Source organism: Vombatus ursinus, unplaced genomic scaffold (assembly GCF_900497805.2).
Source record: "Vombatus ursinus unplaced genomic scaffold, bare-nosed wombat genome assembly UNPS02014818.1, whole genome shotgun sequence".
NCBI lineage: Eukaryota > Metazoa > Chordata > Mammalia > Diprotodontia > Vombatidae > Vombatus > Vombatus ursinus.
The window spans coordinates 34,358,624-34,502,802 of record NW_020954596.1 but is presented as its reverse complement, the minus strand read 5'-3'; the positions used below and the strand labels follow the sequence as shown (position 1 = coordinate 34,502,802).

Sequence of the window (144,179 nt, the reverse complement as noted above, 5' to 3'; positions counted from 1 at the left end):
GGATAATTATTTCCACCTAATTTAATTTGCAGTGGTTTTGATATTTGCTATCCCTTTGTCTTTTACAGTTGGGCAAAACATGTTGCAGAAAAGAATGGCTATTTGGGTCATGTTATTCGGAAAGCTCTCAATGCCTACCTGGACATGTCATGGTAAGCTTGAAACACCAGCTGCACATAAACATTTGCACTTCTTTAATTTGTCCGTGTTTTTCAATTAGTTTATACAGCTTTAAGAAATACGTTTTTTAAACCCAGCAGAATGTGGGGAAAGTTATGGACTTCCAGTAATGGCAGCATTTCAGAGGCTAATTGGCTTTTTATTGAGAAATAGTATTTCCAGTTTTAATTATACAAGAGAACTATTTCACTGAGGGAAACCTTCACCTTCAGCAAACTAAGAAACACAGATACATTAACACTTCAGTTCACTCCACATCTCCTCCTGCATCCCATTCCTGTAGATAACTGAGTATTTGCATTGTCCTAGGAGTTCTGGATCAAGGTTACCCTTAGACACAGGGAACTTAAGTCAAGAAGCATTTATCATGCACCAGGCACAAAGAAAGGCAAAAATAGTCCCTGCTCTCAAGGAGCTCACCATCTAATGTGAGAGACAACATATAAACAGCTATGTAGCAAAAACATATCTACAGGATGATGAGGGTACAAGATCTATAGGAAACTGAGGATAATCATAGAGGCACTAGTGTCAAGAGGTATCAGGAAAGGCTTCTTGTAGTATTCAAGCTGGGGCTTGAAGGAAGCCAAGGGGACAGAAATGAGGAGGGAAAGCATTCCAGGAATTGGGAGACAGGATGGACTTCCTGGTGCAAGGAACAGCTAGGCAGCCAATGTCACTGGATTACAGAGTACATGCAGAAGAGTAAGTTGTAAAAAGACTAGAAAGGTGGGAGAGGGCTTCGAAAACCATGGGATTTTGTATTTGATCCAGAGAGCAAATGGAGTTTATTGCATAGGGGGAGGACACCTAATTTCAGACTTGTGATTTGAGATCACTTTGACCGCCGAGCAGAGGATGAACTGCAGTGGGGAGAGTGTTGAGACCTGAAGACCAACCAGCTGACTATCTTCATAATCCAAATGTGAGTTGGTGAGGGTGGGTGGCAGTATGAGAAGAGAGAAGGGGCATATATGAGAGATGTTAGAAAGTAGAGTAAACTTGGCAAATGATTGGCTATGGGGGTGAGAGATAGTGATGAGTTCAGGATGATGTCAAGGTTGCCAGCCTAGATAACTGGGAGGATGGTGGTTTTCTCGATAGTAATAGGAAAATTAGGAAGAGGGGAAGGCTTGGGGGAAAGATATTGAGTTCAGTTTTGGACATGTTAAGTGTAAGATAGCTACAGGATATCCAGTTCCAGATGTCCTTTAGGCAATGGAAGATATAATTCTAGAGGTTAGGAGAGGCTAAGGCTGGATAAGTAGATCCGAGCATTATCAGCATAACCTCAAGTCACCCTCCTCTTTGCCCTATGGGCAGGTTGGCAGTTTGGGAGAAGCTGTCCCATCCGGGTTGCCAAGGAGGACACAGATGGGTAGATGGAAGGCTTAAATCTTGACCTTCCATGAAGTCTATCCTACCATCTCAGTTGACAAGGAGCTTAGGATGACCAGGACACATTCACCAGTGCTCTAGCTTAGCATGTGAGAAGGCTTTCCTCTCTTTCTCAGCATTATGAGTCTTCTTCCTGAGCTGCTTGGTGTCAGACTCAACAGATGATCACTTATACACACAACCTGCTGCTTTGCCACCTCTTGGTTTAACACATTAAGGGATCTCCTCTCAAATGAGATGATACAGAATAACTCACAGGGTTCACATTTATGCACTCCTTCAAGGCTTGTAAAGCCATTCCTCTTAGCAGTCCTGGGACATATGTAACAGGAATATGTTTATCCCCATCTTACAGATAAGGAGGCTGAAGCTACGAGAAATGAATGAACTTGTCTGTGGTCATGCAGCTATTAAATGTAAAAAGAACCAGGATTCAAACCCCAGCTCCCTAATTCCAAGTTCATTATGTTACGTTGCCCCCAAATGTATGCTAAAGCCCTTTGTCAGACTATAAAGCATTGTGTAAATATATATTGTTATTATTCAAATCTTTGCCTCTTTCAAATCCATATCCCAACTCTCTATCACAATTTTCTCCTAAGCAAAACAATTTTAAGCTGGTTTATGGCTTAAATTTAGACATTTCAGTGAAAATGAAAATAGCTATGCAAATTAACACAGCCCTGTAGACCATGATAGAAATAGACCATGAAAGAAATCAGACCAGCTCAAACCTAACTAGGCTCTCGTAAGAATATTAATTCAGAAGTTAAATGTAACTCAAATGATGGGTAATTTTCCTTTTTGGGCTACTAGAGATCACAGTCATCAGAAGCCAGTCACAAGGAAGGCAATATAAGAATACAATAGCTTGTAAAGACTTGTCAGGGGGATAGATTTTGAAATTAACTGCAAGATTGAACTACCCCAACCCTTTTGTAGAGTTATGTGTGTAGGGTTCTATTTAAATATACACAGTATGGGTGCACTCTACTTTGTCCAACAGAAAGTTGATTGTTAAGAACTTTTTAAGACAAATCCCATTTTTCCTGTTGACATACCTTATCATTTCCAGAGCAGTAGCAGCTCAATTTTTACTTGACATTTTTATGCCCTGTAACCAGCTTGTTGGTCAACTAGTTAATGGTCTGTGAGGAAACACTTAGGTGGAAATAAACATGCCTACTTTTATCAGCTTTTTAAGTCAGAATTTTCATATTTGGGGTTCTCTTAAAGGGAAAGCATATTTGTAAAATGGCCCAGGTTGTGGGCCATATTTTATTTTATTTTATTCTTTCTGCAGGAAGTGTTTTTCTCCCTTATTAATAGCATAGGATTCTTTCTTTCATTTTCTGAATTTACATGGCTTGACACCATGTAGAGTTTTACTTTTAAGTATCACTTTGAAAAAAATCTACTGTTAGTTGACATCAGATCAAAATTTGTTTGCGTTCTCCATCTTACAGTAATCTGACAGCACATGGATTTTTTCAGGGGCCCGGATGCACTTTGCATGGTTTTTAGGTTGCATAGCAAAATCAGTGATGAGCCTAATGGCTTTTTAAAATATAAGCTTCAGCCCGGATTTAAAGACTTTCAGTGCCAAAAGGAAGGAAACATTATCATCTATCTCAGAAGGAAAATGCTTACCATATGAAAATATTTTGGGGATGTGTTTTTGCATCTTCCAGATTTCCAAACCCATTTCCCTTCCCCATGCAGAAAATAGAAAATATCCTTCTTTTCTTCTATAACATGTTGTGATTTTTCCCAGTTGGCCATTTTTAATATAATGTGCATCTCTGCCAGTGAACCAACTTTCAGTACCACCTCCTCTTTTTCTTTTTTTCCTAGTTTATGAAGAGATTTATTCTGGACATTATTTTCAACTTGTGTGTGTCAGTTTGATGAGCTTGTGCTTTCCTAGGTCATTCAAAAATTCATTTGGAATAGTTTAAAAAGGGAACATGAGCTTTTTTTCTATGTCGGCATAGTATGGGAGACTGTATCAGAGCTCCTGAGGTCATCCTTGGACATCTCGAGAAATTGTCCAGGAAAGGGCCAGCAGTCAAGCTGTCATGGTTAATTCTACTCTTTTCTCCTTTTCCATGTGTTTTATCTGGGAGTTACACATTCTCTTTTCTTTTGCCTTGAAAGTCCTAAAGTACTTAACCTAAGAGGATGCCAGATTTATGGTGGGCTTCCAGCAAGACGAATTGATTCACTGAGTTCCAGGTGAAAAAGATGTACTTTGTTGCATACATAGTGTATACTAGACTTTAATTTCCCTTATATCCATCTTTGTCCCCCAAACCCCTGCCCTAGGCATGGGCAGAGCAGGAAATAGTTTAAAGGTGTTATGTTTTGTTTTTTTTAATTTATGTGTCATTAAGTGAGTTCATCAGATAGAGGCAGCGTGGGTTCAGTTGTAGATACCTAGGTAATATACATGTATAGAGATGTATGTATGTAGATACTGAACCACATCTTTTCATGTATGAGGTTGGCCTAAATGGCCACTAAGGGGTACTATTTAACATTGATTCTATGGCAAAATAATTTGCCCAAGATAACAAAGCGAGTTAGTGGGAAATGCAGGAAGGAGAACCCAGATTTCATTCCACCTTGGCCATTGTAGAGGCAATGTGGAACAGTAGGAAATAGGCGGATTTGGAATCAAAAGACCTGGGTTCAAATCCTAGCTCTGCCACTTCTCAGCTGTGTGACCTTGGATAAGTCACTGAAGGACCACTTTCTGGGCCTCAGTTTCCTCATATGTAAAATTAAAAGTATGGACTAGATTGCCTCCAAAGGTTCCTTCCAACTTTCTCTCTATGATCCCGTAGTTCATTCCTGTACAGTTTCTCTTCAAATATGGCCAAGTGATAAAAATTATAATATGCTCTGGCTACTTCTGGATGCTTTCCAACGCTTTGAGAATGGTTTGGTTTTTTTTTTTTTCTACTACAACAATATGGTGAATCGTAAAAGCCACTGAACTAGAGGTCAAGACACCTGAGTTCTCGACCCAGGTTTACCATTTGTGAACCATGTATCTTTGGACAGATCACTTAACTTTGCTGAGCTTCAGTTTCTCCAGCTACAAAGACTAGAGATGATACTACTTTGTTCTACCTACCGCAGGGCTGTTGTAGAGACTGGCTACTTTGTAAACATGAAGGTATTATTTTTAGAGAACCAGGCTGTCTCAGTGGTTATGTAATAGCTTAGGATCGCCAGGATTGTGATTTCTAATCCTGGCTCTCTGTCTATCCTGCTTTGTGACTCTGGGAAAGGGACTAATCCCTGCCCCGCTTGTCATTGTTGTTGAAAATTGAAGGTGTCAGAATCAGAGTGTGCAGGCATTTGGAGAAAAGTTCTACATAAATTTTGGCTATGGAAAAGTCTCTGGGTTTTTTCCAGCTCCTCAGTTGACACTAATTTTGAGCAGGAGAGGAGGAATATTGTTGTGATCTACTTAGTGCTCATCAAAAGGAATTTTTGCTGCCCAAACTATGAAACTTCACAGACTCTCAGATGAGTGGTAGCTAGGTGAAGCAGTGGATAGAGCAGCAGGAATATGTGAATTCAAATCCAGTAGCAGATAACTTACTAGCTGTGTGACACTGGGCAAGTCATTTAATCTGTCTGCCTCACTTTCTTCAACTGTAAAATGGAAATAATAACAGCACCTACCTCACAAGGTTGTTCTGAGGACCAAATGACATATTAAGGTATGTATAGCATTTTGCAAACATAAAAGCACTATATAAATGTTAGCTAGTCATTGTTATTATTATTATTATTATTATTATTATTATTATTATTATTAATTATCATTATTAGAAAGGTACCGCAGAAGTTATTTAGCCCAACTTGCACCTGAACATGAATCTTCTCTCCAGTATACCAATGAAGCCTCCAAGGATGGAGAACCCACTACTCCCTATAGCAACCCATTCCACTTTTGAACAACTCTAATTGTTAGGAAGTTTTTCTTTTTATCAAGGCAAAATTGGCCTTCCATCCATTGTTTCCAGTTTTGCCCTCTGGAGCCACAAAGAACAAGTCTAATCTCTCTTCCATGTGACAGCCCACTTGAATATGGCACCCTGTGTTGTCTTCTCCACAATAAATATATCCACTTCCACCATCTGATCCTTCTTTTCTTCTATAAATGATCTTAAATAACTGGTATTTTAAACTGGAAACTTTTGAAAGAACCCAGCTATTTATTTTGCTATTGTTGTTATTTTTCTGAAGAAATCTTTTATAGCTTGAGTTGAGATCTGTATTAAGGGCTTTCATGTGAAGCATGATATTCACTCTTTAAAACTTATTAGATCCTTACCTTTGTGCTTGTGGGGTATTATAAACATAGTAAGGCAGGGCTGGGGGTGGGGGATAGGGGATGGGGGTGACAGAGTGGAGGGGTGGAGGGTTAAGGAATGTGGTCTTAGAATGACTGGTGCCCATCAACCCAGATAGAACAAGTTTAATGAACCCATGAACCAGATTCTGGATGGTGTTGGTACGAGTTGGTTGCATTATGTGATAAGTCAGTGTAAAACCTGGGGGCACCTTTTCAGAGGAGGTATCTATGAATACTGTTAATAATACTTACTTCACAGTCCTGTAAGGAAGAGAGAGCAAGTATTAACATCATTTCATTGATGTCTGACATTCAGAGAAGCACTCTACTTTGTCATCTCATCCAATGCCACCATTTTATAAAGGAGACGACTAAAGAGGAAAAGCGGCTTACCAAAAATTGAAGGACTGGTAGGCCAGAGTGAGGTCCCAAATCCAGGCCTTCTGACTACAAATCTAGGGTTTAGTCTTTGAGGAAGCTCTTATGTTCCCATAGTCCAGCATACCACAGAAGGAAATAGAATTTAAGGCCCTTTGAATGAGAACTTTATCACAGTATATAACTAATGCCTGTCCCTCCTGGAGCTCCCACTTCTTGGCATTTCTTGGCATGAATTTTGCCTATGGCCCTATGAATACTCTGGGGAATAGATAAACTAGAATGATTTTGCAACTGTTAAAAAATATTTTTAAAAAATATTGGAAAACTGCCCCTGCTGGAAGCTTCCCTGTCCCTTCTTGCTATGCACTATGGCTAATTGCTCTGCTGCCTTACGTATAATGGAGTCTGATATAATCAGCACACTCAGCAGTCACACTGCCCATGACCTGCAGCATAGCTGGATTCAGATTTTGTTGTCCTCATTTGGCTTCTAAATATCTATGAGTGTTCTTTCCTGGTGCCGCCCTGCTAGTAGTCACTTGGAATATTTTGGAAAAGTTGGGTCTAATAATAAATGAAATCAGAGGCAGAGCCAAGGTGGCAGAGTAAAGGCATAGGGACTTGCCTGAGCTCCCCCCCAAACTCCTTCAAATACCTAAACAAATTCTAGAGCAGTAGAACTCACAAAAATATGCAGTGAAACAACTTTCTAGCCCAAAACAACTTAGAAGGTTGGCAGGAAAGGTCTGTTGCATCAGGTTGAGAGAGGAGCATGGTCTAGCACAGTGCAGTCAGCACATACCAGGCCCCAGCAAACCAGGAGCAGGTCTCAGAGCAACTGAATCAGTGGCACCAGTAATGGTTTCTAGACCCTCAGCCCTCAGACAGTAAGGGGATCAGACAACAGGTAAAAAGGAGATTTACAGGGTCCCTTTGCTGACACCAGGGGCAGGACTCTGTTTCGTTGCCTATGCTTGGACCTGGGTTGCAGTCCTGGGTCATAGTCCCAGGGGGATGAGGAGTACTAGCACACTAGTGCTTGTGGCCACAGTGGAGGAGGGACCCTCCTCACAATTCCAGAGTTGAAAAGAGTGCTTGTAGTCACTCACAAACCAATGCACAGTACAGGAGAGTAGTAAACACACCTGTCTGTAGATCATATCACCTTGGAAGAGCTAAAAACTTACAGGTCCCCAGAATTACCTCTGAAAACAACTACACAAAAAACCTGAAGCTTAGGACAGTGGGCCCCCTCCACTTGGGAAGCAGAGCCCCACTTTAGCATAGAGTTAAAAGTCAAGAAATAGGCTGGAAAATGAGCAAACAACAGGAAAAAATTCTGACCATAGAAAGTTACTATGGTGACAAGGAAGATCAAAATACACACTCAGAAGAAGACAACAAAGCCAAAATTCCCACATCCAAAGAAAATATGAATTGTTCTCAGGCCATGGAAGAGCTGAAAAAGGATTTTTAAAAATCAAGTAAGAGAAGTAGAGGAAAAATTGAGAAGAAAAATGAGAGTGATGCAAGAAAATCATGAAAAAAGAGTCAACTGCTTGGGAAAGAAAACACAAAAAAATACTGAAGGAAATATCACCTTAACAAACAGAATAGGCCAAATGGTAAAAAGAGGCAAAAAAAAAAATCCAACAAAATGAAGAATGCTTTGAAAAGCAGAATTGGCCAAATGGAAAAAGATACACAAAAATTCACTGAAGAATAGAACTCCTTAAAAAGTAGAAGTGGCTAAGTGGAAAAGGAGGTACAAAAGCTCACTGAAGAAAATAATTCCTTAAAAGTTATAATTGGGCATGTGGAAGCTAGTCACTGTATGAGACATCAAGAAACAAACAAAGTCAAAAGAATGAAAAAATAGAAGAAAATGTGAAATATCTCATTGGGAAAACAACTGACCTGGAAAAGAGATCTAGGAGAGATAATTTAAGAATTATTGGACTACCTTAAAGCAAAGATCAAAAAAAGGACCTGGACATTATTTTTCAAAAAATTATCAAGGAAAACTGCCCTGATATTCTAGAACCAGAGGGTAAAATAGAAATTGAAAGAATCCACCAATCATCTCATAAAAGAGAGCTCAAAATGAAAACTCCCAGGAATATTATAGCCGAACTCCAAACCTCCCAGATCAAGGAGAAAATACTGCAAGCAGTCAAAAAGAAACAATTCAAATATCATAGAGCCACAGTCAGAATAACATAAGATTTAGCAGCTTCTACATTAAAGGATTAGAGGGCTTAGAATATACTATCCTGAGGGCAAAAGTGCTAGGACTACAATCAAGAATCACCTACTTAGCAAACTGAGAATAATCCTTCAGGAGGAAAAAAAGGAAATTAAATGAAGTGGAAGACTTTCAAGCATTCCTGATGAAAAGATCAGAGCTAAATACAAAATTTAACTATCAAATACAAGATGCAAAAGAAGCATAAAACGGTAAACAGGAAAGAGAAATCATAAGGGATTCAATGAGGTTAAACTGTTTATATTCCTATATGGGAAAATTATATTTATGACTCCTAAAAACTTTCTCATTATTAGGGTAGTTAGAAGGAGTATGCAGAGACAAAAAGCAGAGTTGTGAGTTGAATGTGATGATAAAATTGAGGGATGAGAAAGATGAATACACTGGAAGAAGGGAAAAGAGAGAGGCAGAATGGGATAAATTATCTGACATAAAAGAGGCTTGAAAGAGATTTTACAGTGGAGGGGGAAATGGGAGAAGCAGGAGGGGAACACACGAACCTTACTCTCATCAGAATTTGGAGGGAATAATATACACACTTAGTTGGGTGCAGAAATCTATCTTACCATACAGGAAAGTAAGAAAGGAAGAGCGTAAGATAAGGGGTGAGGGGAGCTGATAGAAAGGAGGGCAGTTTGGGGCAGGTAAAAGTCAGAAGTAAAATGCTTTTGAGACTGGACAAGGTAAAAAGAGAGAGAGTAGGATAAACAGGGGGAAAATAGGATGGAGAGAAATAAATAGTTGGTAATCATTACTGTGAAAAAAAGTTTTACAGTGACTTTCTCTGATAAAGACTTCATTTCTCAAACATGTAGAAACCTGAGTCAAATTTATAGAAATAAGAGCCATTCCTCAATTGATAAATGGTCAAAGAATATGAACAGGCAGTTTTCAGACAAAGTAATCAAAGCTATCTATAGTCATATAAAAAATGCTCTAAATTATGATTAATGAGAGAAATGCACATTAAAACAACTCTGAGCTACTACCTCACACCTGTCAGATTGGTTAATATGACAGGAAAAAGAAAATGGCAAATGTTGGAAGGGGTGTGGGAAAGTTAAAATGTGCTATTGGTGAAGCTGTATACTTATTCAACCATTTTGGAGAGCAGTTTGGAATTATGCCCAAAGGGCTATAAAACCATGCATACCCTTTAACCAAGCAATACCACTACTAGGTCTGTATCCCAAAAAGATAAAAAACAAAAAGGAAAAGGACCTATGTGTACAAAAATATTTATGGCAGTTCTTTTAGTGGTGGCAAAGAATAAGAAATTGAGGGGATGTCCATTAATTGGGGAATGGCTGAACAAGTTTGTTGTATATGATTGTAATGGAATACTATTATGCTTTAAGAAATGATAAGCAGGATGCTCTCAGAAAAACATGGAAAGACTTACATGAACTGATGCAAAGTGAAATGAGCAGAACCAGGAAAACATCATACACAGTAATAACAATATTGTATGATGATATGTTATGAATAACTTAGCTATTCTCAGTAATGTGATGATTTAAGACAGTTCTGTAGGATTTATGATGAAAGGTGCTGTCCATCTCCAGAGAAAGAACTAGTAGACTCTGAATGCAGATCAGAAATACTTTTCCTTACTTTATTTTTCTTGTTGTTGTTTTTTTGTCTGTGTTTTTTTTCATAGAGTGACTTACATGGAAATGTGTTTTGCATGACTACATTTGTATAACCTATGTCAAATTGATTGCCTTCTCAATGGTGGGGGAAGGGGAAGGAGGGAGAGAATTTGGAATTCAAAATTTGAAAAAAAAATGTTAAAATTATTTTTACGTGTAATTGGGAAAATAAAATATTAAATAAGATTAAAAAATAATAAATGAAATCCATTTATATAGAGCTTTGCAGTCACAAAGTGATTTACATGCCTCTAATTTGATCCTTACAACCACCCTGTGAAATAGAGTGTGCTAATGTTTTAGCCCCATTCACAGATGAGGCTACTGAGGCTCAGAGCAATGAGATAACCCAGAACTTGCCCAGGGTTATGCATGGAGCAAGTAGCAGAGCAGAGACTTAAACATAGATCTTCTGACTGTGAGTCCAGGGCTCTCTCTACTACTTCTGCACCCCACGCATAGTTTCAAGAGCTTAGAATCTTTCATACTTAGCACTCCAATTTAATATAAAGTATAGAAACGGTTGTTCCATGGCTAGATTCCACTTTCAAATCATATCATAGTTTGGCAAATCAATCAATCAAGCATTTATTAAGCACCCACTGTGTGCCGGGCAACTGTCCTAGAAGTGGGGCAATTTCAAGTTGTCCTGATCTATATCTTGCCACTGAACCCAGATGGAGGAGAAAGTGAGGCTGGTGACTTTGCACAGTCCTCCCCCATTTAAATCCAATTCACTTGCAAGTCATGACATCACCTTCCCTGATTTCATAGTCCTCCTCAAGAACGAAGGACAAAGAACAACTGCCCTAGGTAGTAGGGATACACATACAAAGAATGAAAGCAATCCCTCTCCTCAATTTGCTGACATCCTAATGCCAAACTCCTAACATCTTGAATATTAAGCTTTCACTGAGGCTGTTCTAAATCATGAGCCCTGTGGACTCTCTTACAAAATAGAAGGCTCCAAACAAACACTGGGCGTTTTTAGAATGGAACAGCACAAGCAATGATGTCCAGAACATAGCCTGTGTTTAGACATAATATTTATCCAATAGAGGGCGCCGTTGTACCAGCTAGTTCACAAAACCCTTATCTGTGAACTCGGCCTTTTAAGATGAAAAAGAAATAAATCAATTTATGCAGTATTTTTATCTACAGTATTCATTTAAAAAAAAACTCGTGATTTTATGTTTTTTTTAAAACTGCTTATTCTGTGCCCTCTTATATTTGAGTATAAAATTCTCTCAGAATATTTGTAAGAGCCACTGCATGGAATTTATTATTAATTGTCTATTTTTAGGCATGAAGCACTGCTGTATTCTGTCTTAGCAGCAGAAACTGGGATTGAAGTGTCACAAACAAATTTAGCCCATATCTGTGAGGAGAGACCAGTAAGTAAATGTTTTCTGCATCTACTCTTAATTTAAAGTGAAAGGGAATAAATTGTCTCACGAAACTTCATTGATTGATGGATTGACTCCTCCCTTCACCCTCTTCCCCACTAGGAACTGGCCAGAAGATACTTGGGCGTTAACTGTGTTTGGAGATATTATAATTTCTCTGTTTTCCAAATCGATGCCCCTGCATTTGGTATGTATAGAAAGACTGCTGCTGAGCTGGGCCATTAACAACCATGAGAACATTGGTAACAAGGAAAAACATAACTGTTTTATGTGAAGTAAGAGCTTTTAAAATAAATGAAGAAAGAGAAAGAACTCTATGATGAAAATCATGGTTAAAAGTCAGATTCCCCAGACTTTCACAGGTCTCTCCTTATCTGCTGCCTTCTCAGACTCACCATTTTGGTGGAAAAAAAAGATAGAATAAAAAATTTTTAAACTTACTTGGGGGCAGCTAGGTGGTAAAGTGGATAGAGCACTGGCCCTGGAATCAGGAGGACCTGAAATCAAATCCAGCCTCAGATGCTTGACACTTACTAGCTGTGTGACCCTGGGCAAGTTACTTAACCCCATTGCCTAGCCAAAAAAAAAAAATTATTTGGAGGATAACTTTTAAACATGGGTTTGCTATAGGAAAGAAAAGCTTATCTGAGCCAGGAAAGAAAAGCTTATCTGAGCCAGTAAAGAAAATTTCTAGTTGAGAAGTCAAACTTAAGCAGCAAGATTTTGGGTATTAAGCAACAAATCGAGTCAATGAGCATTTATTAAATGCCTACTATGTGCTAGGGATATTGCTAAGTTTCGGCACCAAAGAGAAATCTTGCCATGGCAGGGCTTTGAGCCTGAACTCTAAGAAACCCATGGGCCCATTCAGGATAGCTATATTAATTATAAACAGTTTGGGAAATGATTTTGACTCCTTAACTAGGCACAGGAAAGCTTCCCCCCTTCTAATTCAATTCAATTCAACAAATATAACTTCAAGTGCCTCCTGAGGAAGCACAAAGGCCTTGTCCTCAGGAGCCAGAAGGTCAGAGGAAGAGCGAGATGTGAAGGCCTCAGTAGCTACTATTAAAGTGAATCTCTTCTTGTCCCAAAGCTTATTTGAAGATGGGAGACCTCTACTACTATGGCCACCAGAATCAGTCGAAAGATCTTGAGTTGTCTATGCAGATGTATGCCCAGGCTGCTCTGGATGGAGACTCACAGGTAAATAAACACTTGACTGTGTCCCATGCCCTGTTTCTGAAATCATGTTGTAGCTGCTACCTCCAGACAGCAGCACCCTTGCATAAAGGCTCCTCTGGCCATCACCAGTGACAGGGCAGTCCTTGCGGAACCATTTTATAGTTTATTTCAAAGTGCTATCTGGTGTGTGTGTGTGTGTGTGTGTGTGTGTGTGTGTGTGTGTGTGTGCACGTGTGCGCATGTGTGAAATATGCAGAATGACTGGGACCATGGTGCCATTTTGTGGTCAAATGTACAGTATAACCAGCCCATCCTTTCAATCTCATTCATTCATTCATTCTTCATACATTTCCAGTGCCATTTTTGTACAGAACTGTGTGCAATGCCTGGGGGGGAGATTCAAAGCTTAGCTAAAACATGGTCTCTGCCCCTATGGAGCTTACAATATGACACAAAGGGATAATGTGACACAAAGATAACCTTCATACACAATATTCTATGTGTGAGAGGTTAAACACAAGTGCTCTGGGAGGCCTGAGGGTGGAGGAAGGTTCTTTTTGACTAGTTCAGCAGTTACTAAAATGTTTATTTAATTTACTTTCTAATGGAAAACATTTTGACCTTGGTCACTTGTTCTGTGGCATCTCTATATTTAGTGCTGTCCCTAGTGTCAGTTTGTAAGAGTACATTTATATAAACACAAGGCTGGAACTGAACCTGAGATCAAGTGAAGCCTTGCAGACCTACCTAGTTTGAAACTCAAAAATAAGGGGAAAGTGGACCATCGAACCCATCCGCCCTTGTCTCATTGTGCCTTGATTTGGCACTGTTTGCTCATCTCTGCTAGCTCAATCATGCTATAGATAGAGGGCACCTGCTCCCCTCTATGGAGGGGAGTGTCTGTCATTCTCTCTATGCTGGCTTTCTCTCCCTCCAGCTGCCTCTAGCCCTGGCTGGTAAAAGGCAAGAACATAGAATGAGCCTTCATCCTCCATCCCATTTCTATTTATAACCCCAGCTCTCCCTTAGTGACTCAAGCTTCAAATCTTGTTGATGGGTCCCAGGAAAATGAGTAGAACATGAGAATAATTGATAGTGATAGCTAGACCCTTATAATAGCACTTTAAGGTTTGCAAAGCACTTTACACATATGTCATTTGATCCTCAACAACTCTGTGAAGTGTTGCCATTCCCACCTTACAAATGAGGAGACTGAGTCTGAGAGAGGTTGCCCAGGGTCAGAATGCCAGTCAGTTTCTGAGGCAGGATTCAAACTCAGAACTTTCTGATTCTAAGTATAGCACTGTGTCTGTGGTGCCTCCTGAGTGTATATCAATCTGTTTTTCCTAGGGGGTAGCAATAGACTGAACTGTATATAACCTTTTGTATTAATGACCATTTTTGATGAAGATGGGATCTAGACCCCAAAAAGGAAAAAACCTGGACTTTCCCACAAGGCCAAATCTCTGGCCTAATCCCATCAACTGGCCTTTCATTGTGATTACACCCAATCTCCCAATTCTATTATCCTTAACCTAGCCTAGCCCTGCGTTGTCTTACCTCCCTAAGGCCCCTGGCCACTTCCCACCCTTAATCCTATCTAGGCTCCATTCTCTCTTGGCCACAAGGTCCAGGTCCCTGGAGTTCTATTACCTCATAGACAGTATTTGGCCACTCCTAGATCCCTCCCGTAGTCTTTCTGTACATAAGGTCCATCTGGTCTCCATTAAGATGCTTAGATTCTTACAATCTAGCCAATAGCTCATTGACATTCAGACTCCTTAAGAGTCTGCCCAGTATGACTGATATTCTAATAAACCTTGTCTTTGGCTGAAAGTCTCTCTCCGGAGTTCTAGCCTCACGTCACTACTTGCTTGTAATATGACTTTTCTATAGACATACAGACATAGACATCAAAAATTCTATATATCCAAGACAGAACTCATTCTTTCCCCCAAACCCATAATCTAATTAAAACAGAGAGACATTCCTTAGTGTTTATTGAACTGAATTGAAATCTACACAAAGAAAACTAACAATCTAAGGTGGCATATACTTATATAGTGGGATGGACTTGTGATCTATCACATCAGTATGGGGATGCCATCCATTAGTGCAGCTCCCAGCTCATACTGTGCAACTCTTGTCCTTGAGCAGATCTTCAAGGATGAATTAGAAATACTGTAGGAGCTCTGAGGAGCTACTCATTGTTGGGGGTTAGGCTGGTTGGGAAAAGCCTCAGGGAGGAATTAGGATTTGAGTTGGAGTTTGAAGGAAGAGTAAAATTTATATTAGCAAATAGGGGAGTAGAGAGAAGGAATCCCACCCAGGCTGGGAGGATGGATAAGGTTCTAGGACAGGATTTGGCCTGAAGGAAGGATTTGTGTAGGTGAGCCATGGAAGATAAAGTTGTAGATGTGGGAAGGTTGTAGAGGGCCTTGAATATTGGGCAGAAGGATTTTAATTCATTCCTATCTGCAGATAGGAGGCAAGGCTGTTTTTGTATTTTGTTCAAAGGAGTTTTTAAAGAAGATTGTGACAGGATGAGAGAATATGAAGACTGGAAGACCATTGTCATTCATGCAATCAACATTAAGTGCCTACAATGCTCCAAGCCCAGTGCTAATTGTTGAGACTACAAAGAAGGGCAAAAGACTGTCCCAGCTTTCTAGAAACTCACTGTGTAGTGGAGAAGACAATTTCCAAACTTCTATGAACAAATAAGCTATATACAGGATAAATTAGAAATAATCAACTGAGGGAAGGCACTAGAATTAAGAGGAATAACTTACTTTGCCCTGAACAGCTACATGATAGCAGTGAATACCTTTGGTGAACGTAGTCTTATTTTGTGAATTGTTGGAAATTAATAATAAAACTTACCAAATTAAGAGGAATAACTTAATAAAAGGAAAATTTCCAGTGCTGTAGAGATTGAGCTTTCTCTAGGGAAGATTTGTGGAAGGATGTGGAGCATAATTGTCCACAATGAGGTTTGGATTGCTTGCGATGCAAAGAGTTGGAGAACATACACATACTGATGAGGTCTTACTCCACTGAAATATTGAAAAAATGAGCACTTGGACCTAAGGAATAGGCTGTGTGGCAGTGGGATGAGCTCTGGATTTGGAGTCAGTGGCCTTGGCTTTAGATCCTGCCTCTATCAGTTACCACCAATGTGACCCTGGGCAAGTTGTTTAACCTCTCTGGGCCCCAGTTCCCCCCCTGTAAAATGAAGAAGTGGGATAGGTTGGCCTCTAAAAACCTTCCAGGACTGAGTCTATGATCCTATGAGAGAAGAGAGAGCAGTGGTGAAGAGCCCTCTAATTAGCAACAATTTTATTTAACTTAGTCTAACTTTTACTTTAAAATGAGTTCATTAGCAGCTTATCACCAAGGTTTTCCTTCTCACCCATATACAGGGATCAGCACAGAAAGCTGGGTTCTTTCCTTCACTCTTTGTACAAACATTGTGCCCTCCTAGATGTGAACAACAAATAAATAAATTCTCCCAGCCCCTTTCCCAGGTCTAGTGAAAAATCACTTACCTGGAGCTGGTAGCCTTGGTCGGGGGCCTCTGGAAAAGCACATGTCCTTCCACTGCCATAAAAATAATTTAGGCAAATGTTTAAGTGGGAGCGGCAGCTATACAGCTGGAAGAAAATGTGGTAAGGCATTCTACTGCCCCGTGCTTAGGTGCCTTCCCTTTCAGGGCTATGTGACCAAGTTTGCAAGTGGCGTTAGCCTTGGTCTGCTCAAACCCCTGAAGGGAATCTATCTAAAGATTTATAATTGGGGAAGGACAGTGTTTGCCAGTAAGTGTTTAACCACAGGCTTTCTGTAAATATGTATGCACAACACACCTTTAAGTTTAATCTGCATTAATTTACATTATTAACTTTTCCCAACATTTTCTTAAGCCTAGACAATCAACAAAATGATAAATAATCACTGACTTGAGGCATTTACCTATTTCTGAAGTGTGAATGCTCACACTGAAGATTTAACAATCAGTTTACCAGCCCATACAAGCTGGCTCCAGAATATAGCTGGTTAGAACCATTCCCAGACTTCCTGAAAACAGGTAGCAGAGCAGAGACTTTTCTAGAGAAAGGCCCTAAAGGAGTAATTTTCCCATGGTGATTAGTGAAAAGCTAAGCACAGCTATCCTATGCCTTAAAACTATGCCCAGTATTAGAATATGACTCCACCAAAATGTGAAAATACAGAGTTTTATTTCCAACCTGCTGATGGGGCCTTCAAGAATAAGCAGTAAATAATGAGCACAAGCCTTTACTCTGGTCCTTTACCTCTTTTTCTGCTATGAAGGCAAAATTTCCAGCTAGTTCTGTTTTCAGAAAGTGAAGGAAAAGGACAAATCCTCCGCTTGACTAGTTTCTGAGCAGATGGAGCTCAGCATCCCTATGAAAGCCTACTGGTTCTTTTGCAAATAAATTTCTCAGATGCATATATTTAGGGAAACAACTCATCAATGAAGATGACAAAACCATCTGGCACTAGGACTGAAAAAAATATGGAGGTTGTAAAAGTTTACATTCTGATGAGGGGTGTGGGTATGTGATTTGTCTGTTTGGAATGGATGAATTTTGTTTGTGGTTTGTTTATTTTTTTTTTGCTTGTTTTGATTTTTTAGGGATTTTTTAACCTGGCCCTTCTAATTGAAGAGGGAGCTACTATCCCATACCACATTTTGGAATACCTGGAGATTGATCAAACACTCCATTCTAATAACATCTCAATCCTTCAGGAACTCTATGAAAGGTGAGCTCATAACTTCACTTGATGACAATCTGGCATTTTTTTTTGTATTCGAGCTAAAGGGGAAGTATTTGCTTCTGGGTAAAAGTCCACTTTCCATCTCACTCTAGCCAGGCACCCTGACTCCCTATTAGCACATCTAACAAGGAAGAATGAAAAGGGCTCAAGATCCATTGCTTACTAGTGAATTTACAAATTTCCCTGCCCAGCCAACATCAGCTGATTGATTACTATTTGCCTTAGGCCCAAGGTTTAAGGTTCTGGGTTGCTGATATAAAGTGGAACTGCTAGATAAATCTTTCTTTTGAGAATGCCTATGGGAAGCTGTAAAAAGAACAATCATCAGATAAGTTTTCTTGGAGTGAAGGTTTTATGTAGCTAGGCATGTAAATAAACAGTAATAATAATGGTGATGGTGATTCCAGCAGCTAGTATTTATATAGGACTTTAAGGTTTACATGTGGTTCATACGTATTATCTCCTTTGATCCTCACAACAGCTCTGTGAAGTAGGTGTTGTTGTTGAGGTTTACCCTTTGAAAGCAAGGGTTGTCTTCACTTTTCCTAGTCAAGTCTAAGCACTGTCCCTGGTGCTTAGCATACAGCAAATGATTCAAAAGCATTTTATTCATCCCTTGATCCATTCTTCCCTATTCCCAGGCAGATGCTCTGTCCATTAAGTTCCCCAGCTAACTTTCTAGGGAAGATAAGGTTGAGGCAGTAGATAGGGAAGAAATGAAATTATATGGTGACCTTCAGCAAGTCTCTGAACATTAGCAGATTCATTTGTGAAATGATGTTGTTTTGTGAAATCCAGGCTTCTCCTAGCCCCAACACTCTGTGATGTTAGGCCATGTTTTCTGAAAGGTGCCAAAGCTCTTTCAGGTGGCAGCTTTGGGAAGGGGCATAACAAATGGTAGCAAAGTAATCATTTAGATGATGTTTTTCAGTTTATGGTCCTTTGGAGAAAGTGGGGTGGGTGGACCTGGAGAGGTGGACCTGGAGTTAGCAATCCCTGACTTGAAATCCTGCCACAGATCCTTATTTGCTACAAAATGGGGCTAATAAAACCTTGCTTTATGGAGCTGTGGTGAACATCAATAATGAGCTCATCATGGCAGCTAGGTGGTGAGGTGATTAGAGCTCCGGCAAAGTGTTTTGCCCTGGAGGTGTGATCTGGGCCTCTAGCTTTCCTCCCAAATGCTTTAAGAGGTAGAGACTGGCCAGCCTTATCAGAATTCTGCCCAAGCAGCCTCTACATTGCAGCAAGACTCATAATGATTTATCTTATAGTTACCCAAAAGGATCCTTGAGTCCTTGAGAGTTCACCTTGAGTGCCTAAAACAAAACAAAACTGAAGAGAAAGCCAGGGTGCCGTTCTACTCTGCTTTGAAACCTGTCTTTCCATCCTTCAATTGTTCTTGCTCTCAAGAACTATGCAGCTTTGTAGACTATTTTGAAAATGTCAGTAATCAGTATTACTACCAAATTAAGTCAAATAATCAGGGTGATTTGTGGTTTTTATTGTAGGTGCTGGAGCCATAGTAATGAAGATTCGCTCAGTCCTTGTTCATTAGCTTTGTTTTATTTTTATTTTCGGATTGTCTGTAATGGAATTTTTCATTCCACCCCGGTAGGTATTATGTCCCTGGGCCTCCCCCCACCCACACCTCTCTTTACAGTCTTACCCTTTCTGGCTGTCATTCATCTAATACCCACTTCTGAATATTTGGCAGATCTACTTTCTGGGAACCTTTCTGGTATCCATATTGATCGCATTGGCAGTCCAGTATTTTCAATCAGTCTCAGGTAATGATTTATGTAAATCAAACCCATTACAGAAAAAGAAAAAAAAGGGGAGTGTGTATGTGGGGGGGGTGTGGGTGTGGGTATGGTTGTATGTGTGTTTCCTTCCTCTGTTAGGTCTTACTTTCCTGCCTCCATTTTCCTTTTTATTTAGTTTATTTCATCTACCTAGAATACCCCCTGATTCTCACTCACTACAACACTTCTCGTCTTTCCCTTCAAGGCTCACCTCACATACAACCTCTTCTTCATTACCACAGTAAATATTTGTTTCATTGCAGTGAATTGAGTACCTTTCCTAATCACCCCCAGCTTGTCATGATGCCCCTTTCTTGGCATTTCTCTAGGATTTAGTTTGTGTTTCTCATATGACATTTACCAGATACCATATTGTATTGTGGATAATTCATACATACATCTTAACTTGTCTTCTAGATCTGGGGTTCATGAACTTTTAAAAAATATATTTTGATGATAATATTTCTATATAATTTGGGGTTTTTTTTATAATTCTATGTATCTTATGCATTTAAGAACATTATTCTGAGAAAGGGTCCATAGGCTTCACTAGACTGTCAAAGGGGCTGATGACTCACACAAAAAGTTTAAGAACCGTCATTCTAGATTATAAATTTCTTGAGAGCAGGAATAGAGACTTAAACAACTTTGTATCCCTCATTATACCCAGGACAGTATCTTGCATATGGCAAGTGTTCAATAAATATTTGTTGAAAAGATGGATGGATAGGGGCAGCTAGGTGGCGCAGTGAGTAGAGCACTGGCCCTGAAGTCAGGAGGACCTGAGTTCAAATCCGGCCTCACACCAAACACTTCACACTCACTAGCTGTGTGACCCTGGGCAAGTCACTTAACCCCAATTGCCTAAAAACAAACAAACGAAAAAAAAGAAAGAAAGAAAAGATGGATGGATGGATACAAGTTGATACGTGCTATACATGGATGTATGAATTTGAAATCATCCTCAGAAGGCATTTATTCAGCATGTATCTGAGCCAGGGGAAAATGCTTTGTACTCTAAAGACCAAAATAAACAGACATATAGGCCCTCTTTTTAGATTGTAGTCTAAAACAGATTCCATCAACCTGACCAGACATAAAAAGACGTAAAGACTCACAAACATCCATGCAGACATTAGCAAACAACAAGACGAAGAAGGGATGTGCTCTATAAACATTAGTGTGGGGATTATTTGTGTAGCAGAAAATGAAAAGTGAACAGAATAAACCTGATGTCACGAGGTGGTGAGAAAGGAGTCAGTGGTGAGGAGGGCAGATGGAATCATCATTTTGCTTCCAGTCCCTTAAGGAAGTTAATGAGGGATCATCCAAACCCTCTCCCAGGTCTGATGCCTTTTCGTCAGTTGGCTTATAAATCTAGCTCATGCAAATTCAGTTCCATCACTAAATTTGTTACCAGGTATAGCACATTCATTTTGCATCTTGTCAGTATTTTCCATTTCAAATTATCGTTGTCATTTTTACTCTGTAGAAATATTGTTATGATTATTATAAATGCAATTCAGTTAGAGGAGCTGAAAATTGTCTTTATGATTTTATACCAGCTGGTACCCATGAAAATTCATGGGCTAGTAGAATTGTTTTTTATGAAAAGTTGTTTCTGCTACTTTTCTTCATATCTTCATCCATACTCCCAATAAATCCTCATCTCACTCTTTCCTCCTTCACTTTATCATTTCTTTTCCTTTTTCTTCCTTTTCCTCAGCTTTCCACATTGCAGGGAATATTCTGTACCACCCACATATTTACACATTTCCCCCTCTAACTTTTTGCTCTCTCCCAACTCTGTCTCTTTCTCTTCCTCTTCAATGGCATCTACAATCTCTTCTCAACCATGAACACTTTAAAGAGTTAAAATACATAAAAATGTCTTTAGTGTTTGGCAAGATTTCAGCTTAGGCTCAAACTTAGAAAGAATCCTGGATTTGGAATCCAGATACCTATGTCCAGATACCAGAGTCCCAGCTCTGCTCCTTTATTTCCTCTGTGACCCTGGGTAATTAACTTCTCTCAGGGCCCCAATTTCCTCATCTGTAAAATAAGAAGTTGGACTAGATGATCCCTTGAGGTCCTCTTCTGCCTTATATCTATTATCTTAATAATTAGCCACAATTATGGGATTGGCAACTGAATTGGGGACCACTTTATATATTAAGGCATGAGAGGAGGAAGGAAGAAACTGAGCTTTGGGTGAATCCATATCAAAGGCAAAAGGACTTAACAAAGGTACTATGCTGACTCATGGTGTCCCTCTCTGATAGGGGTCAAGCAGTGTAAGGTAATAAGGAAAGAAGTATGAAAGATGATTAAGAGGCTGAGCATTCTTCAGTACCAGAATAGTAGCAGAAGATGTGATGATGAGTTTTTGACACTTAGCAAGGTATTACCAAAAACAAACAAATGAACAAAACCCTCAAAACACAGCTATTTGGAAATCCAGGAACCATATGGAAGAAATAGCCCTGTGAATGGCACATTGTTCTAAGTTAAGGGACTTTGTTATTTGAGGACTTGCATTTCAGTCTGTGTAGTCATCTTTTTTAAAAAATATAATAATTCATTTTTGTACTTTTACACTGAGGTGTCCATCCATTTTGCGTTAGGCTCCAATCACCCATAGAGAATTATGTTCTATTTAGTATCGGTTGAAACCTTGTATAAAATTGGCCATCACTTTATTGGTTGGTGTTTGCAAGGCTAACTCTGAAGAGGTTATTTATTTCTTCCAAGGGTACTTTGCTTGCAATTTGGCATAGGCTGCCACCAAGTGAACAGTAAACCTGGATTCTAACTTTCGAGTCCCAATGCCCAAGCTTCTCATGGAACTAATTCACTGAGGAGGAGAGTATCATTCTTTCCCACTGAAGGCAGTTTTTCTATGATAATAGACATCTTCATTAAAATAGCTAAACCCAAAGATTAACTCATATTAGCATAAACTATTTAAATAATATTAGTAATAATCTATATGCAAGATTTTCAGAAATATAACTAGGAACAATTAGGTACCTTACTCACTAATGTTTTAAACTCACTGATCCATCTTGAAAGGCACATAAAATTAAGCCACCTGATCCTCTACAACTAACTAGATGAAAAAAACTGGATTAGCTAAACATTTTTCTATTTTTTTTTTTCAAGCTGTTGCACTTCTGATGGGAGGGAGCTGGCCTTTCATAGACCTAATCTTAGAAAGGGGACCAGATGAGAAGGTGTTAAACTGAGTGATACCAGGGTATGAATTAGTCTCATGAGTGTGGCAGAATGGAGGCCACAGCTAGGCTTACTTCCAGCTAACCTTTTAAAATCAGTTCACTGGGACCAAAAGGCAGACCCAAAGAAGAGCCCAGCTCCTAATCACATGAGGAGAATGTTGAGATACAGGGGCACCCCAAAATGCTGAGATGCAAGGTGTTCATGTGGCGGGTTCATCTTGAAAGAATCCATTTAGGCTGTCTCCAAATCAAGTAAAGGCATTTATTCCAGTTAACACACCAAGCAGACTCTTCCTTAAGGGAGGTTGCTGCCCCTTAAGGGAGACTGCAGCTTAAGGGAGACCCCAGACCTCCTTAATGGAGACAGCAGCTCCTTAAGACAGACAGTTCCCTCCAAAGGAGGCAACCCCCCCAGGGAAGCAGCCCCCCAAGGGAGGCAGCCTCCTAAGGGAGATGCCCACTAGCCAGGAGAAGTTAGGGGCCCCTGTTAGTTTCGATATTTCATTTACCAGCCTACTTGAATCTCATTATCTCCTAAAGTGACTTTAAGTGGTACTGAAAATAATGGGCTTCTCTCATGGACCAGTCTATTTGAATCTCATCATCTTCCTCACTCAAGAAGTGGGCACCCAAATTCATCTGGGAAAAAGGGCAAGGGTCATGCATTCCTCATCAGAGAAGCCTCAGGAATGGAAGAATGGGAAGCTATAATGGAATGGAAATAGGAAGCCACATGGAGCTACAGACACAGGCAGCCCCCAAAAGGAAAGGAGCCAAGATCCTAGGAATGAGGCTGCTTGGACTGATTGGTCAAGACGTGTTGAGAAAGAAACTTGTGTTGCCGAAACTGCTCTGGACTCTAGACCCCAGGGCAAGTCGTCTTGCTTCTTTCTCCCCTTGAACTTCTTTGTTAGGGATTGAAACCTTTTCCTCTGGGCAGGAGGAAAATCTGTTTATCTTTTTTTCTTTGTTTTAAATGTTTATTTTGCTTCTATATATTGTGTTGATCACCAACATTTTTCAAGTGGGAAATACAGTTGTAAGGTGGCAGCTGAGGTGTAATCATCTCCAGATATAGTTCTAACTAGCTGTTTTTTCAAGGACAGTCTCTGGCTGGGATCTCAGAATGAACAAGAAGATACAGAGAATTAAAACAACTTATTGATTCACTGTGTTTTAGTACATTTGTCACTTTTCCAGTGAGATTTCCATTATGTATTCAAAGTAGGCTCTTAGGAGGCCTCTCTTCAGGAACTAAGAGAAGCCTAGAGGGTGAATCCATTTTTAAAAGAGGGTTAAGAGAGAGTTATTTGATCAACTTCTGGCCAGGTGTCACTATCAGCTGGCATCCCAATGAGGTGACTTCCAGAGACTGTTCCTAAGTATTGATCAATTGGCTTTCCATTCACAAAGGCTTCTCTCTAGTCCTAAATTGTGTTTACCTCAGAATCATATGGCATCCCTGAGAAGAGCTCTCAAAACCCAATGTAAGTCCTATGAAAATGAAGTCTTATTGGGCATACCAGGCAAAGTAATTTCTACCACTCACAGTAACAGTAATAACAGAAAGTTACATACAAGTTATAAAATTTTATATAACTTTCAAGTCTTTTTTTTATCTGAGCCTTAGTGCAATCCCATAGGGTAGCTATTGTTACAGTTATTATTATTCCCATTTTACAGATAGAGAAATTAAAGTATCAGAAATGAGTTATGAATCCATTTCATCCTGTCTCCAACTCTGAAACTGTATTCACTGTACTATTCTGCCTTATGCTCAGTAGAGCGCTGAACCATCTCAGGGGTTCTTAGCCTGGCATCCACATCTGTGGATAGATTTTATGGGGTCCCCACACTTGGATAGCGAAGGTGGGAGGGGGTGGAATACATCTATAATATAATTAGTTGTCTTTTTAATCCTATATGTTTTGTTTTATGCATTTAAAATAACCTGAGGAGTTAATATACTTCATCAGATTGCCTGAGGGGTCTATGGTACAAAAACCACTGCTCCAGAACCTAAACAGATGACTTTGTTTTCCCAACCCTCCTCCCCCCAGCTCTCCTCAAGTACACTGCAGCTACTTTGAGGTACACATTAGACTCTGAGCTCCATAAGAGCAGAGACTGTCTTTTACCAGAGGTAGCACAATTCCTGACCCATAAGGGGTGCTTAATAAATATTTATTGGATTCAATTAATTGGATTATTCAGTTGAATTAAAGCACTTGGTATCTCATTTGATCCTCACACAGTCCTGGGAGGTAAGTGCTATTATTATCCCCATTTTACAGTTAAGAAAACTGAGGCAAACAGATGTTAAATGACTTGCCCAGGGCCACACAGCTGATAGGTGTGTCTGGTCCAGTCAAGCTGACCTGTTAATTATTGCCCATACATGACATTCAATAATCCTCTGCCTTGGCATCAATGACCTTCTAGGTCTGTGATACAGTCTCTCACCAATTCCCTCTTGCAGAATCTCTGACTTCTTTCAAAGCAAAGTTCAGGTGCCAACTCCTACATAAATACTTTCCCAACTGGGTCCCACTTCTTCCCTCCCACCTCACTTATTAAAAAGCAGTCCCCGAATCAGATGTCTGATAAAGTTACATGTATTCATTCATTCACTGAACAAAAAATACAGTAAGCACCTACTCTGTGAACATAATATTCTAAGCAATTGAGTAATAAGGGAGATAAATAACACAGGGTTCTAACAAGACTACGAGGTCCTTGAGAATAGATCCCATGCCTCTTATCTCTCTTTAATGCCCTAGATTGCCTGGTGCTATGTTTTAAACCAGGCTTTCAAAACCTTTGGCCCTCAGGCCGCTTACAGCCAGTGGGCTGCTTGTGGCCCACCAAAGGATTTCAGGCAGCCCGCAAAAAATGTAGAGGAGGGGGCAGCTAGGTAGCACAGTGGATAGAGCACCGGCTCTGGATTCAGGAGGACCTAAGTTCAAATCCAGCCTTCATCACATAATTACTTACTAGCTGTGTGACTCTAGGCAAGTCACTTAACCCCATTGCCTAGCCAAAAAAAATTAAAAAATAAAAAATTTTAAAAAACGTAGAGGAAAACATCTTCTACAATTTTCGCCAGCCACCCAAAATCTTTTGGGAGGCCCACAGTTTGTAAATTGTGCAGGCCTGTTTTAAACATAGCATTAACTCAATAAGTACTTCTTGAATTTAAATAAATAATATACAAATAAATAAACAAATAAGACTGGTTTCCTGACCTTAGAAAGCAGGGGTATAGGAACTAGATTCATGATTTCATTGGTAAAGGAAACCCCTAGTATGGAAATTCCCTCTACCAATGCATGGTCTCAGCAACTGATAAGCTTGGAGGATTACCTAAAACAAGGAAAGGTTGAGTTGAGCCAGGGTCACACAACCGTTATGGGTCAGAAGTAGGACTTGACCTCTTGCTGTCCTGACTCCAAGGCCAGTTTTCCTTCCACTATGCCACAATACTTCTCACTACCCACATTGAGCTATAATCAAATAGTGAAGATAAGATGGACAGAGCTAAATATAATGCAAGTAATATGTGACTGAGAAGAATAAAATGCCATGAAATCAGATGTGGGAAAAAATCATTTCTAGCTCTGGAATTCTGAACATCTGCATGGGAACTCAGAACATCATCCTTTGAAGTAATTCATCAGGACTAATGATGATGATCCAGAACATTGATGATACATACTCTTTCCCCCCCCCCCCAAGCCTGCTTCTTTTCATCCCCTACCAGATGCTTGGGGAAAGTGGGCTCCTTTTACTATTACAACAAACATTTATTAAGCACCGACTGTGTGCAGAACGTGCTGTGAAGTGCTGTGGATTCAAAGACAAAAAAAGGACAGTCCCTCCCCTCCAGGAGCTCAGGTTATGTGTGGGAGTGAGGGTGAGGGTGGGTGGTGCATAACTTGGAGGAAGGGAAGGCATAGTTAGAGACCACAGCAATTGATACCGTAACTGGGGAGGCAGCTATACTGAAGAACCTGAGAGAAATGATGCTGGTTTCTGTATACCAAAGCTCTTCTCCATCACAGCAAATAATCGAAAGGTGAAGCTGTAATTCCTAAAGCACAGTGGTGTTTTTAAAAGCAGACACATATTAGAAATGAAAGCTGGCCTAACTTATAAAAATGATATGGGACTAAAATCTCTTTGAGAAGAATTATAATCAGCCCCAGAAGGCAGAAGGATCTTGGTAATCACAGCATGAAGTGTGGCAGATTCTCTCATCAGCCCTGCCAGGCAGCATTAGAGACCCAGCATGGTGTCCTAGAAAGAAGACTGGACTCAAGCCAAGAAGAAGTGTGATTGGAGTTCCCAACTTGACGTTTATTAGCTGTGTGACCTTAAGCAAGTTGTCTAGACTCCTCATTGAGCCTCAGTTTCTTTGTCTATAAAATGGGGCTGATACAAAGGTTCATATTGCCTACTTCACAAAGATCTTGTGAGGATTCAATCAAATCACGTGCATAAAGAGCCTTGCCATAAAAGACTATATAAAAGTGAGTCCCAGGTCTGCAAATCATACTCTTGAGCAGGCTTTCTTTCACCATAGAGCATCTTTATAGATTAGGAACTCCTAGGCCAATGTTTCTGTGGTTTCGTGGGAAAGCCCTGCCCTATGCAGTTCCATGAGGAAGAAAGTTCTTTCCTAGTTTTGTGCTCTGAACAGACGAGATGAGATTTCCTTACCAGACACCGTTAGCTCTAAGCAAAAGTGTTCAGTAGGCAAGTTTGTATTGTAAGTATTTCTGCCTCTATTCCCTCACCTGGTTCTTGGGGCCCCTTGCCTCATACCATGTGCCCACACCATCCCCACAGGGCCTGCTTCTTACCTTATGATGTAATACCCTACTAAAGCGTTAACTCTATTATCCCTTCCAAGGGTTTTTGAACTTGAAGAAGGCTTTTGAAGACCCCAAGGGAATTTACCCACATGCTTCTGGCTAAAGAATAGCATTCCATAGGATCATTTTTTTTTTCATCTAGTGCTGAAAGGGATTCCAGCCTTTTTTTTAATTATAGCTAAATAACCTTCCAGAGAAGTGAGGTAACTCACCCTAGGAATTCAAATCTAGGTCTTCAGACTCCAAATCCAGCCCTGTCCCTTTTGTACATGTCATCCTCTTTCCAGTCAAGAGGACAGCTTCAGGAGGAACAAACACGGCATATGAGGGAGGAGAAAGGCACCTCCCAGCTCAGCCAGCAGAGCTCTGGTGATCAATAAGGCGACTGGCCTCACAGCCAGAGGATTCTGCGCCATCTCGGAGATGAAGGGTCAAAGGTGTTGTGTGGTTTGTCCAAAGCTCCACAGAAAGAGATTAGAACTGGGACCCATCACCTAGCCTAGTGTCCTTTTGCTTCTACTAAACCTGTGTATTTTTTTCTATTTGTTGTTTCAGATACTCAGCATTTTTTTTTCCATGTATGTGTATTTGTGTTTGTCTGTGTGTATCTTTACAGCCAATGGTCCTCCCGCATCTGTTTCACAGCTCTCTTCAGAAATTGCCCCTTCCATTGCAAATCCAGCTGTTGGCTCCTTGGAACAAGAAGAGGCCATTCCTGCAAATAATTTAGAGCAGCGAGGGTGAATTGCTGACTCTCCATATTTCCCCAGATGAGAGATGGAGCCTTTGGACCATGGGTATTTGACAGAAGACATTAGGAATGCTGCAGCCAGGGAATTATAATGCTAAAACCTTCAACATGTTTTGACTACTAGAAGTTAATAGTGCACTTGAGTAAATATCTATATCTATATGATACTTATATTTATGCAAATAAATATAAACATATATTAAATATAGACATGTGGATATGGATATTTAAGTTATAAGGAAGTGTCCAGAGTAGATACTGCTTTTTCCAGGGTATCAAGCAAATACAGTGGAACCCTCTTCCTATACTAATGTTAGGGACAGGGTTGATGCCCTGTAATGGTCTACAGGATTACGGCCCATTGGACTCCCACGATGGTGTTGCTATATTTCAGGGGACATCATTTACCTGTGCTATATCTAAATCCACTTAAAGCAAGCTACGTTCTAATGGGACTTCCATCAATGTTGTTCAGTCCTTCTGAAATTTTCCTTTATTGAAAAAATAGGCAAATGTGAACATTAAACAGGGTTTGTAATGTTTTGGTTCATAGCACTCGTGACAAGAAGAGTCCTTTTCACAGCCAGGCTGCTTCTGGAAGCACAAACCAAATTCCTCTTTGTCCTGCCATGCCTACAGGAAACAAAAGGCGCTTAATTAGAGTTAAGTCAGAGTCAGTGTGAAATACGGTAAAGGAAATGTCATTGTAAATTGGTTTACATTTTTCTCCTTAAATTTTTCTAGGATCATAGTGCTTAAAATGCTTTAATGATATTGCCAGATATGGTTTCTTCACAATTGTAAACCTTCAGATGCCATTTAGAAAATGATTAGTATTTAAAAGTAGTCTTTGCCACGAATTACCCATTAGAATAGAAGTAGGCCAATGGAATATGCAGAAAACAATCCTTTAGCTCCTAGTCCCCCTGTGCCTGGTTCTTGGGGTTTTGAGAGAAGTATGCCATGGGGTGTGTGTGTGTGTGTGTGTGTGTGTGTGCTAGAATAATTAAATCAGTAATGCAATATTGTGGGTCCATCTACTCTTCTTTGCACTACTTTATTTACAGTAGTAAATAAAATTATTTTTATATTGTTTACCACCTGTGAAGTGACTGGGTTTTTTTTTTCCTTTTTCACATGTATACTTTTTTTTAATCACTCAAAGTTCTAAAGTCCATGAATTTTTGTAAAAGCAGAGGCAAGGAGAAGATTTATCAGACAGATTTTTTTTCTGGTGACATATTAACTTTTGAGATTAAAAAGTGGACAGGTGGTTCCCCTATTTAAATGACCAGTCACCTCTGGTTCCAGTCCTGGGGTCTTTGTCTCTCTCCTCAAAGTTTCTTGAAGCTAGGGCCAGATGTCCCCTATTACAGTTAGCTTCTCCTGACCGGTCCCTTTTAAACTCCTTTCTGCACTGCCCCTGACTATAGCTAGGCCGCTTCTCAGTTACTACTGTTGTCCCTTTACCTGAACACCTGTGAATGTCCAGGTAGCTAGTGTTGGGTCTCCAGAAGTTGGTTCAGTACCAGGCTGGATTCTGGTCCAAGAGGAGGGACTGACTCATCTCTTCCTCAGATAGTTTTTGAGGAAGGGCAGAGTGGTTTCTAGAGCCAAGCCAAGGGTTTTAATTCATTCCAGGATAGGCCCTGATAAGGCCTGATAAAAAAAAAAAAATAAGGCCCTGATCCCTGGGCTCAAAGCTGAGTACAACAGGTAAGAGGGCCAGGCAGCCCAGTCTTTTCCAACATACTCTACTCTAGGGATTCAGTGAATCTGTGAACACGGAGAGGGAAAAAAGTGTATCTTTGTTTTTGTTATTTGGCTTCCTTTTTTTAACCCTATGTATTTTATTTTATGCATTTGAAAACTTTGTTCTGAGAAGGGATATACAGGCTTTGTCAGAGTGACAAAGAGGTCTGAGGTTAAGAATTCCTGCTCTGTTCAGGTACTAGACTTAGAGACAGAAATTCCTGAGTTTGAATCCTTCTTCAGACTTATTAGCTGCAAGACCCTAGGCAAGTCATTTACCCTCTCTTAGGCTTAGTTTCCGTATTTGTAAAATGGGAATAATAGTAGCATCTACTTCACAAGGTTGTTCTGGGATAACATGTAAAGTACTTAGCAAACCATAAAGTGCTATATCAATTCCAGCTACTATGATTGTTGCCTTCTCCCTCTTCCCTCATAAGATCATGGTTTTAGAGACCACTTAGTCCAGGGGTATGGAAGCTTTGGCCTTGAGGCCACATGTGACCTTTTGGGTCCTCAAGTGTGGCCCTTTGACTGAATCCAAGCTTCATGGGACAAATCCCCTGGATAAAAGGATTTGTTTTGTAAAACTTGGACTCAGTCAAAAGGCCACACCCAAGGACCCAAAAGGTCACGTGTGGCCAGGTTCTCCACCCTTGATTAGTTCAACTACCTCACTTAACAGATATAGAAACTACAGCAGTCAAGGTGAAGAGACTTTTCCAAGGTCCAGATGAAGAGATTTGCCCAAGGACATATAGAGAGTGGCTAAGTAAGACAGGATTTACCCTCAGGTTCTCAGACTCCAAATGCAGCATACTCCATTCTCTGTTTAGAACGAAATTCATGAGAGGTCAAGCTGGTGCTATGTGAGGGCCAGGACTGGAGTGAAGAAGGAGCATGCAGGGTTTTCTAGAGGTCCCCTGTACCATGTATCCAGAAGAGTGGGTGTCACCTACCTGACTTCTGCTCCTCTTCAGACTTTCTTCAGACCTACCTTCCATCTGAAGGTCTCTACAGAACAATTTACCGCCACTGATGCTTTGTCAAACTCAGTGTATAAATATTCATATTGTTGTATGGATTTAAAAGCCTAGATTACTTACCATATAATTACCACCAAGCCCTCCTGGACTGAGGAAAGTGAGGCCCAGAAGGAGAAGTTGGCAGTGGTGCCTCTCCTCACTTTACAGAGGATGTGGAGCTAGACCCCAAAAAAGGAAAAACCCTGGACTTTCCCACGTGACCTAATCCCCTGAGGCTATAATCCCATCAACTGGCCTTTCACTGTGGCTATGCCCAATCTCTGTTACCCATAACCTAGCCTGGCCCTCCATTGTCTTACCTCCCTGTGCCACCCCCCCCCCCATTTCCCACCCTTAATCCTATCTGGGTTCTATTCTTCCTTGACCACCCCTGGAATTCTATTACCTCAGACTACTTGGCCACTCCTAGATTCCTCCCATAGTCTTTCCATAATATAAGGTTCATCTCATCTCCATTAAGATGCTCCGATTCCTAAAATCTAGCCACTGCTCAGATTCTTAGAATCTAGCCAATACTTGCAGACTCCTAGATTCCTCCAGGGTCTGACAACATGGTGGATCTTTAATAAACCTTGTTTTTGGCAGAAGGAAGACTTGGGTTGAATTCTTTTGGGCAGGACCCGCATGTTGTGATCTCGGGATTCCAGCACCCCTAACCTCTAGACCTCATCAGAAGGAATGAGGTTCAGAGAAATTAATGATTTGGGGTCTTGAGGTAGTGAAAGGCTGGCAAGAAACCTCAGGAATCTCCAGTTATGTTCCATGGTTAAAAACTCTGGATGAAAACTCTCACTTGTATTGTCTGATTTCTTCAGTTTTCATTCTGTCTTGGAAGGAAGCACTGTATACTTTGAATGAACTCATGCTGACATACCCACCACCATTTTTTGTTGCAAGTATGTGACTGTTCTTTTATTTTTTTTAATTTTTTTTTACATGCCGTGAAAAACTAACTCTATTTCCCTTAATCCTATCCCAACCCCTCATTTATTCTATTCTTTCTTTTGACCCTGTCCCTCCTCAGAAGTATTTGCTTCTGATTACCCCCTTTCCCTCCTCTCTATCATCCCCCTACTCTCTTGTCCCCTTCCTCTCCTATTTTCCTGTAGGGTAAGACAGATTTCCATACCCAATTGAGTGTGTATGTTATTCCTTCCTTAAGTTAAATCCTGTGAGAATAAGATTCACTCATTCCCTCTCACCTTCCCCCGTTTCCCTCCACTGTAACAACCTTTTCTTTTCTGTTTTTTTTGTGAGATAATTTACCCCTTTCTACCTTTCCCTTTCTCCTTCTCCTAGTATAATCCTCTCTCACCCCCTTAATTTTATTCTCCAGATATGACCCTTTCATCTTCAACTCACCCTGTGCCCTCTATCTATCTATCTATCTATCTATCTATATATATATATATATATACATACATACATATAATTTTTTCCCTCCAACTACCCTAATACTGACAAAGGTCTCATGAGTTACAAATATCATCCTTCCATGCAGGAATGTAAACAGTTCAACCTTAAAAGTCTCTTATGATTTCTCTTTCCTGTTTACCTCTTCATGTTCCACTTGAGTCTTGTGTTGGAAAGTCAAATTTTCTATTCAGCTCTGGTCTTTTCATCAAGAATGCTTGAAAGGCCTCTATTTCACTGAATGACCATTTTTCCTCCTAAAGAGTTATACTCAGTTTTGCTGGGTAGGTGATTCTTGGTTGTAATCCTATCTCCTTTGCCCTCTGGAATATTATATTCCATGCCCTGTGGTCCCTTAATGTAGAAGCTGCTAAATCTTGTGTTATTCTGATTGTGTTTCCACAATACTTGAATTATTTCTTTCTGGCTGCTTGTAATATTTTCTCCTTGACCTGTGAGCTCTGGAATTTGGCTACAATATTCCTAGGAGTTTTCCTTTGGGGATCTCTTTCAGGAGGAGATCAGTGGATTCTTTTAATTTCTATTTTGCCCTCTGGTTCTAAAATATCAGGGCAGTTTTCCTTGATCATTTCTTGAAAGATGATGTCTAGGCTCTTTTTTTGATCACGGCTTTCAGATAGTTCAATAATTTTTAAGTTCTCTCTCCTGGATCTATTTTCCAGGTCAGTTGTTTTTCCAATGAGATATTTCACATTGTTTTCTAATTTTTCATTCTTTTGGATTTGTTTTACAGTGTCTTGATTTCTCATAAAGTCACTAGCTTCCAATTGTTCTATTCTAATTTTGAAGGAAGTATTTTCTTCAGTAAGCTTTTGGACCTCCTTTTCCATTTGTCCAGTTTTGCTCTTTAGGGCATTCTTCTCCTCATTTGCTTTTTGGACCTCTTTTGTCATTTGGGTTAGGCTATTTTTTAAGGTGTTATTTTCTTCAGTATTTTTTTTGGGTCTCCTTTAGCAATCTGTTGACTAGTTTTTCATGATTTTCTTGCATCACTCTCATTTCTCTTCCCAGTTTCTCCTCTACTTCTCTTACCTGCTTCTCAAAATCCCTTGGTTCTAGGGCAGCTAGGTGGTGCAGTGGGTAGAGCACTGGCCCTGGATTCAGGAGGGCCTGAGTTCAAATCTGGCCTCAGACACATAACACTTACTAGCTGTGCGACCCTGAGTAAGTCACTTAACCCCATTGCCCAACCCCCCCCCAAAAATTAGCTGGTTCCAACTAGCTTGTTTTGCAAAATAAAATGAAAGAATGTATGCAACCTGTTACATTCATATCCAAATTCCATGTTCAAAGGTCTAATCTGCCAGATTACAGCAGGCCTTGAATGCCATTTACAACTCCCCTATAGGTTAGGCAGAAGAAAATGAATGGAGATTAAAATTGCAATCAGTTCTTTTAGCTACTTGTTTACTCTAGTAGAATGGAGAGAAAAATTCAACCAGCTGGCAAAATCAGTCAGTAAACATTTATTAAGTACCTTCTATGTGTCAGGCACTATGCTAGGCAATAGGGATACAAAGGTAAAAATTAAATAGTTCCTGCCCTCAAGGAACTTACATTCTATGAGAGAAGATAACATCTCTCTTGTATATATGTGTATATCTATGTATGTATGTATGTATATGTGTGTGTTGGGTTTTTTTTTTTCTTCTTACAAAAATAAATGCACAGTAATTTGGGCAGGAGAGGGCACTAGCAGCTGAGGAAACTAAGAAGGGATTCCTGTAGAAAGTGGTGCTTGAGCTGAACCTTGAAGGAATATGAGATTTTTTAAGAGGCAGAGGTGAGGAGGGCATGGAAGACAGACAGTACAAAGGTTCAGAGATGGAAGAGGAAGTGTTGAGTGCAAGGAACAACAAGAAGGTTGGTGTGGCTGGGAGTCATGTATAACAGAGTTGGAAAGTTAAGTAGGGACTAGGTTGTGAAGGGTGTTAAAAGATGATTAAAGATTGTATATTTTATCCTCAACACAATAGGGAGCCATTGGAAAGTTTTCATTGTGGTTGTGATGTTTTTTGAGTAGGGGCATGACACAGCTTTAGGAAAATGGAGGATGGATTGGAATAGAGAGAGCCTTGAGGCAGGGAGATCAATTCCAAGCTTAATCCAATAGTCCAGGTGAGGAGTGGTGAACTAAGGGAGTGACTGGGGGTAGCTAGGTGGTGCAGTGGATAGAGTAGTCTTCGTTGAGTTCAAATCCAACTTGTCTTACTAGCTGCTTGACCCTGGGCAAGTCACCTAACCCTGCTTGCCTCAGTTTCCTCATCTGTAAAATGAGCTGGAGAAGGAAATGACAAACCACTCCAGTATCTTTGCCAACATAACCCCAAAATAGGGTCGCAAAGAGTCAGACTTGACTGCACAGCAGCAAGTGAGTGATTGTGTGAGTGGAGGTGAGCAGAGACCAGGGCTGCATGCAGATCTGAGAGTCATCTGCAAGTCTGAGTAAAGATGCTGGTTAAGCCCATGGGAGCTGGAGAGCTCACCAAGTGGAAGAGTGCCTGCAGATTTCAGTTACCCAGGCTGTCCTATCTTCCTTTACCACCAAAGTTGGTTGTAACATCCAGATTTGTTTTCATGATCCCTGTAACTCTATTGAACGTGACAAAAAAACTGGTTCAAAAGCAAGAGCTATGAGTTCTCGAACTACTTTTGAACTTCCCAGGTAGAAAAAGGAAAAAAAAAAGTGAGGTTCCAGAAAACCTAGATTCTTGTGATTTAGTGTTAGAAAACCACACCCAAAGCTAAAGGTAGTGTTATCTAATGCTAAGTTGTGTTTTTCATTTAAAAGATCAGATCCCAATAAATCTTTGTTCAGCTTAAAAAATGTTAGAGGCAGGGGTGTGCTGGTGCTAACTCCAACTGGCTTCGGGAGAGCTGATTGATAAATTTTCAGTGTGAACTTTTATGTCTTAGAAATCTGCAAAATGCTACAAATCAGAGCTTGACTTATTGTTCCATTGGTTGTCTGACTCTAGACTTAAAAGAATGATGGAGAAAGGGTCAACATTGCATATTAAACTTATAAGTGATTTGTACATCCTTCAGCTACCCTACCCCAACCTACTGTTAAATATTACCAGAACTCCTCTGGTTAGGGTTGAAAGGCAGGTTCAATTTCCCAATTTTACAAGTAAGGAAAGTGAGTCAAAGAAAAGTCACAGAAAGGAGTTTCAAACTTAGATCTCCCCCTTCAAAATTGTAATGACAATTACTCGCTTAAATAGTACTTCAAAGCATTTTCCTCACCAAAACCCCTGAGGCTGTCTCTTTGGTAAGCCACGCCTACCGAATTCCTCACTCTTATAATTCCAGGGTCCTTCTTTAAGCTCTCCTTATTCACAGGTTTATTTGGTCTGCTTTTAAACCTTGGTTGGCTTCTTAAGCAAAGCATCACTTCATAATAGAACTGGCCTGCCATAGCCTACCTCTCTTTCAAGCACACAAGTAAGCAGAACAACCCTGGAGATTCAGGGCATTGGGTGCTGTAAAGCGAATTAGTTGTCTACTTTATTAATGCAGTAGGTTCAAAAGTCTGTGTCACTAGTTTCCTCAGAATAAAGGATACCTGGTCACTGTGGCAGGGAGGGGGCACAGTGTAAGAGAGCACATCATCTTGATGTACCATTATGCTGAGGCACAAAGCAAAGGAAACTACAATTGTAGAATTGTGAATACATTCAGGATACAAATACAAGCAAGCAAGACAGTCCCTACCCTCAAAGAGCTTACATTCCAGTGGAGGGATACAACACATAAAGGGGAACTAGAAAGAAGGGAAGATAAGAGTGAACATAATGACAGCAGATGTCTGAGAAGTGACATGGGAAAAAAAATAAATAAAATTAAAAAAAAAAAGAAGTGACACGGAAGCCCACGTCCAGGTAAATTAACCATAACCCTAACCCATAATGTCGGACTCTAACCTTAACCCTCCAACTCTAAACGTGCTCCCTTCCTCCTCCGACCCTAACCCTCTGACTCTAAACCAAACCAGTATGCCTGTTACTCTGAACCCTAACCCTAACCCTACTCCAACTAGCCTCTGATTCTAAACCTAACCCATAACCCTAAATTCGTGCTAACCCTAACTCTCCACTTAAAGTCCAGAAGTTTCAGTGGGAGGGAAATGGCAATGATGGTCAAAATATGGGCAATGTGGTGTGAAAAATGTCTCTAATCAGTTCTGAAATCTTTTCTTAAAGACTTTTTCTAGGAAAAGCAGGTTCTTTTTAACTCTAAGTCATGGTGATTAACAAAATCTTCATTTTTACTTACTAAGACATTACCAGTCAATGTATATTTGTCCAATAGTCACAAAACAGTTCTGGGGACCAGTGTTTCCCAGCTGTCATTCCAAAGTACTCTTGTCAATCATATGCAAATTAGATTCAGGGAAACACATTGCTACAACCATCTTTAAGCTGAGTAAATGCCTTTTCTCCATGGGCAGCTTTCTTAATGTCCTCTGACATGCAGGTCTCATATTTGTTTTTATTTTTGCCTCTCTTTAAATTAGCAAAATTGTCTGAATAAGAAAGGGAAACAGGCCAAGAGGGAAGATGTGACTTCCCCAATATGGAAAAATTGCCAGGCCTGAAACCAGGAAGACCTGAGTTCAAATCCAACCTTAGATACTTACTAGTTGTGTGATCCTGGGCAAATTACTTAACCCAGTTTGCCTCAGTTTCCTCATCAGTTAAATGAGCCAGAGAAGAAAATGGCAAACCACTCCAGTATCTTTGCCAAGAAAACCCCAAAAGGGTCATGAAGAGTCTGATCTGACTGAAAAATGACCAAACAACAAAAATGTCAGAGCCAGGACTAAGGCCCAGGATTATTGACCTTAAATCATGCTTCTGCCCTAACCAATATCTCCTTCCACTGATTCTTTGCAGTGCCATACAGTTTAGCAGATAGTTATACACTCTCTTGTATTATTTATGTTGTTTCCAGATTAATATCTTGTCTCATCAACTTGAGTATACAGTATCTGAAGGTAAGAATAAGGTCATATTCTATATATGCCAGTAGAACCTTGGCTAAACAGATAGTCTGCCCTGACCGTCTTGACAACGTAAGATAGGAAAAGTAGAAGAAGGTAAATGGACTTGAGCATGCATGTGTCGAAGGTCTCTAAGAACTGGAGGAATTTGACATTTCATTACTTGAGATAGCAGCTTTCTGTGAAGTAAGACTAGAGTAATAAGCCATGTGTTATCTTATGCTTAATTAGAGGGTCCTGTCAAAATGCAACTTTCCATTTAAACCTATCTTTTAAAAAATGTTTCAAATAAAAATCCTTATTTTTAGTTGAACATTAGCCAGACCTAAGAATAAACAACTGTTCTATGAAATAAGTCCAAAGAATAAGGGTAAAAGCTTGGGGTGTGGAAAAGAGCGTTAAGCTAGATGTCAGGAAACCCAGTTTCTAGTTCTTTACCATTAACTCCTTGTGCGACCTTGAGTCATATACGTATCATTTATACATATTTATGTGTATGTGATATTCACTGTAGAATGTTAGAACTGCAAAGGAATCCCTAATTTTATAGATTAGGAAACAAGGGTAAAGAGAAAAGTGATTTATCCAAGGTAGAGCTCTAATATGGAATTTTTGCACCAGGTGGAGGTACAGAGGTGGGAGGTAAGGAGAGAGCATACTACGCCATGGTGTGGAGACAGAAATTCCTTGAACATTAAGTGCCAAGATACCACCAGAGGCAGAGTATACTCCAGCCCACCATCCTGTAGTTTTCTATTTTGCCTAATGATCCTTACTAAAAAGATGCTAAGCTCTGTTGTTTCTGTGGTGCTAAAGGATTGTTAAGTACCATCATAGCCTCTAAATTGGGTGCCCTCTACATTCAGTGTTCCAGGGTAAAGTCACCCCACCCAAATTGCTTTCTGGTCCAAGATCACACAGCTAGTTAATGATAAATACAATCCTAGAACCCAAATGTCTTGACTTCTAGGCCACTGATCTTTCCTCACCATGGCTTTCAAACATGAAAGGAGATGTCTTGGGAACCTCCTGTTTTTCTTCCTATAAGTAGGAACTTCCCTTCCTTAGAGGTAAGTTGAGCAGTTTGGAAATATCTTGACCTCTATTTCTTCTCTTACCAAGAAGCAGCATGGTGCTCTAGCCAGAAGGTCAGTTATGGAATCAGCTTCAAGAAATCCCTCTGACATGTACTACCTGTGAGACTGCAATAAGATATCCATCTTCTCCGCTGTCCCTAGCAAACTCCCTAAGACTATAAATTAAATATGATCTGCCAATCTGCATCAACATGGGGAATCATAAGTCCTGACACCCCAAAAATGACCCCTCCCCCACCCTCCCTCGCCAGAGCCACACTGCTAGAATTGTCCCTCCACACTTCTCAAGCTTCCCCTCTGTAAACTTACTGGCTTGTTCAAGTCTGCTCTTGTTCACTCTAACCTGATTTCATTGAGATTAAAATGGAGGGTTCTTAGTAAGGAAGGTGATCAGCCAAAAAAAAAAAAGTCAAATCGATGCTTCCAATAAATTCAACAAGCACTTATAAAAAATGCCTCCTATGTGTAGAGCTTTATGCTAGTTGGCAGGAGGGCATAATAAAGGTGAACTAAAATGGCTATAGTAGTTAACATTTATATAGCACCTACTATGCACTGCATCCTGGGCCATCTCCGGTTGTCCTGATCTATATCTGGCCACTGGACCCAGAGGGACAAAGTGAGGCTGGTGATTTTGCACAGCCCTGCCTCACTTAAATCCAACTCCCTTGCAAGTCACAGCATTATCTTCCTGAGGTCATGGTCCTCTTCAAGAATGAAGGACAAACCACACAAGCACCTACTATGAGCCAGGCACTGTTCTAAGCATTTTATAACTATTATCTCACTTGAGCTTCCCAACAACCCTGGGAGATAGGTGTTGTAATTATTCCCATATTACAGAAGAGGAAAATGAAGCAAACAGAAGTTAAGTGACTTATCCAGGGTCACATAGCTAATAAGTGTCTGAGGCTGGATTTGAACTCAAGTCTTCCTGACTCCAGACCTGACACTTTATACACTGCTACACGCAGCTGCCCCTAGAGGACCCTGCTTTCACAGAATTTACTATCTAATATGGTGAGGTAACACATTCCTAAATAACAAAAGTGCAAAGTAGAGGACAAAGAAAGAGTATGTCCTAAAGCAGCGCTTCTTAAACTGTGGGTGGCAACCCCATATGGGATTGCAAAAAAATTGGCAACAGTAAAGGGTGTCTGAATGCACAATAACCAAAAATTAATTCAAAATGAAATCCCAGGTGTTTCTGGCAGTGCTTGCCCATGTTGCATCGATCAACTTCACTGCAGCCTTGATTCTGAACACAAAGCATGCACACTTTGTATCGCATATGCCCTCAGGCCACGCTGCAAAAAACGAAAAGGGGGGAAAGGGATTGGGGGTGGAAAAAGTTTAAGAAGCCGGTCCTAAAGAATTCCTTTAGGGATTCTTGATCTAAGCCCCAAAGACTCACCAGAAATCTTTGTAATAACAGCTCATCTTGGGACAGCTACGTGGCATAGTGGATAGCACACCAGCTCTGGAGTCAGAAGGACCTGAGTTCAAATCCGACCTATATCCTTCCTAGCTGTGTGATCCTGGACAGGTCACCTAAGTAGAAAGAACAGTCAATTGTTTTATTATCAACAATCTTTCAGAGGTGTTGGGTGCCTTCAATAAATGGAATACTGTAAAGACTTTAAGAAAATAGGTTCTCAGGTCATCTCAAGGGTAATAGAAAAGTACATGGGGAGTATGAATAGGCTAAAACATATTACCAGCAGAGAAGTGCTCCACTGGGATCCACACAATATCAAGAGATCTAGAGAAAGTCTCACAACAAATTGAATGGACCCCTGATGGGGTGGGGGAGTTATGGAGGACATAGAAAAGAGATGGACAAAATGAAAAGGCACAGATGGAATCCAGTCTGCCCCACTTGAGGAAGAACTTACAGCAATGTGATAACAGAGCCACTGAAGTACAAATATTTGCCATCAAAAGCACCACCAGACAACCTCTAGTACCACCCTTTGGCTTTACAGCCGAGGAAACTGAAGAATGGAGAGATGAAGTTACTTGTATACTTACAATTATAGCCAGGATTAGAATCACAGGCCCCTAATGTTCCAAGAAGGGCTCTTTATTAAGGTTACCTGCAATTCTGGATTCTTAAAAAAAAAATCAAGCAAAAAAAAAAAAGGCTGTTTATTTGAACTCCAAGTATCAACCTCAACTAAAGACCTAAGGCCTATAGCATTACCTAATACATGATAGGTGGAATGAAAAGGAGCAGAAGAGGAGTGAGAGATAGAGGGATGCCAGGTTTAACACAGAGGGGAGCAAGATTATCTGGCAGGAAACCCAAACCCAAGGATGTCCTTGATGCTGTGGTCTTTCTAATTGACTTTGAGCACTCATACTGGCATTTTTCATCTATTCATATCACATTAATTCCCAAGCACCAGACTGGGAGCAATCTGATTTAGTCCATTCTCACTACATTAACGTAATCATTTGAAAGGAGCTATAAATTCTTGGTTGGAAGGGATGCACTGATAACTTAAGACCTTTAACTAATTTCTCTTCTCCCCACTCAGCCCCCAATACCAAGCATTTTCAGTCATTTGGTAAGTAGTGCATTGTCATGCTGTCATGGGAAATGTAGTTGTTGGCTCACTCTGGGCTTGGTGCAATGGAATTATGGGGCCAATAAGAACTTATCCCCTTCCTTTCACCCACTCCAAAACTTTCCATCTCAGAGAAAATGACAGGACTAGAAAGCACCATGGAAGGAACTCTTCAATATAACCATCTTGTAAATGAGGTCCAAGAAAGCAGAGTGATTTTTTCAAACTTCCACAACTGTTTAGTTAAATAGATTGCCCCAATACCAGGCTTTGCTGTAGGTCTCATAATAATAACTTGCTACCCATGGATTTGATGATAATGGCCCTACCACCAATGTTAATGGTGGACTGGGTGCCTGTAAGGATTAAAGACAGAAGTTCTGCTCATCTTGAAAAGGCTTTGGAATCCCAAAACTCACCACTATTGTACAAACATGGGCAAAAGCTAATGGAATTGATCTTGCTTGGTTATAGAATACCGGGTGTCCCAAAAGTCTAGTGCAGTTTTTAACTTGAATAGCCCCCTTTAGCTTTAAGATATTAAAGCTTAAAACTGCACTAAGATTTTTGGGACACCCTGCATTTAGTGAGAGATGACATGGTAGAATGGAAATAATAATAGTTTACATCTCTATATCATTTCATTATCATTTTTATTATAAATGGCAACTCACAGGAAGGAGCCAAATGGCAGAGTAGAGACAAGAACCCAGCTGAACAAAGACTCATTGAGTACTGCTGGCCATAGACCATGCATGGGGGAGAGCTAGAAGGAACAGGGAATACAAGATGGCATTGTGCTTATTTGTTGACCACAAAAAAGCATTTATGGAATAATATGGTGCTATAAGAACAATGACTATTATGAATACAGGGAAGTCTGGGAAAACCTGAATGAACTGGTGTAAAGTGAGGTAGAAGGTGGAAACATTATATCCAATGATTGCCACAATATGCTTGGAAAGAACAGCAATAAAACCATCAAAATGGAAAGCTGGAAAATGTTTGTAACCAAGTTGGGCCCCAAACAACAGACGGGGGAAGGCACTTCTCCCAAGTCTTCATAGAGATGAGGGACTATGAGTATAGAATGAATATAATAACTAGTAGCCTTTTTTTTTAAATGTTCATTAGTTTTGCTCAGCTGTTTTTCTTCCTCTCTTTTTTAAATTCTTTGTTATTATTATTACAAGGTAACAAAGAATTGACTCTTTGGTTGGTAAAGGATGAGGGATACAATGGGAAATGTAGGTGACATAAAACAAAAGGCCACTAAATTTTTTTTTAAAGCATTTGATCTGACACCCCTGCCCACTCAAAAATCTTCAATGGCTCCCTATTGTCTCAATATTGAATACAAACTCCCTGTTTTTAAAGGCTTCCAATGACCTATTTTCTCTATCTAGTCATTTCATAATGCGCCCCTCCACTCACTGTCTGGTCCAGTCAAGTTGACCTGTTGATTACTGTGCATTCGCAACACTCAATAATCCTCTGCCTTGGCATCAGTGGTCTTCTAGGTCTATGATGCACTCTCTCCCGAATTACCTCTTGTACAATCTCTGGCTTCCTTCAAAGCAAAGCTCAGGTGCCAACTCCTATATAAATACTTTCCTATTGGGTCCCATTCCTGTTCCTTCCCTCCCACTTCAGTTATTAACACTCTGTCCCTTAAAGGCACGTGATGCCTGCAATAGATAGACCCCTGGGGCTGGAGTCAGAAAGACCTAAATCCAGATCTGGCCTCACACACCCACTAGCTGTGTAGTGCTGGGTGAGTCACTTAACTTCTGTTTGCTTCAGTTTCCTTAACTGTAAAATGGGGATAATAATAGCACTCACCTCCCAAAATTGTTGTGAGGATCAAATGAGATAATGATTGTATTCAGCACAGTGCACTTGTCACATAGTAAGTGCTATGTAAATGTTAGTCTTCCTCCTCCCGCTTCCCCCCCCTTCCTCTCCCCCATTCCCCCTCCTCCCTCCTCCTTCTCCCTCCTCTTCCTTCCCCCCCCTTCCTCCTCCTCCTCCCCCCCTTACTATGTGCCAAGTACCAGGCCAAGAGCTAGGGGTACAAAGAAAGGCTAAAACATGGTCCCTAGTCTCAAGAAGCTCACATTTCTAACTAGGGATTCTAATGGGGGAGGTAGCATTGCAAATAGGTATGTGAATACAAGATATACACAGTGTAAATGGGGAGGCAATGTCAGTGGGAAGGTACTAGCAGTCTGGGAAAGTGAGAAAGGAAGCCCTGAGATGGAGATGAAGAGAGAGAGCGTTCCAGAGACAAGGGATAGCCAACGAAAAAGCAAGAGGTTAAGAGACAGGTTTGTGTGAAAGGAATGGTATAACAGAACTGTAGAGTATATGGAGGGAACAAATTACAAAAAAAATTGGAAAAGTAGGAAGCCACTAGATTTTGATGACTTAAGAACCAAAAGGTTTCTTTTGAGCCTGTTTGTATTAGGCAGCTACTGGAATTTATTATTTTATTATTCTGAATGCTAGATGTCATAATGGATAGAGTGCTGGACTTGGAGTCAGGAAAACCTGAATTTGAATCAGGAAAACCTGAATTTGAATCATGTCTCACATACTTACTAGTTGTGTGACCCTGAGAAATTTACCTTTGTCTGTCTCAGTTTCCTCATCTGTAAAGTGGGGATAATAATAGCACGTTTCCATCTGGATTGTTTTTAGGATCAAATGTGATAATGTATATAAAGTACTTTGAAAACCTTAAAGCAACATAGAAATTTTGGTTTTTATTATTATTAATTGGGGGGGGCAAGGTGACAAGGTTATACCTGTGCCTTAGGAAAATCACTTCATGCCATTGATTTAAAACAACAACAATAAAAACCAAGAGGAGGTCTTCCATCCATCTCTGTAAGATCTTTTTAACTGTGGAACGCTGGCATCTTTAAAGAATTAAGGTGATTTAAAGGACAATTGGACACTCTTTCCTACACTCCTGCAGATTTTCCACTGCACCTAGAGAAAGGGGAAATTGGGATAATATTCTTTTTTATCCCCTATTTCCTGGAAGTTTGTTGATTCAACCAGCTTTTTCCTTCTGTCCTTCTACCTAGGAAGACAGAAATGGGCTAGTACTGTGTCTTTGGGTACCCAGTCTCTTCAAAGACTAGGTACCCAAAGACACAGTACTAGCCCATTTCTCTAGGGAACATATAAGAAAGCTGTTTGGCATTTTAGGAACAACTTGCCAAGAGGAAGATATGCTCACCTACAGTTGGAAAAAACCAATGGGGAATTTGAATGAAGTACCTCCAGGGAAACAGATATCCTAACCAACCAATTCAAAAGACATAACAACAATAAAATTAAACCCAAGGATTTTGGGACTGGACTGAGTAATTGGGAATGTGGGGGTGCCAAGAGAGGAGGGAAACTAGAGAGCCTGCTGGGCCAGGTTAGTATATCAAAGAGGAAGAATCAATCATTCAATCAATCAACAAACATTTGTTAAATGCTTCTAAGTGCCTGGGCACCTTCCACTTTTAGTATCCCTTGTTCCCTTCAAAGTTCAGCTCAAATGCTGCCTCAAAGGCCTTTCCTTACTCCTCCCACCCCTCATTGATAGTACCCACTCCCCAAAATAAGTTTTTATTTTGTATCTTCTTGTATACCCTCAAGATAATACAAGCCCCTTGAGGAAAATGATTTCATTTTTGTTTTCATAGGGTTGCACTTAATAATCGTTTATTGATAAAAGAATTCAGTTGACATAGCACAGAATCTTAGACTTGAGAGAGACTTTGAACCTGGAGTGGATAGAGCAATGAACTTGGATTAAGAACTGGGTTCAAATTCTGTCACTGATAATAGTTTCATGATCCCAGTCACCTAACTTCTCTGTATCTTATTGTCCCCATCTGTAATATGTGGCTAACCATTCCTGTAGTACCTTCCCCACAGATCGATTGTGATTATCAAATAAGAATATACAGAAACTGCTTTGAAAACTATGAAGATCTATATAGGATTATAGATTTAAGGTTGTAAGTGACCTTAGAAGTGATTGAGCCCAATTGTCTCCTTTTCATGAATGAGAGAAACAAGGCCAGAAAGGTTACATTAATTACCTGGAGTCACACAGCTAAAAAGTGCCTGGAGTTGGATTTGAACCTGTCTTCCTAATTCCATACTCAGTACTCTAGCCACTGTGCCATAATATCTCATATTAAATATTGGTTGTTATTGTTAGTATTATCTAGTCCAATACCTTTCTGAACAGCAATCCCCAAGCAGTCATCTGGTCATCACTTGAATATATCTCTTTGGAGGAAGGGACCCACTGTCTCCAGAGGTAAGTCATTCTACTTTTGGACATCTCTACTTGTTGACAAGTTTTTCCTTTCATCATGATAAAATCTGATTCTTTGACATTTCCATGCATTGCTTCATGTTCTAACCTCTGGAGCCAATCTGAACAAATAATTCTGGTTCAAATCCTTGAAGAAAATGATTGGGTCACTACTAAGTCCTCTCTTGCATTATAAGAGAGCTCAGAGAATTCTGATCCAGCTCACTTTAGTTTTTTTGTTTTTGGTGAGGCAATTGGGGTTAAGTGACTTGCCCAGGATCATACAGCTAGTATCAAGTGTCTGAGGTCAGATCTGAACTCAGGTCCTCCTGGCTCTAGGGCCAGTGCTCTATCCACTTCACCACCTAGCTGCCCCTTTCAGTTTTGTTTTTTAATGTGGACAAATCAAGTTCTTGAAAATGTGGCTCTGTCCTGCATAGGGATTCATTCTATTGCTTTCCATCTTCTTTATAGTGCTCCTGGCCAATACCCTTCCAGACCCTCCACCTTTGCCCCTCACATCATTCTAGTCCTGGAATCATAATCATATCAACCATTTCTTTTTTTCTGAAAAGAGTGGGCCAATATTGCTTCACTCACCGTCCCAGTAAACTTTCCAAATCAAAGCCCCCCCCTTCCCAGCCACCCCACTCCTATTGGTGGGTTCTCACCAATGGAATGGAAGCACCTTGAAGGAATGTCTTCATTTTCTATTGGTATCTTCAGAGTTTAGCACAATGCTTGGCACATGGTCTTTAACAAATACTTTTTCATTCATCCATAGGGCTGGAGCAGCCCATTCCAAGGAGGAACGATTGGGGGCCTCAGAGAATGCTGACATACTCATGCACACTGTATCTGAGCAAAGCACCACAGATAAACTCTTCATGGAAAAAGAGCTAGGCTAATGGCACCTGCTCCTTTGATAATCAGCTGATTGTGAGTTTTGGCTTTTGAGGAATTTGAACTCTAGGTTAATAATCAGGAGATCATTCCTGACAGTCACCTTTGTATTTCATCTGTCTTGCCCTTCTCCCCAACTAGGATTATAGGGATCATTTCTCTGGCCCCTTCACTCTGTTTGACTTTTATTCCATGTGACTCTGGGCCTGTTAGGTTGGTGCCAAAAGCCCATTGGTCCTCCTTTCCTCCCAGGTATTTCAAGATAATCAGATTTTCTAGTCATTTCAAGGTAGTTCTTCGAAGACCTAACTTCTCCATGTTCTAAGCTCTAGATGTTCCCTTCCTTTCCTTGAAGGCTTCCCTTTGTCCACTATTCTGTATGTCCTTTAAGAGCTCTCGATTTTGTGTCTCTCTTGAAACTATAAATTCCTCAAGGGCAAGTATTTGCCTAGTAACTTTTATTTTTTATTTTTTTTTAGGCAATTGGGGTTAAGTGACTTGCCCAGGGTCACACAGCTGGTAAGTGTCAAGTGTTTGATCTGAGGCTGGATTTGAACTCAGATCCTCCTGACTTCAGGGCCGGTGCTCTATCCACTGTGCCACCTAGCCGCCCCCCTCTAGTTACTTTTAGAAGTATCATCTTGTCCCTGTTGGTACAATAACTACTGGTTGCCTGAAAAGTTGGTTCTGAAGCCCTAAACCACCACTGAGGAAACAAACTATTTAAAGGAAAATTAACTTAAAAGTATAATAAGCCAAGGTGGCTCCTGATATAAGATGACTACTTTCACACTCTGTTCAGACAGTCTGGAATCCAAGGTCTTGTATCCCTGGCAAGCTGAGAAATCAGTAGACTCTGGTGGAAGTGGCCGTGCTTGCTAACCCAGCATTCTCAGATTGCCAGGACTATCTTCTTGACTTTCACAACCTACAGTCAGTTCTCTGGGTTCTTTTGGGCTCCACTTTCCAAGTTCCTATTCTTCCTCAAGCCATCTCCTCCTAAAGCTAAAGTCTCTCTGCTTCCCTCATATGGCTGAGTATTGCTAACTCCAGTTGATTATTCTATGTGCCCCATCTCACTAAATCTCTGGGAGGAGAGAGCCTTAGGGGCTTAGCATTTGCCAGAGTTGGTATTTACATAACATTTTAAAGACTTGGGAAGCCCTTTCTCATTCTTTTCTTAAGATAACCCTAGGGAGATAGGAGGGAGAAATACTAGGTATGTTGTTTCCTGACTCCAAGTTTAGAACTTTCTACCACCCCACAGCTGAGCAGCCATGAAGGAATGGTGCTAACCAAAGGGGAGATGCCCTCTGTCAAGGGGCAAGAAGGATCTCAAGCACAAACAGAGCTAGCACCAGAGAACCTTTGAGCATCTTTGATTAGCCCAGCCAAATAAGAGGGCATCATTTTTGTCCTGACACATAATTTATGTTCCCCATGTTGTACAAGAGCCAGCCACCCAGGCTAGACTGGGAGTGTGACTTATTCACAAACTTATCTTCTGATGCCAAAGTTAATACTTAATAATGTACTCCACTATATTAATTAGTGCATATTGCAACAGAATGGCCTGCCTCACCTAAGCAATTAGGAGAGTTTCCAAGGGCCTTGAATCCTCTGACCCCTCATCTGTCAGACCCCACCTCCATTCTGAAATCAACCCCCTGATGCTTCTCAGGGTACTGACTAATTAGATGACATCTCCATACTCTCTGGTTATGCTGATGGCAGCTCTCTGGCCTGAGTCTTTTTGTTGTTGTTTTTAAGTTCCAAGCTGTCTTCCCCCCTCCTTCCCCACCCTGAACTAGAGGCCACCATTAGACACAGATACATGTACACACACACACACACACACATACACACACACACACACACACACAACTATGCCAGGCATACTTCTATTTATCAGTTCTTTCTCTGTCTCTATTCAATTAGAAAGAAAGGCACAACAAAAGATGCCTTCTACAACAATTCTGTAGATTAATTCAAGCTTCCAGACCCAGGAACTAGAATAAGGAAACGTAATGATATACTTAAGAAAGGGTCTTGCTGGATAATGGACCCCAGCTCTGGCTTGGATTCTTGAACAGATCAGGCAACATACCTGATCAGATGCTTATTTTTGCTAATTTGGGAGGGGGCACCAAGGGGAAGGGCACATATAAACAAACAGCATATTAAAGAGTTTTTAAGGACAAGGAGAAAATGTTAGAGGAAACCAAAGTAACTCATTCCCTTGCCTTCAAAAATGCATCCCCTTTGGGTTTAATATCTTTTATTGTTTCTTCCTTTCCAAAAATATGGAAAAACACACCATGTATATATGTTACATGAATAATCCATCTAGAAAAAAGTATATGAAGTGCAAAGGGGATCAATTAGGTGCTTAATATCTGTATTTACAGTGTGGTATGGAGAAGTTTAAAAGATACTACAAAATATACAAATGTTCTTACTTATGTTAGATATAGATATATATATATATATATACACACATACATATATATATATAAAGATATTTTGCAGTTAAACACTTTTTGTTTTCAAGGGTGAGCAGTATAAAACCAGAATCATACAGGTTGTTTACTATATAACTTAGGATACAACTGTACAATTCAGTGACTATACATACAGACTATATTGGTATCTGTCTGAGAAAGGTTATATACATAGTAGAAGGTCAAGATAAGCCTCCAAATGATCTGGGAGTTGGGAAATGGGCTAGTTGTTCTTCTTCCTCATCTTATATTCCCCTTTGCTACATACTGTTTGGAGCTGGGAAATTGTTGGTAGAGCCTAGTTAAGTGGGATGAGGTGGGAGTATTAGAGAGGGTGTGTTAGAGGAAAAGTGATGTATGTGGCTGGTAGAAAGGCAAGTGAAGATTCTTCTCTCTTAGAAGAAGGGCCCATGAAAGGCAAGGAGAAGGCATCTGAGCTGCTAGGTACAGCCTCCCTGACCCCACCCACGTGCACATACACATAACATACATCAAAAGGGGCTTTGGGACCAAGGCTGACTGGTCCATTCAACCTTCTGGCTTACGCTCAGCTCAAGCCTTTCCAGTCACATGCTCACCAATTAGCCTCTTTTAAGAAGCAGCAGTTTAAGGGCCAAAGAGGACAGGAGATGGAAATGGACAAAACTCATTCCTGGCAAATGAAAGAAAATCTGGAAAGAAGTTCCAGATTAGTCTTTAACAAGTTATCTTAAAACAAGGTGCTTTTTGTCTAGCCAGACTATCATCCTTTGAGGATATAGAAAATATAGATGGTCTGTCTGAGGAGGGTCATGCTTTTGAAATCCACATTCTACCTAGGGCATGGCCACCTACCACCCTACCTCCTCTCAATGGGTCTAGGAGGTTTTCCTTTCTGTAAAAGGGACAGAGAGATGCAAGGACCCAGAAAGAAGAGCTCACAGCAAGACCATTCACCTCAGAATCCTTCACCCCCCCCCCCCCCCTTAAAAGGCTAGGTGGCTGGTCCACTGGTGCCTCATGGAAGGTCCAAGGTGGGAAGGACCTCTGAAGATGGTCCTCTGATCCTGCAGTCAGCTCAGTTTATTCTGTTCCCCCTCCATCTGAGGGCAAAACAAACTTCATGACATGACTCACAAACCACTAACTGGGGTTAGCAGAAGAAAAAGCTTAGCCCACAAAATATCAAGGCCAATTCCCACAGCCAGAGTTTGAGAGACTGGCAATGGCCTAAGATGGACAGAGGAACTGATCTTTTCTAACCATAACCTGCCCAACCTCCTCATGACATCTGAGGCACTTAGACTATCAGAGTGGGACCAGTTCTTAGCTCTGACCTTTATGAAGCTGGCTTTCTGGCATATCCCAGATTGAAAGCGACTCATGGCAGAAGTCGAAGCTGCTGCTTAGAAAGAAGCTGCTGACCAATTAGCAACTAAAGTGCTAACTGCCCTGGGAACATTCCCACCTTCGTATCCCTCCAATAGGAAGAAATCCAAAAGCACATCGGTGACCTTTTTTGCTTCTTAATTAAATTACTATCCTTTAGAAATACCTTTTCAATGTTCTAGAAATTGCCTGGCTTTGGTCAGGTTATAGACTGCCCAAGAGAAACTGTGGAGACAGTAAGGTCAGGAAAGAGGGGGCATGAGCATACACAGTAATTCTACCTCACTAGAATTTATCTTTGGTACTGGGCATCATGGTCATCAGCCTATGGAGGCAGCCCAAGCCTACCTAACTAACCAGCGCATGCTGCTGACCACCAGCAGTTTCTCCTGGGCATGGGAAGGGTATCCACATGGTTTGCTGTAGATAAAACATAGTCCTTAACCTTCCCCTTCCTGCAAGTCTCCATATGGCAGGGAACGGAGGGACATGCGGCTTACTAAGACTGGGCTGGGTGGTGTATGTCACTGGCTGGCATCTTCTCACCCAGGCCTGCCCTGCCTCCCAGCTTTGTAGGGCCAGGGAAGTACTGATTTCCTATTTACAGTCAGGTCTTTCCTGGGAAGAGCCACGTGCCTTAGCAACCAAACTCACACTTATTTAAAAATAAAAGTGTAACTATGTATATTTGAGCAACGGAATTCTTTCCTTCTGAAAATTGTTTAGGGCTTTAAAACACATCCTGTTGGTCAGTGGCTCTAGTGTTTCTGCAGAGAGTATAAGTAATTGGCCTAGTCAGGATTCATCTTGCAAAAATCCCATGGTTCTTGTCCCAGGCATTTCAGAGAGCCAGAAATCACATGAGAGAGAATTGTGGCCCTAGTAAGGATGGTGCTTTGATCACTGTTTCTGCCAATACTGAGTCAGCCCTACCTGCCAATGATTTGGGTTCTAGGGTAAGGGGTAGGAATAGCAAATGTCTGGGACTCCACTTTTCCAATGGATAGCTAACCATGTGCCCCTACCCTTCCCATACTTCAAGGGAGGAAGGGCAGGTAGAACAAGAAATAATCCATCTTTTCTCTTCCCCTATCATTTACTGTACCGCTATAAAGCTATGCTGCTTTGAGAGATCTTCGTTTCTCTGATTTTGTCTTGTGTTTGGGCTGAAGTCTGGGACTTGTCAGTTATGACTTCAGTGTTTTCAGACTGCTCAGTGACATTGACAGGGACTTCCTTGGCCTTTTCGTCATCTCTCTTCAGTTTCCAGCACTCACAAAAGTACCATTTCCAGGGCAGGAACACCACCCTGCAACAAATGCCTACATAGTAGCAGCAACCTCCCCAGCAGGATTTGTCCATTAAACGAGTTATCAGGTTATCCCAGGGCTCTAGGGAGTGCATCCACAGGGGCAGTATGTGGTGGACCTCAAAGGCCCACATTGACATTAATATGATAATCATCAATAGGATGGGTACTCCAACACCCACCAACATGGCCCAACCTGCCAGGGCAAGGCCAAACACTATCAATGGAAACAGGAAAAAGCAGGAGACTAGGTAGAAGATAGCAAACCAACGGTAGGTGGCTGTGATATTTCCCAGGCCCCTGGCAAGATGGATCGGCAGGCGCATGCATGGCACCGGGTACCACAGAAGCACCCCGGATATGTTGAAGAAGAAATGGCACAGGGCAATCTGAAATCAAAAGGATTAGACAAGATGAAAACTCCTCTAGCACACACGTGGAATCAGTCAGGGAGAGGGAAGGGAAATCAGGAGGCAGGTGGTGATGAGAAGGGAAGGAAAGCTCAATGGTGTGACAGAAACTATCATCACAAGTATTTTCATCATGGGTTCTTAAATTTAAGAGCCAGGAACACCAGAGGCATCTAGTCCAGTCTGTTCAGTTTTGCAAGAATATAGAGCAGCAGGAGATGGCTGGATGTTATGTTAAGTGTGACCTAGAGAGCACTGGACCTAAAGTCAGAAGACTTGGGTTAGAAGCCTCACTTTGCTCATCTGAGAACACAGCAATAGAGCTCTTCATTCACTGAATTATTGTGAAGATCCAAGGAGATCATTATGTCAAGTACTTTGGAAACTTTAATGCACTCTACAAATAAGAATACTCATTACGATGTCATGAAAAGAACAATGCATATGGGAGTCTGAAGACCTAGCTACAATTTAAGTCAACAAGCATTTATTAAGTGCCTCCTATCTGCAAAACACTGTGCTAGGTGCTGGGGACACAGAAAGGAAAAGTACCTGCCCCCAATAAGCTTACATTCTGCTCTTCTGAATTTTGGTTCTGCCACTTACTATCTGCATGGCCTTGACCTTCAGCAAAATTCTTATCTACAAAAGGATGACTACATGATCTCAAAGATCCCTTCCAACTCTTAAATCCTGTGAAAATGGGCCTCTTTGCAAATGGGCACACAGGAAGGAACTGAATGCAATGAAGAGCTTGAGTCCTGGCGTACAAACAAAGCTAAGTTGATAATTTAAGCCACTTCTGCTGAGTTTCAAAAACAATTTACTTAATTAAAAACATTGTTCCAAATGGAATTAGGTACCAGTGAGTTAAAAAGCAATGAAATTAATAAAAAAGAAATTATTGCATTCCAGAATCAGCGAGATTTTTATTATAATTCTTTTCAAAATCAATTTTGAAATTGTTTTACAAAATTAATTTCATTGTCTTATCATGCTTTGAATCGAGTTCTACTCCTCACCCTGCCACCCATATTCCTTTGTCACCTTTCTCCTACCCAGGCATTGCCTGGCCTGCCCACATACCAGCCTCCCTTGCTACAGAAGGGAGAGGAGGAAGAGGAGAAGACAGGTGGCTAGTGAGGCAATATTCACACTGGAGAATGTTCAGGGCACCACCATCCTGTCCTTGTCTAGGCTGCCAATCTCAACCTTGACCCCTCCCTCTCTCTTGCCTTCGAAGGGATGACTCTCTAAGTCTTTCTGCAGTATCTCTTGTATTCATTCCCTCCTTTCCATTCCTGATGACATCACCAGATCTTCATTTTTGTGACCTGGACTTTGTACTATGGTGGAAAATAATGCTGCTTTTCAAGTACTATTTTCTCATCTATAAAATAAGGGGGAATTGAACTGGATGATTTCTGAAAGCCCTTCCATCTCTAGGCCTATTCCAAAAGCCTCCTCCTGGCTGGTCTCTTGACCACACACACACACACACATATACATTTCCCAAATCAAAATTCTGATGACACCTACCCTTAAATCCAATACCTGTTGCCTTCCCAGTGTTTGAAGGACAAAAACCAAAATCCTTGGTTCAGCTTTCAAGGCCCTCTAGAACTTGATCCTCATCTGCCTTTTTCAGCATTACCTCCTGCTGCTTAAAGGAGACGGTGTCTACAACAGTCCTGTTATCATCATTCATGTTAGTACTGCCCCTGGGACCATTATCATCCATTCCAGTGAAACTGGTTCTTCAGAGATGCTTGTTCACTGGACATATCCCTGGGACCTTTGTTCACATCCTTCTCCCTCTCATACTTTTCCTTCTGCTCTCTGCCCAAACAGATCCTCAGTATCCTTCAAGGAAGAGGCTTCTCTTTCCCCCATGAAACCAACAGTCACCTCTCCCTCCTCTAAACACAAAACATGGATCTATACCAGTCACCTAGCAAGTAACAGAGGTGGGATTCAAACTTAGGTCTTCTGACATCAAAGTCACAAGTTCTTGCTACCATAACACCTTTTCTGACTGATAGAAGGGCAAAAAGAAGGATGTAATCTATACCTTTTTCAATCATATTATGTGGGGGGCAGGGGTTAAGGTAGAGGGTGGGAAGATACTGTTCACCATCCTAATTTGTTTATTACAGACACAAGCTGGAGGTATCTGGTCATTATTTAGGAAGTTCAGCTTCTGAGAACAATAGCTAGGGAATAGTTTTCTAACCCACAGGTCACCATTCTGAGGCAAGTAAGATCTCAGCAGTAATAAATGTCCCTTTGTGATATGAAGCATCTGATAAGAAAGAAGCCAAGGTGTTCATTTGAAGGATTTAGTAGTAAGCTAAGAATAGAGAGCTTAATGGAAAGAAGTAATGAGTCACAGTTGTGCATCCTGACCTGGACTGCATATTGCAAAGTATTTCCAGGGCTAGCTAATGCAGCCAGGATGGCAGTGGTGGTGGTACCAATGTTGGAGCCCAAGGTTAAAGGATAAGCTCTCTCAAGGCTGATCACACCGATGCCTAAGGGAACAAAAGAAACATTGGATTCAGTCCTGGGTGGGAATGACTGAGCATGGTAGGATCACATGTAAAAATGGAGATATGGGCATGTGAAAAGGGAAGGGGGAGGAAGAGAGGACTTACCAACCAGAGGAGTAATTGTAGAGGTGAACACAGAGCTACTCTGCACGAGAAATGTAATCCCAGCTCCAACTAGAATGGCAAGGTAGCCTGTCAGCCAGGCAAAAGGAAAGGGGAAATCTGGGAAACAGGAGAAGAAAAAGGCACCATTTCTACAAATGTCCTGGTCTATAGGACAATTTAATATCTGATGCAACAGATCACTCCAAGATCCATTCTGAAATAGTCATTTTACTAAAAACATATTCCAAATCTTCTAGCAGAAACAGTTTCTAAGGCAATTAAAAGCAGTCAACAAGAGGTTCCCAGGGAGGAGGTGGGGAGTTGGGGGGGGGGGCTTTCATCAGTGGCTCTCAGCCAATGTTCTAAAAACGACTTTTATTTTACTTTTCTTTGCACAAATGACAATGTTTGTAAGAAGCACTTAACACAGTGCCTAGCACATAGTAAGCTTAATATAAATACTCATTCCCATTCCCCATTGTTTCCATATCTGGGTCCTCAGATCAACTCAAAGTGCCCCAGGTCTGCATCTCAACTTACTTGCTTATAACAGTTCAGGTGGAAGTAGGGGGTTTGAGTAACTCACTCTCTCTAAGTTCCTTCAGTATCTTAATTCACAACAACCCAGCTAGGGAAGGGGTGAGATCAGGTGCAGTGGAAGATGAAGTGAAGCTGAGGCCTAAAAGAGTTTATTGGGAATTATCCCAGGCTTCCCCAAGATGTTACATGTGGAAAATAGCCCCCCCCCCAAAAAAAAGAATCAATAGGAATTGCTAGAGGTTGTCAATTCTCTGCTTGGTGGGGTTGGGGCAGGGAGGAGAGAGAATTAAGCATCTATTAAGTGCCTCCCGTATGCCAGACACTGTGCTACACACTTTGCAAACATCTCATTTGGTCCTCATAGCAACCTTGGGAGGTAGAAAAGTGAGTAAACTAAGAGAGGTTAAGTGACCTGCCTAGGGCCACACAGATAATAAGTGTCTGAGTCAGTATTTGAACTCATATATTCCTGACTCCCAGGCCAGCATTCTAATCACTGTGGCGTCTTGTATGCTCAGCCTCTATACCCCCTTTTTCTCTAATAATAACTTTTATTATTTTTATATTTTATAACATTTATTATTTTATAATGGCCACCATAGCCATGCTTTGCCCACTACTTTGCTATAATCTTCCTTCCTCTTCCTCCAACATTCCTGCTTCTGTGGTTGTATATGAGGCAGCAGGGATATGTAGCAGCTTGGCACTATCTTTCCTAGTCAACTAATGATGACAGTCAAATTTCTACAACTCTTTATTATTTACAGTGCCCTTATCAGGAACAGTACATGTGTAACTTTTTTTTTTAACATATTCTTTTTTTTTAATTAGAAGATCATGGGCTCTTCAAATTTAGAGATGGAAGAGACTTTATATCACCTTGTCCAACCCCCTTCATTTATACAGGGAGAACTGGAGGACCAGAGACCTCCATTTACTGGCCCAAAGGCACATAGCAGAGGCAGCATTTCAATCTAGGACCTTTGACTCCAGATCTAATGCTCTATTTTTCTGTTGTATCACAAGACCCATGTGGGTTCTTTAACTTGTTCAAGATTACGTAGCTAGTAAGAGTCTGACCAAGAAGGATGGACTTGGGCATCAGAAAGATCTAGGTCAAATTCCACCTTGAGTATTGTCACCCTGGACAGATCATTTAACAGCTTTCAAATACAGATAATGATACCCATGTGGCTGCCTCACAGAGCTGGTTTGAAGATTAAATGCATTGATGTCTGTACAGGATCTGCAAACTTTAGAGCTCTATAGAGTTTACTAGGGATGGGGAAAGGGACTTTCCTGTGATTTCTTTGGTATAGGGAGTGTTCTGGTGAGCAAACTCTCTCAATGCATGCTGGTAGATTCTCTGTAACATAGTCCTAAAGGGTTGCCTAAAACTCTTAAGAGGTTAAGTGACTTGGTTACACAACCAGTATATGTCAAAAGTGAGATTTGAACTCAGATTTTCCTGGCTTCTAGGTCAGCTCTCTATGTACTATATCATGCTGCCTCTCTTCTTATCATTATCATTCCTATTCTTAGTGTCCCAAGGGGAATGGTCTCACTACAGTCTTGTGAAAGGTCTGTGTGTGGGAAATATGGTAAAAGCTAACTCCTCTTTCCCTAGATCTCTCTATACAGCTAAACCAGACCCTCCAGGGCCAGTTCTTTCTTATACTGGACACAATATCAGAGCAATGAGCCCTCTTTTGGGCTCAGGAACATTCTCAGCACAAGAATACCAATTCAAAATAAAGGAGACAACTTGTACTTCCAGAATTGTCGATCACAAGTAGAAAATCCTAGTGGAGGCCTGAGTCATCTAGAGTCCTTGCTTCCAGGAAGGTGAGATCAGATGTGGACCTCAGCGAGCATAATGGAAAGAGAGCTGGCTGGAGTCTTTTTTTCACAAGGACTCCACCCACAGAAAGTCTCAGGGCAGGTAAAATGCCTACCTGTGTTGATCGTCTTCTTAATCACAGCAGCAACGTGTCCCTTGAGCATAGAGTTCAGGACCTTGACCATCAAGATCAAACAGGTGCACAGGACCAGCAAAGAGAGGGGTAGAAGGATGAGTCCAATGCTCGAATCTGAGAGTTTGACATCCACAAATAAGTGTTTGCCTGGAGGAACCAGAGGAACCACTTATCAAGAGGATTCATGGCTAATAAAGCCTAGCAAACCAGAAGGCTTCTTTGGTGCTGACATTGTCTTTTCTTGGGCTCCACTGTGTTTCTCTTTCTAAGAATTTCATTGTAAACCAATCATCTTTTTCTTCCTCCTTCTCATCTGATCTGAGTACATGGTCTTATATAAAGCATCATGCCTTTTATAAAATGATTCTAATTCAGAAAAAGATTATCGATTCAGGAGAAATCTTGTGAAAGGAATTTAAGTTAAATCCAAATAACATTTAACCCTGGGACTCTGCTTTAGAGTAAGAGTTGCCAACCTTTTTATAAGAAGCTGATTTTTAGTCCTAAAACACCTTGAAATGTGAGGGCTTGGGGGTCAACTGACAGTTAAGTCCCTGGGCACCCAATATAACATAGAGGAAAGACCACTGGATTTAAGGCTAGAAGTCCTGAGTTTGAATCTTAATTCTGCTCTCTGCTGTGCTCTCTGTGACAGTGGGCAGCTTCCTCCACCTGTTTGGGTGTCCGATCTCCTGCTCTATAAAATGAGAGGGTTGGACTAAATGACCTGAAGGAAGCCTTCCCGCTCTAACATTCTATGATCTTTGCACCAGAGATGGCATTTCCCCCTTCCCAAGAATGGATTTGCCCAAGTTTGTATTACTTACTTGCCAGTTCAGTTTAATTGTACAGGAAATATAATAAAGTGCTTTGTATGCTGAAAATGCTATGTATCATAATAATACTAACAATTGTCAACTTTTAGTCACCACTCCAAAGGACTTGAGCAGTAACTTATTAAAAGAGATAGGAGAAGACGTGGATGTTGGGTATTCTCTATCCAGTGTACAAAGGAACTCAATAATGCAGCCAAAGCCTTGGATATTTAAGAGTTACAGTGAAAAGGGGAGGCCACATGGGAGGAGAGAAGGGCAATCCCCTCCCACATGGGAGGTGACATGGGAAGAGAAAGGGGTCAGTAAAAGGAGGGGGAACAAGAGGGAGGAGGAGGGGCACTAGCCCCTACTCCTCCTTTGGGAACTGCTAGACCATGGAGGTAGGATGTCCTTGCTTATCAAAAAGGTTCCAGCTGCACATAGTTTATCAGTCTAGTGCAGACTGTCTGGCACCTGTCTTGTAGCTGACTCAGCTTCAAGGGCATACTGAGAGTTCTATTAGGGTTGAGAGTTGCAAATTATATCAGTTCATTGTGTGGGGGGGGATTTGGTGTTCATTATTGGCTTGATCAGACCCTCCTCTATATTCCAGATCCAGTGTTTCTGGAAAATATGGCAACTCAAGAAAACAGCTTCAGAGCCACATTTACACAATAATAACTAACTTTGATATGATGCTTTAAGATCTACAAAGTGCGGAAGTAGTCCTGACTTCTGGGAGTCAAGATAGCAAAATAACATAGGAAATAGCCTGAACTCTTCCAAATTCTCTTCCAAATAACTATAAAATAACACCTCAAAATGAATTCTGGAATTGCAGAACCAACAAAAAGATGGGATGAAACAATTTACCAGCCTAAGACAACTTAGAAAGTCGGGAGGAAAGTTCTGTCTCACTCAGGTAAAAGGGGAGCAACCAGAAGAGAGTGCTGAGCCCCCTGTGGCCCTGGTGCAGCAGCAGGCCCACTGTGGACCCTGACACAACACCAGGAGAGTGGCCAGGCCTCCTGCAACCCCAGTGCAGCATGAGGCAAGCAACCAGAGACTGCAGTCCCTGGTATTAGAAACCTGGGACAGTGACCCATCCACCCCAGAAGCAGAACCCAACTTTAAAAGTAATGAAATAGGCTGGGGAAAAGTAAGCAAGAAACAAAATAATGAAGTTGATAGGAAAAATCAAAACCCAAACTCAGAAGAAGACAACAATGTCAAAACACCTACAAGCAAAACATCAGAGAAAAATGTGAATTTGTCTTAGGCCCAAAAAGAACTCCTGGAAGTGCTCAAAAAAGATTTTAAAAATCAAATAAGAGAGATAGAAGAAAAATTGGGAAAAGAAATGAGAGTGATGCAAGAAAGTCATGAAAAAAAGAGTCAGCACCTTCACCCTTGCTCCTGTCTCACTGCTCAGTCTGACCTCTTAACTCCCCTGCCGTGGCCACCCTCAGTGTCAGACCCGAAGCCCAAGCCAAGGTAGATTTGTTCAGAAAGGAGTCATGTGCTCAGGCAGAGATCCTACTTGCAACCTATTTCCACACAAAGATTTCAGAGCTGGATGAGTTCTTGAAGGACCCATCTCTGAATGAGGCTGATTTGAGTCTCCTAAAGGCCCCTCTGGACATCCCAGTCCCTGACCAAGCCAAAGAAAAAGAGAAGGAAGAGCATCAGAAACAAGAGGAGAAGGATGATAAGGATAGAAAGAAAAAAGAGGAAGATGAAGATAAAGGTCTCCCTCGTGGGCCTGTAAGCTGCAATGAGAAGATTGTGGCCCTTCTGGGGCAGTTGAAGCCTGAGATCAAAGATGTGAAAGAACAGCTCAACCTGGTTTCCATGTGGCTGCAGGTACAGGTGCCCTGAATTGAGGATGGAAACAACTTTGGAGTAGGTGTCCAGGAGAAGGTATGTGAGCTGATGACTACACTTAGAACTAAGCTGGATGGCTTCCACACCTAGATCTCAAAGTGCATCTCTGAAAGGGGCGATGCAGTGGCTAAAGCAGCAAAGCAACCACATGTGGGCGACTGACGACAGCTGGTTCATCACAGTACGGAGAGACCAGACTGATGGTCATGGAGATCCAAAATACTTATGCTGTATTATATAATATCTCCTGAAGAACTATGAGAAGATAGGCCAGGGGAGACACAAAAGGAATGATCTGTTGAAAAAACAGAGCCTACCTCCTTTCTCCATCACCCCTTAACTAGGATTATCTGTCTTGCCACAGTCTAGTTTCTGTTTAGAACTTTCCATCTTATCCATACCTTGACTTCTAGGCCCAATAAATTTTGTCACACCAAAAAAAAAAAAAAAAAAAGTCAACAGCTTGATAATGAAAGCACAAAAAAAAAAAGGAAAAAAGATGTACAAAAATTTAACAAAGAAAACAACTCCTTAAAAAGTATAATTGGAGAAGTGGAAAAGTAGGTACAAAAACTAACTAAAGAAAATAACTCCTGAGGCACAGTGGGTAGAACACAGGCCCTGAAGTCAGGAGGACCTGAGTTCAAATCCGGTCTCAGACCAAACACTTAACACTTACTAGCTGTGTGACCCTGGGCAAATCACTTAACCCCAATTGCCTAAAAAAAAAAAAAAAACTCCATAAAAATTAGAATTGGACAAGTGGAAGCTAATGATTTCATGAGACATCAAGAATCAATCAAACAGAATCAAAAGAATGAAAAAATAGAAGAAAATGTGAAATATCTCATTGCAAAAAAACAACTGATCTGGAAAATAGATCTAGGAGAACTATTTTAAAATTATTAGGCTCCCTGAAAGCCATGATCAAAAAGGAAAAGGGAAAGGGTTCCACATGTACAAAAATATTTATGGCAGCTCCTTTTATGGTAGCTAAGAATTGGAAATCAAGGGGATGCCCATCAATTAGAGAATGGCTAAACAAATTGTGGCATATGAATGTAAAGGAATACTTTTGTGCTATAAGAAATGATGAGTGGGCGGACTTCAGAAAAACCTGGAAAGACTTACGGGAACTGATGTAAAATAAAGTGAGCAGAACCAGGAGAACATTATACACAATAATAGTAACATTGTGTGATGATCAACTATGATTGACTTAGCTCTTCTCAGCAATACAATGATCCAAGACAATTCCAAAGGACTCATGATGAAAAATGCTATCCATATCCAGAGAAAGAACAGATGGAGTCTGAATGCAGATCAAAACTTTTTTTAAGTTGGGTTTTTTTTTGTGCTCTGTGTCTTCTTTTACAATATGACTAATGTGGAAATATGTTTTATATGACTGCATGTATATAACCTATATCAAATGGCTTAGTGTCTTAGGGTGGGGGGAGTGAGGGAGAGAAGGAGAAAATTTGGAACTCAAAATTTTTCTAAATGAATGTTCAAAATTATCTTTACAAGTAATAGGAAAAAAGAAAATACTATTTAAAAAAGGATTTGCAAAGTGGTTTACAAATGTAATATCATTTGATCCTCACAATAACCCTGGGAGATAGGTGCTATTATTATCCCCATTTTACAGATGAGGAAACTGAGGCAGACAGCAGTTATGTGACTTGTTCAGCGTCACCAGATAAGTCTTTGAGGATGGATTTTCACCAGGTCTTCTTGACTCTGGGTCCAGAGCACCATCCATTGCACCATTATGAGGAGGACATTGCTCAAATTGAGCCTCAATTCCTAAATTACTCCTTAGTAGTAAACTAGACATTTAGATAGATGGAAGTAGGGGGTTACTAATATTTTTTTCAACCCTTGGTTCTATAGAACCAGAATTTTATTTCTGGGAAGAGATGTAAGAGGTCATCTAGTCCAACCCACTCATTTTACAGATGAGAAAATCAAGGCCTGAGAGGAGGTTAAGTGAGTTGCCCAGGTTCATATGAGTATTAGGCACCAGAGTTGGAAATTGAATTCAGGTCTCCTTTAAAATGCAGGCTCTTTTCACTGTAATGTTGAATCTGGAATTCAAATCTAAGTCTTTTTATGTTTCTGTCACACACACATGTGTATGCCTACCATTCCTGCCTCTCAGGAAGGAATCTTTTGTACCTTGAGGACCAAACCTGGTCACAGTCTTTACTAAATCTCCTCAGTCTCAGTGCAATGGAGTGTCCCAAAATGTGATTAACCAAGTGACTAAAATAGGAATACAGGAAACTGTATGGATTTTACCCTGGCAACATCAAAAAAGTTAATGTGACTTCCTAGAGTAGCCCCTATCCAGAGTCTAAAATAAATCCTGCAGGGGTGAGCTAAAACCCTGGGGAGAAGAAAAGCCAGTAAGTGTCAAATAGTAATAATAGCAGTAAAGACACCTGGCTTTGTGCACATCATTCAAGCTAGGCATGGTACCTGGGAGCCAATGGGGTACAGTGCAAAGAATGTCCTAGGATCAACTCTGCCATCAACTCATTATGAGATCTTATGGATGTCACTTGTCTTTTATAAAATGGGGACAGTCCTATTTCACTGCAGGCAGGCAAATTAATACTCCCATGCAAAAGGCTATGGTGTTAAGTAGGTGAATTCTCAAGGCCCTTTGAATGTTGGGATTATTGACAATGCCCTACAAATATTTGGGGCCCGTATGAATAAAGAGGGCCTGGTACTCAGAGGCCATTGCCTAAATGACTATAGTGTATATAAGAATTCCATGTGAAAGCTGCCTTTTTTCCTGCCTCCAGCATCCTATATTTCTAAGAGATGTCTGACTTGTTTTAGGCTCTGTGCCAATGCTTCCCAATAACTCAGAGGCAGGTCTGGACCAATGTTACAGAGAAGGCCAAACAAATTTGCAGAGGATTTATTGAGCTCTTTGCCCTGCCTCCTGTATCACCAATACAGAAAGCACTCATTTGCACCAGGCAAAGAAGAGCTTAGCTGATCCCTAGAGCAGGCCTAGCCACTTTCTCTTTCCCAAGGATATTGCCTTTAGTACTCCTTTTACGGGCCTGCCTTATGGGCCTGGCAGTCCGTTCTCACATCAAGGACTATTTTGCTATCAGTTGCTGAGAGAGGAAGAGGAGTAAGCACAGAATGTAAGCAGTCTGAGCTCTGTTGGACTCTCACATCTTCCCAGGTCTCCCATAACTGTATTTCAGAGGTCTTGTTTACCCAAGACTTCTTTTGTCCTGCACTTGTCTCCCTAGCAAAAATTGAGAATGAGGTTAGAAACTCAGTAAAGTTGATTTTCCAGTCGATTTTCTACTCACACTTTTCAAGGTTCTTTTTATATACTTTATGCATGAGGGTCCACGTCATGTTCCCATCAGTCCAGCAGAGACTGGGAGAGGTACAACTGTCTCGGGTGGGTATAGTAACATTGCTTAAAGTCTAGATGACACCATACAGGAAAAACAAACAAACAAAAAAAAGAAACATGCTGCTAAGAATGGTATTACATGAAGATACAATTCACAACAATGGAGACATGAACCCCACTGGCCACTGAATCCTCACTTTCCCCCTCTTCTCTACCTCACCTTCCCCATAATCCCCAGAGAAGACCTTTAGTCTTTGTGCTTGGTCTATGGAGCATTGGCTGAAGCTACAGAACATCTGGATCACTTCTGAAGGCCAGCTGAGCTGCACTCAGACTGAGCACTGTTACCCCAGAATGGGGACCTGAGCAGTCAATTGCTTTATCCCTATCATGGAGTAGTTTTATTCTGCCCCACAGTCTGAGGTATAACTAAGGCAGGGTGACTAGAGTATTGGTCTATGGCACTAAATTTAGAGAAAACCAACAGCACTTGCAGTCCCTCAACATCACAGGTGGAACGAAGAATTCTCAATTCCCCCATCTATGTCCTTTGAATCATTTTTTGATACTTACCACATTTTTAAAAGTTTTACACCAAATCTTTATCAGACTCTTGTTTTTTGCTGCCTCATCTCCTGTAGCAATTTCTATTATGACTTTTTTATCCAACTGAGGAAAGCAACAGACATGAGGAAAAGGGTTAGCCCGTTCCTCAGCTATGATTTGTTACTGAAAAGTTAATTAATTACTCTCCTAGGGGCTCCAGGGTACGGAAGAGAAAACCAGGATGTGTGTAAAACGGAGACACAAACTGGCCTCACTTTGAGAGGACTACACTTACATAGGTGACCTTGCCTCATCTTAGTATGATCAGGACCAGGCCAGATAAACCTTTTTGCCCCATTCTAGGGGACCCAGTACACTGCCAGCTCCTTGAAACCAGTGAGGATATTTTTTGTCTCTGTGTCCTCCAGTGCCTGGTCCGTGGTAGGGGTTTAATAAATGCTTATTGGTTGACTGCTATTGGAATGAGGCATCCCTTGGGAAAGAGCTTCCTCTTCTTTCCTCTTTCAGATCTTCGACCTGATCTGAAGGGCAATACTATCAAGTCAATATCATAAAAAAAAAAGTTATCAGGCACAAAATGGTAGAATGGTTGAGTCTTTCCTTCGGCCAGAGCGGTAGTAAGGAACAAAACTCTACCAACGTGGTGCTCAAGTCAACCCAGGGCTTGCCTCTTAGCTCCACTCACCTACACAATGAAATGAGAGACATAAGTATGAAAAACATCCAACTAGCACTACCAGACTGAGAGAGGAGATTTTGAATTCCCCTTACTAGGGAACCAAGTTCATCACAAATGCTATTTTACTGTCTTAATGATTCAGATGTAAAATCAGAGCAAGTCTTGATGCTCACCTGAATAATACGTTTTGTTAAGGGATGTGTGACGACTTTCAAGAGTTCAGGGGCATTTTCTCCACTCTTGATATTAAAGGAGCGTATTATGACATTGGTGAGGTGGTAGAGGTAGTCTGTAATCACCTCCACAGGCAGCAGCACCAGCACTGACAACCAGTTAAAAAAATCATGAACAGTAGCTCCTGCAAAAGCCCTAGAGGAAGGAGAAAACCCAAAGAAAGAGAAAGTGACAAGACAGTTAATTCAATACATAGCATTGAGTACTTACTATGTGCAAAATCCATATGGCTAGAAAGTCAGGAAGACCAGGATTCAAGCCCACTTTAGTAATAGGACCATGAGTGAGTCACTTAACTCAGCGACCCAAGCCACTGCTGGAGTTGCCAATCAGCATCAGCACTGAGGGTAGGGGGTTGGGGGAAGGGAGGGGAAGGAGGGTTTCCACATTAGAAGTTTCCCCACATCAGTGAAACCACAGATCCAGGTGCCCACTCCCCACCCCACCCCCCAAACTGGACAGAGCACTCGGGAAAAAAGACAGCATTGTCTACACACATCGCCATAATGCCACCCCGTCTTGCGGGATAACGCTTCTGTAGGCGGACCATTTCACAGACAAGGAAACCTTGGTATCTGCTCAAGTAAGGTCACACCGGGAGGAGGTGGCAAGAATAATGACCAGGCCTTCAGATTTCCCATTTAAGTGCTCTTCCCCAACCCACTCCCTATTCCCACTTCCTCCACTGCCCCACACCATATGGTTGTCCCAAGCAGTCATGAGGAGGAGAGGTATGCTTATCCCACCAAGGCTTAATTGAATCAAAGACAAGATCATAGTTTTAGAACTAGGGGAGGTCTTAGTATAGACTTATACTACTTGCTCATTTTTGCAGATAAGAAAACAGAACAAGAAGTGACTTTGCCCATGGTTACAAAGGTAATAATTGGTGTTAGGGTAAATGTCTCACGGTCTCATGAGAGCTCTGTTGAGGGAACTTTCCCATGGGAGTTCTAGCTTCTATCAGTAGAAGTAGTTGCGTGGCAAAAATAAGGAAGTCTCCCAGGACCTCTCCTTTGCTGACATGCAGCTCCCATGGTTGGTTTGGCTCTCCTCTCACTGGGAGATGAGTCCTGACACGAGCTCCAGCAGACCTGATGATTGGCTATCACAGGGGGATCACGCTTTGAACATGCATCACTAGGGCCATAAAAGTCAGCTAACTGCACTCAATAAACGGAGCTTCTGCCACCTTGCTGTCTCCCGCCTCATCCATGCATCTCGGGGTTACAGAGCATTGAGCTGGTCTCATGCTCATCACTGCAGCGGCCGTGTCAATTGGTAAAAATCCGTGGCCTTTCCAATGCACCTTAGTTGACCTGCCTTGGCAGTAAAGTGGATAGAGTAATATAACCTGGCACCAAGAAGATTGGAGTTCCAATCTAGCCTCGGACGCATACTAGCTATGTGACCCTGGGCAAGTCACTTAGCCTCTGCCTGCCTTAGTTCCCTCATCTGTAAAATGGGGATAATAACAGTACCTATGTCCCAGAGTTGTTGTGAGGATAAAAGGAGACAATATTTATGAAGTGTTTTGTAAATATTAAAGCTCTACCTGTGGGCCTAAATCACAAATACTAGCTTGAATTATATAATACTGCATAATTAATTATATAATATTATATAGCTATGTAACATTGTGTAGCTATTATGTATAGAGGTGAAACATTAGAGAGAGTGATGGGTCTGGAGTCAGGAAGGTCTAAGTTTACTTTTTTGTTTTGTTTTTGCTTTTTGGTGAGACAATCAGGGTTAAGTGGCTTGCCCAGGGTCACACAGCTAGTAAGTGTGAAGTATCTGATGCCAGATTTGAACTAGGTCTTCCTGACTCCAAGGCCAGAGCTCTATCCTCTGCGCCACCTAGCTGCCCCAGGAAGGTCTAAGTTTAAACACAGCCTTAGACACTTCCTGGCTGTGTGATCATGGGTAAGTCATTTAACCTCTATCTGCCTCAGTTTCCTCAGCTGTAAAAGATGAGGATAATAATCACACATTTTTCACAGGATTGTTGTGAAGATCAAATGAGATAACATTTATAAAGTGAATAATAATAGCACAGTGCCTGGTTCATAGTAGGTACTTAAAAAATGTCTGTTCCTTCCATTCTTTTATTATCATTTTTGGTTTACATTTTAAAGTTTAATTCAGTTTCATGTTTCAACCAGTAATACGGTTTTAACTATTTTTTAAATTGATTTTTATTTTCATTTCCAAATTATCTTCTCTCTCCCCTCTACCTCATGAGTCGAAAAGGCACAAAATGTTAATAATTATACATATGAAGTAATACAAAATATATTTCCACATTTGCCAAATTGTGGGAAAAGAACAAACAAACAAGAAAAAAAAAAGAAAAATATGCTTCAATTTGCTGTTGAAATCCAACAGTTCTCTCTCTGAAGGTGGATTACATTTTTCATTGTGAGTCTTTTAGAATTGTCATGGATCACTGTATTGACCAGGTAGTTGAGACTTTCACAGGTATTCATCATTACAATACTGTTGCTACTGTGTGCAATGTTCTCCTGATTATACTTACTTCACTTTGTATCAATTCATATGTCTTCCCAGGTTTTTCTGAAACCATCTCCTTCCTCATTTTGTATATTCTAATAGTATTCCATCATAATCATATGCCACAACCTGTTCAGCCATTCCCCAACTAATGGGCATCCCCTTAGTATCCAATTCTTTGCCAACATAAAAAGAGCTACTAGAAATGTTTTTGTACATACAGGTCTTTTTCCTTTTTCTGTGATCTCTTTGAGATATAGATGTGTAGAAGCAGTATTGTTGGGTAAAAGGATATGCAGTTTTTTATAGCCCTTTAGGCATAGTTCCAAATTATTCTCCAGAATAGTTGGACCAATTCAAAATTCCACCAACAGTACATTAGTATCCCTGTTTTTCCACATCCCTCCAGCATTTGTCATTTTCTTTTTCTGTCATGGTTATGAGGTGATATCTCAGAGTTGTTTTAATTTGCATTTCTTCATCAATAGTGATTTGGAGCATTTTTTCATATGACTATTGATAGCTTTGATTTCTTGTTCTGAAATCTGCCTGTTCATATCTTATGACCATTTATCAATTGGGGAATGGCTCTTATTTTTATAAATTTAGCTCAATCTCCTACATATTTAAAAAATGAGGCCTTTATCAGAAAAACTTTTCAATTCCCTCCCCCCTCCCTGATACCTGCTTTCCTCCTAATTTTGTCTGCACTGGTTTTGTTTGTGCAAAAAAATTTTTTTTAATTTGTTGTAATCAAAATCATACATTTTATTTCCTGTGACTCATCTCTTTTTTGGTCCTGAAGTGTTCCCTTATCCCTAGATCTGACAGGCAATTTTTTATATGCTCTCCTAATTTGCTTAGGATATCATCCTTTATGTCTAAATCATGTACCCATTTTGAGCTTATCTTGTTATATGGTGTAAGATGTTAGTCTATGCCTAGTTTCTACCAGACTGCTTTCCAGTTTTCCCAGAAGGTTTTGTCAAATAATGACTTCTTGCCTCAGTAGTTGGGATCTTTGGGCTTATCAAACACTACGTTATTCTGATCATTTACTTCTGCACTTTGTAGCCTTAATTTATTCCATTGATCTACCACTCTATTTTTTATCCAGTATCAAATTGTTTTGATAATTACCATTCTATTGTAGAATTTACTATATGCTAGTGCTAGGGTGTCTTCCTTTTTTATTTTTAAATTGATTCCCATGATATTCTTGACCTTTTGTTCCTCCAGATGAACTTTATTATTACATTTTCTAGCTGCATAAAAAAATTATTTGGTAGTTTGATTGGTATGGAACTGAATAAGTAAATCAGTATTGTCATTTTTATTATATTGGTTCAATCTACCCATGAGCAATTATTATTTCTCCAATTTTTTAGATCTGTATTTGTGTGAAGTGTGTTTTGTAATTGTGTTCATATAGTTTCTGGATGTGTCTTGGCAGTATTTTATACTGTTTGCGGTTATTTTAAATGGAATTTCTCTATCTCTTCCTGATGGATTTATATATGTAATATATAGAAATACTCATTGAGTGGGTTTATTTTACATCCTGCAACTTCACTACTCCATTGTTTGGACTAGTTTTTTAGTTGATTTTCTAAAGTTCTCTAAGTATACCATCATATCATCTGCAAAAAGTTATAGTTTTGTTTCTTTGTTGCCTATGCTTATTCCTTCTATTTCTTTTTCTTCTCTTGTTATAACTTCTAGCCCAATGTTGAATAATAATGGTAATAATGGACATCCTTGCTTTACTCCTGATCTTATTGGAAAGGTTTCTAATTTATCTTCATTATAGATAATGCTTGCTCTTTCTTTTAGATAGTCACCACTTCACATGTTAAGAAAAGCTCCATTTATTCTATTTTTAATAGGAAGGAATGCTGTATTCGTCAAGAGCTTTTTCTGCATCTATTGAGATAATCATATGATTTTTGTTGACTTTGTTATTGATATGATCAATTATGCTGATAATTTTCCTAATATTAAGCCAGTCCTGCATTCCTTTTATAAATCCCCCCGGACAGCATTTTATTTAACATTTTTGCATGAATATTCATTAGGGAAATTGCTCTATAGTTTTCTTTCTCTGTTTTGGCTCTCCTTGGTTTAGGTATCAGGAAGATATTTGTGTAACAGAAGGAATTTGATAGGCCTCCTTTGCGTATTTTTTCAAATCATTTATATAGTATTGGAATTAATTCTTTAAATGTTTGGTAGAATTCACTTCTAAATCCATCTGGTCCTTGGGTTTTTTCCCTTAGGAAGGTTATTTATAGCTCATTCTATTTCCTTTTCTAAGATAAAGTTATTTAAGTATCCTATTTCCTCTTCTGTTCATCTGGGCAATTTATATTTTTATAAATATTTATCCATTTAATTTAGATCATCAGTTTTATTGGCATTCAATTGGGAAAAATAGCTTCTAATAATTGCTTTAATTTTAACTATTCTTTTTATTTTTTCTGTTTCTTACATGACCATAGTATTCCACGTAGCCCTCCCCAAGAGCTATCCAATATAACAAATAGTGGAGTGTTTAGAGAGGGAACAAAATCAGCATTACTGCTCAATATGTTAAGAAAGTCCCAGAATATGTGCAATGTGTAACAGCTGTAGACCCTCTCACCTCTACTAATAGCTAAATAAGGGGTGTTTTCTCATACCTCCTTCATTTGAGTCCTACTTGATCTTTATAACTTTGTTATATTTACTTTTTTTTTGATGTGTTGTTCTTTCTGCTTATGTTGTAGTTACCATGTACATTAATTTTTTTGGCTATGATTACTTCATTCTATCAGTACATAATATATGTTTCTATGCTTTCTCTATATTTATCAAATGAATTATTTCTTATAGCCACTAGTATTCCATTAGATTCATATACACACAACTTGTTTAGCTTTTCCCCAATTGATGGGCATCTACTTTGTTTCTGATTCTTAACTATTACAAAAAGTGCTGCTATAATATTTTGGAGTATATGGAGGCTTTATTCCTAATAATGGCTCCCTTATGCCCCTTGGGGCATAGTAATAGAGTCTCTGATTCAAAGGTATGAGCATTTTAATCACTTTATTTACATAATTTCAAATTATTCTCCAAAATAGTTGTACCATTTCACTGCTCCATCAACAATGTATTAGTGTGCCTATCTTCCCACAACCCTTTGGACACTATTGCCATTTTTTGTCATTTTTGCCAATTCGTTTTTTTAATTTTATTTATTTTTAACATTCTTTTTTTTTTTAAATTTTGAGTTCCAAATTCTCTCTTCCCACCAGCCCCCTCCCTACCTATTGAGAAGGCAAATAATATATCAGTTATACATGTGAAGTCAGGCAAAATATATTTCTATATTACCTATGTTTAAAAAAATTTTTTTTTAAGAAACATAAAAAGTAGAAAAAAATATGCTTCAATCTGCTCTCAGAGTTCATCAGTTCCCTCTGGAGGTGGATAATATCTTTTATCATAGGTCCTTTGGAATTATCTTGGATCATTGTATAGATCAGAGTAGCTAAGTCTTTCACAGTTGACCATCATTGTAATATTGCTGTTACTATGTACAATGATCTTCTGGTTCTGCTCATTTCACTTTTGCATCAATTCATATAAATCTTGTCAGGTTTTTCTGAAACCACCCCATTTGTCATCTCTTATGGTACAATAGCATTACATCATTATCATATACCACAATTTATTCAACCCTTCCCCAATTGAGGGGGAATTTCCAATTCTTTGCCACCACAAAGAGAGCTACTATAGTTTTGTACATATAGGTACTTTTTCCTTTTCCTTTAATCTCTTTGGGATACAGACCTAGCAGTGGTATTGTTAGGTCAAAGAGTATGCATAGTTTTTATAACTCTTTGAGCATACTTTCAAATTGCTCTTCAGAATGGTTGGAGCAGTTCACAACTCCACCAACAGTACATTAGTATGCCTGCTTTTCCCTATCCCTTCCAGCCTTTGCCATTTTCCTTTTCTGTCATATGAGCCACTCTCATAAGTGTGAGAGTAGTTTTAATTTGTATTTCTCTAATCAATAGTGACTTAAAGCATTTTTCAAAAGACTATTGATAGCTTTGATTTCTTGTTCTGAAATATGCCTATTCCTACCTTATTACCAGTTATCAACTGGGGAATGGTTCTTATTTTTATAAATTTGGCTCAGTTCCCTATATATTTGAGAAATAAGGTATTTATCAGAGAAACTTTCTGTCAACAGTTTTTTCTCCCAGTTTCCTGCTTCCCCTCTAATTTTGGCTGTATTGGTATTATTTGTGCAAAAATGGAGTTAACTTTTTGTAAATTAAAGTATCCATTATACATCCTATGATCCTCTTCATTTCTTTTTTGGTCTTAAATTCTTCCCTTATGTATAGATCTGACAGGTAATTTTTTTTATATACTCTAATTTGCCTGTGATATCACTCTTTATGTCTAAGTCATATACATATTCTGACCTTATCTCAGTAGAAACTGTGAGATGTTGGTCATTTTTGCCAATTTTACAAAATTGTTTATATATCTTGAATACCAAACCATTATCAGCGGAATCTGATGCAAAAACTTTTTTCCTCATTCAACTACTTCCCTCTTTTTTCTAGATGCATTAATATTGTTTGTGGAAAAGTTTTTTTAGTTTCAAGTAATCAGAGTTATCTATTTTATCTTCTGTAATTGCCTCTATCTCTTGTTTGGTTAAGAATACATCTCTTACACATAGGTGTGAGAGGCACATGAACTGCTCCTCTTTTAATTTTTTTTTTATAATATGATCTTTAATGTTAAGATCACATATCCATTCAGAATGTGTGTATTAAGGAGTTCACACTTCACATGAGGAATAAGATGTTGGTCTAAGTCTAATTTATGCCAGATGTCTTTCTACTTTTTCCAACAGGTTTAAAAAAAAACAAATAGGGAATTTTTCCCTAGCTAACATATTTTTCACCTTGTCAAGCACTGGGTTATTGAGTTCTATTGTTTTTGAATCTCTCTGGTCTAGTCTCTTCAATTGATCTCTTTCTTTTTTTCTTTAAATAATATTTTATTTTTCCCCAGTCACATGTAAAAACAATTTCTAGCATTCAATTTTTTTAAGTTTTGAATTTGAAATAATAACCTTAACTCCCTTCCTGCCTCCCTACATAAAACGGTAAGCAATCTGATATAGGTCATACATGTGCAATCATGTAAAAACATATTTCATATTAGTAATTTTGTAGAAGAAAACATAGACCAAAAACAAACAAACAAACAAAAACAAAAAATGCTTAAAAAAAAAAAGGATGCTTCAATCTGCATTCAGACTCCATCTATTCTTTCTCTGGAAATGGATAGCATTTTTCTTTCTTTCTTTTTTTTTTTTAAAGCTAGGCAATGGGGTTAAGTGACTTGCCCAGGGTCACACAGCTAGTAAGTTTTATGTGTCTGAGGCCGGATGTGAACTCAGGTCCTCCTGAATGCAGGGTCAGTCCTCTGTTCACTGCTCCACCTAGCTGCCCCCATGGATAGCATTTTTCATCATAAGTACTTCAGAATTGTGTTGGATTATTGTATTGCTGAGAACAGCCAAGTCATTCACTGTTGATCATTAGACATTATTGCTGTTATTGTATATAATGTTTACCTGGTTCTGCTCACTTCACTCTGCATCAATTCATGTAAATCTTTCCAGGTTTTTATGAAATAATCCAGCTCATCATATCTTATAACATGATAGTATTCCATTACATTCACATACCAAAGCTTGTTCAGCCATTCCCCAATTGATGGACATTCCTTCAATTTCCAACTCTTTGCCACCACAAAAAGAGTTGCTATAAATATTTTTATACAAATAGGTTTCCCCTCTCTTTTATTATTTTATTACACAAACCTAGTAATGGTATTGCTGGGCCAAAGGATAGGAACAGTTTTATAGCGCTCTGGGCAGAGTTCCAAATTGCTTTCTAGAATGGTTGGATCAGTTCACAACTCCACCAACAGTGCATTAGTGTACCAATTTTCCCATATCCCCTTCAACATTTGTCATTTTCCTTTTCTGCCATATTAGCCAATCTGATAGGTGTGGAGTGGTACCTCAGAGTTGTCTTAAGTTGCATTTCTCTAATCATTAGTGATTTAGATAACTCTTCATATGACCATAGATAGTTTTTTCTTTTTTAAAAAGTTAATTTATTTTGATTTATCAACAATCACTTCCATAAGCTTTTGAGTTTCAAATTTTTCTCCCCTACCTCCCCAAGATGGCGTGCAATCTGATATAAGTTATATATATATATACATTCCTATTAAACATATTTTCACATTAGTGATGTTGTAAGTAAGAATTAGAACCAATAGGAGGAACCACCAGAAAGAGGAAACAAAACATAACAGAAGAAAAAAAAATAGCAAATAGTATGCTTCGATCTACATTCAAACTCCACAGTTCCTTCTTTGGATGTGGATGGTATTTCTATCATGATGCCTTTGGAGATGTCTTAGATCCTTGTATTACTGAGAAGGGTTAAGTCTATCAATTTTAGTCATTGCACAGCATAGCTGTTACTGTGTACAATGTTCTCCTGGTTCTGCTCACTTCACCCAGCATCAGACCATACAAATCTTTCCAGGTTTTTCTGAAGTCTGCCAGCAGTTCATCATTTAATCATTTCTTATAGCACAATAGTATTCCATTACATTTATATACCACAACTTGTTCAGCCATTCCCCAATGACTATAGATAGTTTTGATTAATTCCTGTGAAAACTGACTGTTCATATCCTTTGACCATTTATCAATTTTACTATTATCTTATTTTTATAAATTTCACTCAGTTCTCTATATATTTGACAAATGAGGCTTTTATCAAAGAAACTTGCTACAAAAAATTTTCATTTATGATTACTATGTATTTCTCTACATCCTATTTTCCTTCATTTATCTTAGTCTCTCTCCCCTTTCACCCTGTCCATTCTCAAAGGTGTTTGCTTCTGACTACTGCATTCCCCCAATCTACCCTCCTTTCTATCAGCACCCTCCACTTCTCTTATCCCTTTTACCTCTACTTTCCTATAGGTAAGATAGATTTCTAGGCCCAGCTGAGTGTGTATGTTATTCCCTCTTTGAGCCAATTCCAATGAGAATAGGGTTCAAACATTCCCCCCATTGCTCTCCCATCTTCCCCTCTGTTGTAAAAGCTCTTTCACACCTCTTTTATGTGAGATAATTTACCCCATTTTATCACTCCCTTTCCCCTTCTCCCAGAACATTCCTCTTTCTCAGCCCTTAATTATGTTTTTGTAGATAATCATCCCATCATATTCAACTCACAGACATGCCCTCTGTCTATGTAAACTCCTTCTAAATGCCTAATAATGAGAAAGTTCTTATGAGTTACAAGTATTATCTTCCCATGTAGGAATATAAACAGTTTAACTTATTGAATCCTTGTGATTTCTTTTTCCTGTTTATCTTTTTATGCTTCTCTTGGAACTTGTATTTGAATGTTGTTTTTTCTATTTGGCTCTGGTCTTTTCATCAGGAATGCTTAAAAGTTCCCTATTTTATTAAATGTCCATTTTCCCTCATGAATGATTAATACTCAGTTTTGCTGGATAGGTGATTCTTGGTTGTAAGCCTAGCTCTTATGCCCTTCAGAATATAATATTCCAAGCTTTCCAGTTCTTTAATGTAGAAGCTGCTAAATCTTGTGTTATCTTGACTATGGCTCCACGATATCTGAATTATTTCTGGTTGCGTGCAATATTTTCTCCTTGACCTGAGAGCTTGGAATTTGGCTATAATATTCCTGGAAGTTTTCATTTTGGGATCTCTTCCAAGAGGTGATTGGTGAATTCTTTCAATTTCTATTTTACCCTCTGGTTCTAGAATATCAGGGCAGTTTTCCTTGATAATTTCTTGAAATATATATAGGCTCTGTTTTTAAATATGGCTTTCAGGTAGTCCAATAATTCCTAAATTATCTCTCCTTGATTTATTTTCCAGGTCAGTTATTTTTCCAATGAGATATTTCACATTTTCTTCTTTTTTGTTTTATTGTTTCTTGCTATCTCACATGAAAACATTAGCTTCCACTTGTATAATACTAGTTTTGAAGATATTTTTTTCTTCATTGAATTTTTGTACCTCCTTGTCCATTTGGCCAATTCTGCTTTTTAAGGCATTTTTCTCTTCATTGGATTTTTGGGTCTTTTTTTTTTTAACCATTGGTCTATTTTATAAGGTATTTTCTTCAGTATTTTTGTACTTCCTTTACCAAGCCATTGACCCTTTTTTTCCCATTATTTTCTTATGTCACTTATTTCTTTTCCCAATCTTTCCTCTGTCTCTCTTATTTGAGTTCTTAAATCCTTTTTGAGTTCTCCCCAGGAATTCTTTCTTGGCCTGAGACTAATACACATTTTTCTTTGAAGCTTTGGGTACAGCAGTATTGACTTTGTCATCTTCTTATGAGTTAGTGTTTTGATCTTACCTGTTACCATAGTAACTTTCTATGGTCAGGATCTTTTTTTGTTGCTTGCTCATTTTTCTGGCCTATTTCTTGACTTTTAACTCTATCCTGAAGTGGTGCTCTGCTTCCAGGAAACAGGGGGTACTTTCCCAAGATTCTGTTTTTTTTGTACAGCTATTTTTAGAGCTAATTCTGGGGACCTGTAAGTTTTCAGTTTTTCCAAAGTGGTATGGTCTAAGAGGAGGTGTGTTTACTACTATCCTGGCATGTGCTATGATTTGTGATCAACCACAAGCCCTCTTCAACCCTGCAACTGTGATCAGGGTCCCCTACTCCTCTGTAGACACAAGCTCTTGTGTGCTAGTGCTCCTCCTTACCCTGGGACTGCAACCTAGGACTGTGACACAGATCTGCATATGGGCAAAGCAACAGCGTCCTGCCCCGCTCAGTGCCAGGAAAGGGACCCCTGTAATCTCCTTCTGATCAATAGTTTGAACCCCTTACCATCTGTGGGCTAAGAGGCCCAGAAGCTCCTACTGCCACCACTGATTCAGTCATGCTGAAGTCTTGATTTGTTGGGGCCTCAGTTGGTGCAGCAGGCTCTGCACTGAACTCCACTCTCACCCCATTGCAACAGACCTTACCTGCCAGTCTTCTAAGTTGTCTTGGGCTGAAAAATGATTTCTCTCTGTCCTTTTGTTGGTTCTGCTGCTCCAGAATTTGTTTTGAAACATTACTTAAAGTTCTTTGGGAGGAAACTTGGGAGATTTCAGGCAAATCCCTGCCTGTCGTCTGCCACCTTGACTCTGCCCCACTCCTTTTTATTTGTTGAATGTTTTTGTTTTATCTGACAGCATGATAGCAACTCTTGCTTTTTTGGATTCACTTAATAGTAATTTTTTTTCCATTCCCACAATTTTATTTTGTGTGTATCTTTGGTTTTTATATATGTTTCTTGTATACAGAAGACTGCAGGTTTTTGTTTTCTTATCCAATGTCACCCTTTTTTGTTTTATTGAATTGTTTAATCATTCACATTTAAAATTATATGAGTTAGGTTTATATTTTCTTCCATCTATCTCTAAAACAAATTTTAAAGTCATGCTTTTCCACCTCTTCTGCTGTAAACACAGCATTATGTTTCTTCAGTCACTTTAATCTTTTTTTTTTAAGGTGAACCTGCTCCCTTTAGCTATCTTTCCCCCCTACATCCCTTCTTCTTTTCATTTGTCATTCCTTCCCCTTTAGGGTTTTAATAGTTCCTCTCTCTTGCTTTTATATGGTTATATCTTTCTACCACTTCTTTCTTTGCTCTCAGGTACATTCCCCTTACCTCTCCTCCCCTTCAACTAGTTCTGTTCATTTGTTTGTTTTTAATTTCTTTTTTTTCTTGGCATTCCTTTCAATAAAGAATTTCATTCACTCTCTTTATTATTTGCTTTCTCTGTTTACACCCTCATTCTGATTCATGGCCCCTATAGTCCCCTGCTCTCTTTTCTCTATATTCTTCATACAATCAAAGCTTCTATTTACTCTATTTTTTCACATAATCAAAACTTCCCCCACTGATCAATACCCTCTTGTTGACATTTTTTCCCCTACATTTACTTAGAAATCTCCTCACAGAGTTGGTGCTCTCCTATTCCTCCAGGTGCCAAATGCCCCCAGAGAATCCAGCTACATCCCCTTTTCTCGATGAGTAGACTTTTCAAGCACCAAAACTCCTAGGCCTCATCCAGTGTAAAGTCTTCAGTTCTCTTCACCTATAAAATTCATCAGTGGAATCCTCTCCTACCTCCAAAGTAAAGCCTCCTTCTTTCCTCCTCTCTTCAATCTTTTCCTCTATGTCCTCACCAGTTCTCCTGTAGGTTCTTCTCTTTCTCAGACCACAAAGGTCACCTTCCCCTCACTGTTAGCCCTTGATTTGACCCTAATGTTTCACTCACTCCTCTGTAACCCTTTGTTCCCTTCTCCATCTTTCATGTACCCTCCCATACTGTAATGTAGTCCCATAAAACAACGTGTACCTGTAGGCAGGATGTTGCCAAATTCTGTCCATAATGCCCCCTGTCCATCTCTTCACTGATGCCTCTCTCAGAGTTCTACTTTCACCCCATCTCCTTTTGAATATTTAGAAAGAAAAATCTCTTACTGGTCTTTCTTTGTCACTGTTAGTACTGCTGTCTATGTTTATTCACTCCTTCTATTGCTTGGGGTGACTGAGATGTAAATTTTCTTTCTAAAAATGTTTTAAACTATAATTGAATGCCCATATTTTGTATTGTATGGTTAGGCTCAGATTTGTAGGCTAGGTCCTTGGTATGCATCCTGAGCTCCAGTGTTCTTTGGAATACATTATTCCATTCCTTCCTCCTTTGTCTAGTGGGTGTTGAATGGTCTTGTGTTATTCAAGTGTCTTTTTCTTTGTATTTAAAAGTCTTTCTCCTGGTGGTTTGAAGAACTTGTTTCTGAATTGAATTGTTATATTTAATCACTATGGGTCTTGGAGTTTTCAGCCTTAGGTTGTTCCCTCCCATCCCAGCTGATCTGTAAATTCTTTCCATTTGAATTTCATTTTTTTTTAAGTTCAGAGGTTCTGGGCAGTTCTCTTCTATTACAGCTTTTATTATGGTGTTAAGGCTTTTTTGTCCTATTATGTTCTTTTGGGAAACCTGTAATTCTTTAGTTCTTTCTATGCATCCTGTCTTTGAGATCCACATATTTTCCTTGTGTATTGAGCACATTTTTAAAAAACTTTCTTGTTCTTTGTGTCTCTTTTTCTAGATCATCTTTTGCTTCTCTGTACTTGGATTCCCGCTCTACTGTTCTCACTTCTGTTTCTTTGATAAGGCTTGCTATTGCAGATTCAAGTTTTTCTATTCTGCTCATTATTTTTGCTCTGCAGAACATAAATTCAACTCTCATAATTCTCATTTCTCTTTTAAACCACTCAGGAACAATGTGTTGTCATTCCATATTCTCCTCCACTTCCACAGGGTCCTTGGTCTCATCAAGTGTTAGATCATTTACTGTCTAATTCCTCCTATAGTTCCTTTAACTTTTCCTTCAAGAATTTGGATGCTATGCCATTTGGGGCATATATGTTCAGTATTGATATTACTTCATTGTCTATGGTACCTTTTAGCAAAATGTAGTTTCCTTCCTTATCTCTTTTAATTAGGTCTGTTTTTGCTTTTGCTTTGGCAGAGATCATGATTGCTACCCCTGGCTTTTTTTTTTTTACTTCAACTGAAGCATAATTGATTCTGCTCCAGTCCCTTATTTTAACTCTGCATATGTTTTTCTGTCCCAAATGTGTCTCTTATAAACAACATATTGGATTCTGTTTTTTAAAATTAATTTATTTAAAACTTAAACACACAATAAAAAAAGAAAAAACACATTGTAAACTTAAATATTAGAACGCAAATATAAAATAAGAAAAGAAAAAAAAACATTGCCATGTGCACAGCAGAATGTAAGAGAGGATTCAAAATACACAGCAATAAGTTTCCATTTCAAGAAAGGCTACATAACAAATACTACACATTGTGTTTTCAAAGCTGTCCATCTTTTCTTTGCTTCCTTGTTAGTTTTCTTGTGTCCTCTGCTGTACACTCTTTACTTTGTTCTTTTATCCCCACTTGCTTTGCCTCCTACCCCAAGAAGGCTACAATTAAGCTCGGATACACATACACACATATATATACACACTTATACAAACATACATACACATACACTTACTCATATACACATACTTAGATATCTATAATCATACTCATATATAGACATTTACATTCATACGCATCTATGTAAGACCATACTATACTTGTTTGTGCTCTGTTTCTCTGAGGGTGGATAACATCTTCCTTTATAAGTCCAAGTCTTTCCATATTTTTCTAAGTCCACTAACTCATCATTTTCTACACCACAACAATATTCCAACCTTATACTGTCTAGTTATTTTAAATAGTCTAAAATAATATTGATTAATGGTTGTTGTCCTTTGTTCTTAAAGAGGACCAAAATGACATCACTATGCTAGAGTCGAGTTTCAGTGTGTCTGACTGTGGCTGATCAGACCAATATCAGCTCAGGATGTTCTACCACAGGTCAGGCACAAATATTCCAGGTGAACATTTGGGCGGGTTCTCTAAATCTGTGCATCTTGCTTTTCTTTTGAGCTATTTCAATTGTGCTTTGCTCATAGAGCACAACACCTTCTCTGACATGGGCATGCCATTCTGAGCAGTCCTGTGCCGGTGTCTCCATGTCACACAATCAATTGTTCTCAAAGTTCTTAAGAGAGACCTGGAGAGTGTCCTTGTATCACTTCTTCTGACCACCATGTGAATGAATGCTTGCCTTGTGTGAATTCTCCATAAAACAGTCTTTTTGGCAAGCATACATTTTGCATTCAAACAACGTGGCCAGCCCATCGGAGTTGCTCTCTCTGAAGCAGAGTTTGAATGCTTGGCACTTTAGTTTGAGAAAGAACCTCAGTGTCTGGTATCTTATCCTGCCAGGTGATCTTCAGAATCTTCCTAAAACAATTCAAATGGAAGTGATTCAGTTCTCTGGCATGGCACTGGTATACCGTCCAGATCTCACAGGCATACAACAATGAGGTCAGCACAATGGCTCTGTAGACCTTCAGTTTGGTAGTCAGTCTAATACCTCTTCTCTTTCATACTTTCCTTCAGAGTCTCCCAAACACTGAAATAGCTCTGGCAATGGATGCGACAACCTCATTATCAATATGTACATTCCTGGAAAGTACACTACCAAGGTAAGTGAAGTTATCCACTGCACTCAAAATTTTTCCACTTGCTATAACCAATGGTTCCATGTATGGATGGTGTGGTGGTGGCTAATGGAGCACCAGTTTGTTCTTAGTGTTAATTGTCAGGCCAAAATTAGCACAAGTTGCAGAGAATCGATCCATACTTTGTTGTAATTCAGCTTCAGAGGCTGCATTGCTCGCACAATCATCCGCAAACAAAAAATCACGCAAACCAACCAACCAGCACTCCCTCCGCTTTGGTCTTGGCTTATAGCCTTTTCAAGTTGAAGAATTTACCATCAGAATTTACTATCAGTAGCTGACCTTGGTGCTGTGTTCATCCTCATTGAAAGCATTTGACAACATGGCTGAAAACATCATGCTAAAAAGCATAGCAGCAAGCACACAGTCTTGTTTCACTCCATTGGTGACCGGAAAAGCACAAGAGCATTGTCCATTATCCAGAAGCTGGGCACATGCCATCATGAAATTGGCATACAATGCTGATGAATTTCTCTGGGCAACCAAATTTTGACATAATTTTCCATAAGCCCTCATGACTGACAGTATCAAAGGCCTTGGTCAAATCTATTCTGCTCCTGGCATTTCTCCTGGAGTTGTGGGGCAGCAAATACCATATCAACAATTCCTCAGCCCTTTCTGAAGGCACACTGGCTCTCAGGTAGATGACCATCTTCCAGGTGAAGGATCAGCTTATTAAGGAGAACTCTAGCAAGAATTTTGCCAGCAATGTCTAAGAGAGAGACCACCCTGTAATAGTCACAGGACAATCTATTTCCTTTACCTTTATAGAGATGGACAATGGAGGCATCCTTGAACTCCTAGGGGATAACCTCCTCTTGCCATATAACCTAGAAAATTTCAGTCAGCTTTTGTATGAGCAGTGGACCCCCTGCCTTGTAAATCTCAGCTGGAATAGAATCAGCACCAGGTACTTTGCCACATGAAAAGAGCCTAATGGAATTCAAAACCTCTTCTTCAGGTGGAACTTCAACCAGGGAAGGATTGACTTCACTCTGAGGTATACGGTCAATGACCTCAGCATTAACTGATGATGTTCTGTTGAGAACACTATGGAAATGTTCAGCCCATCTCTCTAGGGTCATGTCCTTATCACTAATCAATGTGGCTCCATCAGCACTGAATAGTTGAGATTCACCATAGATCTTTGGCCCATAAATAGCCTTCAGGGTATCATAAAAGTGCTTTGGATTGTTACTATCAGCATAAAACTGAATTTCATCTGCCTTCTTGCTAAGCCAAGAGTCCTGCATCTCTCTAAGCTTTGTTTGTACTTTACTTTCGATGGAATTAAATGCTGCCTTCTTAGAGGTGGATGAACTAACCTGCTGGTAAACCCTGTGGAGCTCTTGTTTTTCATTTAGCAGCTTCTGAATTTCCCCATCATTTTCATCAAATCAGTCTTGATGTTTGCAAGTGTTCTGACCCAGATGAGCAAATGCAGTGCTGCCCACTCCTTTTCTCCTCCACTGCTGCCAGCTGTGTGTTGGCTCAACTTTCTTTCCAAGTTAGCAACAAGCTGTTCCCACTCAGAGAAGACTCTAATCTCTTGACATTAATTCTTCTGATAGTCGTTTTGCCTTAGGGACACTGCTTTTGTTGAATGCAAATATTTAGCTTGGAGAGGATAAGTCTATGATTAGTCCAGCACTCTGCACCACACATTGCCTTCATCACTCTCACATCCTATCTGTCTCTTCTCCTTACAATCACATAGTCTAGTCTATTAAATGCCAATGTTGGCTGCAAGGGTGCATCTACGAAGTTTTATTGCATTTAGGAAAACAGAAAACCGTGTTGGTGATGAGGTCATGAGATGTACAAGTCTTTAGTAGTAAGTGACCATTGTTGTTGCTGTTTCCAGCTCCATTCCTCTCTAGGACTCCCTGCCAAGTCTGGTAGTCTGAGCCTATTCTAGCATTAAAGTCACCAGAATTATAAGCTTGTCCTCTTTTGGCACATTGATAAGGGTCTCCAAGTCTTCATAAAATTTTTCTTTGACTTCATCAGGGTTCATCACGGTGAGAGCATAGGCACTGATGATGGTGGTGTGACATTTTCCTACACATGGCAATCACATTGTCACAAACTTGTCATTCACTCCTTTTGGTAGGCTATGTTCAGATAAGACTAGTACCTCTTGTGTGAAGGCTGCTGAGCCCTTTCCAGGGCTGTTTTCCACCTTTGGTGTCTACCTATTCCACTTAACTCTCACCAGTGGCTCCAAGAAGCTATAGCATGTGCAACAGCCACATCCTGGTAAACCATTTTGGCAGACAGGCAAAATTAGGTTGAGAGTAACTGAGGGGTCTCAAACCCATTGGTGAGTTGGTGGGGGGGGCTGTCTACCTCAAACATGTAGAGACTTCCCCTGGTGGAATGGGCAGATGAGAATTTGTTCCAATGGCCACAAAGGCAGCTGAAGTAGGTGCTGTGGAGCTTGATTACACATCAAAGATAGCAAGGTCATCTGCTGCATTTTGAGCCATCACTAGTTGTCTTGATTCTGTCCTGCGACTGGACTGTGATGACTCTGGAGGAGACAGGGAGGCTGACAACTTCATGCAAAATAATATTGACTAATATGGCTGACATATAGTGTACTTTCCCCATTTTTCTCTTTTGATTAAACCTATTTTAACTTTAACTTTGTCTGTGATCAAGATTACTACTCTTGCTTTTTTTTCCTAATAAATTCTATACCTGATCTTCATTTTACATTTCCGTGTATCTCTTATTTCCTATCCCTCCTGACTCTTCGACTTCTACCAGTTACCTTGCTCTTCCATTACTTAACCTAGCTCCACTCCTAAGGTCTCATCCTTATCCTCTCCCCTCCACTCTTTCCCTTTACCCTCTTGTTTCTATCTGAATTTAGAAGACTTTTATGGCCTTCCAAATATATGTGTTATTCCTCCTTTATCTCATTCCTGTTCATGTAGACACCCTTCTATCCCCCTCCCTTTATCCTATTCCTTCACCTTCTTATTTCTTTATAAATTTACTTTTACTCCCTTCTAAATGTATGTATTGTCCTCTCTTTAACTCAGATCTGATGTGAGTAGGGTTCCCTCTAAAAATCCCTCCCTTATACTTTCCCCTCTCTCTATCCTCTTAGCCTTTTATTTCTTTCTGAATTTAGAAGACTTTTAAATTCTTCTAAACTTTCATGTATTGTTTCCTCTTTAACCCATTCCTAATGGGAGTAGGGTTCCAGAGCTACCAGCCACCCACCCCCATCTAAATCCTCTGTGTCAGTTCTTCCTTTTGTACCTTATTTGTATAAGATAATTGCTCTTTTTATCTTTTCCTAAATGGTTTTACTTTTTAGAATCACATCATACTCTGGTCTATCCCAATCTTTCTTTCAAACTACCCAATTACTAATAACAATTTTAGACATATGTTCTATATTTCCTCATATAAAAAGTAAATAGTCTATCTTTATTGAGTCCCTTGTAATTAGTCTTTGATGTGTACCTTATATTTTTCTTGGATCTTGTATGTAAGGGGCAGCTAGGTGGTGCAGTGGATAGAGCTCTGGCTCTGGATTCAGGAGGACCTGAGTTCAAATCCGGCCTCAGAACACTAACTAGCTGTGTGACCCTAGGCAAGTCACTTAACCCCATTGCCTAGCCCCCCCCCAAAAAAAAGATCTTGTATGTCAGATTTTCTAGTGAGTTCAGGGTTTGTTTTTGCAACAAAATCCTGAAAGTCTGGCAATTCATTGAATTTTCTTTCTTTTTATTTTTCATTCAGGATGATGCTTAATTCGGTTGGGTGTGATATTGTCTGCTGCGACCCCAGGTCTTTTGCTCTTCAATATATAGTGTTCCAAGACCTGAGGTCTTTTAGTGTCACTGCTGCTATATCTTATGTGATTCTAACTGTGGCTCTGGTATATTTGAATTTTTGTTGTTGTTGTTGTTATTTGTAATATTTTCTCCTTGAGCTGGGGGTTTGGGAATTTGACTATGATATTCCTGTAGGTTTTCCTTGTGAGATCTTTTCCTGGATTTTTTCTATTTCTACTTTCCCCTCTTGTTCTTTTTTTTTTTTTTTTGGCAATTGGAGTTAAGTGACTTGTCCAGGGTCACACAGATAGTGTCAAGTGTTTGGTCTGAGGCCAGACTTGAACTCAGGTCCTCCTGACTTCAGGGCTGGTGCTCTATCCACTGTGCCACCTAGCTGCCCCTTTCCTTTCTTGTTCTAATGCTTCAGGACAATTTTCTTTAATTATTTCCTGTATTGTTTTATCAAGATTCTTTTTTTGATCATAGCTTTCAGGAAGTTCAATTATTCTTATGTTTTCTCTTCTTGATCAACTCTTTTTCTTATGAGATATTTCACATTCTCTTCCATTTTTTTCATTCTTTCTATTTTGTTTTATTATTTCTTGGTCTCTTATAACTTTGCTGACTTCTCCTTGTCCAATTCTAATTTTCAAGGAGTCATTTTCTTCCTTAAGATTCTGGACCTCCTTTTCCACTTGGTTGACTTTCTTTTCATAATCTTCTGGTTTTTCTTGAATTGTTCTTTTTTTTTTAATTTTTCCTTGATCTCCCCTCATTTGATTTTTAAAGTTTTTTTTTTTGGTTCTTCTATGAATTATTTTTGGGCAGGTAACCATTTGACATTACTCTTTCATGTAGGAGAAGCTTTTTTTTTGCTTCAATATCTTCCTCTGAAGACAAACCCTGGTCTTGTCTATTTCCATGGTAACTTTTTAGAGTTGGGTTCTTTCTCCTTTGCCTGCTCATTTCTTTTTTATTTGTAGTAGCTTATTATTGTAGTTACTTCAAGCTCTGGGGTGTGGGGGATAGTGCTTCTGACCTCAGATCCTCAGATCCTCCTTCAGTTCTTCCCTCTGGTCTGGAACCAAAATCAAGAACTCTGCCCTCCTGTAAGTGCCCACAGCCAGTGGCATCATTGCCCCATTGCTTTCTGCACTCACTAGGCATGTGTTGGTTCCTTCTTATCCAGGGCTATGTCTTAGCAGCACAGCTGGGTCTGTCATCCCTTATTAGCAGAGGTTCCCTCCATTTCCTCCCTCTCAGATGCTCAACTCCACACACTGTCTGCAAGATGCCCTAGGGCTCACCACTTGCTGTTTCAGCAGAACTAGCTTGGAGCTGTTTACTCTTCACTGGGAACAAACCTCATTCCTGAGATTTTTCTTCACATCTTTTCAGGTTGTCCTAGGAGCAGGAGGACCACTGCCTCAACTCTTGCTTATCCCCCCCATTCTCCACATTTACCCTGAGGTGCTATTTTGTCTTGTTTGTGGGGAAATCTGGAGAGCTTGGAATTTTCCACCATCTTCCCAGAATCCTCTCCTGGATTCTGGTTTCTAATCCATTCTGTTACCCTTTTCTGTTTTATGGGTGAATTCATCCTATTCACATTCCTACTTATGATTTCTACCTGTGTATTTCCCTTCATCCTATCTTTTCTATTTATCCTTTTCTTTTTTTTACTGTCTCCTTGTCAAAAGTTATTATTGCTTCTGATCACTGCCTCCCTTAATCTACCTTCCCCTCTTATTACTACACCCCTTTTCTCTTAGTCCCTTTTCCTACTTCCCTATTGAGATGAATTTCTATACCCAACTGCATAGGTATATATGTGTATAAAAGAGAAAATATGTGTATATATGATATATATTTAATATATATATACATATATGTACATATATATACATATATATGAAAGAATTCGCACACACACACACACACACACACACTTTCATCTTTTAACCAGTTCAGAAAAGAGTGAGATTCAATTCTTGCCCATTCCTTCCTCTCCCCCATTTTTCCCTCCATTGTAAAAACTCTTCCTTGTGTCTCTTTGTTATGTGAGATAATTTTCCCCGTTCTTCTTCTCTCTTCCCTCTTCTTCATGCATCCTTCATTTTCACCCTTCTGTTTTTCTTTTGAGATTATCCCAATATAATAGATTCATATACATGCCCTCTGTCTATATAGATGCCTTTTAACTGCCTTAATGATAATAAAGCTCTTAGGTGTCCCAGGTATCATCTTCCCTTTTGTGAATATAAACAGTTTAACCTTATTAAGTTCCTCATGATTTTTCACATATGGTTACCTTTTTATGCTCCTCTTGTGTCTTATGTTTGGATGTCAAATTTTCTATTCAGCTCTGGTCTTTTCATAAGAATACTGGAAGTTTTCTATTTCATTAAATCATCTCTTTTTTCCCTTATAGGATTATACTCAATTTTGATGGGTAGGATATTCTTGGTTGTGATCCTAGTTGCTTTGCCTTCTGGAATATCATATTCCCAGGCTTCTACTCCTTTTATGTGGAAGCTGCTAAGTCTTGTGTGATCCTGATTGTGGCTCCATGATATTGGAATTTTTTCTTTTTGGCTACTTGTACATTTCATCAATCTGGGAGCACTGGAATTTGGGTACAATATTTCTTGGAGTTTTTATTGGGGAATCTCTTTTAGGAAGTGATTGATGGATTCTTTCCATTTCAATTTTACCCTCTGATTCTATCTAGGCAGTTTTCCTTTATAACTTCTTGAAATATGATGTCCAGACACTTTTTTTTATCATGGCTTTCAGGTAGTTCTATAATGTTTAAATAATCTTTCCTCAGCCTATTTTGTAGTTCAACTGTTTTTCCTATGAGATCCTATTTATTCATTCTTTTGACTTTGTTTTACTGTTTCTTGATGTCTGATAGTCATTAGCTTCCATTTCACCAATTCTAGTTTTTAAAAAGTAATTTTTTTCAGTAAGGTTTTGTATCTCTTTTACCAAGCTATTCATTCTCTTTTGATAATTTTCTTGTATTGTTCTTCATTTCATTTCCCAATTTTTACTCTGCCACTCTTATTTGATTTTTGAAATCATTTTTTGCTCTTTTAAAAATTGCTTTAATGCTTCTAGAAATTCTTGTTGGGCTTGTGTTTAATGTGCATTTTTCTTTAAGGCATTGCTTATAGATATTTTCAAGTCAGTGCCTTCTTTTGAGTTTTTTTCTTGAGTTTCCCTGCCACAAAAGAAGTTTTTCATGGTCATGTTCTTTTTGTTGTTGTTTTCTTATTTTTCCAGCCTACTTCTTGACCTTGGATATTATATAAGAGTTGGACTCTGCTGACCTCTGTGGAAGAAGGGATGGCATAAGCTTCTGAAGCTCTATCTGGGGTTTGTAGGTTTTTCAGTGCTTTCAAGGTGGTATGATGGGGAGAGGTCTAGTTACTTCTTTCCTGGTCTGCATTCTGATCCTTACCCAGGTATGGTGACAGTGGCCATTTCTCTCTGTCCTTGAATTGCAACCTGAAACTGGGTAATGGGAGACAAAGCTGCCAGAGTGAGCTGGATCCTGCACCTAGTGCTAGTACAGGGGTGCTCTGGATTCTCTTTCTGGTCAGGTGCTCATTCCCTTTACCATGCCTGGGTTATGATAGTTCCCAGTGTTACCACCACCTCTAAGGCCCATGGTCAGTGTTGCTTGATTCTCCCAACACAGTGTCATAGACCTTTGATTCTCCTTTTTTAAGCTTTCCTAGGCTAGAAAAATGACTCACTATGATTTTGTTGGCTTTTCTACTCAGAATTTGATTTTGTGTTTTCTATGGTTGTTTTGTAGAAAATGGTTTGAGGGGAAATTTGGCAGTTGTTACTCTTTCATTCCATCATCTTGACTCTACCCTACATTCCATTGTTATTACTGTGAAACATGAGAGCTGTATGGAAGTGACCTACTAAAAAATGAAATGTCATGGAAATGACTTTGATTCCAATGAAAAATATCTCCCCTGTACCCAATGTAGATCTATTGGATAGAAAGAGCAGCAATTACTATGTTCAAATACCAAATATCTGCTGGACATTTACCCTGCAGGAACACCACTAGGTCTTGTAGTATTTGCAATTCACAGGTAGAAGTAGAACTGTATCAACAAGAGACAATGGATGTTAAATATGATGGAGGCCCAATGGCACAGGGTATGTATATACCCAGTTAGGCTCTTCTATTAACATGCTTCTGTTGACTAAAAGATAAGGTATAACATTTACTGCCAAGGAACAGTGTCATTTCTCAACACAAATTCCCATCTGAGTTTCCCTATCTGGCTCTGGTTCTGGATCCTGATTATACTCAACAAGAAAGGCAAAAATGATGTGACCACTACTTCTTACAAGTTTTCATAGTCTAACTTGCTCTGATTCCATTATAGGAATCAGGAAAACCTGAAAGCAAGTTCAAAAAATAAAATGCTGGTGATATTCCCTCCACTAGGGAGACAAAGATTTCCTTTGTCTGTTATTCAGCACCACCACCCACCAATGACCTGTTACCCATTCCCAGACTATATTCCTAGAATATATTTTGCTTTTTATGAGTCTAGAAGAACAAAATGTAAAAGGGAATGCCTTGTACCAAAAATGAAATCATTATCAACTTATAATTATTTGTGATTAAGCTGAGTTATTTAAACTGCTCAGTGTATGTGCTTATCCCACAATCTGCACTGTAACGAAGTCTATTGGAAGAGCCCAGGAGGTATCTGTGGAGGGAAATACAGATTCTCTATTCTACTTTTCAAAGATAGTTACTGCAGTGAAGGAGAGAACATGACTAGCAAACAAGTGAGACAAAACTGCCTACCTTCGAAATTCATCCCTGTCTCCAGCCTGCATGAGGGCCACAATGGTATTGGTGACTGAAGTCCCAATATTGGCTCCCATGACAATGGGAATTGCTGCCTTTACTGTCAACACTGTCAAAGGAAAAAGATAAATGAGGAAGAAAAAATGTGGAAATTCACAGGAAAAGCACTTAAAGTTAAGGAATCATCTTTTTAAAAAAAAGTTGGGAAAGCTATGGAGTTCAACCATGACCAAGAAGAGAAATCCTTTCTACAAGGTCCCCAACCAGTCATTCATCCAGTCTTTGCCTGAAAAGCTCCTGTGTAGTGAAGAACAACTCAGTAAGCTGAGACCAAGTGCCTAGACCTTTAACTAGGGCAGGGAAACCGGGGCTTTTCCCATAACAAGAAAACTAGACCACTGGCAGCAATGTTGGGGGGTGTGGTCACTGTTCCAATGGTGGCTGTAGCAACAGCTCTGTCCCAAGATTGCCTCTTCCCAGTTCAGCAACTTAGAATCCTCTGTCTTCCAGGGGAGTTTTCCATCCTCTTCTCTCCTGCATAGCCATAATTCAGGGAAGCTTAACTTCTGACCTCACATCTGTCCCTTGTACTAGAGGGAAAATTGACACATCCACCCTATAAGGAGGGTTGGGGGGAAGACCCAGTCCTGGGATCTGGAGAGATCTAGTCTACTTCAAGCCCATTTGAAAAACAAAGAAGTGATTCAAAAGGATCTGGTCTGAATTATCTCTGGTAGAAAAAGAAATCCACTCAAACTGTAACTACATCCAAGACACTGACTCAGACTCGGCTGGGTTAAATATTAGAAAGGAAAAAATAGAAGAGAAAGGAGTTCTCCACACTGAGCTCCCTTCTCCCAAAGCAGATCGTTCTATGATTAGTGCTCTTCATTTCCAGCAATGCACATTTAAGATTTCCTCCAAGAATATACAACCCAATTCTCCCAGCTAGAGCCTAATTTTCTAACTCTACAATAACTAGTACAGGACACAGGACACACAGATGGACATCAGAGACAGAGATTCAGCCTGATGGAAGACTCAGCAGGAAGATAAAGATTAAAGGCCAGGGCACATCGTGAATAATTACATGATTCTATAATTTGGAATGAAGTTCTTTGAATAGGTCCAGGTTTCCCTAACCAACAGAGTTCAGGAGGAGTGGGGGGAGGCAGGGTGGGGCTGACTCACATGAAGAGGACACCATACTGACGACAATAGATGTAGATGTGCTGGAACTTTGCACAATGACCGTCACCAGCACACCAATCACCAAGCCGGTCACAGGATTGTAAATTATGGAACCTTCATAGAAAAGCTTGCCAGCCGCTTTCCCTAGGAAGGTAAGGAAATGAAAAATGATAATAATAATAACAGATCTATATGGTAGTTGGTTGGGACTGCTGGGCCACAGGCCAAAGGCTAGGGGCCACTGTGTGGGAGGGAGGAGTGAGGAGAAGTCTCTGGCTGCCAAGGCCGGCAATGTGGCAAAGGGCAGAGGACTGAATTTCATTTTAGGAAGCCATAAGTCAGTTCCTGCCTCTGTCTCACTGTGTGAGCCTAGGCAAGGCACTTCACGTTTCTGCACAAATTTTAAAGGGCCATAGAAATGCCAGTTATTATCATCTTTTGCCCTGATCCTCACCACATTCTCTCACTCCAGTTTAATGCCTCTGCTGTATCAGAACAAATACACTTGCTATTCCTCACACATATTGACATGTTCCTGTGCCTTCAAAGAATTACTCTGGCCTAGAAGGATGCCTCTCTCTCCTCCACCCCCTCCCCAAGTATTCCTTCCATTGAAGGGGAGGGGCATTCTCTTCCTTCAAAACTTTTTTTTTTTGGTTAAGCAATGGGGTTAAGTGACTTGCCCAGGGTCACACAGCTAGTAAGTGTTATGTGTCTGAGGCCAGATTTGAACTCAGGTCCTCCTGAATCCAGGGCTGGTGCTCTATCCACTGCACCACCTAGCTGTCCCCTTCAAAACTTTTCTACCCAACTGTGTCCTTTACCAAGTATCTCTATTGCACTGAGGGGCTCTGAGGCAGCTGGCTGATGCCTGGACCTTGAATCAAGAAGACTTGAGTTCAAATACAGCCTCAGACACTTACTAGCTGTGTGACCCTGGCCAAGCCACTTAATCATTCTCAGCCTCAGTTTCCTTGATTGTAAAATGAACCTACCTCGCAAAGCTGTTGTTAAGATGATATTTGAAGACAGTATTTGCTGAGTGCTGAGTACAGTGCTTGGCATATGGTAAATTATATATATATATATATATATATACATATAAATGCTTATTCCCTTTCCCCATTTGGCTTATTTAAGGTATATTCATCTGTAGGGTGCTTATAAGACCTGAAATTCTTTTCATGTGCATGCTGTGTCATCCCAACAAAATTATAAGTTTCCTAAGGTTAGAGACAGGTCTTCCATTTCCTTTGCATGCTCCCATCCCTGCCCCAGAGCTTAGTAATAATAATGGCTACCATTATTAGTATGCAGAATGGAAGCATGAAGACCAGGCTTTACACAAAGGAAATGGAGTAGAGCACGAAATCAATTGTCTAAATGGTTGGAGTCAAAAACAAATGATCATCTACCCATCTACACACACACACACACATACACACACACACATACACACACACACACACACACACACACACAAACACCAGGGTCTCTGCCTTCAATTACAGATTGTTTTGAGATAGAAATGGAAGAATTTGTGGAGAGAATAGAGAAGAGTAGGATGAGAAAGGCTTGGACAAAATCACTCTTTACTTTGTAATTTACAAAATTCTTCTCTTTACCAGTGTAAATCTGACCAGTTCACTTTCATAGATCTTACATAGATTCTAGTTCCTGAAACTAGAGGTTATGTTTTAGACATCTCAGATGATTAAAATTCAGACCCTCACCCCAAAACCTTAATTTGATGGCCTAAATTCTCTATTACAAAGATTTCTCACAAAAATTTTTGAAACCTAATTCCTAAACTGTCTCACTTTCAGAGACTGGAGTCTAAGTAAGGTGGGCTGGGTGCTGGGGTAGGGATAGGAGGGAAGGAAGGAAAATATGAATCAAGAAGCATACACGTCTCTGGAGTGGATGAAAAGGTGAGACCCCTTCAGTCAGAGAATAGTTTAAAAGAAGGGAGATTACTTGGGTTGAGATTGCTTGTTGATTGCTATAGGCTGAACCAAAATCAATTAGAAAGCAAAAAAAAAAAGCCATCCAGAAACTTTTGACCCTTTCGGATGTTGCTTTTCATACCTCCAACCAGCTGGAAAGCACTGCCAAGAATGTCCAAGGAGCAGACAAAGAAGTAGAGAAATCCCAGGAGGAGAAGAAATTGTACGAACCCTCGAAAGATAGTATTTATTAATGCTGTGGTTTGTGTCTCTGAAAAAAAGGGGGAAAGCATATATTAAACATCTACTACTTGCCAGACTCTATGCAGAGCACTATGCAAATATTACCTTATTTATTGTATGCATGTATGTATAGCATACCTATGTGCATGTACACACACACAGAGTAGCAAGCATTTTGTGCAAGAATCTCCTATCTCTTTCTTGCCAGGAGAAGGTAGGCTGGAATTGTCAGCTTTGGTGATATATTAGAAAGTGCATTTTATGCTCTAAATCAGTTTTCATTAAAGAAATGCAAATTAAACAACTCTGAGGTACCATATCACACCTATCAGATTGCCTAACATGACAAAACAGGAAAATGATAAATGTTTTAGAAGATGAGGGAAAATTGGAACACTAATACACTGTTGGTAGAGTTGTGAACTGATCCAATCATTCTGCAGAACAATTTCGAACTATGCTCAAAGAGCTATACAACTGTGCATTCCCTTCAATCCAGCAATACCACTTTCAGGTATGTATCTCAAAGAGATCATAAAAAAGGGGAAAGGACCCACATGTACAAAAATATTTATAGCAGCTCTTTTTGTGGTAGCAAAGAATTGGAAATTAAGGGAATGCCCATCAATTGGAGAATGGCTGAACAAGTTGTTGTATATGAATGTAATAGAATACTATTGTTCCATCAGAAATGATGAGCAGGCGGATTTCAGAAAAACTTGGAAAGATTTACATGATCTGATGCTTAGTGAAGTGAGCAGAACCAGGAGAACATTGTATACAGTAACAGTAACATTATTCAATGACCAACTTTGATAGACTTAGCTCTTCTCAGGAATGCAATGATCTAAGACAATTCCAAAAGACTAAAGATGGAAAAATTCTGTCCACATCCAGAAAAAGAACTTTGGAGTCTGAATGGAGATAAAAGCATACTATTTTCTTGCTCTTTTTTTTTCTTTCTCATGGATTTTCCCTTAAGTTCTGATTCTTCTTTAAAACATGACTAATGTGGAAATATGTTTAATATGATTGTACATGTATAGCCTATATCAGATTGCATGCCATCTTGGGAAGGGTGCAATGGAGGAGAGAAATTTAGAACTCAAAATCTTATAAAAGTAAATGTTGAAAACCAAAAATTAATTAATTAAAATACTTAAAAAGAAAGTGCATTTTAAGAAGCATGCCATTTACTTGAAATGGTCCCCAAATCCCCCCCCCTTTTAAAAAAAGCCACATTTGTGGAGAAGCTTTTGGGGACCAATAACATTGTGGTCTGAAGGGGAGGTAGGGGGAGCCATAAGCAAATCAAGGCTGCATTCTTAGCTGAAGCATTGGTTTGCTAAGTGGTGCAGAAGATAGTAGCAGCCAGCTCCCAGGCAGAGGGCTCCTGAGATAATGACCAGTCAAAGCACTTAGTGCTCTTCAGAAGGACCTTAGGGATTACTTTTGAGTATTGGACTTCTCAGTGAAAATGACAGTTTTGCTTTTGTAAAGAATCTTTTGGCCCCCAAATATTGCTCATGATGTTGGCCAGCCCTAGGAGGATTAGCCCAAGGTGCTTTAGTCCTGCCGCACCTCACCCCCTCCCCAGAGCCCAGCAATGGTTCCCATCTCAGAGCACCTGCCCTTCTTCTCACCGGCCCCTAGGCTCTACTGGATCGCCCCTTTCACCCAGTATTCCTTCTCCCAGCTTCCACTTTTCTGCCTTCCTTCATCATCCATAAGCAACACTTGCCTTCCAAAGGCCCAGTTAGTCCCCTTTAGCAGCCAGGTGAGATAATCATTCATTTATTTATCAATAACCATTTTTTTTGTGAGCCAGCTATGTGGAAAGCACTGTGCCAGAAACTGGGGGTAGATAAAGATAATTGAGATACGTTCCTTGCCCTCACAGGTTGTAGTCTAACAGGGATGTAAAATATGCCCGAATATGAAATACTATGCAAGAACAGGCAGAAAATGCTACAGATGGAAAGAAGGAAGGAGCAATGGTAACAGCTAACATGTAGAGAGTGCTTTAATCCTCATTTATCCTCACATTAACCTTGTAAAGTAAGTATTATTATCAATTTTATAGCTAAGAAACTGAGGTGGAGAGCTTAGGTGACCTGCCTAGGGTAACAGAGCTAGGAAGTGTCTGAGGCCTATTCGACTCAGGTGTTTATGACTCACGATGCAGCATTCTATCCACTGTGCCACCGAGTGTACACCTTGTTATAAATCTAAAAGGGAGAAGGAGTGAAGGTGTTTATGCACCTCCCTCTCAACTTCAGAAATGATGGTGCCCATAACTTTCATGAGCCCATCCTGGAACGCAGGAGGGAGCTCTTTGGCTTTACACACTTTGCCAGAGGGCTGTCTCAGCTGCTATTCCCATGCTATGCATTTGCCCATCATCTTGCCTCTTCCTATTGACCCTGCGGAGCTGCCGCCCTCCCTCAGGACATGATCCTGATCTCATATCATCTAGTCTTCCCTTCCAATTCTTTCCAAGACCCCCTTGTCCCACATCTCCAGTCATTCAAGGTCTGATTATACTCTTGCACTAATGGGAGCTCACTCCACTTGCGGACAATTCTTGTGGAGCCAATATCTACCTCCATGTAATTTTACCTACAAGACCAATTAGCCCCTCTTCCACATGACAGCCCTTCATATATCTAAAAATAAGTCTTTTCCTTTCCATCTAAGCATTCCTAGCTCCTTCACTACAATTCAACCAGCATGATTGCCCTCTCCTAGATGAACTCTTATCTAATTCTATCCAAACCAAGTCCTTTCCCTTAACTGCGGCACCCAGGACTGAACATACGACTTCAGATATGCTCTGACTAATAAAGAATATAATGGAATGATCACTTAATATGATCCAGACACTATTTTTTTATTAAGGAAGTCTAACATTAAGAAACACAAAAATTCACTAAAGAAAAGAATTCCTTGAAAAGCAATAATAAGCCGAATGGAAAAAGAGATACAACATCTCACTGAAGAAAAGAATTCCATAAAAATGAAAATTAGGCAAGTGGAAGCCAATGATTCCAAGGAGCAAGAAACAATAAAGCAAAATCAAAAGAATGAAAAAATTAAATAAAATGAAAAAATAAAAAAAATGAAATAAAATTTTAAAGGGGCAGCTAGGTGATGCAGTGGATAAAGCTCTTGCTTTGGAGTCAGGAGGACTTGAGTTCAAATCCAGCCTCAGATACTTGACACTTACTAGCTGTGTGACCCCAGGCAAGTCACTTAACCCTGATTGCCTCACCAAAAAAGCAAAAAAAAAAAATTGACCTGGAAAACAGATCAAGGAAAGATAATTTAAGAATTGTTTGACTACTTGAAAGCCATGATCCAAAAAAAGATCTGGATATCATACTTCAAAAAATTACCATGAAAAACTGCCCTGATATCCTAGAACCAGAGTGTAAAATACACATTGAAAGAATCCACTGATCACCTCCTTAAAGAGATCCCATAATAAAAACTCCTAGGAGCCAAATTCCAAATTCCAGATTCCAAATCCCTGGTCAAGGAGAAAATACTACAAGCAGCCAGAAAGAAACAATTCACATATCATGGATCCACAGTCAGGATTACATAGGATTTAGTGGCTTCTACATTAAAGGATCAGAGGACTTGGAATATGATATTCTTGAAGGCATTGGAGCTAGGATTACAACCAAGAATCATCTACCCAGCAAAACTGAGCAAGATCCTTCAGGGGGAAAAATGGATATTCAATGAAATAGAGTATTTTCAAGCATTCTTGATTAACAGACCAGAACTGAACCCAAAGAAATGATTTTTAAATACAAGTCTCAAGAGAAGCATAAAAAGGTAAACAGGAAAGAGAAAACATAAGGGAATCAATAATGTTAAACCATTTATATCCCTACACAGAAAGATAATACTTGTAACTCTAAAACAATTTATCACTATTAGGGCAGTTAGAAGGAGTTTACATAGTCAAGGGCCATGGGTGTGAATCAATTAATGCCAAGTCTTCTCCATCATATACTAGTTAATTATACTATAGAACAATATGAATGTTAATGTGTATAGGAACAGAATTACCTGAGATTTGTATAAAGGAGGTAGGGAGAAAATCTCTGGTTCACCTGAGGCTATAATCCTATCAACTGGCCTTTCATTATGGTTACACCCAATCTCCCAATTCTATTGTTACCTCCCAATTGCCCCTGGCCATTTCTCACCCTTAATCCTATCTAGACTCCATTCTCCCTTGGCCACAAGGCCCAGGTCCCAGGTCCTAAAGTTCTCTTCACCCCAGCTTACTGGCCACTCCCATCCAGATCTTCTTTAGACCCCTCCTCTAGTCACTCCAAACTACTTGGCCACTCCTAGATCCCTCTCACAGTCTTTATGTAAGGTCTGTCTTGTCTCCATTAAGTTGCTCAGATTCTTATAATCTAGCCAATAGCTCAGTAATGTTCAGATTCCTTAAGAGCCTGCCCAATATGATGGATGTTCTAATAAACCTTTGGCTGAAGAAGAAAAAAAAAAAAGGAGGTAGAGAGAATCCAATGGTTCCCACTGGCCATCGTCCAAGGAAGAATGGGAAACCATAGATAGAACAAAAAATGAAAAAGGAGAAAGTGGAAAACCATGAGTATTGCGCAAGAGCCCTAGACTAAGGCAAAAATTGAATTCAAGCAGCCCAACAGCAATCCACACTGAGAGACATAGCACAATAATGAGAAAGAAGTGTTCACAAGCCCTTAGCTAAGAACATCCTCAACCCCTGCAGTGGTGGCAGAAGACAGCCCTAACTATAAGCTTGGGGGCATTAGAAAAATGATATCAGATCACATTTATACAGTACTTTACAATTTGTACAATGCTTTCTTCACAACAACCTTGCAAGATAGGGAGTACAAGGATACTAATAATTCTAAATATGAAATATCTTATTCTTATTTTAAAGAAGAAACTGAGACTCAGAGAGATAAAATGACTTGTCCAAAGTCACGTAGCTAGCATGTGTCAAAACCAAGATTCAAACCTGATTTTTAAAATACAAATTCAGAACTCTTTCTACTATATCATATTACCTACAAATGATGCTGTATCCTCCTACAAAGAAGTGAAACACACACACAAGCCTATATTCTCATTCTCTCTCTCTCTCTCTCTCTCTCTCTCACACACACACACACACACACACACACACACACACACACCCCAATGATACCTAAAAAGGAGAAGTTTCCCAGAAGTAAAGTAAAATGAGAAACAGTACTGATTATAATCCCAAGGAAGCAGGGGCCCTTCCTGGTTAAGAACCAGAGTGCAGACCAAAAGAGCAAAGACCATATCTCTCCCCAGATCACACCACCTTGGAAGCACTGAAGCTTGAGACAGAACTCTTCCTCCTCTTGCAGAAAACAGAGCCCAACATTTAACTTTAAGTTCCAAATCAAGAAATAGGGTAGAAAAATGAGTAAACTACAAAAAAAGAACTTGACTATAAAAAGCTACTATGGTCACAGGAAAGATCAAATCTCAAACTCAGAAGAAGGTAATAAAGTCAACATAGCTACAAGCAAAGCCTAAAAAGGGGGCAGGGAAGCAAAAATGTGAATTGAACAAGAGCTCAACAAGAATTTTTGGAAGAGTTAAAAAATTATTTTCAAAATCGCATAAGGTAAAAGAAAATTAGATAAAGAAATTAAAGCAAAGGAAGAAAATTATGAAAAGACAATAACTTGCTAAAAAGAGGCACAAAAAATACTGAAGAAAATAAGACTTTAGGTCAGTAACACTAGTAGGTCTGTAATACTACTAGGTTTGTATCCCAAAGTGATCAAAGAAAAAGGAAAAGGAACTATATGTACAAAAATATTAAAATAGCTCTTTTTGTGGTGGCAAAGAATTGAATATCAAGGAGATGCTCATTGATTGGGGAATGGCTGAACAAGTTGTGGTATATGGATGTGATGAATACAATTATACTATAAGAAATGACCAGCAGAATGCTTTTAGAAAAACCTTGGAACAATCATATGAACTTATGCAAAGTGAAGTGAGCAGAATCAGGAGAACACTGTACACAGTATTAGTAATACTGTATGATGATCAGCTGTGAATGACTTAGCTATTCTCATCAATACAATGATCTAAGACAAATCTGAAGGACTAAGATGAAAAATGTTTTCCTTCTCCAGAGAAAGAACTAATGGAGTCTGAATGCAAATCAAAGCTACTTTTTAAAAAACTTTCTTAATTTTTCTTGTTTGTTTTTTTTTTCTGGTCTGGTTTTTTTTTTGTTGTTTTTTTTTGCAGCATGGCTAATTTGGAAATATGTTTTGCATGACTGTACATATATGTACATCAAGGTGCTTGCCTTCTCAAGGAGGAGAGAAGAGAGAGGGAGAGAATTTGGAACTCAATTTTTTTTAATGAATGTTAAAAAAAAAAAAGTACAAAAAGAGCACTGACAAACCAAAAAAGAATCCACCTGAAAGACATCCTAAAATGAAAACTCCTACGAATATTACAGCTGAATTACAGAGCTCCCAGGTCAAAGAGAAAATACTGCAAGCAGCCAGAAAGAACTACATTAAAGGAACAAAGGGCTTAGAATATGATATTCTGGAAAGCAAAAGACCTGGAATTACAACCAAGAATAACCGACCCAGCAATACTGAGTATAATCCCTCTAGGGAAAAAATAGATAATTAATGATATAGAGGACTTGCCAACATTCATGATGAACTGACTAGAGTTGAATAAAAAATTTGACTTTCAAATTACAAGACTCGGGAGAAAGTATAAAAAGGTAAACATAAAGGAGAAATCATAAAGGACTCAATAGGGTTAAACTGTGTATATTTCCATATGGGAAGATGACACATATATCTTTTAAGAACTTTATATCATTGTTAGGGCAGTTAGAAGGATTCTACATTGGGATGATGTAAAAAAAATGGATAGGCAAGAAAGAGGGATGCACTGGGAGAAGCGGGAAAGGAGAATAAGAATAGGGAAAATTATCTCACATCAGAGAGGCATACAAGGAAGAGTCTTTACAATGAAGGGGAAAATAGTTGGGGGTGGGCAGACAATGCTTGAATCTTACTTCTAAATTGTTTCAAGAAGGTGAAACACACACACACACACACACACAAATGGTAACAGGCATCTATCTTATCCAACAAGGAAGTAGGAGGGAAAAGGGATAAAGAAAAGAGGGAGGTGATAAAAGAGAGGGCTGCTGTTTGTCATTCCTTCTCAAAGAGGACCACCAACATCAGGGAGGTGACACCATCACATGCAAGTGAATTGGATTTTATAAGTGAGGGAGGGCTATGCAAAGTCACCAGCCTCACTTTCTCCTCAGGAGCCATCTGGGTCCAGCTGCAAGATACAGATCAGGAAGACTGGAAATGGCCCTGGATGCAGTAGAATACCTCAGCCTTTTTAAGCTAAATTCTTTAACTGGTCTCAGTTTGATTGAGGCAATGCCCATTCAGTGATTAAGGTCAGGTAAGAAATGAGGCAGAAAATGGCTTCTTTTACCTAGTCAAAAAAAAAAATCAATCTGAGAGGGGAAGACCCTTAGGGTTTCTGGCCAAAACAGAATCAATTGCTATTTACTTTCACTCTGAGTCAATCAGGGCCCAAACAATGACCAAGAGGCTTGACTTGGAACCTATAATTGACCAATCTATGAGAACCAGAGTGATCTGGGCTTAAGACAAGGTCCTTAAGAAAAAAATCTAGCCCGTAGTCAGATGCAAAAGAGAGAGACAGAAAGGATAAAAAGAAAGAGAGAAGGATAAATAGAAGAATATAGAATAAAAGGAAATGCACAGTTAGCAATCACATATGAATATGAATGAGATGAATTCACCCACAAAACCTGAGGTGGATAGCAGAATGAACTAGAAATCAGAACCCAACAATATATTGTTTACAAGAAACACTCAAAACAGAGATACATACAGAGTTTTAAAAAAAAAGGGGGGGGTTTGGAGCAGAATCTATTATGCTTCAGCTGAAGTAAAAAAAAAAAAAAAAGCCAGGGGTAGCAATCATGATCTCAAACAAGGCAAAAGCAAAAACAGACTTATTTAAAAGAGACAAGCAAGGAAACTACATTTTACTAAAAAGGAATCATAAACAATGAAGCAATATCAATACTAAACATATGTGCACCAAATGGCATAGCATCCAAAATTCTTAAAGGAAAAGTAAAATGAATTTACGGGAGGTAATAGATAGTAAAACTATCTATAGTGGGGAACCTCAACCTTCCTGTCTCAGAGCTAGATAAATCTAACCATAAAATTAAATAAGAAAGAAGTCAAGGAAGTGAACAGAATCCTAGAAAAGTCAGATATGATAGAACTCTGGAGGAAACTGAATGAAAATAGAAAGAAGTATGCCTTTTTCTCAGCCATCCATGAGACCTAGACAACAATTAACCATATATTAGGGCATAAAAACCTAATAACAAAATGCAGAAAAGCAGAAATATTAAATGCACCCTTTTCAGACCATAATACAATAAAATTACATTTTATAAAGGGCCATGGAAGCATAGATTAAAAGCTAATTGGAAACTTAATAATCTAATCTTAAAGAATGAGTGAGTCAAGGAGCAAATCATAGAAATAATCAATAATTTCATTAAAGAGAATAACAACAATGAAACAACATTCCAAAGTTTGTGGGAAGCAGCATTTAGAAAGCAATATTTAGAAGAAAATTCATGCCTCTAAATGCATACATCAAAAAGAAAGAGAGAAAAGAAAAGAGCAGATCAATGAATTGGACATGTAGTCAAAACAACAACAAAAAAAGAACAAATTTTAAATCCCCAATTAAACACCAAAATGGAAATCCTGAAAATCAAAGGAGATTAAGAAAACTCAAAGTTAAGAAACAAACATTGAAATAACAAAGAAAACTAGGAACTGATTTTATGGAAAAACAATAAAATTGATAAACCATTGGCTAATTTTAGATTTTTTAAAAACTAGAAATATCAGAAATATTCAGAAATGAAAAGGGTAAATATACCACCGATAATTATTAGTTATTTATTTTGCCCAATTACATACTAGTAAAACTGATGATTAAGTGAAATGGATAAATAATTTTTAAAAATGCATATCAGCTGAATTTTACACTAACATGGAACACAAGAAGCTCAGGTACACAACAATTGCGCTAGCAAAAAAAAATCATTAGTTCTAGAGCTAATTATAAAAAATATATATTCCTACCTTCTATGTGTGGCATCATAGGGTAAATTTTTAAACTTTTACTTTACTTTCCCTACCACATGTGCAGCCTGTTATCAAGTCATGCCCCTTTCTGGATTCACTGTTTTCCCCCACCCTCCCAGCCTTAACTTCATAATTAAATCACTAATCCTGGTCTTGGACATTGTCCTACTGCACTGCTTTCATCTCTTCCTCTTTGGCTTCTAAATTGTAGATGTCTCATTCCACTATCCAAACCATCTATCTTAATCACCAGCTCAGCAAATGTCAACTTTTTCCTCAGTTATGGCTTTTCCTCTCTGATAGTTCTCCATTCCTTTTCAAGATTAACCTCTACTTCAAAGTTATCAATTATTTGTGATATGCAATTTATAAACAAGTAAACAAGTGATAATTTGGACACCTGGCATTTTCAGAACAAAAGGTAAGTGAAGGATGCTGGCACCAAATCAATCAGCACCCTTTTCCAGGCAGACATACAGAAACTCATTCACCCAATCCAACAGACTTCTTCGGAATCCAACTGCTTTGGAACCTCTAGTTACTAAATATAGCCTACTTCCATCTGGCTCCAACAGGTAGTTTAAAATAAATTCCCAGTTATCTAGGAGTTGCTGAGCTAGTCTCAAGGTAGCCCGGGCTGTTTAGGGTTGCCATCTAACAGAAAGAGGATGAATGCAAGGGATACAAGGATGAGGGAATCTCTTAAACTCTACAATGGTACTTCAGGGCAGAATTGTCTTCCCTTCAGAAACAGCTAAGAGTTCAAAGATACAGCCATTAGATGTGGCTGGATGGGAGAGGAGGAAGTGTTTTGGTGTTAGTGGTACAAGTCACTGGGGACTCAACTGGAACTGCCAGTTGGACAACACAGTTCCTTCCTTCCTTCCTTCCTTCCCCTTCCCTTCACTTCCCTCTGTCCACATAGGGTATTATACCCTTACCTGCAGGTGCTCTGCCCAAAGGAATGTAAATTTTAATCCCCGAAACTTTGTTTTTGTTTTTCCTCTCTTAAAGACCAGCCTTAACTAGGTCACTGTGTGAGCCCCAGATCGGCACAGGATGAATGTAAATAGCAGTTGTTTCTGTTTTGGCCAGAAACCCTGAGGGTCTTCCCCTCCCAGATTGATTTTTTTTTTAACTAGGTAAAAGAGGCCTTCTTTGCCTCGTTTCTTACCTAGCCTTAATCACCAAATGGGCATTGCCTCATTCAAACTGATTCCGGTTAAAAACCTTAGTTTAAAAAGGCCAAGGTGTCCCACTGCATCCTGGGCTGTGTCCAGTTGTCCTGATCCATATCTGGCCACTGGACCCAGATGGCTCCTGAGGAGATAGTGAGGTGGGTGACTTTGCACAGCCCTGCCTCACCTATAAAATCCAATTCATTTGCATGTCATGGCATCACCTTCCTGACATCATGGTCCTCTTTGAGAAGAAAGGACAAATGGCAACAAGAAGTTACTATGGCCAACTCATTTATATTGCTTGAAATTCTAGGAAAGAGATAACCCTATGTGCGATCTCATTCCCAATCTTTTTCAAGGCAAACTAAGGACCTTGTTTCTAAGTAGAGACTAGGTAGTCAACTTTTTCCTCAGTAATGGTTCCTCCTCTAATGTTTCTACATCACTCTTCTTGGTATTTAGTATTTTGTATCTCCAAGACCTAAGGCACTTAGTAGGTGGGATCTTTTATAATTGATGATTGATTGATTGATTGAGAGGCCTACAAACTGCCTCAACCAGAGGGTGAAATGCTGAATGATGTGGACTAGACTCTGGCATAGTCCAAAAGTGTCAGAAGAGTAGGGTAAGTCAACATTGGGTATTTTCAGTGCTGTGAGATCTACTCTTTAATAAATCCTGATGTTCCTGAAGTGTGCCCCTCCCCCAGGACTTCTCACACTCTTGTCTCCCTTACCTTCCCCAGGCACAGATCTGCCTTCATTTCTAAAGTGGCCAGGTCAGTCTTGTCAGGTAGGGAGCAACCCCCACTTTTCCTTAGCCCATTCCCTTTAGGTCACTCTATAACTTGCAATTTCTCCCCAGGCAGTAAATAAAGGATAAGAAGGAAAGGAAAGAGGAAGTGATGGGGTTGGGGTCTGAGAAAGGAAAAACCCTGGGCTTTCCCACATGGCCAAATCTCTGGCATTCCCCCTGAGGCTATAATCCCATCAACTGGCCTTTCATTGTGGACTTCCCTATGGCTTCAGGCCATTTCTCTGTTCTCCATTGGCCAAGTGGTACAGGTCCCTGGAATTCTATTACCTCATAGACTACTTGGCCACTCCTAGATCCCTCCCATAGACTTTCTGTATATAAGATCCATCTTGTCTCCATTAAGATTCCTAGATTCTTAAAATCTAGCCACTGCTTAGATTCTTATAATCTAACCACTGCTTACTCATGCTCAGACTCCTTAAGAGTCTGCCCAATATGATGGATGTCCTAATAAACCTTGTCTTTGGCTGAAAGAAGGCTTGGGTTGAATTCTTTCAGGCAGGACCCGGGTGTTGTGATTTTGGGGTGCCAGCACCTCTGAACCCCTAAACCAGCATCAGAAGCAGTGCTGGTACAATGGAAGAAACATAACTTCTGGAGACAGGGGACCCTGATTAAAATTCTCCTTCATATTGATCATCTATCTCACCTAGGGAGACTCACTTAACATCCCTGGGTCTCAGGTTTGTCAGCTGTAAATTGAGGTGGTTAGACTTGACCTCTGAGATCCTTTCCAGTTCTAACCCAGAACTGGTTTGCAGTTCCAAGGAAAAGGTCTGCCAGGAAAGCAGACAAGCAAGACCAGGTTTCATGATGATTTGAATTCTAACTATTCTTGTTGTTTTCCTGCCCACATTATTCTGGATAATTGTCAAAAAGCCTAGGTCCTAGCTCCAATCCTTACAGGCTAGCCATGTGGCCCCAGGCAATTCTCTTTACTTTGGAGTCAGTTTTCCTTGTTTGGAAAAGAGGGAAATTAATTTTATCCTACCTAGGTCATGAGGAAAGGTAGACAGAGGGATAACAGTTAATATTTATAGCATTTTACACAAGTGATTTGATGTAGGTTCTTATTGTTATTTTTCGTTACAAAATAGAGAAAAGCAGATTCTTTCTCTCCAATTCTACCCCCGTTGTTGCAGATCCAAGAGCAGAGCTTCATCACTCTCATCCCAGCAACAATGAGGGAGTTTCTCCATTCAGGAGAAAGAGCAGCTTCAACAACTGAAAGAACATTGGATTAAAAAGTCAGACAACTCAAGTTCAAACTTAGACTCTACCTATGTAGCAAGTTACCAAACCTCTCTGGCAGTTTCCACATCTGTAAAATAAAACGTTTGGACTGGATGGTGGCCTCTTCAAGACCTTTCCAGCTCTTAAGTTTATGATCTTTATAGAAACTTATGGAGTTTGCAAAATACTTTCATCACAACATTATCCCCATTTTACAGAGAAGGAAGCTAAGGCTCAGAGAGTTACGAGGTCACCCAACCAGGACTGGTATCCAGGATTTGATCCTAGATTTCTACTCTAGCAGTAGCATTAAGCAAAGAACCCATAGGATGAGGGAACTGGGGCTGCTCAAGGAGAAATCCCACTGTCTCCCAGGTGGGAAGTAGCAGGTCCTCTGCCTCCAAAGCCAGCTCTCTTCCTACTCCTAACTAACCTCTTACTCCCTCTGGTCATCTTTGCCTTCACATCAACACTGCCTTAAAATTTTGGATTACTTTCTCTGTGTTGGCATAAATTAGCCTACTGCCCTCACCGCCTAAAACTAGGATAAACTCCCAGAAGATATTGCACTCTTCTAACACTGAAGTAGATCAATATTTAAAATATGTATATTCCCATGCAAAAACTGCCTGAGAAATTTGATTCGTTGAGGACCCCTACTGTATTCCAATCAGTATTAATTTGATATGATAAAGGTAGTGATTATAAATTCTGCATATTTGGCACCAGAACTGTGAGTTGCAGATTCTAAGAACACTTGCTGAATCATAAGAAGTTAACTAGAGGCCCTCCACCCTTTTTTTTCCTTGTCATAGTGACCAAGCCCAGTGTGACAGAGGTGACTTAACTACATAAAGTCCCTCAAATTTATTTTTGTACCTCCAGACCATTCTCTCTTGTCCAACATGAGCAGGTGACTATCTTGTGACCATTTAGTCAGTGGAGATGCCTCATGCTTCATCCAATATGTACCCCCCCCACTAATATGTCATTTTTGGCCCTCAAGAGCAAGGTCTATCAACCAATGAGATTCTGTATTTTGCCATGCCTCTTTTGCATATTTGGGTAAGAATAAGCAATGTATTAATCCATACTTTGTATGTCACATAGGATTAAAGATTCTAATAGAAGAGCCCTGTAATATGTCTCAAACTCTAATGTAATATTCGTCACCTGTTTATCAGCTGTGGAACTGACTTGTGTAACTATAGGAATGCTGATGGAGATATCCATCCTGTTTTGCTCAAATTCCATGACCAAACTAAGCATGACTGGTGGCATGATATGGAAAATCCCCCTAACATATTCTTGGAGTGTATGTATAGCTCCTGCCTAACCTAAGGAGAAGCCCATCCAACTTGTGGCCACCTAGTCATTCGAGATATTTCCTGCTTCACCCAACTTGTGACCCTGCTGAAGATCATTTTCCCTTATCTTAGCCTATGCATCATCTGTCAACCAACAGAATTATTCTGTATTTGTATAGCTGTTCTTGAATGTCTAGATATCTAACCCTATAAAAATAGGGCAGTGGAAGGAGGGGGCATCTCAGATCCTGAGGAATATGTGAGGTCCACTTCATTAAAGGAGACCATGCACCCTTCAATAAAGTGCCATTTGCTCAGAGCTCTGCCTCTGTCTTATTGTAGATTGAATAATTTTTATCCCCACATTTATGGCAACCACAAAGGAGGTGGTGGACACCACCCCACATCTCAACTTCTTTAGGCCAGTGCACACTGGGTTGAATTTTTGCTAACGGCTCTCCCATGCCCCCATGCATACCAGCCCAGGGAAGTTGGACTCCCCTTGCTCCCCAAATTCTCTGAGCTTGAGGGAAGTCTCTTAGGTTGAATAGTTTTTTTATCCCTACAGCCTCCTCACAAGCCTGACTTGGCCCACATCATTGTCCTGTAGCCGCTGAAAAGTGACAGCTATCTCACCCTCCACTCTTCAACTCAGAGAAAACCTTCCTTCCAGGGTAACAGGCAGCCAGCCACCCTTCCGCACAAGCACTTTCAACAGGTAACACTTTGAAATCCTTGTAGGCACTGTGCTGTGAGCACAGTCTGTCTAATGGACAGCTGACAGAAGCATCATTTGGGTCTCAGAGTCCCTACTTCTTCAATCTCAAGACCTAAAGATAAATGAAAAACAGAAATCTAGTGATAAAGAATTTGGACTTCAAAAAAGACAAAACAAAACAAAACCTTCGTTAGTACTTCCTAGAAATGCTACAAGGATGGCCAATACATCTTCCACCCTCAGTAGCTTTTTAAGAGCCAGAGCTGTCTGGAGAAAAAGAGGAGTGGAAACAAACTTTTGAGTGATTTTAAAATAAGAATCTCTGTCCTAGTTTCAGAGTTGCCTGTACTCACCAGTGCTTTTTTTCCTCCCGGGCTAAAGAACTAAAGGAATGACTCCACCAGGTATTCCCGAGCCCCGGGTATATATAGAGGAAGGTGTTGCGCAAAGATACGGCTGCTCCAGCAACTCCTGCTGCTGTCAGCGCGCACTCCACATTCCAATCCCGCACCTGGCCAACCCACCGGGCCACAGCCTACCTGCCGTCTGCGCAGTGATTCCAGTCATGCTTCCCAGGCAGGGCAGGGCAGAGCAGAGCAGAGCAGAGGAGGGCAGAGCAGGGCAGAGCAGGGCAGAGCTCAGCAGAGCGTCCTGGCAGCTGGGTGAAAAATGCCCACCTGCTCTCACCCTCTCAGTTCTCGGACACTGTACAGGCCGCGCGCCGACCTTCTGCCGGCCGCACACTGGTACCCTTTCCTCCTATAAGGAGCACACTACCAGAGTCATACTCACTCCTGAGTCTTCGGTCCTCAGCCGGATAAACACACAGAGACGAGCCATCGGGAGGCACCAACACCAGAGCTTTATTCAGAGGCCATCACAGCAAGCCATCATAGCAAGCCCAAGCAGCAAGGCCAGAGCAACAGGGCAGGAGCCAGGAGAGAGCACGTGCGTGATCTGACCACGCTCGTTCCTAAGTACCTACCTAGCCCCTCCTCCCCAGCCCGCTTACTAGCCAATGATTGTAGGGTCAGATACCGGAAGGGGCTGTCTGAGTTTAGCACACCAAGAGGGAGGGAGTGACGTAGGAGGCTAGGACCGGATACAGGGAGGAGGCATCTGGGATTGGCGCATAGACAAGAGTACGTGACCTAGGAAGTCAGACTCAGGAGGGGTCTGGGGTCAGTGCTGCACAAAGGGACCCAGGAAGTCAGGAAGGTCACAAGAGGCGTCTGGGGATGACGTTGCATATAGGGAGGGGACTAAGCAAAGGGAACTCAGTCCTCTGCCGTCCCACTCCCACGTGGCACCACCCCTTGCCTCAGGAGCTCAAGCTCCGGCTACTTCCTTGCACCCAGCTTATCTCACATAGCACTGCCCACTGCCTCAGGGCTTCTCCGTATCCAGCCCATCCCAGTTCACTACAACTCTGCCTACCACAGCCCCTGCCTCGACTTCCAAAATACCCAGATCTTACCCTACTCTTGCCACAGCGCCCAACCTGGTAGCTGCCAACATCAGACAGTCCCTCACAGGACACCAGGGGCCCTTCTCATTCCATGTGTAAGCCCGACCAAAGGAGCTGCGAATCTGAGTCCAGGCCACACACAATTCTAGAGGCTCTGGGCGCTTTGTGGCCACCCCAGTGTCTCCCCAGGCCCCTGAAAGTTCCTCCTAAAGAAGATATGGGGAAAATGTGACTTTCAGCTTCTGCTCTGTGGGGATTGGTATTTATAGGCGGGAAGGGTCGGATAAAAAAATGATGGCCAATTAGAAATCTTTTGACAAATCTTTTCAAAACAAAGACCAAGAATGTTTACCTAATCAATGCTCAGGTGCTCATCCAGGTGGAAGCTCCATACTAAGCATTACAATTACAATTTTTTTTGTGATGTGTTCATTTTATTTAATAATATCCATACCATGTTATTACCATGGAATGTAAATTCATTTTAAACATTAGAATTCCACAAGTGTAACAAAGCATTACTTAAATATTTCAACATTTGTGTAAGGACAATGCTGCCTATAATATGAAACCATCAAATCTAAAGGACAGTGATGTATTTCAGTTGGACATGACTCTTGATAGAGAAAACACAATACTAATACTGCACATTTTAAGAGTTCTCTTTACTGAGCAAGCACTTCAAATACATATAAAACAGATGGCATTTAAAAAACAATTTTAATATGGTAGCAGCAAAAATATAACTAAGCCATACCATTTGTTATTCTCATCTTTTACTAACTTTATAAGAAATACTACTGTGTTAAGTAACCTGGTTAACAACTGTTCAAGGCTCATCTTAAATACAAACAAGTTGTCTATGGTGAAGGTAGAGAAGAAAACTCTTGCTACAATATTTTACTTCATGTTTTTCTTACAGATGTTCTTTTGGCTCTAGTCAAAGCCAGGCAGCCCTAGACACTGAAGTTTCCACCATTCTATAAGATAAGGAGGAAATGTTTCCTGAATTGTGTTAAAGCAGTTTCCCATATTATATCCCAAAATATGTCCCATTTTAAACAATAGGAGCTACATGAATCTTGGCCCTGTGATTTGTTAGTCATTAATTTTTGAGACTGGAGGAATATGAATATAATTTATCACCCAAGTAAGCTTCAATGACTAGTTCCTTTTGTACTAACTTAGCTCTCCTAATTAACTCTTGGATACCAATCAGTATACCTTGAATCACCTAGGAAACTAAAGCTTCCATGAAAAACAAATCCAATCTTTAAAATATCATGATTGGGTTGTGTCTGACATGTGCTGCTTTTTAGAACCACATATCCCTAAATGATTTATTTTTAAACATAAAACAACTAACCTCAATGTGAGTTATCTAGCTCTAAAACATCAGCATGAAGACAGCATCTTTCCTCCTAAGGTTTGGGTTTTGCCCAGTATTCCCGATACATGGAGTACAACATACCAACGGTCATTGCTCCTACTACAAAGCCTTGGGCTCCCACACACATGTGAATCAGGTGGACAGACATTTTAGTATCACCTCTGCTCTTCAGTTTGTATAATCCATATGCAACAATAGCTGCAAAGCCTGCTATTCCAATAGGAACAAATGGTGCCTCTTTAGCTTTTTGAGCAAGTTTTGATCCTGAAGTCTCATCATAAGTGGAGAAGGAAACATCATTGTCGGCTGACATTATAACTGGTTGAAGAGCCTTCAGAACGAGAAGAAGCAAAACCACCTCCCACAAGCAGCTGGCCGCTTCTCAGCATTACAATTACAATTACAATTAAGCTTATTTGCCAAAGTTGGTGTTTTCCCTCAAACTCTAGAGTAGCTATCATTAGTTTTGCTGTACTTTTTGCAGATGTGATGAGGTCTAGAGGTTAAGGGTCCTGGAATCCCAAAATCACGACAGCCAGGTCCTGCCCAAAAGAATTCCACCCAAGCCTTCTTTCAGTCAAAAGCAAGGTTTATTGAAGATTTGCCATATTAACCAGGCTCTTAAGGAATCTGAGCATCTGTGTGCTATTGGCTAGATTGTGAAAATCTGAGCAGTGGCTAGATTATAAGAATCCCAGCATCTTAAAGGAGACAAGATGAACTTTATATGGGAAAGCCTGTGAGAGGGATCTAGGAGTGGCCAACTAGTTTGGGGTGACCAGAAGAGGGGCCTGAGGAGATCTGGATGGGAGTGGCCAGTAAACTGGGATGACAGAACTCCTGGGACCTGGACAATGGAGCCAATCTAAGATTAAGTATGGGAAATGGCCAGAGGCCATAGGGAGGTAAAACAATAGAAGGGAGATTGGGTATAGCCACAATGAAAGGCCAATTGATGGGATTATAGCTTCAGGCAATAACACCAGAGATTTGGCCGTGGGAAAGTCCAGGGTTTTTCCTTTCTGGGGTCCAGATCCCATCCTCATCATATGGGCAAACTAAGGGAAGTAGATCACATGGCCTAGTAGATTAAAAGTTGATTTGAAGTGAGGAAGGTCAAATTCATCCAGTACCTTTTTAACTCAAGGCAAATCACCTCACTTCTCAGAGGCCTAGATAATTCTTTAACACTATGTGTTGAAGAGGTGCCAATAGGCATTGGTAGAGGAAGTCCTTTTACCACCATCTCCCTGTACTGATGAGTCCAGTCCAAAAAGAGCCTTCCCCAAAACAATAAGTACAGACTAGGAAGAAGGGGGGGAAAAAACCAAGCAGGTGTTCACAGTGACAGAAACATTGCTAATATAATGACAAAATTAATACCAAATGTAATGTTAACTTTTACTATCTCTTAATTATCTTAGCAATCTCAGAATTCCAGTAGAGTCCTTGAATTCCTGCCCTTAAGATAGTGTTTATTAAGTTGAGTCATATTTTTCCTTCTCCACCTCCTCTTCTCCCTCTGTCCATTTGGGGAGTCATATCCTTACATGTGTTTTTGATTGCTTACACTTTGCAAAATATGTAGGAGTTTGTGAGCTAAATCTTTTCCCCAACTTATTTATTTATTCTATCTGAAAAAAAAAACTGGAACAATTAACTCTTTTGTCTCATGCAATTTTCATTCATGATTTCTGGAAATATTGCTTTGGTTAAACCAGGCTTTAATAAAGCCCATTGGGATTCAAATGGAGCTATCTGACTATGCCTTTAAACCCAAATCACTCTCAGTGATTGGGCAATAATAGGTCCCAGGCCAAGCCTCATTTGCTCATTGTTTGGGTTCTGATGGCTCAGAGTGAGTGTAAATAGCAATTGTTTTGGTCCTGACCAGAAACTCTGAGAGCCTTCCTTCCCAGATTGATTGGTTTGGGAAGTCAAACTAGGCCATCTTTTGCCTCAATTCTTATCTGGCCTATAATCACTGAATGGGTGTTACCTTTGACAAACAGAGACCTGGGAAAGACCTTAGCTTAAAAAGGCCAGTCAACCTGACCTATGCTTTGCCACTGGACTCCAATGACTCTGGAGGAGAGAGTGAGGCTGATGACTTTGCACAGTCCTGTCCCGCTTAAATCCAATTCACTTGCCAGTCAATACATCCCCCTCCTAATGTCATCAGTAATCTTAGAGAATGAAGAACTATAACAATTAGATTGAACTGAACCATGCCTGAAGTCCCCACCCTAGAACCTTTCCTTGCAAACAAAGCCATATTGAGCCAGACAATAGCCCCCTAATGTCCTTACCCCTTCTATTGGGCAAAATAGCCAAAATGAAGTGGTTTGGCCTTGTTCAGATTGCTGAGGGCAGCTGGAATCTCATGACCTCATGAACAGGCCTTGCTACCTCATAATACCTCCTCCTCCCCTCCTAAAAGTATAAAGAACCTTTTCATGGGTCTCTTGGTTGGGAAATCCATTTTGCTTCACAATAATGGGACATCCCTCAGGGTAGTAGATTTCCTGTCCTGTTATCTCAATTAAAGATGCTTTATTCCTCAACTCATGACTTTTTTTCAGATTTATTTTAGAACTTGACAATAGGATGAACTGAAACATTTAAGTACATATGAGTATTGGCTTTGGAGACAGAATTCCTGGGTTCAAAAGAGCTCTGCTATTTATTACCTGTTGGGCACTCCATTTAACCTAGTCATTAGAGGAGCCCTTCCCCTCAGGAATCACAGAACCAACGTGTTCTCTCTCAATCCTGGGTGGAATCTCCAATGATGAGAGTGGACCACAAAACACCCTCATTGGACCCAATCTGAACCCACTGTCTTCCTCCATTGTCACCCCAGACCTGGAAATGTAGACTCCAACATTCAAATGGAAAGTGACAATATTGGCTCAAAAATCCACTATATAAGAAGCAGAATTGGCCAAATGGGAAAAGGCCTAAAAAATTCAGTGAGCTTTTGGAACTCCTTTTCCATTTGGCCAATTCTATTTTTTAAAGGAGTTCTTCTTTTCAATGAATTTTTGTATGCCTTTTCCCATTTGGCCAATTCTACTTCTTATATAGTTCTCTTCAGTGGATTTTTGTGCCTTCTTTATGATTTGGCCTATTCTGATTTTTAAGGTTATTTCTTCAATATTTTTGTGCCTCCTTTACCAAGCTGTTGACTTTTTTTTCATGATTTTCTTGTATCACTCTCATTTCTTTTCCAGATTTTTCACCTAATTTTTTATTTAATTTTTAAAACCTTTCTTGAGTGCTTCCAGGCACTGAAATCAATTCACATTTTTCACACTTTTTATTTTTAGGCAATTGGGGTCAAGTGACTTGCCCAGGGTCACACAGCTAGTAAGTGTCAAGTGTTTGGTCTAAGGTCAACTTTGAACTCAGGTCCATCCTGACTCTAAGGCCAGTGCTCTATTCACTGCACCACCTAGCTGCCCCTCCAATTCACATTTTTCTTTGAGGTTTTGTATGTAGTTTCTTTGATTTCATCGTCTTCTTCTGAGTTTCTGTTTTGATCTTCCCTGTTACCATAGTAACTTCTATGGTCAGGTTCTTTTTGTTGTTGTTCTTTGCTTATTATTCCAATCTATTTCTTGATTTTTAACTTTGTTAAAATTGGGCTCTGATCCTGGGGTGAAGGAGGCACTGTCCCAAGCTTTAGGTTTTTTGTGCAGCTGTGTTCAGAGTCAGTTCTGGGGGTCTGTAAGTTTTCAGTTCTTCCGAAGTGGTATGATCTTAGAAGAGGTGTGGACATTGCTTTCCTAGCCTGTGCTCTGGTCTGTGAGGGACCACAAGTACTCTTTTCACCCTGGCACTGTGATCAGGGTCCCCAGTGCTGATAGTGTTTCTCCTCACTCTGGGATTGCAACCTGGAAAGGTGTATGGGCAATACAATAGTGTCCTGCAATCCGTGCCAGCAAAGTCCCTTGTAATCTTCTGACCACTTGTCTGACTCCCTTACCACCATCTGTGGGCTGAGAGATCTGCAAGTGGCTGCCACTAGTTCAGTCACCCCCAAGGCCTGCTTCTGGCTTGACGTGGCCGGTGTCACACTGCTCCACTCTTACCCAGTGAGATAGATCTTTTCTGCCAACCTTCTAAGTAGTCTTAGGCTGGAAAATTGTTTTGCCCTGTCTTTTCATTGGTTCTGCCACTCCAGAATTCATTTTGAGGTATTATTTTAGTATTGTTTGAAAGGAAAATTGGGAGAGTTCATGTGAGTTTCCGCTTTTACTCCGCCATCTTCAGACAGTTGTTTATGGATAATTTTCTACAGCTGATAACACCTTTATAGTCACAAAGTCAGCTAAATGGTTCAGAAAAAAACAAGATCACATCATGCATTATTTGTTGACCATTTAAAAAAGCATTTATGGAATAATATCATGATATAAGAACAAAGAATATGATGAATGTAGAGAAGCGCTGGAAAACTAGAATGAGCTGGTGTAAAATGAATTAACATAAGGAAATAATATATCCAATGATTGTAACAATAGAAACAGAAATAATAATATTTATAAGTTATATAATAAATATTGACAGAATATTTATAAGTATAAATAACAAATTATAAATACAAATAAATATAAAATAAAAGAACAGCAACAATCAAAATGGAAAGCTGCATAATTCTAGTAAACAACTTGGCTCCACACAACATATATGAAAAGGCACTTCTCCCAAGACTTTGTGGAAAGGGACTATGGGTATAGAACACCGAATATAATAAATACCAGCCTTTTTTTTTTTTTTAATGTTCATTGACTCTTTGGCTGGGAGAGGATGAGGAATGCAATGGGAAATGTTGGTGATATAAAACAAAAGACCACTAAGATCTTCAATGGTTCCCTATTGCCTCAATATTGATTACAAAGTCCCAATTTTTCAAACCTTCTAAGAACCTATTTCCCTATCCAGTCATTTCATAATACACCCCTTCACTCACTATCTGATCCAGTCAAACTGGTCTGTTAATTATCGCTCATGCATGACATTCAATAACTCTCTGCCTTAGCATCAGTGATCCTCTCTCCCCAAATCCCCTTTGTAGAATCTTTGGCTTCCTTCATGCTTTCCTGACTAGCTCCATTTTCTTCCCTTCCACCCCAGTTATTAACACTCTCTCCCTTAGAGGCAGCTGATGGATGCAAAGGATAGAGCCCTGGGTCTGGAGTCAGAAAAACCTGAGTCCAAATCTGGCCTCACACACTTACAAGCTGTGTGACTTTAGGCAAGTAATTTAACCTCTCTAGGCTTCAGTTTCCTTAACTGTAAAATGGGGATAGTTAGAGCACCTGCTTCCCAGGGTTATTGTGAGAACCAAATGAGACAGGTGTAAAGTGCTTAGCATAGTGTCTGGCACATAATAGGTGCCATATAAATACTTATTTCCTTCTTTCCCTCTTTAAATTACTACATATTATTTGTATTTAAACTTTATTTATGCCTCTATTGTATCTTGCTAGTAAAAGTAAGCCCTTCAAAGTCAAGAACTATTTTGCTTTTTGTCTTGGCATATTTAGCCCCCAAATTCTGGGTAACCCTGGGCAAGTTTCTTAATCTTTCAGTGGCTCTGGTAATTAAGTTGCTGAGAAAATCCACCCCACACTAATGAAATCACTGATCCAGTGATGGGAAAAAAATCTAATGTTGTCCACAGGTCCTTCTAATAAATATCCTTATTATGTAATAAGTATAGGAGAACGTACTTAAATAATTAGATATTTGTTGAACAGATGAATGCAGGACTGGTGGTGAAAGGATGGCACTCACCACCTGACAGAGCTGGTAACCTCAAGATGCAGAATGAGACGTGAATGTTTTGGACACAATCAATGGAATTTGTTTGGCTTGACTATCCATTACCTTTCCAAGACTTTTGTTTTTGTCTTTTTTTTTTTTTTTTAGTGAGGACAGGGGAGGGGAGGCAGGCAGTAAGGAGACACAGTGAATGCTTGTTAATTGATAAAGAACTTTTTAAGTTCACAAAAATTGTTTCTTGAACCAAATGAAGAGGCAGAGGGAAGATACCAGGGATTAGGCCTGAAGTCAGGAAGACCTGAGTTCAAATCCAGCCTCAGACACTTATGATATTTAAGCCCTATCTCCCTCAGTTTCCCCTACTGCAAAATGCCAGGATTGTTGTGATGATCCAATGAGATATTTGTTAAGTGTCTGTCATATATTAGGTACTTAATGCTCATTTCCTTCCTTTCCTCTTTGTGTGAAGATGAATGATAATAATAACTAACATTTTTTATAGCACCTACTATGTGTCAAGCACTGTTTGAAGGGCTTTAAAATTATGTCCTTTGATTAGCAAGAACCACAACTCTAGCCCTATCTCACTAAACCTCAGGGAGGAAAGCCTTAGATACATAGCATTTGCCAGGGTTAATACTTAGATCACATTTTAAAGGCTTGGGAAGCCCTTTCTCATTTCTTTCTTAAGATAACTTTGGGGAGTAAGTACTAAGTGTATTATTTCCTTTCTCCTGGTTCAGCACTCTTTCTTTCTTTATTAATTTATTTTGAATTATCAATCACTTCCATAAGCTTTTGAATTTTAAATTTTCTCCCCCTCCCCCCAAGAGGGTGTGCAATCTGATATAGGCTATACATATACATTCCTATTAAACATATTTTCACATTAGTGATGTTGTAAGGAAGAATTAGAACCGATAGGAGGAACCACCAGAAAGAAGAAACAAAACACAACTGAAGAAGAAAAAAAGTAGCAAATAGTATGCTTCGATCTGCCTTCCAACTCCATAGTTCCTTCTTTGGATGTGGATAGCACTTTCCATCACGAGGCCTTTGGAGATGTCTTAGCTCCTTGTATTCAGCACTCCTTCTACCACCCCCAGCTGAACAGTCATGGAGAAATGGTGCTACTGAAAGAAGAGATGCCTCCTGCCAAGGGAGGAGGCTGTTCACTTGACTCGGCCTCTGCAGTGATGAGCATGAGACCAGCTCAATGCTCTGTAACCCCGAGACGCATGGATGAGGCGGGAGACAGCAAGGTGGCAGAATCTCCGTTTATTGAGTGCAGTTAGCTGACTTTCATGGCCCTAGTGATGCATGTTCAAAGCGTGAACCCCCTGTGATAGCCAATCATCAGGTCTGCTGGAGCTCGTGTCAGGACTCATCTCCCAGTGAGAGGAGAGCCAAACCAACCGTGGGAGCTGCATGTCAGCAAAAGAGAGGTCCTGGGAGACTTCCTTATTTTTGCCACGCAACTATGTTGTGACCCTCAGCTTCTACTGATAGAAGCTAGAACTCCCATGGGAAAGTTCCCTCAACAGAGCTCTCATGAGACCGTGAGACATTCACCCTAACATTCACTTATTCTCAATTCACTCTTCATGACCACATTTGGAGGTTTTCTTAGCAAACACACTGGAATGGTTTGCCGTTTCCTTCTCCAGCTCATTTTACAGATGAGGAAACTGAGGCAAACAGGGTGAAGTGTCTTACCCAGGTTCACCCAGTAAACATCTTGGGGCCGATTTGAGCTGAGGAACATGGGTCTTCCTGACTCCAGGCCCAACATCGTAGCTCTTTGTGTCCAACAGAGAACGAAGAATCCTCTAATCTTAGCACAAGCAAAGCTGGCATCAGAGACCCTTTGAGCATCCTGATTAACCTCAGCCAAATGAGAAAACATAATTTATCTTCTGACAGCATAATATATGCCCCTAATGCGGTACAAGAGCAAGCCACCCAGGCTAAACTAGCACGTGTGACTTATTCACAAACTACTATCTTCTGATGGCAAAGCTGATACTTAATAACACACTCCACTATATTAATTAGTGGGGATTGCAAAAGAGCTGCCTGCCTCATGCAAGCCAATTAGGAGTTTTCAAAGGGCTAGGTTTGCATTTGCATTTTCTGACCTATTATCTGTCAGATCCCACCATTTTAAAATTGGTCACATGATTCTTCTCAGTGTACTGACTAATTAGGAGGCCATCTCCGTGCATGCTGGTATGGACTAATGTCAGCTCTCTGGCCTGACTCTTTAACCTGGAAATGTTCAATTAAAAAGGAAGGTACAGGAAATGGTACCTTGTACAACAATTATATAGATTAATTCAAGCTTCCAGAAGAAGAAAAAAAAATGATATGATTATTATTCTCTGCTAGCTTAAGAAAGGGCAGCTAGGTAGCACACTGGATAGAGTGTTGGACCTAAACGAGGAGCACTCATCTTCATAAGTTCAAACACAGCTTCAGACACTTACTAGCTGTGTGACCGGGCAAGTCACTTGTAAAAATCTGTAAAAATAAGCTGGAAAAAGAAATGGCAAACAACTCCATTATCTTTGCCAAGAAAGCCCCAAATGGGGTCATGGATAGTGAGACGAAAATGAAAACAAAGGGACAGGAAACTTAAGAAAGGATCTTGCAGGATAATGGACCCTGGATCTAGCTCTCAGATTTTGTTTTTTTGGCTGAGGCAATCGGGGTTAAGTGACTTGCCCAGAGTCACAGAGCTAGTGTCTGAGGCTGGATTTGAACTCAAGTCCTCCAGACTCCAAGGTCGGAGCTCTATCCACTATACCACCTTGCTGCTCCTTAGGTCTCAGATTCTTGATCCGACTCCAGGCAGGATACCTGATCTGACACTTATTTTTGCTAATTGGAGAGGGGCATGATGGCTGGAGGGGTTCATATGAACAAGAAGCAGCTGGAAGAGTTAAGGATAAGAAGAAAATGTTAGAATTAAAGAAACCTATTACTGAGACTTCAAAAATGCATGCCCTTTGGATTTGAATATCTTTTATTGTTTCTTTCCAAACACATGTAAAAGCACACCATGTACACAGATCACATGAATAATCCAACTGGAAAAAGGCATACAAAGTGCAAAGGGGACCAATGAGGCACTTAGCTTCCGTATTTACAGTGTGATACGGACACATTTAAAAGATATTTTCAAAGGTGAGCAACATAAAAGCAGAATCATACAGGTTATTTACTATATGTTATGAAAAAGCTGTATGATTCAGTCACTATATAAAACACATACATAGTGGAAGGTCAGGGTAAGGTTCCATATGACCCCAAATGGAGTAGCATGGGATTTGGGAAATGGGCTAGTTCTTCCTCATCTTACATTCTCTTTTCCCACATACTCCTTGGAGCTGGGAAATTGTTGGGAGAACCTAGTTAGATGGGATGAGGTGGGAGTATGGGAGAGGGTGTGTTAGAGGTAAAGTGGTGTATGTGGCTGGTAAAACACATGTGAAGGTTGTTCTCTTAGAAGGAGGTCCCATGAAAGGCAAAGTGAGGACATGTGAGCAGCCAGAATGCACGGGCTCCCTCCCCTTCCCTGGTCTGGGCCGTCCTCCTGTGCCCGGGCCTCAGGCTTAGGACTTGTTAATTATTACTCCAAGACCTTCATGGGGATTTTCTTTAACTTTTCCTGATCTTCATCCTGTTCCCAACACCTACTGCAGTGGCATCTGCGCAGCTGGCAGCAACTGCCTGTGAGCAGAGACACCAATCCATCCCAGGGCTGAAGAGAGTGCATCCACAGGGGCAAGAAGTCCCAGGTTTGCAGTTTCTTAGGGAGAACCTGAGGACAGCGCGCTTGGAGCACCCGCATCACCAGCACCACAAGCAATACCAATAGGATGGGTGCCCCTACACCCACCAACACGGGCCACCCCGCCAGCGAGAGGCCAAACACAGCCAGTGGTGTCAGGAGAAAGCAGAAGATCAGGTAGAAGATGGCGAACCAACGGTAGTTGGCTGTGATATTTCCTAGGCCCCTGGCAAGACGGATTGGCAGGCGTGTGAACGGGATTGGGTACCACAGAAGCACCCCGGATATGTTAAAGAAGAAATGGCACAGGGCAATCTGAAATTAAAAGAATTAAACAAGATGAAAACTCTTCTAGCACACACATAGAATCAGGGAGTGGTAAGGGAAATCAGGAGACAAGTGGTGAGGAGAAAGGAAGGAAAGCTCAATGGTGTCACAGAAACTATCACAAATATTTTCATCATAGATTCTTAAATTTAAGGGCCAGGAACACCAGAAGCATGTAGTCCAGTCTATTCAGTTTTGCAAGAATATAGTACAGCAGGAGATGGCTGGATGTTATGTTAAGTGTGACCTAGAGAGCAGTAGACCTGAAGTCAGGCAGACTTGGGTTAGAAGCTTGCTTTTGCCTTACTTTGCTCATCTGAGAACACAGCAATAGAGCTCTTCATTCACTGTATTATTGTGAAGATCCAAGGAGATCATTATGTAAAGAGCTTCAGAAACTTTAACGCACTCTACAAATAAGAGTACTCATTATGATGTCGTGAAAAGAACAATGTATATGGGAGTCTGAAGACCTAGCTACAATTTAAGTCAACAAGCATTTATTAAGTGCCTCCTATCTGCAAAGCACTGTGCTAGGTGCTGGGGACACAGAAAGGAAAGGTACCTGCCCCCAATAAGCTTACATTCTGCTCTTCTGAATTTTGGTTCTGCCTCTTACTACCCGCATGGCCTTGACCTTCAGCAAAACACTTTTCTTATCTACAAAAGGATGACTAGATGATCTCAAAGATCTCTTCCAACTCTTAAATCCTGTGAAAATGGGCCTCTTTTCAAATGGGCACACAGGAAGGAACTGAATGCAACGAAGAGCTTGAGTCCTGGCGTACAAAGCTAAGTTGATAATTTAAGCCACTTTTGCTGAGCTCCAAAACAGTGATTTCAAAATCAATTTACTTAACTGAACATTGTTCCAAATGGAATTAAGTACCAGTGAGTTAAAGAGCAATGAAATTAATAAAAAGAAATTATTGCATTCCAGAAGCACTGAGACTTTCATTGTAATTGTTTTCAAAATCAGTTTTGGAATTCATTGTTTTACAAAATTAATTTAATTGTTTTATCATGCTTTGAATCATGCTCTATTTCTCACTCTGCTGCTCATACTCCTTTGTCACCTTTCTCCTACCCAGGTATTGCCTGGCCTGCCTACACACCAGCAGGTTCAATTGGCATCCCTTGCCACAGAGGGGAGAGGAGGAAGAGGAGAAGACAGGTGCCTAGCGAGGCAATATTCACACTGGAGAATGTTCAGGGCACCACCAACCTGTTCTTGTCTAGGCTGCCAATCTCAACCTTGACCCCTCCCTCTCTCTTGCCTTCCAAGGGATGACTCTCTAAGTCTTTCTGCAGCATCTCTTGTATTCATCTCCTCCTTTCCATTCCTGATGACATCACCAGATCTTCATTTTTGTGACCTGGGCTTTCTACTATGGTGGAAAACAATGCTGCTTTTCCTCTGATTAGTACTATTTGTGTAACATTGGGCAAGTCACTTAATCTCAATTTCCTCATCTATAAAATAAGGGGGATTGGACTGGATAATTTCTGAAAGCCCTTCCATCTCTAGATCTATGATCCCAGGCCTATTCCAAAAGCCTCCTCCCGGCTGGTCTCTTGGCTCTAATACATCCCACACACACATACATTTCCCAAATCAAAATTCTGATGACACCTACCCTTAAATCCAATACCTGTTGCCTTCCCAATGTTTGAAGGACAAAAACCAAAATCCTTGGTTCAGCTTTCAAGGCCCTCTAGAACTTGATCCTCATCTGCCTTTTTCAGCATTACCTCCTGCTGCTTAAAGGAGACGGTGTCTACAACAGTCCTGTTATCATCATTCATGTTAGTACTGCCCCTGGGACCATTATCATCCATTCCAGTGAAACTGGTTCTTCAGAGATGCTTGTTCACTGGACACATCCCTGGGACCTTTGTTCACATCCTTCTCCTTCTCATACTTTTCCTTCTGCTCTCTGCCCAAACAGATCCTCAATATACTTCAAGGAAGAGGCTTCTCTTTCCCCCATGAAACCAACCTCTCCCTCCTCTAAACACAAAACATGGATCTATACCAGCCACCTAGCAAGTAACAGAGGTGGGATTCAAACTTAGGTCTTCTGACATCAAAGTCACAAGTTCTTGCTACCATAACACCTTTTCTGACTGATAGAAGGGCAAAAAGGAGGATGTAATCTATACCTTTTTCAATCATATTATGTGGGGGGCAGGGGATAAGGTAGAGGGTGGGAAGTAACTGTTCACCATCCTAATTTGTTTATTATAGACACAAGCTGGAGGTATCTGGTCATTATTTAGGAAGTTCAGCTTCAGAGAACAATAGCTAGGGACAGTTTTCTAACCCACAGGTCACCATTCTGAGGCAAGTAAGATCTCTGGAGTAATAAATGTCCCCTTGTGATATGAAGCATCTGATAAGAAAGAAACCAGCAGGTTTATTTGAAAGATTTAGTAGTAAGCTAAGAAAAAAGAGCTTAATGGAAAGAGGTAATGAATCACAACTCCGCATCCTGACCTGGAGCGAACTTTGTAAAGTATTTCCAGGGCTAGCTAATGCAGCCAGGATGGCAGTGGTGGTGGTACCGATGTTGGAGCCCAAGGTTAAAGGGTAAGCTCTCTCAAGGCTGATCACACCGATGCCTAAGGGGAAAAAAAGAAACATTGGATTCCATCCTGGGTGGGAATGACTGAGCATGGTGGGACCACATGTCAAAATGGAGACATGGGCATGTGAAAAGGGAAGGGGGAGGAAGAGAGGACTTACCAACCAGAGGAGTGATTGCAGAGGTGAACACAGAGCTACTCTGCACAAGAAATGTAATTCCAGCTCCAACTAGAATGGCAAGGTAGCCTGCCAGCCAGGCAAAAGGGAAGGGGAAATCTGGGAAACAGGAGAAGAAAAAGGCACCATTTCTACAAATGTCCTGGTCAGCATTTCATATCTGATGCAATAGATCCCTCTAAAGGCAATCTGGAAACAGTCCTTTTACTACAAACTCATTCCAAAAACTTCTAGCAGACAGAGGTCAAAAGTGAATTAAAAGCATCAGCAAGATGTTCCTGGGGGGGTGGGGAAAGAAGTCTCTGGAGCTTCCTGCCAACATCCTAAAAACAACTTTTATGCTCTTTACAAATATTATCAGATAATATTTGTAAATAGCACCAAGCACAGTGCCTAGCGTGTAGTAGGCACTATAAAAATGCTTATCTCCTTCCTCTGTTGTTTCCACAGCTGGGTCTCAGATCTTACCCAGGTCTGAACCTCAACTTTCTTTTCTTAGTGAGGTGGGGTGGTAGGGTAGATTGGAGTAACTGCTCCCAAGTTTCATCAGTATCCTAATTCATGACAACCCAGGTGGGGAAGAGGCGAGATCAGGGGGTAATTGACTTTGCTGGAAGCTAGGGGCTGTTAATTCTCTGTTTGGGTTGTGAGAGAGAAGGGAAGGAAGGATTTAAACATTTACCAAGCTCCTACTATGGGCCAAGCACTGTGCTACATACTTATCTGATCCCTACAAACAAACCTGGGAGGTAGATGCTATCCTCATTTTAATAGTTAAGGAAACTGAGGTAAACAGAGGTAAAATGATTTGCCTTGGGCCTCACAGATAGTAAGTGTTTGAGTGATTCTAACTCATATTCCTGACTCTAGGCCCAGTATTTTAATCACTGTGGCATCTTGTATGCTCAGCCTCTATACCCTCTTCTTCTCTAATAATAGCTTGTATTATTTTTATAATTTAATAACATTATTTTATAGTGGCCACCATAGCCATGCTTTGCCCACTACTTTTGCTATGATCTTCCTTCCTCTTCCTCCAACATTCCTGCTTCTGTGGTTGTGTGTGAAGCAGCAGGGATATGTAGCAGCTTGGCACTATCTTTCCTAGTCAACTAATGATGACAGTCAAATTTCTAGAGCTCTTTATTATTTACAGTGCCCTTATAGGAACAGTACATGTATAACTTTTTTTTTTAATTAGAAGATCATGGGCTCTTCAAATTTAGAGATGAAAGAGACTTTATATCACCTGTCCATTCCCCTTCGTTTATACAGGGAGAACTGGAGGACCAGAGACCTCATTTACTGGCCCAAAGGCACATAGCAGAGGCAGCAATTGAACCCAGGGCCCCTGACTTCAAATCTAATGTTTTTTTTTCCTATTGTACCACAAAGCCCGTGTGGATTCATTAACTTGTTCAAAATAACATAGTTAATACATATCTGACCAAGAAGGATGGACTTGGGCATCAGAAAGACCTTGGTCAAATTCCACCTTGGGTATTGTAACCCTGGACAGATCATTTGACATCTTTCAAATAGAGATAATAATACCCATGTGGCTGCCTCACAGCGCCAGTGTGAAGATTGAATGTATTGATGTCTGTAAGGGATCTGCAAACTTTAGAGCTCTATAGAGTTTACTAGGGATGGGGAATGGGACCTGTCCTGTGATTTCTTTGGTATAGGGAGGGAATTCCCTCTCCCAATGCAGGCTGGCAGATTCTCAATAATGTATAATCCCAGAGACTCACCCAGAGCTCTGAGGGCTCTCCAAGAATGGTACAATAATGCAAATTCAAAAAGTTTCTTTTTTCTTAAGGACTCTGCCCACAGAAAGGCCCAGGGAGAGTGAAAGGCCTACCTGTATTGATAGTCTTCTTAATCACAGCAGCAACTTGTCCCTTGAGCCCAGAGTTCAGGACCTTGACAATCAAGATCAAACAGGTGCACAGGACCATCAAAGAGAGGGCTAGAAGAATCAGGCCAATACTCAGATCTGAGAGACTGACATCCACAAATGCATGTTTGCCTGGAAGAAGGAGAGGAACCACTTAGCATCTTCCTCTTCATCACTTAAGGTATACAGCGTTCTGTACCGCACCATGCCTGGAATAAAGTGAGCCTAATTAAGCAAAAGTTTATACATTTCAAAAACAAATCTCAAAAGGTATGTAAGTTAAAATCCAAATTAACATTAAGCCCCAGGACCTACTTTAGAGTAAGTGTCCCCAATCTTTTTATAAGAAGCCGCTTTTGATTCCTAAAAAGCCTTGAAACATGACTGTGAGAAGGTGCATTGACTGTTGAGTCCCCTTACACCCAGCACAACAACTGGAAAGAGCACTGGGATTGAAGTTAGCCATTCTGGATTTGAATCTTGATTCTCCTCTCTGCTGTGTTCTCTGTGACAGCGGGCAGCTTCCTTCACCTGTGTGGGTGTCAGGTTCCTGTTCTATAAAATGAGAGGGTTGGTCTAAATGACCTCAAGGAAGCCTCCCCACTCTAACATTCTATGAGCTTTGCACCAGAGATGGCATGTTCCCCTTCCCAAGAATGGATTTGCCTGAGTTTGTATTACTTATTTCAGTTTAATTGTACAGAAAATATAATGAAGTACTTTGTAAAGTGCTATACAAATGTAATAACAACAATAATGGCAGCTAACATTTATGTGGTGCTTGAAAGTCTGTAAAGTGCTTTACATATATATCATTTGATCCTCACTACAACCCTGGGAGGTAGTTGTTATTATTATCCCCATTTTACAGAAAAGGAAACTGAGGCAGGCAGCAGGTGAGTTACTTGTTCAGAGTTACTCAGATTAAGTCTCTGCCTGATTCTGGGTGCAGAGCACCAGGCACTACATCATTACGAGGAGGGCATTATTAGAATTGATGTTTGAGCTTCAATTCCTAAATTACCTCCTGGTAGTAAACTACAGACAGTTAGGTAGGTAGAGGTAGTTAGTCTCTGGAGCCACTATACAATATTGGGTCCAGAGCTGTATCCTCTATACCAGGGGTGGGAAACCTGTGGTCTTCTAGATTCTTGGGTGAATCCTTTTGACTGAGTCCAAGTTTTATAGAACAAAGTGACTTGCCCAGGGTCACACAGCTAGTAAGTGTGGAACAAATTATTTTATGTGAAATTTGCATTCAGTCAACAGGCCACCTTGTTCCCCATCCCTGTTCTACACCATTATGAGGAGAACACTATTAGAATGGACACATATTGAGAATAGGGTTAAAAATTCCTCTTTCACTCAGCAGACTTCCCAGAAGATTTCCTACTCACACTTGGCAATGTTCTCTGCATATGTTGCGTTCAGGAGGGTCCAGGTCATGTTTCCATCAGTCCAGCAGAGACTGGAAGAGGTACAATTTGCTGGTGAGGGAACGGTAACATTGCTTAAAGTCTAGATGACAAAATACAGAAAAAAATTTGTTACTAAGAATGATTATTATGTGAAGAAACAATTTACAGCACTGAAGACATGAACCCCACTGGTCACTGAATCCCCACTTTCCCCCTCTTCTCTACCTCACCTTCCTCTTAATCCCCAGAGAAGACCTTTAGTCTTTGTGTTTCGTCTATGGAGCATTGGCTGAAGCTACAGAACATCTGGATTACTTTTGAAGGCCAGCTGAGCTGCACTCAGACTGAGCACTGTTACTCCAGAATGGGGACCTGGGCAGTCAATTGCTTTATTCCTATCTTGGAGTAGTCTTATTATAGTCATATTATGCCCCACAGTCTGAGGTGTAACTAAGGCAGGGTGACTAGAGTATTGGTCTATGGCACTAAATTTAGAGAAGACCAACAGCACTTGCAGTCCCTCAGCATCACAGAAGGAACAGAGAATTCTCAAACCCCCATCTATGTCCTTTTTTTATACCATTTTCTGATACTTACCACATTTTTAAAAGTTTCACACCAAATCTTTATCAGGCTTTTGTTTTTTGCTGCCTCATTTCCTGTAGCAATTTCATTTATGACTTTTTTATCCAGCTGGGGAAAGCAACAGACATGAGGAAAAGGGTTAGCCTGTTCTTCAGCTATGAGTTGTGAGTGAAAAGTTAATTAGTTACTCTCCTAGGGGCTCCAGTGTACAGAAGTGAAAATCAGGATGTGTGTAAAAGAGAGACACAGATGGCTCTCATTTCCAGAGGACTACACTTGTATATGTGACCTTGTCTCATCTTAGTTTGACTAGAATCAGCCCAGATGAACCCTTTTTGCCCCATTTCAGGGGGCCCAGTAGACCACCAACTCCTTGAAGACAATGAGGGTTTCTTTGTCACTGTATATCCCAGTGCCTGGTCCATGGTAGGGGATTAATGAATTTTGATTGGTTATGAGGCATCCCTTGGGAAAGGGCTCCTCTTTGGTAGATGAATAGCAAAGCATATGCAGAATTAAAAAGAGTCATCTGGCACAAAATGGTAGAATGGTTGAGTCTCGTTTGAGCCAGTGTGGTGGTGAAGAGTGAATCTCTACCAACATGGTGCTCTAAGCAACCCAGTGCTTGCTCCTTAGCTCCACTCACCCAGGCAACAAAAGAGTGAGTCACAGTAAGTAGGAGAAACATCCAACTAGCATTACAGATGGAGCGGGGAGATTTTTAACTCCCTTTCCAAGGGAACCAGGCTCATCACCGGTACTATTTCATTTTAAATTTAAAAACCAGAGTGAGTTCTGATGCCCACCTGGATGATGAGTTTTGTTAAAGGGTCTGTGATGACTTTCAGGAGCTCAGGGGCATCATCTCCACTCTTGATATTAAAGGATTTCACTATGACATTGGTGAGGTGGTAGAGGTAGTTTGTGATCGCCTCCAGAGGCAGCAGCACCAGCACTGATAACCAGTTAAAAAAATCATGAACAGTAGCTCCTGCAAAAGCCCTAGGAGAAAAGCCAAAGCATTTAATGTTATGATACTGTCTAGTCACTTTCATTAAGTGTTTACTATGCGTAGAATGAGAAAACATGGTATAAATGTTATGAAAAAGACTAGTTTGAAAGTTAGGAAGACCTGGTTTCAGGTCTCCTTCTAGTTATAGGACCATGAGCAAGTCACTCAATACTTTCAGTGACCTAATCCCCTGATGGAGTTGCCAATCAGTATCAACAAAATGGTAGGTTTCCACATTGGAAGTTTCCCCTACCATATTGCAAAATAAAGAAAAAAAAGACAGTGAAAAACATATACTTTGATTTGCACTCAGAGTTCAGCAGTTCTTCTCTGGAGGTGGATAGCGTTTTTCATCATTGAGTCCTTTGGAATTGTCTTGATTCGCTGTATTGATCACAGTAGCCAAGTTTTTCCACAGCTGATCTATGACATTGCTATTACTATGCATAATGGTCTAAGTCTTGCCATTTTTTCCCCTTAAACTATCCCCTACCTTGTTCTTTCTTATAAAAAGATAGTGTTCTATTACAATTACATGCCACAGCCTCTTCCCAATTGATGGGCACCCTCTCAATTTCCAATTCTTTGACACCACAAAAAGATTTTGCTGCAAATACTTCCGTATACATAGGTCATTTTCCCCTTTTTAAAAAACCTCTTTGGGATAGTAGTAGTGCTGTTACTGGGGTCAAAGGTCTGCAATTTTATAGCCCTTTGAGCATAGTTCAAAATTGTTCCCCAGAATGGTAGGACCAGTTCACAATTCCACCAACAGTTCATCAGCGTATCAATTTTCTCTCTTCCCTTGTTGTTTGAATTTGTCTTTCTTTAATCAATAGTGGTTTAGAGCTTTTTCATATGACTATAGATAACTGATTTCTTCTTCTAAAAACTGCTTATTTATATCCTTTAACAATTTATCAACTGGAGAATGACTCCTTTTTTAAAAAAATGACTCAATTTCCTATATATTTGAAAAAAGAGGCCTTTATCAGAGAAACTTATTTAAAAATTGATATTATGTCAAAATGTAGCTTCCCCTGCTTATCCCTTTTAATTAGGTCTATTTTTGATTTGTCTGAGATCACAATTGCTACTCTTGCCTTGTTACTCCAGCAGAAGCATATTAGATTCTGCTCCAGCCTTTTATTTTAACTCAGTGTGTGTCTCTGTTTCAAATGTGTCTCTAATAACATTGGATTCCGGTTTCTAATCCATTGTGCTATTCACTTCCATTTCATAGTCACATTCACAATTAAGATTACTAACTGTGTATTTCTCTCCATCCTATTTTTTCCTCTTTCCTTCTCTCTCTTTCATCCTTCCCCTCCTCAAAAATCTCCTTTGTTTTTGACCCAGTTTATCACTTCTTACTAGCTTTTATGTTCTAGTTTGCTCTGATCCCCCTTATAGGAGTCAGCAGAACCTGAAAACCAGTTCAGAAAATAAAATGCTGATGATATTCCCCCTTCACTATTCGCTAGGGAGACAAAGATTCCCTTTGTCTGTTATTCAGCACCACCACCCCTACCCAATTCCCAAACCATATTTCCAGAATATGCATTTTGCCTTTTGTGAGTCTAGAAGAGACAAAATGTAAAGAGGAATATTGTTCAGTCACGCCCAACTCTTCATGATCATAGCATACCAATATTATCCATGGAGTTTTCTTGGCAAAGATAGTGGAGTGGTTTGTCATTTCCTTCTCCAGTGGATTAAGGCAAACAGAGGTTAAGTGACTTGCCCAGGATCACACAGCTAGTAAGTATCTGAAGCCAGATTTGAACTAAGATCTTCCTAATCTCAGTAAAGGGGAATACATTGTACCACAAATGAAATCACTATCAGTTTACAGTTATTCATGACTCAGCTGAGTGACTTGAACCGCTCTGGATATGTACTTATTGTACACTTTTAACAAGACCCACTGGAAGAGATAGAGAAGTATCTGGAGCCAAGTAAAGATTCTCAACTTTGTACAAAACTTCCTACCTTCGAAATTCATTCCTGTCTCCAGCCTGCAAGAGGGCCACCATTGTATTGGTGACTGAAGTCCCAATATTGGCTCCCATGATAATGGGAATTGCTGCCTTTACTGTCAACACTGTCAAAGGAAAAAAAGTAAATGAGGAAGAAATATTATGGAAATTCACATGAAAAACACTTAAACAAGTTAAGGAATTAGCTTTTAAAAAAAAGTTGGGAAGACTATTGAATCCAACCATGACCACAAATAGGAATTCTTTCTAAAAGGTCCCCAAGCAGTCACTCATCCAACCTTTGCTGGAAGATCTCCTATTTAGTGAGGAATGCCTCAATAAAGCTGAGACCAAGTGCCTAGACCTGTAACTGGGGTGGGGCAACTGTTTTTCTCACAGCAAGAAAATGTTGTGGGTTGTGATCACTATTCCAATGGTGGGTTTGGCATTGTGGCTGTTTCTGAAGATTGGAAGGATGGAAAAGTAGGGAGATGCAAACTCCAAAGCACACTGTGAATAATTCCATGATTCTAAAATTTGTAAGGAAATTCTTTCAACAGATCCAGGCTGGCCTAAACAACACAACTCTATGAGCATGCATGTGTATGTGTGTGTGTGTGTGTCCTGTCTGTCTGTCTATGTGGGCTGACTCACATGAAGAGGACACCAGGCTGACGATGACAGATGTGGATGTACTGGAACTCTGTACCAGGACTGTCACCAGTACACCAATCATCAAGCCGCCCAAAGGATTGCTCAACAGTGAACCATCACTGAAAATCTCTCCGGCCATTTTTCCTGTAAATGTAATGAAAATTTTAAAATAACAAAAATCTGGTCAGTGTTTGGGACTGCTGGGTTACAAATCAAAGGCTAGGGGCCACTCTGTGGGAGTGAGGAGGAGTCACTGGCTGCCAAGGCAGGCAGTGTGGCAGAGGGCTAAATTTCCTTAGCACAGTGCTTGAAACATACTAAATGATATATAAATGCTTATTCCTTTTCCCCATTTGGCTTATTTAAGGTATATCCATTTGTAGGATGCTTATAAGACCTGAAACTTCCTAAGGTTAGAGATGGGTCTTCCATTTCCTTTGCATGCCCCCATCCCTGCCCCAGAGCTTAGTGATAATATGGCTACTCATTATTAGTCTGCAGAGTAGAAACATGAAGACTAGGCTTTACACAAAGGAAATGGAGTAGAGAATGAAGTCAATTGTCCAAATGGTTGTAGTGAAAAACAAATGAGCATCAACCCATTAAAGTTCACAGTATAGAAAACATGCTAGGCCAGGCTGGAGATTAAACAAACAAACACACACACACACACACACACACACACACACACACACACACCCCAGGGTCTCTGCCTTCAAGCACAAATTGTTTTGAGATAGAACTGGAAGAATCTGGAGAATAGAGAAGAGTGGAATGAGGAAAGCCCAAGGCAGGCCTATTTGGACAAATGACCCCAATTCTCTTCACTTTCTTGGTGTAAGTGATCTGTTTTACTTTTCCCACAGACAACCACTTGTGCTGTCAACCCAGCACATAACATACACATATGCATGTTACACAGATTCTAATCTCTGAAACTAGAGGTTATGTTTCAGATATCAGAGGGATACAGAGGGTCACCCTCACCACAAAACTTAAATCTGATGACCTAACTTCCAGATCATCAAGTCTTTTCACAAAGATTTTGGAAACCTAATCCCTAAACTGTCACTTGAAAAGACTAGAATCTAAGTAACGTGGGTTGAGAACAGAGAGGAGAAGAGGGAAAGTATGCATCCATGCCAGCATCTCTGGAGTAGATAAAAAGGTGAGCCATCTGAGTCAGAATAGTGAACAAACCTTTGACCCTTTCTGATGTTGTTTTTCATACCTCCAACTAGCTGGAAAGCACTGCTGAGGATGTCCAAGGAGCAGACAAAGAAGTAGAGAAATCCCAGGAGGAGAATCACTTTTCCAAATCCTCGGAAGACAGCAATTATTTTCCCTTTGGTGTCTCTCTCTGCAAAAACAAAGGGGAAGTGAACAAGCTTTTATTAATCACCTACTGTGTGCCAGCCCCTGTGCTAAGCACTCTTCCAAATACTGTCTTATTTATTGCATGCTTGTGTATAGCATGCTCATGTGCACATGAACATACATAGCGGATCCAGCATCTTGTGCAAGAATCTCCCATCTCTTTTCTAATCAGAAGGCAGGCTAGGGTTGTCAGCTTTGGTGATGCATTAGAAAGATTTTAATAAACATGCCATTTACTGTAAGTGATCCCCAATTTTGTCCTTTAAAAAAAAAAGCCACATTTGTAGAAGTTTTTTGGCACCAAAGACACTGTGGTCTGGAGGGGAGGCAGAGGGAGCCATAAGCAAATCAAAGGCTGCATTCTTAGCTGAACCATTGGCTTACTAAGTGGTGCAGAAGATAGTAGGAGCCAGCTCCAGGCAGAGGGGTCCTGAGATAATGACCAGCCAAAGCATTTACTGCTGTTCAGAAGGACCTTAGGGATTACTTTTGAATATTGGGCTTCACAATAAAAATAATAGTTTTGCTTTTGTAAAGAATCTTTTGGCTCCCAAATATTACTAATATTGTGGCCAGCCCTAAGAGGATTAGCCCTTAGGTGCTCTTAAGCTTATCCCATCCCCCTCCCCAGAGCCCAGCACTGGTTCCTATCTTATTTTCCTGAGTTCAAATCAGGTCTTAGATGGTTACTAGTTGTATGACAGTAGTTAAGTCATTTAACCACTATTTGCCTCAGTTTCTTATCTGTCAAATAGGGATACACTATAAAACAAAATGGCAAAACATTCCAGTATCTCTGCCAAGAAAACCCCATAGCAGGCAGGACTGAACAACAAAAATGGAGATAACATTACCTGACCACTTGATTCCTGAGTCCCTAAAGTTAGACAGGTCCCATGGGTCTTGCTCTACCACGGGTTTTTCAATCGGTATTTCTTCAAACACTTCAGCAGAGTAAGATGGCAGAAGTTCTATCTTGCTTACAAGGGAATGTTCATTATCTTCCAAAGAAAGCAAAAAACAAAACAAAACATCAGGGATAGGGCCCATTTCTCCTGGGAAGAGTGGAAGATGGCAGGGTCCTGTTACTTCAACATGAATGGGATAACAGTACTTACTGCTAGGAGGACCTTTATCTTTTCCAGATGTAGTAGATTGCTGGGTGCTGGCCTCTTTAATGGAGAAGTTTTCCAATTCAGGCCCAGATGCCATGGTCTGTGAATAACTAAATTTAAAACTTAAAATGTGCATCAGCTGGATTTTACATCAACAGGGAACCTAGAAATATTAAGTACACAAGAACAGCACCAACAAAACAAAATCCATAGTTCTAGAGCTCATTTAAAACAAAAACACACACACCTTTCTTTCTTTTAAGTGTAATATCATGCGGTCATTTTTTAAACTTCACTTTCCAAACCACACAGTAAAGGCATCTCCTCTAATGGTTCTCCATTCCTTTTCAAGATTAACCTCTACTTCAAATTTACCAATCACTCTCATCTCCTTTAATTCCTAGGTTCACTCTCCCCTACATTGGAATGCTTCCAGCCCTCTTCTTCCATACTATTTCTGAGACTTCTCTACTGCCCTCAAACTAAATAATGTTCATCTACAAAAATTACACTCTCCAGCCTCTTTTAAGACTTCCTGATAATCTACTTTGCCAGAGATGAAGAATCCTTCGACTGACACATCATGCCATACAAGCACAGGTTGGAAAATACATGCTGACTATTTCTTATCAGTAAGTGGTAGATGGTCATTGGAAAAATTTCACTTTCCTTTCAGCTTGGTTATCTGTTTAGTGAGAAACAACATTTAACCTACTTCACCCTTCTTCACTGTGAAAATAAGATCAGAGTAAGTTTAGCTTTACAAGGGATTTCATCTTCATGGGTTTTCCAATCATGAAGATGGTCAGTGATTTAACTGGAGCAATTGATAAAAAGAGTTGAATTCAAGGTCATGCTCCTCTTCTAGGATTCCAAGATGCTTTTCAAATGTTCAGAAGGAAAAGCCCACTGGAGTTTATTTCAGCAACATTTTAGCATTTACTTGAAGTAGTTCCAGAGAAACCCCAATCCACCGAGGCAGGAATCCCAAGCATTGCTAAGTAAGTTGAGTTTTAGGCAAGCTTCAGTACCAATGGGGCCTGGCCATTTCATACTCATGAGGCCAGAAGCCAGAAGAGCAGGATAACCTACCTAGCAAACATTTGCTTCAGTTGTTTGTGAGCCACTCCCTTCCACTTTTTCTGGCCCTCTACACCCCCAGAGCCAAAGAAGCTCCTGTGGATGAGAGAGCTGAGTGATAAAGTAGGGCACCTGGCAGCTTCAGAACAAAAGGTAAATGAAGGATGTTGGCACCTAACCAATCAACACCCTTTTCCAGGTAGACATACAGAGACCCATTTACCCAATCCAACAGGCTTTTGTAGAATCCAACCACTTTGGAAGCTCCAGTTACTACATTTATCCTCCATTTGTCCCAGGTAAAACCAGAATAGATAAAGACAGATAAAACTAAAATAAACTCCCAGTTATCTAGGGGCTGCTGAGCTAGTCTAAGGGTAGCCCAGGCTGCTTAGGGTTGCCATCAAACAGCAAGAGGATGAGTGTAAGGGATACAGGGATGAGGGACTCTCTTAAGGTCTGCAAGAGTGCTTTAAGGGCAGAATTGTCTTTCCTTCAGGAAGAGCTAAGAGTTCAAAGATGGAGCCAAGGTGTGGCTGGGAAGAGAGGGGGGAACTGTTTTGGTGTTAGTGACACACGTCACTATGGCCAATTCACTTAGATTGCTTGAAATCCTAGGAAAAAGGTAACAGCATGTGCTGTCCCATTTCCAACCATTTGTTTAATTAAGGCAAACTAGGAACTTTGCTTGTAAACTCCTCAGAGATTGCATTGTTGTTGTTCAGTCAGCCACGTCCAACACTCTGTGACCCCGCGAACCACACATAGCACTGCCAATATTGTCCATGGGCTTTTCTTGGGAAAGATGCTAGTGTTTTGCCATTTCTTTCTCCAACAGATTAAGGCAGATAGAGGTTAAGTGACTTGCCTAGAGTCACTCAGCTGGCAAGTGTCTGAGGCTGAATTTGAACTCAGGTCTTCCTGATTCCAGGCCCAATGCTTTATCCATTGAGCTACCTAACTGCCTCCTATTTAGTAGGTGGGTCTTTGATAAATGATGGCTGATTAATCTCAGACGCATCAAATTGTCTAAACTGGGGGATGGGATGCTAAATGATCTGGACTAGGTTCTTTGGCATAGTCCAAAAGTGTCAGAAGGGTAGGGTAACACTGCTCAGTATTTTCAATTACATGAGATCTACCCTTTAATAAATCCCGATTCTCCTGAAGTGTGCCCCTCCCCCAGGATTTCTCATACTCTTGTCTCCCTTACCTTCCTCAAGGCACAGACCTGCCTTCATTTCTTAAATGGCCAAGTCAGTCCCAAGTCAGGTAGGGAGTAACCCCCACTTTTCCTTAGCCCATTCCCTCTATAACTTCCAATTTCTCCCACTAGGCAGTGAATAGAGGACAAGAAGGAAAGGAAAGAGGAAGCAGTTGTGGTACAATGGAAGGAACACAACTTCTAGAGACAGGAGACCCTAATTCAAATCCTACCACTGAGGCTGATCATCTGTCTCATCTTGGGAGAATCACTTAACATCCCTGGGTCTCAGGTTTGACAGCTGTAAATTGAGGGGGTTAGACTTGACCTCTGAGGTCCTTTCCACTTCTAACCCAGAACTGGTTTGCAGTTCCAAGGAAAAGGTCTGCCAGGAAAGGAGAACTATTTTTGTTGTTTTCCTGCTGAAAATTATTCTGCACAATTGTTAAAAGACCTAGGCTCCAGTTCCAACCCTTACTGGCTAGCCATGTGGCCCTAAGCAAGTCTCTTTACTTCTGAGTCAGTTTTCACATTTGTAAAAGAGGGAGGTGAATCTTTACCCTAGCTAGGTCATGAGTAAAGGTAGACAGACAATAATTGTTAACATTTATAGCATTTTACACATATGATTTGATGAGGATGAAACAGAAAAACCACCAAGACTTCTTTTTTCCCCCTTTTTTCTCATTAATTTATCTTTAGTTTTCAATGTTCACTTCCACAAGATTGAGTTCCAAATTTTCTCCCCATCTTGTCCCTCCCCCTAACCCAAGATGGCATGCATTCTGAATAACCTTTCCCCTAATCTGCCCTCCCTTCTATCTCCCCCCCATCCTCTCTTATCCCCCTCCTCTTCTATTTTCCTCTAGGGCAGGATAGATTTCTATACCCCATTGCCTGTATATCTTATTTCCCAGTTCCATGTGAAAACAATTTTTAACATTTGTTTTTAAAACTTTGAGTTGCAAATTTTCTCCCCTCCCTCCCTATCCACCCTCATTAAGAAGGCAAGTAACTCGATACAGGTAAGACTTTTCACTAAATCACAAGTACAATAGATTTTTTTAGGCCTTCCTAAAATGTAGTTCAAAGGTTTGATGTTTTATTTCTACTTAGCATGGCAGGAGAAAGCTACAAGGCTCCCAGTTTATTCCAAATCCCAGCAATCCACCAGGGGTTCAGAGCTACAGGCCCTCTTCCTTCATTAAATTGAATGAATGGAGTAATATTGGCTTTTTAACAGTAATAACTGACTCAGACTAACACTACCAAGCACAAATTACAATGAGGTATGAGAACAAAGGAAAATTCAATTATTTGAGATCCTCAGATATGACAGAACACACCTTACTTGCCCCAAATACTAATTTTGCACAATATTTTCATCACATTATTTTATAGAGAAGGAAGCTGAGCGAGAGGTGAGAGGTCACTCAACCAGGACTGGGTATCCAGGATTTGATCCCAGATCGCCAGTCCAGCAGTAGTGTTAAGCAAAGAACCCACAGGATTTAAAGATGGGGACCTTAAAGGTCCCCTAATTCAATATTCTCATTTTACAGATGAGAGAACTGAGGCTGTTCCAGGTGGATTCCCAATGTCTCCCAGACGGGAAAGAGCAGTCAGTTCCTCTGCCTCCAAAGCCAGCCCTCTTCCACTTCCTATTCCCTCTTGCCATCCTTGACATCAACACTGCCTTAAACTTTTGGATTACTTTCTCTGTGCCATCATAAATTAGCCTACTGTCCTCACCTCTTGAAACTAGGATACAGTCCCAGAAGATGCTGTACTGTTCTGACATCTAAGTGGATCAACACTCAAAACTGCATCGCCCCCCCCACCCCCACCCCAAGCCTGACTACTTAGTCCACATCATTGTCCTGTAGCCGCTGAAAAGTGACAGCTATCTAACCCTTCACTCTTCAACTCAGAGAAAACCTTCCTTCCAGGGTAACAGGCAGCCATCCACCCTTCCCCACAAGCACTTTCAGGCTCCTTTTCTAGCAGGTAACACTTTGAAATTCTTGTAGTCACTGTGGAGTGGGCACAATCTGTCTAATGGACAGCACAGAGAAGCATCATTTGGGTCTGCACCTCTTAAATCTCAAGACTTAATGATTAGTAAAAAACTGAAATCTAGCTATTAAAAAAGGGGGAGGGGATGCGGCAGCTAGATAGCTGTGGATTGAATGCTGGGCCTGGAGTTAGGAAGACTCATCTTCCTGAGTTCAAATCTAGCTCAGATATCTACTAGCTATGTGATCCTAGGCAAATCACTTAATCTTTCTTAATTCTGTTTGCCTCAGTTTCCTCCTCAGTAAAATGAGCTGGAAAAGGAAATGGGACACCACTGCTGTATTTTTGCCATGAAAACCACAAATAGGGTGACATAAGAGTCAGATACCACTGAAAACGATTCCGGTAAAAAATCTGGAATTTTTTTAAAACTACCTTAGTGATCCCCAGAAATGCTATAGGAATATCTAATACATCCTCTGACCTCAGTACCTTTCCAAGAGATAGAGCTTTATGGAAAAAAAGACTAGAAACACACTTTGGAATGCTTTTAAAATAAACTAAAGGAAAACTTGTGTCCTACTTTCAAAAGTTTCCCGAATTAATCAGTTCTTTCCTTTTTCCTGACTCTAGCTGGTTTTCCAAAGCCCTGGGTATTTAGAGAGAAAGGTGTTGCGCAAAGAAATGAATGCTCCAGCAGTTCGAGCTGCTGGCCGCAAGCTGCCCAGCGCACGCGGACACAGCTTACCAGCCGTCAGCGAAGGGATCCCTGTGCGCGCTTCTCAGGCAGGCCCCAGTCTGTGCAGTGATTCCGGCCACGCTTCCCAGGCAGGGCAGCGGGGAGCAGGTCTGAGCAGAGCGGACGGGCAGCCGAGAGAAGCCTGCCCACCTGCTCTCACGTTCTGGGACAGCCGGAGCCCTTCTTATTCCATCCGCATCCCCTCTGACAGTTCTGGAAGATTCTGTGCGCTTTGAAGCCACCCTGAGGCTCTACCCAGACCCGGGAAAGTGCCTTCTAAAGAAGCGATGGGGAGCACACAGTGGCTACCAGCCGCTTCCCAGTGCTTAATCTCTGTGGCGATCGGCAGTTAAAAAGAAAGGGTGGGAAGAGTCCAGATAAAAAAGGATGGCTAATTAGAAATGTTTGGGCAATCCCATCAAAACGAAGATGAAGAATATTTACGTAATCAAGTTCAGGTACTTCCTGGTGGTGGGAGCCCCTTATTAAGCATTACAATTACAAGGTATTTGCCAAAGAGGGCGTTTTCCCTAATTTTCTGGTTATTCACCCAGGTGGTGGTAGCCCCCTATTAAGCATTACAATTCCAATTAACCGTATTTGCCAAAGGGGGCGTTTTCCCTAATTTTCTGGTTACTTTTGTAAACTAGAGAGGAGCAGATCTCCTGACAGATAAAAAATTGTTTAGTAGTGAGGAAGGCCATCCGGTGCCACCTAGTACCTTTTTAACTCTCAGCAAATCACTTCACTTCTCAGTGGCCTAGACAATTAAGAAATGCCAGTAGGCATTGGTAGAGGAAGTCCTTCACCCTGAACTTTATTGATGAGATAGTAAGTCCAGTTCCAAAAGAGCCTGCCCCCAAACAAAAAGTACTGACTAGGAAGAGAGAAACAAAAACAAAAATCCTGGACATTTATAGGAAACATTAAGATACATATGTATAGTGCCTGTGAAGAAAAGATCCCTGGGTTCAAAAACAGATTTGCTATTTATTACCTGTTTGGGCACTCCATTTAACCTCCACAGGCCTCAGATTCCTAGTCTATAAAAATCAGCAGTTGGACAAGAATACCTCAAAGATCCTTTCGAGCTCTACAACTTGATACCTTCCTAGGTTCTGCATGGCTAACTCTGTAGGAACTAACTTCCTTGGCACCACCTTTTCAGCTCAGAGCTCTTGTCGGAGTTATCTGTGGCTTCCGGGCCAATCCCTACATTACTTTAGATCCTAAGTCTGGCAGGACCAAACTGTCCTGGTCAGTAGAGGATCCCCTTCCCCTCAGGGAATCACAGAACCAACCTGTTCTCTCTCAATCCTGGGTGGAATCTCCAGTGATGAGAGTGGACCACAAAACACCCTCATTTGACCTAATCTGAACCCACTGTCTTCCTCCGTTGTCACCCCAGACCTGGGAGTGTAGACTCCGACATTCGAATGGACAGTGACAATGTTGGCTGAGTTAGTGAAGAGAATCTATCTAGTCAGTTGCAGATCTTGGTTTGAGTTTGAGACCTGTTATTGTTCTGTTGGAAGACCTGACTTCTAGGAATAACCTGGTTCTTATCCTTAAAACTTCAACAATGACAGAGAGAGATTGAGGTGGAGGGAATATACGGGCCAAAGTATGAGCCAATTAATCCACAATCATTCATGAAAACACCAACTACAAAAAAATAAAATAAAAAAAAATAAAACACCAACTACACGCCAGACAGTAGGGACACAAAAGACAAAAGTGAAACAAGCTGTGCCTCTAAAAAGCTTATCATCAGTTCAAATGGGACTTTGAACTGTGTTTTCCCATTTATCAATCAATCAATCAACTAACCACACCATTCTTTAAGCACCGGGTGCTTGAGTTTACAATTAATTTAGGACTATCTATGTGTTACTTTCTACTCATATACATAATCTCTATTGTTCTTCAAAGCTCTGGTAAAGAACTGCCTACTACTTGAAGCTTTTCCTGAACCCTCTCCATGCCCCCATTTTGTGTGGTATTTCTTTCTCTCTCTGTCTCTGTCTCTGTCTTTCTTTCTCTGTCTCTGTCTCTGTCTCTGCCTCGCTCCCTTCTTGAGTAATGAATCTCCATCAAAGTACAAATGGTATCATTAGGATCATATAGGTGGCTCAGTGAATATAGTGCTAAGCTTGGAGTCAGGAAGACTAATCTTCCTGAGTTCAAATCTAGTCTGACACTTACTAGCTCTACAAGCCAGATTGCCTCAGTTTCTCATCTATAAAATGAGCTGGAGAAGGAAATGGCAAACCTTTTCTTTACCAAATGGCAAAATCTATCTTTACCGAGAAATCCCCAAAGGGGGTCATAAAGAGGTGGACAAGACTGAACAAACAACAACATTATTAGCAGAGTAAAACTGGAAAAAAAACAAGAAGAAACATGAACTCTGGGGTTCCATGTGGAGTAGTAGAATAAGTATTGGATATAAAATTCAAGGAATTAGGTTCAGATCCCATATCTGATACTAACTTTCTCTGGGTCCTTGGAGAACAACAAGAAGAGCTAACATTTATATAGCACCTACTATGTGCCAGGCACTGTGCTAAGCACTTTACCAACATTATCTCATTTGATCCTTACAGCGCCCCTAGGAGGTGGGTGCTATTATTATCTTTATTTTACAGATAAGGAAACTGAGACTCAGAGACTTGCCCCCTCTTTCACATAACGAAAAAGTGTCTTAGGTGGGATTTGAGCTTAGGTGTTCTTGACTCCAGGCCTGGTGCCCTATCCACTGCGCTACCTAGCTGCCATGCTAGGAGAAGTCACTTAACCCCTGAGCCTCAGTTTCTTAATCTATAAAAGGAGGGATTTGGACTAGAGGCTCTCTAATAGCTCTCCATCGATTATATGACACTGTGACAATATCTGCAGCCCATGAAATACCCCTTTCATGCACGCAGAGAATCCCATGTCTTCCTTCATTATATTTATTTGCTTGAGTCTTCAGGGTCATCTCTCTTCACCTCAGTCTCTGACATACAAGGTTCATTAAATATCAACTGATAGATATTAAAAAAGGACTATTTATAAATTACTCTGGAATGACTTTTCTTGAAAATAGTGTCTTACAATAGGGGTAGGGATTGTGATTTATTTGGTATGAGCAGCAGAAAAACTTCCTCTACCAATCCAGGTCTGCACCTTCTCTGAAACTTTGGGTCTTACAGACTTAGCTGGAATACCAAATGACATAGTGGGTCCGAGGCAGCACTTGAACCCAGGGCTTCCTGGCTCCAAGAACAGCTCATTGGCCTTCATGCCACCCTGACTCTCATGCCTTATAATAAACTCTGGTCCCATGATTATGCAGTAGCTGTCTTATCTAAGTATGTCATTCCTTCTGCACCAAGCAGTAGGTTTGATAAATATGAAACTGAATTTCCCTGAAAAGCACTTTTCATACATTTTCTGATTTGACCTTCATAACAATCCAATGAGGTGGATACCATAGGTATAATTATCCCTGTTTTATGGATAAGGAAACTGAGACCTAGAGAGAGTAATAATAATAATAATAGCTATAATTTATCTAGCCTTGCAAAGCACTTTACAGACATATATGATCTCATTTAATCCTCACAACAACCCCAGGTGGTAGTTGCTCTTGTCATCCCTACTTTACAGATGAGGACACTGAGGCTGAGATAGGTTAAATGACTCATCCAGGGTCATACAGCTAAATAAGTATCTGAGACAGGATTTGAACTCAGGAATTCCTGAATCCAAGCCTAGCACTCTATCCGTAAATCTTGTGTACATACCTCTGTTCTGCTCCTGGCATTTCTGCTGGAGTTGTTGGGCAGCAAACACCATGTTGACCGTTCCTTGGCCCTTCCTGAAGCCACCCTGGCTCTCAGGTAGATGACCATCTTCTATGTGAAAGATCAGCCTATTAAAGAGGACTCTGGTAAGAATCTTGCTGGCAATGACTAAGAGCCCTCCCCCCGCCCCCACCCCGATTGTCACAGGACAAGCTATTTACCTTTCCTTTATAGAGATGGACGATGGAGGCATCCTTGAAGTCCTGGGGGATAACTTCCTTTTGCCATATAACCCAGAAGACTTCATTCAACTTTTCTATGAACAGTGGAACCCTTGCTTGTAAATCTCAGTTGGAATAAAATCAGCACCAGGTGCTTTGCCACACCAGAAGAACCTAATGATATTCAAAACCTCTTCTTCAGGTGGAAGTTTGGCTAGAAAGGGATTGACTTCCACCTGAAGTATATGGTCAATGGCTTCAGCTTTGGTGAATGATGGTGTGTTGAGAACGCTATGGAAGTGTTCAGCCCACTTCTCCAGGATCATGTTCTAATGATCACTAATCAAAGTGGCTCAATCAGCACTGAGTAGCTGAAATACACCATAGGTCATTGGCTTATAAATAGCCTTCGGTATCATGAAAGTGCTCTGGATTGTTACTATCAACATAAAACTGAATTTTATCTGCTTTTTTTTTTTGAGGCAGTTGGGGTTAAGTGACTTGCCCAGGGTCACACAGCTAGTAAGTGTCAAGTTTTTGGTCTGAGGCCATGCTCAGATCTTCCTGACTTCAGGACCAGCGCTCTATCCACTTCACCACCTCGCTGCCCCCATCTGCCTTCTTACTGAACCAAGAACCTCACATCTCTAAGCTTTGCTTGTACTTTACTTCTATACTATTTTTTTTTGTTTTTTGCTTTTTGGTGAGGCACTTGGAGTTCAGTGACATGCCCAGAGTCACACAGCTAATAAGTGTCAAGTGTACTTTACTTTTGATGGAGTTAAATGCTGCCTTCTTAGAAAAGAATAAACTATCCTGCTAGTAGATCCTGTGGAGTTTTCATCTTTTGTTTAGCAGCTTTTGAATTTCTTCATCATTTTCATCTAACCAACCTTGACGTCTGTGAGTATCGTGGCCCAGATGAGTAAACACCAAATCTCTGAAAGCTGCCCACTCCTTTTCCGCTCTACTGTTGCCAGCCGTGTGTTGGTTCAGCTTTCCCTCCAAGTTAGCACCGAACAGTTCCTACTCCGAGAATTGGTCTAATCCATTGACTTTAAGTCTTCTTGTAGTCATCTTGCTTTGGTGCTACTATTTTTGTTGAATGCAAATGTTTAGCTTGGAGAGGATAAGTCTATGTTTGGTCCAGTACCCTGCAGGTGTCTGCATCACTTTCACTTCCTGTCTGTCTCTTCTTCTTACAATGGCAATCTATTAAATGTTGAGAGGGTGCATCCACAAAGTTTTATTGCATTTCGGTAAATGAAACACAGTGTTGGTGATGAGAAGGTCATGAGATGCACAAGTCTTCAGTAGTAAGTGACCATTATTGTTGTTGTTTCCAGCTTCATTCTTCCCAAGTACTCCCTGTCATGTCTGATAGTCTGTGCCTATACTGGCATTAAAGTCATCCAGAATTATTATCTTGTCCTCTTTCGGCACATTGACGATGAAGGTCTCCAGATCTTCATAAATTTTTTTTTTTTTTTTACCTCATCAGGGTTTGTCATGGTGGGAACACACACACTGATAATGGTGACATGGTGCTTTCCTGCAAGTTGCAATCACATTGTCATGAGCTGTCATTCAATCTTTTTGGAAGGCACACAAGCTTGTTGACCAGATTAATTTTGATTGTGAAACTTATTCCAGCTTCATGGTGATCCCCATCACTGCAGCTGCTCTAGAAAATTGTGTATCCAGCTCCAATTTTGGTAAGCTGGCCTTCTTTTGCCAGCCTTGTTTCATTTAGGGCTACTATTTGGATGTGATGCCTCCTGAGTATTCTTGCATCAAAAGCGTTTTTTTTTTTCAGGTCTACTGGATTTCATGTTGTACCTAAGTATACTCTGTACCAATGATGAGTAGAATCATCTTAGCAAAAGTTTTTGTACATTCTTTTGTGTTTTGACCAAAGGATGGGATCCGCATTTACTGCTGTAAGCAGGCCAGGCCATGGTTAGGTTAGGTGGAGCAAACAATTTTTAGGGCACCTTTTCTAGCCCCTTTCTCATGTCAGGAGGTGAGCAGTGCAGTCCTTTAAAAAGGCTGCTCAGACACTCAGGGGGCTACTGAATCACACTGCTGCTTCATTCCAGTGAGAAGATGACCCTATGGCCTGGGCCAGCTGTGTGCTAGGCTGTGTCTACAGCTCCCAGTGTATCCACAACTACTGTTTCATCACTTGTCTGTTGAGGTAGGTAAAAATGGTAAAATGGTATGGGTGATGACTTTTGACTTGTGCTCAAATTGGATTTAAATGAGGTAGAGTTATGCAAAGTCATTGACCTCACTCTCTCTTCCAGAATCATTAAAGCCCCATGGCAAGACAGAAGTCAAGATGACTGGCAATGGTTTGGGATGCAGTAGATGACCTTGGTGTCTTCAATGTCTAACAAAGCTGAAAGCACTCCACAGTGCATGCTTTAGC

General features: G+C 40.4%; 3 protein-coding genes and 2 pseudogenes across 4 annotated transcripts in view; 2 read left to right on the top strand and 3 right to left on the bottom strand.

The window, feature by feature from the left end:
- The window catches only part of SEL1L3 (SEL1L family member 3), a 117,228-nt gene extending 88,721 nt beyond the window's left edge, over nucleotides 1-28,507 (top strand). For both annotated transcript variants that reach the window (XM_027836698.1, XM_027836699.1), the window contains 8 exons: nucleotides 69-152; nucleotides 11,553-11,643; nucleotides 11,758-11,842; nucleotides 12,752-12,861; nucleotides 17,495-17,622; nucleotides 19,149-19,251; nucleotides 19,355-19,427; nucleotides 28,169-28,507. In XM_027836698.1, coding sequence (XP_027692499.1) covers nucleotides 69-152; nucleotides 11,553-11,643; nucleotides 11,758-11,842; nucleotides 12,752-12,861; nucleotides 17,495-17,622; nucleotides 19,149-19,251; nucleotides 19,355-19,427; nucleotides 28,169-28,296 — 802 coding nt within the window. In that variant the 3' untranslated portion in view covers nucleotides 28,297-28,507. The remainder of the gene's footprint in view (nucleotides 1-68; nucleotides 153-11,552; nucleotides 11,644-11,757; nucleotides 11,843-12,751; nucleotides 12,862-17,494; nucleotides 17,623-19,148; nucleotides 19,252-19,354; nucleotides 19,428-28,168) is intronic.
- A 22,906-nt stretch (nucleotides 28,508-51,413) lies between these two features.
- On the bottom strand, nucleotides 51,414-95,140 carry LOC114023786 (sodium-dependent phosphate transport protein 2B-like). The gene is made up of 11 exons (XM_027836614.1): nucleotides 94,963-95,140; nucleotides 92,513-92,641; nucleotides 90,425-90,568; nucleotides 89,231-89,342; nucleotides 64,708-64,903; nucleotides 63,862-63,957; nucleotides 63,239-63,359; nucleotides 57,175-57,342; nucleotides 54,680-54,796; nucleotides 54,432-54,556; nucleotides 51,414-52,004 (listed from the first exon to the last, which is right to left on the bottom strand). Exons 1-11 carry the CDS (start codon nucleotides 95,138-95,140, stop codon nucleotides 51,414-51,416), a joined length of 1,977 nt encoding a protein of 658 aa, XP_027692415.1.
- Nucleotides 59,454-60,145, top strand: LOC114023553 (annotated as a pseudogene).
- Nucleotides 95,141-109,980: 14,840 nt separating the features above from the next.
- LOC114023393 lies at nucleotides 109,981-110,335 on the bottom strand (annotated as a pseudogene).
- A 9,057-nt stretch (nucleotides 110,336-119,392) lies between these two features.
- LOC114023785 (sodium-dependent phosphate transport protein 2B-like) lies at nucleotides 119,393-132,797 on the bottom strand. The gene is made up of 12 exons (XM_027836613.1): nucleotides 132,704-132,797; nucleotides 132,440-132,586; nucleotides 131,440-131,568; nucleotides 130,209-130,352; nucleotides 129,568-129,679; nucleotides 127,370-127,565; nucleotides 126,576-126,671; nucleotides 125,958-126,078; nucleotides 124,525-124,692; nucleotides 122,643-122,759; nucleotides 122,394-122,518; nucleotides 119,393-119,884 (listed from the first exon to the last, which is right to left on the bottom strand). Exons 1-12 carry the CDS (start codon nucleotides 132,795-132,797, stop codon nucleotides 119,408-119,410), a joined length of 1,926 nt encoding a protein of 641 aa, XP_027692414.1. The 3' UTR covers nucleotides 119,393-119,407.
- Nucleotides 132,798-144,179: the final 11,382 nt, after the last annotated feature.

What these genes read in the sequence shown, in the direction of transcription:
- LOC114023786 (XM_027836614.1), bottom strand. Translation starts at nt 95,140, where the DNA reads ATGACTGGAGATGTGGGACAAGGGGGTCTTGGAAAGAATTGGAAGGGA. An exon ending in GACAGGGATGAATTTCGAAG is followed by an intron (nt 64,904 to 89,230) that starts GTAGGCAGTTTT and finishes TCCTTCCTCTAG; the next exon opens with GGCTTTTGCAGGAGCTACTG. An exon ending in TACAATTACTCCTCTGGTTG is followed by an intron (nt 54,557 to 54,679) that starts GTAAGTCCTCTC and finishes TTGTTCCCTTAG; the next exon opens with GCATCGGTGTGATCAGCCTT.
- LOC114023785 (XM_027836613.1), bottom strand. Translation starts at nt 132,797, where the DNA reads ATGGCATCTGGGCCTGAATTGGAAAACTTCTCCATTAAAGAGGCCAGC. An exon ending in AGATAAAGGTCCTCCTAGCA is followed by an intron (nt 132,587 to 132,703) that starts GTAAGTACTGTT and finishes TTTCTTTGGAAG; the next exon opens with ATAATGAACATTCCCTTGTA. An exon ending in CTTTACAAAGTTCGCTCCAG is followed by an intron (nt 119,885 to 122,393) that starts GTCAGGATGCGG and finishes TTTTAATTTCAG; the next exon opens with ATTGCCCTGTGCCATTTCTT.